General features: G+C 39.0%; 1 protein-coding gene across 1 annotated transcript; it reads left to right on the forward strand.

Moving 5' to 3' along the window:
* Positions 1-2,610: 2,610 nt before the first annotated feature.
* LOC308640050 (ribosome quality control complex subunit TCF25-like) lies at positions 2,611-104,539 on the forward strand (the record flags this gene model as incomplete). The annotated part of the gene is made up of 2 exons (XM_081312111.1): positions 2,611-2,787; positions 102,622-104,539. 2 exons carry the CDS (start codon positions 2,611-2,613, stop codon positions 104,440-104,442), a joined length of 1,998 nt encoding a protein of 665 aa, XP_081168237.1. The 3' UTR covers positions 104,443-104,539.
* Between the last annotated feature and the right edge of the window lie 39,640 nt (positions 104,540-144,179).

Consider the following 144,179-nt stretch of genomic DNA (forward strand, 5'->3'; position numbering starts at 1 on the left):
CACAGTGGTGGACATGAAGGTACCTTTCCTGGGGACAGTGCCCAGAACCCACACCTTTGGCCTCAAGCTCAAGCCATGTTGGAAGAAATATATATATATATAACAATAGTAGATAATTAAGATGTGGCCAGCTGGGTATGGTGGCACACACCTGTCATCCCAGTGGCTTGGGAGGCTGAGACAGGAAGATCGAAGGTTGGAGGCCAGCCTCTGCAACTCAGCAAGGCCCTGAGCAATTCAGTGAGACCCTGTCTCTGATTAAAAATGTCCTTGGGTTTAATCCCAGTTATTCATTGCCCCTATAAAAAGTTTAAAGAGGGAGAGAGAGGGAGGGAGAGAGGGAGGGATATGGAGGGGGTAGGGGTGGTGTCATCCAAATAACATTTAAGATTTTATTTAAAAACACCTCAGGGGAGGGAGGATTCCACTAAAGCAATCCCAAAATTTATAGTTTAAAACAAAAAAAAAAGCTCTTCAGACAGAACTAACCACACCACAGAACTCACAGGAGAGGGGAGGCCTGGCCCAGGCCATGCACGCTGCCTTCGTGGTGACGCAGTCTCCTTGGAGTGCCGCGCAGGTCCCTTCATGGACTTATCCTGATGGTCAGCCAGGATCTTGGTCGAGGATTTGGCATCATGAACAGCTCGTTGGTCTCCTCCATGGGCTCTTGCTTGATGCTGTCCTTCCCGGTGATCTTGGCCAGCAGGTTGGCTTGAGTCAGCAGTTGCACCAAGGATCTGCAGTGGACAGTTGGGCCAGGAATCTAGCCGGGCCCAGAGGGAGTCCCCCCCCAGGTCCACGGGTGGCAGGACTCTGCCAGCTGGGCCCCTTCCAAGCTCTGGCTGGTTGTTGTGGAGCTAGAAAAGGACAGAGCTTCCATGACTGGGAACATCACAGTCACAGCCCCATCAGGGAGGCCACCAGTGTGACATAAGTTCTGGTCCTCAAATCTTCACCCTAGTCTAGAAATTCCCCATGCTGGGCACAGTGGCTTCCCAAGGGCTCCGGAAGCTGAGGCAGGAGGATGGCAAGTTGGAGGCCAGCCTCCGCTACTTAGCGAGGTCCTGAGCAACTCATTGAGACCCTATCTCTAAATAAAATGCAAAAGAGGGCTGGGGACGGGGCTCAGTGGTAGAGCGCCTGCCTAGCACTTGTGAGGCCCTGGATTTACTCCTCAGCCCCATGTCACAATATGTCAACAAAATCAAGGCCCCGTGTCTCCAGCTCAGAGAGGTTAAAAGTTAGTGAAGCCACCACCCAGCCAAGGTGGGTTCAGGTGTAGGCTCAGCTGGACGCCAGGGACACATGGGGGACAAGGAAATGGGTCACAGGGCCTCACAGACTGTCGGGGACACCCCTCCTTGTCTGGAGAGCCCACTGTTCTCATGAATCTGAACAGGAGCCAGGGGCCAGGGGAGGGGGCGGGCTAGTGAGGCCCCCACAGAGCCTAGGCTCTGGTTCTCTCCATCTCCTGTCCCAGAAGATGATGGCAGAGTTAGTGACCTCCTGCAGAGCGAGTGTCAGCTGCAGGACAAGGGGGACTTCTCTCGTCAATCTAACTTTCACAAGACACCTCAGATGCTCAGCAGTCTAAGCCACGGTGTCCCGGGACTTGTCACACCTGGAAGATCAGAGACAGCCTGAGCCCTGGTCAGCCTCCACCTGGGCCCACGAGGCCACCACCTCACTTCAGAGTGGTCTTGGTGCTGATCTCCCCCAGGTGGTTGAGTGCCTCCTCACTGATGTGGATACCCTCCATCTGGCCTCGGATATTAATGATCCTTCAGAGGAGAAAAAACATGATCCACAGTGACAGGGCCCCAGGCACAGTGGTGCACACTTGTGATCTCAGCTCAGGAGGCTGAGGCAGGAGGATCGCAAGGTGGAGGCCAGCCTCTGCAACTTAGCAAATCCCTGAGCAACTCAGTGAGAAGCTGTCTCTACATAACATAGAAAAACTGCTGGGGGGGGACTCAGGATTTAAGTGACCCTGGGTTCTATCCTTGGTACCAAAAAAAGGGGGACAGAGCCCAAATGTCCCCTTCATACAGTGCTTTAAAATGACACTGTACAGCATCTCGTGTTGCTGGACTGGGGAGCAGGAGGCTGGCTGCACCCTCCAGGGGACCTGGGCCACCTGCATGGCCAGTGTCTTGCTCACTGACTAAAGAGTACCTATTGTCCTCCTCTGTCCCTGCACCCTGGCCCCGGAGGCTCCAGCCTCCCTCTGCAGCCTGGGACTGAGAGGAACCATTTTTATTTGTGAGGCGAACGTGACAGTACAATAAATCAGAAGGTGTCCCCAGAATCTGGCAGCGTGCACAGCATCAGCAGGGCCGTGTCATCTGTTATGGTGACACCTGTCGCTGGTCCCATGGGCACTGGGTGATAACGGCCAGGGGATGTAGTGGCATGTGCCACAATCGAGATCACCTGGGCCTGGCGCCTCATCCACCATGGGGTTTTTTCACTCTGGCAGCTTTGTGAACAAAGTCTCAAGGATTCCTGGCTTCAGTTAAAGCCATCAAAACACTCCAGGGGTGGAGGCGCAGGGACCAGGGACACCCAGTCCTCCCTGCAGCCTTTGCGAGAGGTGCTGGAACAGCCATGTCCAAGCCCACCCACCGGCTGTCCATAGGGACAGAGCCAGGGATCCAGGGAGGCCGGGCATGCTGGGGCCTGCACACAGAAGAGGCCCTGTGTGACCAGCAGGGTGGGGTCAAGGCGACAGGCCAGCATGCACTCCAGGAAGCAACCCCTTATGCAGGCCACCACTGCTGCAAGGTGCCCCAGCAAAGCCCTTCAGCTGGGCTGAGAGAACAGGCCTTCCATCCCAGCACTTGGGAGGCCGGGGCAGGAAGATCATGAGTTCAAAGCCAGCCTCAGCAAAAGTGAGGCCCTGAGTAGCTCAGTGAGACCCTGTTTCTTAATCAAAGGCAGAACAGGGCTGGGGACTGGCTCCGAGTCGAAGGCCCTGGTTCAGTCCCTGATTGTTGTCAGGTCCCTGTTTTTTTATTCTATCCCTCAAACTTAACCAAAGGGGGTTGAAGGTGAGAACAGGCAAGACCCAGGGGAATGGAGGCTCTAGGACACTGAACAATGTCCCTGTAACCAACCCACCCTGCAGATGAGGGGACAGAGCCTCTGGGTAACAGGGACTGCCCAGGGTGGTGAGGGTGCACCTTCTTCATCTCCTGCGGGGTAGTAGAGCATGGTGCAGAGGATCATCCCACGGTCCAGCAGGTCTGAGGGGATCTAATGGGGAGAGGGGATGTCCTCGGTGACCCTGTGAAGGCCAAGAGGAGTCCTGTTACCTACACTTGTCTGAGACAAGACACTGGACACTGAGAACTGGTAAGGGGGCACTGACAGCCACAGAGAGCTAGGGGGTGACCCAAGGAAAGCAGAGCCAGGGACAGGTAATAAACTGACCCTCAGGTGGCCCCAGAGAACCCCTATTTTGTTGATTTTGTTTGGTGCTGGGAGTCTCCACCATGGACCTTTTTAATTTTTGTTTAGAGACAGGATCTCGCTGGGTTGCTTAGGGCCTTGCTGAGGCTGGCCTCCAACTCGTGATCCTCCTGCCTCAGCCTCCTCAGCCTTCTCAGCCTCTGGAATTACAGGTGTGCGCCACTGCTCCTGGCTGGACAATGATATCTAGAATATGAGGCCAAAAACACAAAAGAAAAAGCAGTTAAACTGCAATTCTTTGTTTTTTGTATGTGTATGTGATGCTGAATGTGGAACCCAGGGCCTTGGGCACACTGGGCAAGCACTCTACCACTGAGTCACATACACCTCCAGCACAATCAACTGGAGCTTTAAATCAAAATTCAAAACTCATTTATGTCAAAGACCCTGTTCAAACACTGAAAAGCCTACTCAAAGAATAAAAAAATACTCACAAATCACACATGTGAAAATGGTCTAGTATCCACAATATATAAAGACCTCTTACAATTCAATAGTAAAAAGATAACATCATAAAAAAGGGCCAAGGATACAAACAGATATTTCTACAAAGATATACAAATAGCCAGTAAAAACAAAAAAATGCAGTCTCCCTGGCCCTTGGCAAATGCAAATCAAGTGAGAGGCCACCGCACACCCACCAGAACATATACGGTGGACAGTAACAGATGTCAAGTGGTATGTGAAAAAACCAAGACCCTCAGATATTCCTGGTAGGAATGTGGCGATAAAGCCATCTTACTGGCAGTACCTTGGAAGGTCAGAGGTGCCATGTGACACAGCAGCTCCACCCCTCCACACAGATCCAAAAGAAAGAAACTGCAGTTCCCAAATGTCTGCGGCAACGTCACTCCCACAGCCAAACACCCCGACGGGCTTGGGCTGATGAGTGCACAGATCCATGAGCTGGTGAAGGCCCCATGCAGTGGATGTTCCTCAGCCACGGGGGATTCAAGGGCCTGGAGGACAGGGCTGAAGCCTGTCAGTCACACCCCACACATAGCCACAGAAGGCTAAGGGACAGAAAGCAGCCTTCCGCTGCCTGAGGTCGGGGTGATGGATGGGATGCAGCAGCAGAAAGGCTGTGGACAGCTGACAGGGACAGGGATGGCAGCTTTCTAAAATCAACTGTGGTGGCAGTTTTGCGATTTTGTGAACACACTGTGCACTACTGGAGTTTTCCAGGGTGTAGGAGCTTCATTTCCAGAGGGCTGTTCAAAGCCCACCTGGGACTGGGCCACAGGCTCTCACTGGGACCAGGCCACACCACTGTCTAGGGCCTGATGCCTATGTCCTGGAGCTGGCCTGGCACAGGAGGTGCTGGGCTCCTTCCTTAGCCCCACACAGAAGGAAATGAGAAGGACAAGGTTGCAGTCCAGACTCACCACCTAAGACTTTTTAAAAAGACTGGATGCTGCAGAGGCCCACGCCTGTCATCTCAGCAGTTTGGGAGGCTGAGGCAGGAGGATCGTAGCTGGAGGCCAGCCTCAGCAAAATCAAGGTGCTAAATAAGCAGCTCAGCGAAAACAGAAAATTGATGGCATTATTCACCGAATGCTAATATTTTCCAATAACACCTCACACCACAATATATATATATATATATATATATATATATATATATATATATATATATATACCTTATATAGTTTAATACCTATAGGGGTCCTTAACACAATGGACAGATAATTAAAATAAAGAGTGAAATGAGACTCAGAAACAACTAATTATAGTAAAAATTATTATTACCTTATTTCACATACTAGTGCACCCTTTTGCTTTTTTTCCCCAAAAGTTGATTTTTTTAACCTTTGGTATGATATTTCACTTTATTTAAATAACATAATAAGTAGTATTTTTTTCATATGTACTCTCTGATGCATCTCAAATATATTTGCATACACCAAGACCTTAGCAGATTTCTATACACATTATTCACTAGAGAAACCGTAGTTAATTCTGAAATCTATATTGTTTTTTCTCAAATGAGGTCTTTCAGTTTTTTTAAAAAAATATCTGAGATAATTATAATGAAATTATTTTTAATTAGCATATAGTATGTAGCTGATAAATATTTGTGAAAAGGATGAAGAAATAATAAGAGCATTTATATAATCTGTACAATATGGTATGTGGTATTTCATGATTTTAGCTACAACTTATTGAATATTATAACAATCTTACTATGTGAGTAAGATGTGGGTATGATGAACCAATAATAAATAAAAATTACATGCTGCATTGTTAGTAATTCACCAAACAATTTTTTCAAAACACACACTCTGATGTGTGGTTTTTGACAACGATTATATTATGAATGAATGAAGCTCAGCAAATAAATAATTGGAACTACATACTTGCTTAGGGTACCTATCATTCATTGTTAAAAAACCTTTAGCTGTATAAAATTTTAATACTGTATGTACCATTGTGATATAATGGAATTTTGATAAAATGTACATTAATAATGCTGAAGTCTTTCATTGAGTCTTATATCAGTTTATGAAATAAACTTACTATATATGATTTCCTCAATTCTAAGTATCTTATATTTTTAGAAACTGTACAGACAATGCAAATTAAAGTTAACATACTAATATGAAGAGCAGAAGCACCACAGGAAATATGAAAACAAAGAATTGGAAGATTCCTCCATTATAGATGTAATTTTCTCAACATCTTTTCAATGTACCTAACCCACTATTGATACCAAAATTAATGACCAAATTCTTCTCATGCTGATAGTGCATGATGCTATTATATAAAATGAGAACAAGCAAATGTGTCAGAGATGCATTTTACAACACTAGTTGAAAATACAATTGATTGATCAATATCTCACTGTGTTTTACCCCAGCAAATACCTTCTCAGTGTGCAAGATAAATGGGTAAAAATTTTAAAAAGTCAAGTAAAATTTATGTTAAAAAATAACAACTATTTTTTCATAAGGAAAATGTTAATGTCTTTTTGAAACAACATGTCAGTAAACTGTGCCCTATCACATAAAGGAAAGCAATAATTCTGGTAAATTTCTTCATTTTATTCTTTGAATATGCCAAGTATTATTTGCAAAATTCCACATATATTGTTTTAATTTCACAGGTGTAAATTATATCTGGTTTTCTCTAAATTGCTACTTATTTAATATAAATTTGTTCAGAAATTATTTCTGCATGTGCTGATAGTGAAATATAGTGAGGAATGGAAGTCATTTAAAGCTCTATGAATTGCAATTCCAGAATGGTGGGAGGAAACTGTATATAATCATGAGAAACATATTGAGTACTATGAATTTGTTCCAGATATTTATTTCCCTTAGTATCCACTTTTCACATAAACTAGTGCTTTTAAATGAAGCTGAGTATTAAATATCATAGAAAAGTTCATCAGAGTAATCAGAAGAAGAAATTTAAAAGAGAAACAATCAAATCGTAAACATCTGGTTGAAACAAGAACTGGCCAACTGTTGGATCTTAACTGTTGACTTTACTAAATATTCTCCTATCTTTTTTTTTTTTTATTATGACTAAGAGGAAGGTACTTCTCTTAAAACCATGACCAGAACAATTTATAACAATTTGTTTTTCTAAAACATGGATAAAATTGACTTGCTAACTCAGGATATAATCTAATGAGTAAATCGTGTTATGGTAAGAAAAAAAAGTATAACTACTTAATATGAATATTGCCCTTTTCAAGAAAAGAATATTAGGGTCAAAACCAATTTGGTAAGATAGTATTGAATATTTTATATCAAAGAAAAGGCAAAAATATTTAAAATAGTTTTGATTATTAGATGCATGTAAAAAAAGTAGTTTCCAGGCCTGATGTGGTGGTACATACCTGTAATCTCAAATATCATAGAGGCTGAGGCAGAAGGATCACAACTTCAAGGCCAGCCTTGGTAACTAAGTGAGACCAGGTCTCAAAACGAAATATCAAAGAATTTTGTATATATATGAGTGATAAATCACCCCAAGTTCAATCCCCGGTGCCATATAAAACAGTAGTTTCCAAAAATTACACCCAAATCAGCAGCCTACACTCTATCTTCCAGTATGTAAAGTTTTAAAAGGTAACTAAATTTAGCCATACCTACTACTAGCTGTCCGATTATATTGAACATAATCTTGAAATATAAATAAAAGACCCTACACAATGTTTTAGGTGTTCCCATTATTTTTTCTAATTGCAATGAGAGAGGGAGGAAAACCAATTTAACTTATGGGGCCACTTCTTTTTCTTCAGGCCTAATCAGTCAAATATTAAAAGGACTTAGCGTTTAATTGATTATCATTTATGGTATGTGTTCTGTGATTTCTTGCTTAATCTACATTGGACACTTTATTATTTCTGAGTATCAGCATCTGTACAGGCCACCACACCCCACTCTATTTTTCATAGTTACAAGTCCCTGTGTTCATGCTTCCTCAGTTAGTTATTCTCTTTAAAAAAATTATGTGTTGCATTCTTTGTCTACAGAAAATTTATGAAGGTTATAAACCTGTAAGCATTTTCACAAGTTTGACTTTAAGATATTTTTCATCACAAAACACACACCAGAAGTAAGAATGATTTCTTTCTCTAATTTATTAGCCTTTCTGACATCCAACATCAGGACATAAATGCTGCTCATGGGGGGATGTTCCTACCATCAAGAACAATCAATACTACTTTCTTCTATCCCATTAAATTTTACAAAAAGTGCACATTTTACTGTATTTCATATACAGACGTTGGCTTTCCATTGTGTTTAGTGTGTTTTTACTTTCTTTTTTCATCACTTTGTTTTTCCTGTATTTTCTAATATTCAATTTTTGTGTGGTGAGAAAATAGATCACTAGAATCTTCTAACTTTTGCTACATTCAATCACTTGACTATTCACTAGCTAATATTTCTATTAAACCATCATTTTAAAGGTAGGACTGAGGTATACTAACTAAACTATTTTCAAGGTCTACTGCAGAATCAGCATAACTTTCTTGAGCTCCGCAGTTAGAGCCACTGTTTCTGTCCACAAACTCTGCTCCCTTTTTTTTGTTAAATTTTTCTTCTATATTGAGTAACTCTCTTTGAAATAAGGCATGGAAAATTGCTTTTTATTATTTATTTTTATTATTTATGAAAATCTATTTTTATTTATAATTGATGGACAATCTGCTTCATTTTAGAATACCAGGTTGAATACTATTTTTCCTTTAAATCTTGAGGTTATTCTGTATTTATCATCTATAATCCATCATTAAGGATAAATACTTGGGTTTTATTCTTGTTTTCTTGAAGCTGACGATGGTTTTTCATTTCAGGATATTTTCTTTTTTTAAGCATAGCTACTTGAGAAAATATGGAAATATATTTAGCATATTTAAATTTTATTTTCCTGATTATAGCATTCAATCAAAATCAAATATTTCCAGACATAATTTTCTTTTCAGTATATACATGTAGGAAAATGGATAAAATATGGAAAACAATATATCTGTTTTTCAGACACCAAAAACTGGCATAGCAGGTGAGTGAAACCATAAGCAATAAATGCAGACTGGTTAGGCAAACTATAACTTTCTTTTAAAAACATTTCTTAATAAGTGCATTTTGATAGGAAAGGTAGTAGAATACAACAGTTACTAATATGGCATTATGTAAAAATGTGGATGTGTAACCGATGTGATTCTGCAATCTGTATTTGGGGTAAAAATGGGAGTTCATAACCCACTTGAATCTAATGTATGGAATATGATATGTCAAGAGCTTTGTAATGTTTTGAATAACCAATAAAAAAAGAATTTAAAAAAGTGCATTTTGATAAAATGCTGCTAAAACTTATGGGTAAAGGAGAAGTAAAAATAATCAAAGTATACCACTGTAAGAAATATTTGAGGTCTGGCACCTGAGAGCAGACTGTGGAGGAAACTTCATGTTACGATAGGAAAGAATCCCCCACTTTCCCTTCACCTTCTCACCCACTTAACCTCACCAGAAACCACCAAGATGCCCAGAATAAAAGTTTTCAAGTTCAATAGTCACACTCTTTCCAACAACAAAAAGCAGTTACAATTCAACTGAACAAAGAAGCTAATGTGCAAAGTTAAGGGGATCTGAGACATCATATAAAAAGTTAGGTTAAAGATAATTCTGTTTTTTATTATTATTATTATTTTTGTGTGTGTGTGTTTTGTTTTTTTCCAAGGGTGTGGCTATTCCTTGGTCACCTGAAGTCAGCAAAGAAACTGTTATTTTGGTGAAGTGTTAGTGGATGACCCACATTAAAAACAAACAAATGTTTAAAAAAATTTAAAAGCCTAATTACCAAAAAAAAATATGTTGCTACTTTTTCCCTCTACATTTTACTTTTTAAAGTATCTTTTTTTAAAAAAAATTCCTTTTTTCATTTTAAGTGGACACAATATCTTTATTTTTTTTATTTTTATATGGTGCTGAGAATCGAACTCAGTGCTTCATGCATGCTAGGCAAGCACGCTACTACTTGAGCCATATCCCCAGCCCTAAAGTATCATTTTTATAAGTTTTGATTTTTATTTTTAGTCCTGAAAAGTAGACAGTAAAACAGCTTATCGAAGAATTTACAGCCAACTGCATGAGGGTCTGGGAAGGTGAGAGGTTTTAGCAGGGCTGGGAGGAGCAGACCAGAAGTCTAAGGAGCAGACTTCCCTTAGTCACTGGAAGCCAAACATAACTAAAAAGAGACAAAAATCAATAAGTGTTTGTAAACCAGGAAATGACACAGATTATCAAGTTAGTATCAGTTATAAAAAATTTATATAATCAAGAAAATAGAGAAATCATGAACAGGATTAGAAAAATAATAGGTTTATATTTTATTTTTAGAAGCTTATTGGTGATACATAAAAAATAAAGATGAATTTTATGTTTTGATTTTAAATGGAAGGCAGAGAGATATGCAAGTCATATCGTATTTCACAAGCCTTACTTCAGTTACAAAAGTATAATCAATTGATAACTTCTACTTATTTTTCTCTCTATCTTCCTTGGCATTTCACCTGAGGCCACAGAGTGACCAATAACTAAGCAAATAACTAACCAAGAAGATAGTCAAATGTTACACTCTTTTTCAGAAAACCCCAATCAATTTCAGATCAAAGGTGTGATACAACACCTATTCATTTCTTTTTTGGGAAAAGGTCCCTTTTGTGAATCAGATAGAACAGGAAATTGGCCAATCTCTATCAAAATATTACTATAAATAAATATGAGTTATCTTCATTTAGAAGTAAAGTGAAATACAATAACACCATTGTAAAGTATCTTTCAGGATTACCCTTTAAAAATAAAAAATGAAAAAAAAAACTCTTTCTAAAGAGCGGAATACTTGGCAGCACACTTCATCCTTAATTTCACGTGGAAAAAGAAATTACCTCAGGTAGGAAGGTACATAAAATAATAGGAAGAAATCAAGACTTGTTAAAGGGTTTAGAAGGAACTTTTGAAGACTATAAAATTTGGGGGGCACAGTAATAAGGATGGATCTCTGAGAGAGACAATGCAGTGTAAATATCATGGGATTTCATGCTATCACATACCAAAGCACATACATCATGGACATCGTACAAGAAAAACCAAGTTGACAACTGGACTTGGCTAGTTGTTTTTATCCAGCCTCGACGCTGCACAGGATGAGTGAGGACTGAGTACCATAGGGGTTTCCAGTCACCGTATTTTATCTATCAAATGCTTCTTCCAAATATCTAGCTATCTAGGAGGAGAGGTCTATCTCTAGGTTCTTGTTACAGCATCATTCTTTTCATCATTTTCTCATAATAAATTAACAAGTGGACATCTTTTAACCCAGAAATAATTTTAACCAGAAAAAACCAAACATTTTTTTTTTAATTTTGCTTTTACAGATAATAAATTCTAAGCGAGTACCACTAATAAAGTGTCAATACATCATGTCTAAAATTGAATCAGACCACCCTTAACAAAAATAAAGATATTACTATTGGTCTATGATCACGGTATCCACTGTATTCTCATCTAAAAAAGAAACAAAAATCTGCTGGCCTGGTAAAATTCTGGAACAGGTGATGGTGTTGCTAACACTTCTTAAATTTCACATCATTATATCATGTTTTGCTACCAAGAGACACACTATATAGATCCAGGAAGCAGAGTGTAAAAGTTTAAGAGTCTTAACTCACCATCACTCCTATTAATGCACTTGGCAACTCTATTTTCTTACTCCATGCCTCTGAATCCTCTACTTTTAGAAATCCTAATTATTTAAGAGGACACTTTTCCAACAGGATGTCTAACAAAATTCCAACTAAAAATTAAACTGCACCTGAGGAATCTAAATTCTATGTACTAAGAAAACAGAAAGCAAGAGGAGAAATTACAGTCCTAGCTAGGACAATTCACTCTCTTCACCAGAAGGACATTGATTCCATGTTGCAATGCCAAGCAAGTGCCACTAATAAAGTGCCCAATACTTCATGCCTAAAATTGAATCAGACCACACTTAACAAAAATAAAAATATTACTACTTGTCTATGACCATGGTATCCACTGTATCCAAATATAAAAATCTATTGTCTATTTGAAGAAAAAATCAGATGATTCAATTTGAAAACAGATGATCCAATTCTCTACTTTTTAGTATTCACTTTCCATACAGGAATTGTAAAAGGATCAGTGCAGTAGTTGTGTCTTGAGAAAATTATAGTGAGAAGCCTCAAATGATTTGGGGATGAGTATAGAGACCAAAAGAAGTATGTTTAGTGGATCTAAAATGAACAGCAGAAGAGACACAAGATGACTATTAATTTGACATTCAGTCTACACAGCTGTCAAAACTGTAATTAATTTCACTGTTTTCCATTCTTATAAGTTTTCTTCAGGAATAGAGTCTCACCAGTATCATTAACTAAGTACAGAACTTAGACTGAAAAGTGAGATTTCGTGGTGTCACTATAGGGAACTATGCTTTATAGTACCATTAGGACTAAAGGATTCATTTCCCAGACAATTGCTGAAAGTGGTCTTTTCAAAATATTTTCATTAGTAGAAGATCATTTTTTTTTCTGGCTATTACCATTTAAGACTTTCTGAACTCAAGTCTGTTTGAGACTCATGTAAATCACACTCCATGTCTCAAGTAGGAAATATATAAGAGTGCAAGACAGATCCATAATTTCACTTTGAGTAAGCAGAAACCTCCTCTGAGATTAGACTGCAACCCCAGATTCTGTGTGCCCAAATGTGCTTCCTTCCCTTTATTTCCATTGTGCTGATCTGAAGCACACTAACTTATGGACTTCCAAGATGCCTGGCCATGGTCTTAATCCACCTCCTGGGAAGCCCTAATTAGAACTCAAATGCATCCTTCATCTACTTCCAGACTTTCTGTTTTCCAGAAGTTCTTTGAAGTCTTTTGTCACTGGAGATTACCTCCTCTTTTCATTGTGGATGTTTATCTCATTTTATGCTTCTCTTTTACTGTTACTTTAATTCATTGTGGGTAAAATAGACTTGTATATTTGAAGATCCAGATCTCTAAGTCAAATAGTTAGCTTACTTCATGGGCTTATAATACACAATCAAAAATGTTCAATATATTTTAATATGAATTTAGATCCATGATTAAAATTGGAGGAAATAAAATAGGCTTCATTAGGGTGTAATTCTGTACTACAAAATTTCATTGTTTTTCACAAATGATAAGAATTTTGGAAGATAACATGACACCAAGAAAAAGAATCACTATTTTTTATATATAGTTGTGCTTGAAATAGAATAATTATGTCGCCATAAATTGATGATATAATATAAAACAAAATCTTTATAACCAAGTTCTGTTTATTTTTGACAAACATATTTGAAGCAAAAATACCAAATCCATGAATCTCCTCAAAATACTATACAGTGAATAGCATTACTACACAAATCATAAAATTTTTATGATATTATGTAAATTTTCTAGACATAGATATAGAAGTTAAATACACTAATATTATTTCTCAAGGCACATTTATTTTGAAGCACAGTTCCATAAATCTGCAATTAAATTTTACTTATTATACACAGATGAGTACCTCAAAAATGACCAAATACCTGCATATATTTCCTTTGACAGATTTCTATTTCCTAGACAATAAGGTCAGCTGTAATATAATATATCTCCTACCTTTTCAGTGACACAGAATTTTTAAATTTTAAGTAAACTTCTCCTATAGGCTCAAAATTCACCATATAACTATGGTACAAATACAGTTAGTGATGGATGTTACAAGAAATTTTTTTAGTTCTTTTAAGAGAATTTTTTGAAATGATACACTATATCAACACATGATCCTTCAAACAAATTATGATAATGCATGCACAGCAATAAATTTGGAATAAAGAAGGTATAGATATTTATTAGCTACAGGACTTTGAAAACACATGCTTTGGACCTAAAAGACCGTTATTTTGCTTTGTAATTGTAGCACTTTTTATAGCTGTGTGAGGAGTTTTAGTTCTATGTTTTTGTTTTGTGATCTCATGTGCTTCATTTATTCAGATGTATTAATGTAATATATGCTTATATGAGTTATATGCCTCTTTCTGATTATAGAATATATTTTTAGAAACTCTTGGTAATCATACAGTTTCTAAATTAGAGAGCAATTATCATGCAAGCTAGAAAATGCACAGTGGCTTAAATAACTCCTCATTCCAGAGTCTAGCCTTAGAGTTTTCACATTGTTGATGATCAATAAATTTATATGGTTCATAAAGTTAAGATCTGTTTAATCTTAAAGTAAAGAAATAGGAAGCCAGAGAGGTGCTTCTTCACAGATATCAAGCTGTCATTACTGGGAATCCCAAGGAGTACTGGAGGGCAGTCTGTTCCTCTGATTGAGGTAGTTATGTAAAATTCAAGTCCTGATTTTCTTCCCCACAACTTTGGCTTTCCTGTGTCATCTTGTTCTTTGTGTTTCAGTGACCAGAGAATGAGATAAGTTCACAATTATTTGTTCATGCTAAAGACAAAAAACAAACAAACAAGAAAAAAAAGAACTAAACAACAACTGAGTTTGTGAAAACATCAGAAATTTAAGTACAGTGATCAGGTTAGGATGAGATTCCACTGACCTAAATGTTCCTTTAAAAAAATTAGATTCAGACATTTCCATTGTGTCAGAAATGGGAAAGGGCATATATGTATGTATGTATATATATATATATATATATATATATATATATATATATACACACACACACATATATGATACTAATACATAAAGAATGAGTGAACACAAATATTCCTCCTCTAAACTTGGAAATTATATTCCTGTGTATTTTTAATCCAGGAATGGGAAATTACTAGTACGTTCATTTGATTTTCAAAAATATTCAGTGTTCTTCCAAACCCTTTTTTCATGATCCTCTCATTTGTCATTTCCTAACTGAAAGAGTACAGGATCAGGAAATTTTTAATCTTTTGAGTTAAATTGGATCCAAAGACTTTATGAGAAATATAAGTAGTTTATGGCATTGTGATATTGCCCTCTATGAAATGAAGTTTTGAACATAGAATATCATTTCATTCTAAAAATTTAAAAACTTATAATTACTCAAATTATAGAATTCACATCAATAGTAGTTCTATTTTATTTTTTAATAGTACAGAAGCAAGTTTATAAATAAAATTGCTAAATTACAGATGGAGATATGGCTCAGTGGTGGAGCACTTGCCTAGCATGTGTGAGGTCCTGGGTTTGATCCTCAGCACCACATGAAAATAAAATAAAATAAAAGTTTATAAAATATCAAGTTAAAACTCATGTCTTCTTTTATAATATGTATACAAATAAGTAATTTTTAAAATCTCTAGATGACTTTCCATATGTAAGTTGTATCACTAGAACTCATTAAACTTAGAACAAATGGAAAACAAAAATTAATAAAAATATGGTCCCAAAATTTTGCAAGCTTTCATTTCAACTTTAAAATATACTAGTTTTGACCATTTTTCATCTCTTCATCTTTTAGAAAATGCCCTTCTGTTAGGCTCTGCCATCCCGGGAATAGAGGTGTTGTTTTCATCCTTTTGATCTCCCACGGGTGGCCCCAGGTGGCCCTACCTGACAGTGCCTGGCCAGCCAGCCCAGAGAGTAAACTGTGGGGCTTCTTTGCTGTCGCCTGACCTAAGGTCTGCCAACTCCTCCCAAGACCCACATTCTGCAGGCCACGCCCCAACTCACATGTCCCCTGAGATCCCTTCAGGACCAGGAGCTCCATACTGGAGTCAGTTTCCCCAATGAGGCACTTTCAGGGTCGTGGAGCAGATGCTGCACTCTGGTCCTTTCCAGAAGCCAGGCAGCCTGGGCTCCAGGGCACACAGCAGGCAGCACCCACAGCCTCAGGAAAGCGGGCTCCAACGCTGGTCCCTTCACAGTGATGGAGAGCGACAAGTAAGAGCCCTAGAACAGAGTTCCAGAGACACCATCAAGCCCGGGAACCTGCGGAGCCCAGCGATCTGGGGACGAGTCCCGGTGCATGGAGCCTGGAGCACAGCCCGCACTCAATACAGGCCTCCTGCCCTCTCCACAGAGGGGACTGGGAGCTCCAGCCTCCCCTGCTGCCAGGCTCTGCTGCCCTCGGGCCTGTCTTCCCGCCCTGGCATGGGCGAACTCTGACTCCTGAGGCAACTTTCTCACCTGGTGCCCACCCTAGACCCGAACGAACTAAAAGAAGAAGAAAGACCAAGAGAGGGACACTGCCTTCCCAAGACTGGGGACCTCAAGAAACCCTCTGGAAACCCGTCCAGTTTGGCTGACAGGGAACCCAGACGCCGCCGCTGGGGCGCGGTTCCCAGGGAGGCGCTGGGTTCCTTTTCTTCCCTCTAGAAAGACCTGAGCGCCAGGACTCAGACCCTCCTCAGCTGTGGACTTCTTCCTGCCAGTGCCCCCTGCCCGCACCTTTCTTGAGTCTCTCTTAATGATTATGTGACTTTTTGCACCACTTGGGGAGCAAAACAGAACACTTAGCCTTTTTTAAAAAAATAATTTTTAGTTGTGGATGAACACAATACATTTACTTATTTATCTAATGTGATGCTGAGGATCGAAACCAGAACCTCACACATGCTAGGAAAGTGCTCTACCACTGAGCCTCAATCCCAGCCCCACTTAGCTCCGTTTTAAAACAGATCAACTCTGTTTGCATAAAAACAAGTAGGCTGGGGTGAGCAGTCATGATGCTGTTGTTTATTTATTTATTCGCCTTGAAAAGCACAGAGTGTTCAGCAACTATTAAGAATGAACACCTGGGTAGTGGCTTTGCAGGTTTTTTAGGAAGGCAGGTGAGTGCCCAATGCCTGGGATCCATGTGACTTACCTGGAAACCGGGCAAGCACCAAGGTTGATCTTTCTTTGTGAAAGGCTGCCATCATGAGGCTACAGCAAATATTTCTGACCAGTCAACTATTGAGCCCCAGTGCCCAGCTGGGTTTTACACATTACTGGGGTGAATCAACTCTTCTGAAATGCTTGCTGTTTTCTGCCTCCAGCCAGAAAGTCATCTCAAAATATTGATTAATTTCAGAAGGAGGAAAATAAGGTTCTAATGCTGCCATCCAGGTCCAAGTCTTCTCCAGGGCACCTGCTAGGCCTGCTGTGAGCCTCCATCAAAATGGTCAGGAATTCACTGACAAATTTCAAAGGGGCTGAAATGTCATTATTGTTTGTATAATTTTGGATTGATTAACAATAGCATAAATGACACAAACATGAGAAAGGTGGAAGGTATGAAGAAAACCTCTCATTGGCAATCATTTCTTTATTCAGTATTCAACAGTATAGTCAAGCAGTGGTTTACCTAGCATGGTTTATTTGGGGGGGGGGGCATAAAATGGCTTAAGTAAGGATCTGGGTTACATAAGCTTCTTTCACTATATCAATGTTCTTTCAGAAGCTTACAATGTTCTTATTATGGACACTCATGCCATCCACAACTCCAAATACAATATGTCAAATCTTTCTTTTCTGAAATCTAGATTCTATTTTTTGATGTTTCATAGTCCTGCCAGTAATTATATTTTCCACCTTGGTTTCCTTTTTCCTCTATTTGCTTTCTATTTAAAAATGAAATAAAATAAACAAAGAAAAAAGAAAAAAATTCTTCTGCATGCCTATATATCTCACATTTCTTCTTGTTTTGAAAACAGGACTTGGTGGTACTTTACATTCTCTCTAGATCAGCCTGTTCTCTATTTAATAAATCTTGATTAAACTTCCAACATATTCAATGTCAACCTATATTTTGTATGTAAAGGTGTGTTGAGATAAATTCTAGCTGTTGTTTCTTTGTTGAAAGCCATGGCCAGTCAGAATGACACCTGGCATTTGCAAGAGGGAATGCTTGAAATGTGACACCAGCGAACCATTGAGATGATGATTTGAGTTAAGCTATATATAATTGCTGTGATGCTGGATTAATTGTATTGTATATTTGACCTTTACTGTCCGGCAATGGGGCGGCTCTTGCTGCCCGCTACTTTGGAGTTCTTGTGGGGATTCCCAGAAAGTTCCCATTGGTTGGGGAAGTGCCAGAGAAGGGATTTCTGGTGTGGCGGGTTGCTGGAAGGGCCGCGTGGGTGGCGTTGGCTGAAAAAGTGCGCGGTGCAGTGCCAGTGAAAGTTGAAATAAAGTAATTGCTGTTTTAACCTACAAGGCTTTGTGGTGGCTCGGTTATTTGTGCCCATCCAGACTGCAGAATTTCTTCTTGATGTAAACTGTGAAGTGTATGAAAAATAAGTCCAAGCAAATTACTCTAAATCTTTTGTAATTTAAAATGATAGACCTCAGCCAGAGCAAACGAACATATACAAAAATACTTGCACCAGCCTGGTTTCAGACCCCCTCCCCCACCCTAATGGAGCAGCTGACCCCAAAACAATAAGCCCAGAAAATACCCTGTTCACATTTTGGTTCCATGTTAATTACACAGCTGGTATCAGTGCAGAAAAGTAGGCAAATATCAAAGGTGCCAGTTTAGCTCAAGACATTATCAGCATATTTTCTCAACTACTATTGCTGGCAGTATTGTATTGTGGGTGTAATGGTGTAGAATAAAGTAAATCACCAATACCCTGAGTGAGATTGTAGACCTTCCAGAGCCCTGGCCCAACTCTGATGACCACAGTAATAACTCCACAACTACCAATTGCTACTAAAAGAAATTTGTTTGTGCACTGTTTCAACTTTAACAAATTTATTTGAGTTATTATGTTATGAAGTTTAAAGTTTTAGATGCAAAGGTGACTGGGCATGTGCAAATATCTGTAAACTGCAAACAAATAAATTTGCATTCTTTTTTCTAGGACTTTTATTACTATGGTTTCCAACAGTAATTCACAAAAGAGGTTAGAAAAAAATCCCTGTTTATTCCCAAGGAATCTTTACACAACACTCTTACACAGTCTACTTCACATAAAATTGCCTCAGGGATTTAATTCATAAATCAAATGAATTTCCTGCAGCCTGTACAGTGCTGTTGGAATGGGTATTATAATAATCTAAAATTGTCATGTGTGGTGACACATGCCTGAAATTCTAGAAGTTCAGGAAAATGAGGCAGGGGAATTGGTAGTTTGAACACAGCCTCATTCACTTAACAAGTCTCAAAATATAACATAAAAAGGACAGTGAATGTGGCTCAGTGGAAAGCACCCCTGGGTTCAATACTCAGCACCAAACCAAAATTAAAAAAAAAATAATCATAAGGATTCAGGGTACAAAAACATGTAAAAAATGTTGGCAACAGCATAAATTTAATAAATATATTTTTGATAAAAGTGTTCAGGTTCTTTAAAAGCCCCAAATAAAAAATGGTACATAATCCACTAGTAATAATTTGGGATACTACCACAAGGTTGTACATGCCTGTGCTCTTGTGGCTTAGAAGGATGAGACAGGAGGATCTCAAGTTAGAGACCAGACTCAAAAACTTGGCAAGGTCCTAAGCATATCAGTAAGCCCTGTCTCAATAATAAATAAATAAACAAAAGTGGTGGAGACTGGGTATGTAGCACATTGGTAAAATGTCCATGGGTTAATCCCTGGGTTGAATCCTCAGTACCACAAATAAGTAAATAATTAAAATAAAAGAGAGAAAGAGATAGATTGAACTTGCATATAATTTAAATTCAAAATAAATTTTAAAAATTATGGGTATGTATGTAAAGCAATTGAAATCCTTTTGTTGAAGATATTGCTGCACTTCTATTTTTATTGTATCTTTATTCACAGTATCTAATAAAAGGAAACAAAATAAGTGCCTTTTAGATAAAAGGTATTATCAGAAAATGCTTTCCAGCTGCAGATTATTCAACTAGTGCCTTTAGAAACTACACACTTAAAATTAAAACTGGTCCCAGAAGGCAAGACTCAGATACTGGTGTTTTTTAAGTACTCCAAGATATTTGGTATCTGTGGGCACCTTTTTTCAGACTGTTCTAAAACTCAGAATGAGGTACATATGGGAGGTCAGGATGAATCCACAATATACAGTAAATTCTTCAATGGGTAATCTTAACTCAGACACTCTAATAGATGAAACAGTGTTGGAGATAAAACTAGATTCTCTGTTTCACTGATTTCTGGGTTATGGATTCAATCCAAATATGTATTAGAAAAGACTTAAGGCTACTGGTTAAAATCTATTAAAAATAGGTATTGAAAATATACCAAAGGCTGGCTGTGTTGGTGCAGGCCTGTAATCCCAGTTGCTGGAGAGGCTGAGGCAGAAGGAACAAAAGTTCAAAGCCAGCCTTAGCAAAAGTGAGGTGCTAAATGACTCAGTGAAACCCCATTTCTAAGTGAAGTAAAAAATAACCCTGAGACTGAGTCTCAGTAGTCAAGTGTTCCTAAATTCAATCTCTAGGATCCACCATAAAAAAATATGTACCAGAGGGCTGGGGCTGGGGCTCAGTGGTAGCTGACTTGTATGGCACTTGGATTAATTCTCAGCACTACATATAAGTAAATAAAATAAAGGTCTATCAACAACTAAAAAATAGGGGTTTTTTTGTTTGTTTTTTTACATAGTGTACCTATTTGTTGACAGCCTGTCACCTAATTTGCTGTGTACTTTAGTTTTTGAGATTGAAGTTGGCCATGCATGGTGGTTCATGCCTGTTATCTCAGCTGCTTCAGAGGCTGAGATAGGAGGATCCTGAATTTGAAGTCAGTCTCAGCAATGGTGAGAAGCTAAGCAACTCAGTGAAAACCTTTCTCTAAGTAAAAATTAAAAAAAAATATGGGTAGGGATGTGGCTCAGTGGTAGAGTGTCCATGACTTCAATCCATGGTTTTGCCTCCCAAAATATGGGACTGGGGATATAGCTCAGGTGATAGAGTGCTTGCCTTCTAAGCACGAGGCCCTGGGTTTAATTTCCAGTACCAAAAAAAAAAACAAACAAAAAAAAAAAAAACAAAAAAAGGAAAGAAAGAGAGAGATTGATCTTTCATGTAGTTTAAATTTAAGTTAGTCCCACTTTTATTTTCCTGCCCCACCAGAGAAAGGTGTTTACTGAAATGTTTGGAATGTTTCTATGGATCAGGGCCATTTTAATAAAATGGTCTTACATATGAAAACAAAATGAATTGAGGACCTTTACTGGGACACATAAATTACACTACCTCATTTAGAAGAAATTAATTCTTTTTAATGTCACCTAATTTTATTCTGCTTTATTCATATGTGAAAAGCTTGGATTTTTGGTAAAGATGGTGCCTGGAGGGGCTGGGTATGTGGATCAAGTGGTAGAGCACTCACCTGGCATGCGTGCGGCCCAGGTTTCATCCTCAGCACCACCTACAAACAAAGATGTTGTGTCCACTGAAAACTAAAAGAAAAAAATTTTAAAATTCTCTCTCTCTCTCTCTCTCTCTCTCTGTCTCTCTCTTTAAAAAAAAAAAAAAAAGATGGTACCTGGAGCATTTCTATTCCAGGAGCTCAGGTCCATTACTCACTGAATGGCGCTCAAACTTTTAATGGCACAATGGCACACCTCTAAATCCCCAAAGTGGTGTGAACTCTCAGACAATAAAGAAGTAAGAGCCCACTCCCCCCTGCTCCTCCTCATCCCCCATTGAGCTCATAACTATCAACACCGTATCCCTCTCCCTCTCCCCAATCCCCCTGCCCCTCTCTTCCCCCCTCCCCCTATCTTCCCCCCTCCCTCTCTCCTCTTTCCCCTTCCCCCTTCTCTTCTGTGACAGGCCTCCACAGTCCTGCTTGTTCAGTTTATGGAGCTTTTCCACCATTCCTACACAGATGATAAATCAAATCTTTTAAAAATGCTCTCTAGTTCTTGAAGAAAAATGAAATGAAATATGGGAAAATAGTCATTAATAATGTTGAAAGTGGAGTTTTGAGATGAAACAAAATTTCTCACTTTGCCAATTGCATCTGGGTGCTTGTCTCACAAATTTTGAAGAAAAAATCTATTTATTTATTTTTTTAAAGAAAGAGTGAGAGAGAGTGAGAAAGAGAACTTTAATATTTATTTTTCAGTATTTGGCGGACACAGCATCTTTGTCTGTATGTGGTGCTGAGGATCGAACCCAGGCCGCATGCATGCCAGGCGAGCACACTACCACTTGAGCCATATCCCCAGCCCAAAATCTATTTAATTAAGCAAGTCAAAATAGAACTCCCACCATGTGGGATGGGGAATGATACCAGATAAACTCATTTTTTGTGCCATTTTAAAAGTTTACAGATATTTTTTCAGCAGACATGGAAAAAATTTATTTAAAATAGGTTTTAGAAAAGGCATCCTGACTACCATATGGGTTCATTTTCATCTTTTCCGTGACCCATCTTTTCTCTTGCAACTTCACCACAGGACAAAGGACTTTGTTGAAGGTGTTCCCAAAAGTGGGCGTTAAGGTTTTTTACATTTGAAATAGGCCTTAATGGTGCTCATTAACATAGCTTCCAGTTAGCCTCCAGCTGTGGTAGAATGTGGTTCATTATCCTGATTACACTGTCATTTTACTATCCCTTCTATCTTATACTTATTCACTATGAAAAAATAACCCTAGATTTGAATAAGTGAACAGAGAGCTAGAAAACTAGAAGATTATTCTCAGACCAAGGAAGAGCTAAGCTGAAGTTCTGGAATTTATATTGTTGTTCTGAATTTGTGATACTGCTTCCCCTACATTTAAAAAGCTCAGGAGTAATGAGGAGCATTGAGTTTAAATCCAGCATCAGCAACTTAATAAGGCCCTAAGAAAATCAAAGGGACCCTGTCTCCATATAAAAATATTTAAAAGGGGCTGGGGATGTGATTCAGTGGCTGAACACCCCTGGGTTGAATTCCTGGTACCAAAAAGAAAACAAAACAAAAACCCAAAACCCTCCATAACAAGCTCTAAATGTACAATCTCTCTTGTGCATGGAATCAACAAATGAAGTTGGGATTCTCTTCAGATAATTATTCCAGTCTTCACCACACAATGTGGGAACATGCTGGACTCATGGCACATGGATGCCCACAAAGGGATTTAGAGACAAGCTGAAAACACCATACAATTATGGAACAAAATGCCCAGGTTTTTAACTGCTGATCTAAACTTCACTAGACTAGTAAGGTGGAGGATCGAGGTTGATCTGCCACAGAGACACTTTGAGGAGTCCTGTGAAGATGGCTTAGGCCTGAGCCTACACAATTCTATTTTAAAAATTCTAGTTTCAAACCTGCAGTCTCACGAGGCACACACACAGAGCACTCCAGTATGGCCTCAAACAAGTTATTTCCCCTCCACCTGATAAATAGAATGAAGCCCCTGGTAGGCTGTCCTAGCCTGATAAGAGAGAAAGGCAAAAATATCAGGGTGGAGACCACCAGACAACATGTTTCTGACCACAGGGTAAATGAAGAGCAGAAACCTGGTGGTAGCTGAAGAAGATTGCAAGGGGGGTCAAAAAGCCCAAAATTTTATGTAAATAATAGAGCTAATGAACAGGGATTCAGCCAGCCAAAACAAGGATGCACTTGAGTTGGAGAGCCTGATGAGGACCTGACATCCCATCACTTATCTTTATTTCCTGATCCTCTGCATAGTACTCACCACTCTCCAACTCTATGCCCTTGTCTGGACCCTGGTGAGAGCTGCAACTTCTCCCTATCATCCTCTCCTCCACCAGTCATCTGCTCCACACCAGGAAAGCCCTCCCTTGGTTTTTGTCCTGATCACCCTGGTCTGAGTAAGTGTGCATATGCTGGACATAAAGCCTAAGGCTTGAGACTTTTGAAATTAGCATGCAGAGGGAGTGTCTGTAATTAGCCTGTCTTTATTACATGTGCTTTGCACTGCTTAGAGTTAATTTATAATTGTTAGCTGTGAATGGATTATGTCTATCGCAGTACCTAGCATTAAGAATTGTTGTTGGGCTTGGGATGTGGCTCAAGCAGTAGCGCGCTCACCTGGCATGCCTGCGCACAGGTTCGATCCTCAGCACTACATACAAACAAAGATGTTGTGCCCGCTGATAACTAAAAAAAAATAAATATTAAAATTCTCTCTACCTCTATCTACCTCTCTTTCTCTCTAAAAAAAAGATTTTTTTTTCTTGATTAAGAACCTATAGAGTGAAATTATGTTGAGTAATTGAATGAATAAAGCATTGAAAGGGGCAGAAGTGCATGGAAATTCTTTATTTCTCTCCTGTACTGCATACATCACAATTGTTGTCCCCTCACAACAAGGCCCTAGCCACAATTTTCATTCTCCGCCATTTCCACTCTTGCCAGCTTCAAACAACCTACTTATCCAGTCTCAAGATAACAAGGCACACTTATCATTTTCTTGCTTTCAGGGTTTTCATATTTCTCCCTGTGATTTGTTTTCAGCTTCTTTTTAGCACAGAAACTTGGGCTCCTGATCCATGACAGAAAGTCTACAAAATGATTAAAAGAATGGCACCTAAGAGACAGATTGGACAAGTCTTCAGGCACTGACTCCAACCTAAGGTGAGTGGGCCCAGAATCAAGTCCAAAAGGCAGACTGTTCCTTTTTCATTGTTAAAAGACTAGGATCAGGGCTGGGGATATGAACTTAAATAAGAGAAATTAAAATACTTCTTATAAGATATCTGCTGTTTTCCAGATATTCACTGTACCACATATAATTAAAACCTGACATTTTTCCATCCAGTGTGTATATTGTTGTCTATAACTGTATAAGAAGTCACTCTAAAACTTACTAGTTCACAATTGTATTGAACTGCACTCATCTGCAATATTTTTGCTGCATATGTTTAGCTGTTAAGATTACTGAACTTCAGAGGTTGATCTGGCTGCCAAAAAAAAGGACCCTGAATCTTCTTCACATGATACCTCAGAATCTAATAAATTAAGGTGAGCTTGTTCTCATGGAGGAGACAGTTTTCTAAAAGCAAAAGAAAAAAACATTAAAAAATATTTCCTGACTAGGTACCTGACTAGTACTCTTTCATAGCCACAACTTTATATAAGCCATAAAAAAAGAAGAGGAGCCCTGACCCAAAGTTTGTAGAATGCATTCTGCATTTGGCTAGAGTAGGAGTAAAATCACATTACCAAATTTCTGTACACATATTGAAAGTGTAAAGCTGCTTCTAAGCTGCAAAGCCTGAGTTAAAATGTAAGGGACTAGGTATTGTAAAGTTTCTGAACTGCACACAGAACCTGAAATTCCTGAGGCAGTTAAGACAATGCCCTACTGACATTTAGTTGATTAATAGCCTAGGACCCTGTGCAGCTTGGCACGTAAGCATTCAGTGCCCGAACAAATCAGTTTAAATATAACCCGCTCCTTAGGAATGACCTATCACTACAGCCCGTGAATATAGTAATCAAGTCTAAGGATTGTTATTTGATTTTCCCGTGGTGTAAGGTGATTTGTTAAAGAAGACTGTAATGTGTTTAAAGTCCCAGCCCTCCCCAAAAAGTGCACTTAAGCACTGCTCAACCCCTGCCCGGGGCTCTGGGCTGCTCTCCCTTCTTGAGTGAGCACGGAGCCCCACCGCGCTGGATCAATAAACCCCCTTCTGCGGATTGCATGAGTCAGTCTCTTCGTGGTCTCTTCCTCCGATGTTCGCCAGACCATTACAATATAAGGCTAAAGGACTACTAATATTATGTCACTAATTCTGCCTTTTTTTTTTTAAGAGAGAGTGAGAGAGGAGAGAGAGAGAGAGAGAGAGAGAGAGAGAGAGAGAGAGAGAGAGAGAGAGAATTTTTAATATTTATTTTTTAGTTCTCGGCGGACACAACATCTTTGTTGGTATGTGGTGCTGAGGATCGAACCCGGGCCGCACGCATGCCAGGCGAGCGCGCTACCGCTTGAGCCACATCCCCAGCCCTAATTCTGCCTTTTGTAATACATGAGGTTTATACAGCTGTTCAGTGTCAAAAAATATTTTCAAAATCCCACAAGTACTGTGTGTGTGTGTGTGTGTCTGTGTGAGTGTGTGTTTATATGAGTGTAGTGCTGGTGGTTAAACTGAGAGAATTATTATTCCTGAGCTATATCCTCAATTTTTTCTTTTTTTTTTTATTTTGAGACAGGATCTTACAAAGATGCTTTGTTGTGTGCCCACAATTTTTTAGTACATATCAAGATCAAATATGCCTGACCCAAAGGCAAAACTTACTTCCTTTAGAAGCCATGATTCATAATTATTTTTAAGTAGTGACATTTTTAAGTAGTGAAATTTATTCAAAAAGGGGAGAGGGTTACACACATATGTGGCTCATGTCAGCAATCTTAATAATTTGGGAGACTTAAGCAGAAGAATCACAATTTAAAATTCAGCCTAAATAATATGAGAGGGCCCTAAGAAACTAAGCAAGGCTTTGTGTGAAAACTAAAAATAAAATAAAATACAATTTAAAAAGCCCAGTGATATAGGGATTTAGGAGAACTACCCTGGGTTAAGTATTATTTCCTCTCCCCTTTAAAAAAAAAGAAACAATTAAAAAAAAACCAAAATTTTTACATCTGATGAATTTTTTATTCAATGGGGATAATATGTTTGAGAAAAAATTCTAAAGCTTATAGTAAGGATTTAAAATAAACTTGGGAAATTGCTGAAAATTGAATTGAAAAATCCAGAACAAGCAATATTTTTTAAATTTCTTATCAGGATAAATTTGAAAACAGGCATATTTTATTTCAGTTATGATGATAATTCAGGATGCTATGGAAACTGCAACAATAGGACTGTATCTATATCACAAAAGTTTTGTAAATGGAGAATATGAAACACTACATAAAAAAAGTGAAGGCGAGACAACATTAAGGCCATATGTGTAATCTAAAATAAATAATATACTAAATCTCCACTATATGAATTTTATCTTGAAGTATGTCTACAAAACCATACTCCTTGCATAAAGCAGAGGATTTGTGATAGTCTCAAATTAAAAATGATTTCACATCTGTGGCTGTTGTGCAGGGGCTCATATCAAAAAAGCAAGGTTTGGGGCTCAAGCAGTTGAAAGAAGATGTGAGGAACTTTTGGGATGGTAGGCATGCTACTTTTTAAGGCAGCAATAGCCCATAACCAACCTCTAGCTTCTATCCCTCAGCCCCCCAATTTATTAAATAGAACTTTTTTTAATGCAGGTCAGACAAAGAAGGCACATCAACATTTTACTGATGTAGGAGCATGCTCACAAACAAATGTTTTTGACCTTGAGTACATAGATTGAATATGAGTGTTTATGACCTTGGCTACTCTCTAAAAATACAGCCCTCTGGAAGCATGGCCAGGTACTAACATACTTGGTCTTTTTTTTGTCCTTAAATGCCTCATGGCATTCAGTATTTTACAACTTCTACTGTAAGGATCAATGCTAACCTCTCCATTATTAAGGTGAAATACAGAATGCTGTTTATCTCTAATTCTTACAGACAAAAATAATAATCTCTGCCACCTGGGTAAATTATTTTTTAAGTCCACCAGTTCTGCTTAACAGGTAAAATGGGGTAAACTTGGATATCTGGGCTGGCCATGCCAGTTGTTCACTGGAGCCATTGGCTGCTGTTGTTTCATTTTATGCATCATCCATTGACTGGACTTGAAGGCCTTTATCCTTCTTCTTCTCCTCCCCAGACTCAATCATCACAATGGGGAAGGTTGATGGGTATTTTCAAAATACAGAGATCTTACTCTACTGGATATACTTTGGATTCCTATACTTCTTGATTATCTTGCAATTTCTCATTCTGGTAGTCTTTTGTACACTTGCATCAGTTTTTGCTGTCATATCTATAGAAACTCTTTATCCAATGGCCAGAGCAGCTGCACATGACTCATTTGAATACTTCTCCAAATCGTCTATGCCACTGCTGCCACTTTTTTCTTTGGCCAGGGGCTGGGGCCTGGGCTTCAGCAATTCATTGATAGTTCAATTTCCAAGGTTCATGTTTGCACACAGTGCAGTCAGAATCCTTATTTCTGTTTACAAGATGCCCTAAATATAAACATGCAAAGAAGCTAAACATAAACATTATTAAAAATTGTATAATGGGTAAATTAACCAACATAGACCTGCAGTGGCTATTTTGGTATTATCCCAATTAAAAATAAAGAAATTTTATTTCAGAATGTAAAATTATCTATTTACTTATCAATTAAATGAGTAAGTAGAAAAAATATACGTATAAGATGTTTAGGGAAAACATGAATAAACAAATAAATTTGAATGACACCAGGAGCACAAATCTGAAAAGTAGTTGCTTAATGAACCAGTTTAACTTGTGTGATTGAATAAACACAGGAACAAATAGGGAATACCTTTATGTAGTTCAACTTGACTTTTATGATTTTCCTCTGTTCTGTCAGCAGGAGTGGCCCCTGTCATCTGTTCTTTTTCTGGTCTTATTCCCTCCACACTGCCCAGAACTGATGCTCTGAAGCTCAACATGGAAGATAGCTCCTACACTGCAATATAAATGGATGACTATGTGTTATAAAGAATACTTAAATCCCTTTTCTTCTAAACAAGGCTGAATCACTCTTTTATATATACCATAAGCATTTGTCACTTTTAAAGAAAAACACATGTGTTGAGAAATAATAGTGAAGGAAAAAGTTCAAACATTCAAGGAAATGCTCTAGGTAAGCTATTTTAATCTTCAGTCAAAAATAACAAAATCAATCTGAGTAAGATAATCTTAAGAGTGTAGGACAATCTTAAGACTGGTTCTCAAACTCATGTTTTCTTTCTGGCAGAAGAGGAACTTCTATAAAATCCTATAATATAATTCTCTGAACTAACCCTCCTGATTACTGGCATTAAAGTTTTTATCTTATGTCTTCCAGAATAAAGATCTTAAAAGCCACAAACACTATCTTTCTCTATTCCTTTTGCTAGATTAAGTGTGAAAAGTCTATTTGTATATGGATTAATTTTATACCTACTTATTCTAAAAGGGTGACATATTATGTAAAACTAACTCCCAAACTTATTTTCCTAACCTCAATAGGACATTTTTACTAGGACATTTTCAGAAAGTATATGACATGTATACAGTAACTTCCATCTGTTAAATTGTTATCACCCTACTTCGAGTACTCAAGCATGGTGTCCTCACTGGGCTCCTGCCTACTCTATTCTCCAGCCTCCTCAACTCCACACATTTTCTCTAGCTCTTGGTTGCAGGTATGCTGACTTTAATCCCTGACACCTATCTTTATTCATCCTCTCCAGAGGCCTTTAAGGATGTTTCTCTCTCTCAATGAAATGTCTTTCCTGCCCTTTTTTTCCAAAAGTTCTTCCTCATCTATGAAGTCTTAATTTCTTTGTATTTTTTTTCCAGTAAGGTTTTTGATCTTTCCGACTTCATTGTCACTGACACTGAGCATTCTTCATTAATACTCTTATTATAATTTGACAGTTGTTTGTATCATTAGCAATTAACATTAACTTCCCACATTAGAATAAAATTTCACTAAGAGACTGTTTGTTTAGCCTTTAACTGTGGGTGTTAGACATTTACATCAACTTTAGTATGTGGCATTATATCCAAAGCATCTAGCAGTGTTGGCCATTCTCAACAGTCATCTTATCAGATAAATGAATTATTGTATGATTTAGGATAATGAAATATGATATAGTAATTTGGGATTATTAAAATACTGTATTTATAAAGGAAGTTATAACATTTAATATCATAACTATAATACTATATGTTGTTTGAAGTACATTCAGTCCTAACAATGTTGTGTTATATAGGTGTAGGTTCAATCAATGATGAATTTGAAGATACCTGGAAATAAATGTAATCCATTGCTATACATGTACACACTTTTATTCTTGACACTAGTTCCTAAAATATTGAACAATATATTTTATTGGAATGTTATAAGTAATGTAAAAATTACTGAAAGTATACAGGAGGATATGCAGTAAGTCATATGAACATATAATACTACTGTGTATAAGGGACATGAAATTCATCAGATTTTGGGTGTATGGTGGGGGGGTATTGGAACCAACCTCCCATGTATACAGAGGGACAATTGTGCACTACAAAACAAGGAAAGGTGGCTATTTTCCCATAAAGAAAACCATTGTTTGCTTTAATTGATAACAGAATAAATAAAATTGTACATAATTTACTTCTTTAGGATGTGTAAGCTAAAAGAAGGCATTTTCAACCATGATTTTCAAATACTAATTGAGGTCATGATAAGACTTGACAAAAACTTAATTGAAAAAATGTATCATAAAAGTATTTGTATCTGTAATTTGTTAAACTCCCTAACTGATTTTCATTAATTGCATGTATTTCTATTCCTCTTTACATTTTCACTTAAAAGCTAATATTCATATAGTCCCTGTTAGCTGTTAACTCTATTTTCATTGGTATCCAAAATTTCAACAATAATTTCTTCTTTTTCAATGTTCTCTTTCAATCTAGTTCCAAAATTTTAGAAATCCACACTCCTGCTGTGCTCTCTTGGTGAAGATAAATACTTAGTAAAAGATGAGGCTTAAAAACGTGAATAGATATTTTGAAAATTGTTTCAAAAACACTGAATAGCGGTATTATCTCTGAATAGTTATTTTATGCATTTACAAATATTTTGGTCTTTCACAAATATTCATGAGTTAGGATCACAACCAGAAATCAGGTATTGAAGATTACTGTCTTTGAAAGAAATTGAGCACAAATATGAATGAAGAAGAAATTTGCTTTTGCTGGATAACAAATTGGCTGTAACAATACTCTACCTTTTTCCCATCTCTTGTTACTTAATATAAAATGATTGTTTTAAAGCTTTTATGTAATATGCTTAAATAATTAGATTTATATTTAATTGTAGTTCATTAGATTTAATTATTTATTAAAAATAAAGAACTGTCATAATTCTAGTGATTGATTTAAGTGAAAGGAGAATCAGGAATTAATTTGAATTTTTTTTTTTTTGAAAAAAAACTTGGTCATTCAATAAGGGGATTCAAAAGGGTAGATTTCAAACACTATTACAGCTCTGCAACAATAGTCAATGCATTCCCTATCCAATTGTCAACTTAAAGTTCAACAACAACAACAAAGCCATCATAAACCACAAGGAATGTTTAAATATATTATGGTTTGGACATGAAGTGTCCCCCAACGTCTTCCGTGTAAATGCATGAATATTCAGAGGTGAACAGATTATGAGAGCCATAATAGATTATGGCTAATCAGTCCATTCTAGTTTGAAAGAATTGAGTGGGTGGTAACTGTGGGCAGGTGGGGCGTGGCTGGAGGAGGTGGGTCACTGGAGGTGTACCCAGGAAGGGTTTATCTTCCCCATGACTCCTTCCTTCCTTTTCTCTCCCTCTGCCCTTCTCTCTGCTTCCTGGCAGCAGTGTTCTGGGCAGCTCCCCTCGGCCCTGTCCTTCTGCCATTGTTCTGTCTCACCTTGGGCCCAGAGCAATAGATTGGCCCACGATGGACTAAATTTCTGAAACCAAGAGCCAAAAAAACCCTTCCCTTCTCTAAGCTGTTCTTGTTGGGTATTTTAGTCACAGAAATGTAAAACAATCTCCCAATTTCTGTCAATGTGACAGTGATAAAAATGGCTGCTCCTAACCACTTGAAGCATGACTTAAATCCGACCCAAGTGCTGGCCATCTTGTTCTAATCAAAAGCTACCCAGTGGCTGCAAGGCTATCGCCAAGCTCACATAGTGATGTGCCAGGGTCCACAGCTGTATGGTTAAAGATGTCATGCCAGGGGCTGGTCACCTTCCTAGCTCTGCACACTGCACCCAGCAGGCTGGGTAGAGGTTGGCAGGGCTGACCCAACAGCTGTGTCTAATGTCCTTGTTGTCAACAGGCCTCACTCTCCTTTTTCCTTGACCTATTGAGTTTAGACTTCAAAAGACATTAAAGCTTCAAATTGAAACGATGCAGAAACCAGGGAATGTAGCTTTTTTTTTTTTGCCTAAGCCAGACAGCATTCTTTCCTTTAGGAGAGTCCTGAAAGTCTGGATTTGAAAAATCCTGTAGGAGCACCAGCAAAATTTCACATTCATTTCTATGAAAACATGTAACTGAAATTTACTTTCTTGAACTGCAGCAGCTTTACTCAGCTAAACTTGAAGTTATCTGGGTTGAAATGAGAAAGTTATTGTTATGACTAACTACTTACAACTGTGTATACAGAGGCAATCTATGCTACTTTTCACAGTCTAATTAATTGCTACCCTTCTCTCCCCAGTCCATCAGAGTCTCCTGGTCCCTCTTCTTCTCTAATGAGGCTCATCTCCAAGGCCAGTCCTCTAAGCTGGATTCTCTTATATCTATTCCCTCTTTCTCACTTTCTTACCAGACCTCATCCTTTCATGGGTACCATGTTCTGCCTATGCTGATTTGAACACAGAAGTGGCTCACAATAATGAAAAGCGCAGAGCACATCTACAAAGTCAGAAGCTGCACAGAAAAGCATCATCACCTTGCCCATCAGTCTGTTTTTAATATTTTTATTTAGTTGTAGATGAACACAATATCTTTATTTATTTATTTATTTTTATGTGGTGCTGAGGATTGAACCCAGGGCCTCACGCATGACAGGCAAGCGCTTTACCATGGAGCTACAAGCCAAGCCTGCCCATCAGTCTTTCACTGGTTGCTGACCAGCCTCTCCCTCAATGATAAGTCAGAACTATAGGTCTTCCACTTACCAAGTAGCCACTCTCAGCTTCCTCCTGATGCTCTGCATTTCCATCACACAGCCTCTCCTGGTTCTGCCTCCTGACCCTCCTCACTCTTGTTCATAGATTCTTCTATCTACAGCACCTCCAGACATTGGTGTTTTTTCCTCAGCCTGTTACCTTACCTCTGTTTTTGAATAAGCTCATGACTCTCCTTCTCTCACAATATCTTGTAACTAAATCCAGGTCTTTGTCTTCTCTTAACTGAGTCCTGCCCTCTTCTGCCCCCTCACTCACATTCTTTCAATGTCACCAAGAGTGTGACCTCTCAAAAGCAAGTCTGACTTCCTTCAAATGCTTAGCATGCTATGACCTCTGAGGTTTCCAGGACAAGAGCCATGCTCTGTGCTTATCATGGCCTGCAGACCTCCCCATAATCCTCTCTGCCTACCTCTGTGGACCCACCAGGCACTGAGTCCTCTCTCTCCTGCTCTAAGAACCCTGTGATGCCCCTGGGTCCCATTTGTTGATATGCCCCTGTGCCTTTGGTCCTCTGGTTCATCCTCCCTGCCTGTTACGCCATTTCCCCTTCCTACCCTCTCTTCCATGACACCCTTTCTTCCACAACTTGATTTCTTCTGTCAAACTTGTCTTGGTGTCACCTCTTCCACCCCCAGGATGCCTGACCTGACACGGCTCACACCCCTTTCTTACCCTGCATCCCACCCCTGGTTCCTGCCCCTTCTCTGTAATGCACTGAGAACAGCTCAAGCTTTGAACTTATCATATTGTATTATAAATTTTTATTTACTTATAATTCTCCCCAGACTATTGTCTCCAAATATGTAGGGACAGTGTCTTTGACATCTTTGTGTCTCTGGCATGTAGCACACAGTAGTGTCAGGGCTGGAGTAGGTTCCTGATCAGCGTTTGCTTAATGGATGAGGGTCCACCTTATTTACCAATCACAACCATATTTCCTTTGTGATGAGACAATGATGTAAATCTTTGCAGTAACATTTCTTTCTTTCTACCATTTCTGCTTTCTAAGTGCCAAAGACTATGGTAAGTAAGCACAAAGTTCAACCAACACCAAGTCTCTGGGTTTAATTCCTTCCAGTTTTGTTCCTTTTCTAACATCTGGCTCTCACTCAAAAATTCTCAGCTACATTGTGTGAAATGGTGGACACAAACAGGGTGTGCCCATATCCCAGAACTATGAATGAGAATATGATTTTATTTGGACAAAGAGTCCTTGCAGACATAATAAAGTTAAGGATCTCACAGAGAGATCAAAGGTGAGGTGAGATGGGATGGGATGAGATGAAATCTGGATTAACCAGTGGGCATGAAATCCAATGACAAATGTCCTTATAAAAGACAGAAAAAACAGATACAGAGAGGGAGAAGGCCATGTGAAGACAGAGGCAGGGAATGGATGATAAGGGAACAAGTCAAGGATCACTGGAAGCCATAACACACTGGAAAAGGCAAGGAAGTATTCTCCTCTAGAATCTTCAGAGGGAGCATGGTCCAGTTGACATCTTGTCTTTGGACTTCTGGCCTCCAAAATAGTTTTAAAACATAGATTGTTTAAACACACCAGCTTGGGGTATTGTGTTATGACACCCCTAAGAGATCTAAATGCACCAGCCATGTTAGACCCACATGCTACTGACACTGCATGACACCAGGAGAACCAGATGATTCCTGGGTATCCCCACTCCTCCAAAAACAATTCTGAGTAAACATACAAGCAATGATAAAAGAAAACAACATATTTTTATAAAAGCAAAAAATAATAAAAGCAAACTCCTTGGGCTGAGGTTGTGGCTCAGCAGTAGAGTGCTTGCCTAGCACATGCGAGGCCCTGGGTTCGATCCTCAACACCACATAAGAAATAAAATTAAATAAATTTTAGTTGTCCATCTACAACTAAAAAATAAACATTTTTTTAAAAGCAAACTTCTTGTTCTTTCTTCAACAAGAAGAGCATAGATTGAGCTCTCAGCAAATGCCAGGCACAGTTTTACAATTTCACTTCCAGTAACTCACTTAATTCTCCTGATGATCTTATGAGGTAGTTACAATTATTATCTCCATTTCATGGACAAGCAAACAGAGCTGCTCAGAGTATTTCACTCATTTGTCCAGGTTCTCACATAAATGAGCAACAGAGTGCCACTCAACCACATCTTTGCATAAAGTATGATGAAATATGAAAGAGAGAGAATTCAGACTGAGTCCAGGGGCCCAGCGCTTGCCCCAGATGTCCTTGGGCAGCCTGCCTGAATTCTCTGAGTTGAACCAAAAGCTCTGGCCCATCTCCCCGACTCTGATATTCTGGGGTTGCCCAAATCTGTTCTGAAATATTATGATTTGCCAACCAGGTTTTTCCTATTAACAGTGATTTCTTTTGTATTTGCACAGTACCCTCCTGCCAAAATCTGGACACCTGGTCTGCTTTGCCACTCAGTAGGGAAAATAACCAGAAATACAGCAGGATGACATTCCCTTGGCCATACTGAGGGGTGGTTAGAAATGCACCTCATATTTTAAAATGTCTTCTTCCTCCTGCAGCTATGCCTCACTGACAAAGCAGGACCAAGGGCTTCCAAGAAACCAAGCTGCCTCTCATTCTTATATTTAAATTTAATTTAACCATAGCATTACCCTGCATGTCAACAGTTCAGGACAAATTGATGGTTTCTAGTTTAACTATTTAGCTGTGCCAGTGGAAATGTGTTCAATCATGGATTAAATTAAAAATGACACTTGGAAATATGTATATCCTGGACCTCAGTTCTGAGCACCAAATAAGAAAAAGATTTAAAATGCTGTGTAGTGGAGGATTACCACTGAAGAAGAATGAATTTCATTACTGCAGGCTGCACAGAACACATTTGCGAAGCTCCATTTAAAAGCTCTCTGACAGTCGCAGCCTGGTTATCTGGCTGGATAAACATGCCATTTCCTTTACTTAAGAGAAAACCCAGCTGCTGCCAAAGCAAAAATGTTGTAGTTCTTCCTGACCTCCTCACACCCACCTTGATTTTTGGGCACCCACCTTGTGGCTCACATAACCTGTTCCAGCTCTCCTTTCTTCCAAGACCACAGTTGCCCTTCACAGGCATTAACAAACTCATCTGCAAATACAGATGACTAGAAAGTAATAAGGGTTACCTTTTATTAATTACCTACTATGTCCTCGTCCCTCTGCTAGGCATGTCTTATAATATCTCATTTCACAGACCCACAGAAATTATTGTCTCATACTAGCACACCAAAAGTGATGCCAGATAGAGTTGGTGAATCTTCAAGGGTTCAAGTCATGACAAATTCTGAAGCTCAGCTCTTAAACTTGGGTAGCATGGCTATTTAAACCATAACTCTTGAAAATGCCCATTTAGCTGAGTTTCTGTTCATCTTTCATATCCATTCATGCACCCAAATGAACCCAGTGTAAGTCCTAGATTAGAATTGTACAGCCAAGAGATTTGGTTTGGATTCTTCTGCTACCTTTTCTGTGCCCCTTCTTTCTGGGGACAGGCAAGTTCCTGATAATAGACCATAAGTGCCTTATGGATGAGGGTCAGACTTATTTATCTCATATAACCCACATTTAACCATGCCCAGATGAGAGCAGGCACACAGCCATTTGTTGAGCCACACTGAAGTGGATGCTGGGGAGGAGACGGGACAGAAGAAGGAAGGGTACCACCAGGACTTGGGAGAGGGTGGGCTGAGGACCCAGCAACAGGAGGAGCTCAATCATCAGAAATCTAATGTGGGAGAAGAAAACGCACACTGCACATTCTCATGCTAATAGAAAGCTGTCTTCCCCAAGGATCCCTGTCCCAACTGCCACAAAGATCTCAGCCTTCCAGGTCTTTCCTCTTCCCAAAATGTGAGTTCAGGTCATCTGGACTCTGAGTCACAAAAGAAAGACTAAGTGTTAATTTTCTCAAGGATAAGTAGAAACTTGAGTAAATAAATTAGCCAAGCAGAATCCAGAGAAAAGAGATAAAGACAAATGATCTACGACTCAGTGGCAGTTGTCTGGCAGGCTGCTGCACCACTCACATGCACAGGCTCTACTGTCACAATGGCAAAAGGCAAATGAACCTCACTGTGTCATTAAAAAGTCCAGCCACATAACCCAAGTAAGTCCACCTGTAATACCAGCAGCTTGGGAGGCTGAGGCAGGAGGATTACAAATTCAAAGCCCGCCTCAACAATTGAGCAAGACTCTGTCTCTAAATAAAAAAAAAAGGACTTGAGATGTGGCTCAGTGGTTAAGCACCCCTGGGTCAAGTTAACAGCTGCACCTTCTAGAAAACAAACATAGATCAAGTCTAAAATATTTTCCTAGCCACCCAGCTTTGCTTCTGTGCATTTGTCCCCTGTTTCCCAGGCTCTCTCCTGCCTCCATCTCCTAATGACAGACTGGCAGTTTCTTCTCTAAACAGAACTCTCCAGTCACCCGTTTTCCATTTGTTCAGCACATGCCCACTGAGACAAGTCCATTAGTTGGTGTCTTACCAGGACCCGACCTTGCAGGTTTCTGGGCTGAGCTGGCATGGGCTGTGTGAGGCCATCAGCAGGACCAGGCTGAAATTAACCTGAATTCAGCCATTGGCCTGAGTGTGTCTGCGTCTGTCATCTTAATGGACCGTTAGAGCTGCCAGGTTGTCTGCCAGAACCTGCTGTCAAGGTAGAGGGACACAGGCAGGCAGCCCGAGGGAGCCTGCAGCCTAGAGGCTCAGTGGCCACGCTGGGCTGGTTACCCCACACTGTCAGGCCAGTCTATCTGTAGCCAATGATTTCTCCAGTTTCTTTTTTTTTTTCTTTCAAAAATAAGAGTATTCATCAGGAGCTGGGTTTGTTCAATGAAACAACTAAACATTTTCATCAGCCTCATTTCCTGGGATTTCTGTTAGCATCTAATCCACCGTGAGAAACTGAACTCTTCCAACTCCCGATTCTCCACACAATTTGCAGCTTGCTCATACTTTTGTAAATAATACTTTTATTAGGTGTTAACTGTATTTGAAGCTTTATGGTAAACACTGTAAGTAGCCCCATCACTGTCTCCATATTACAGATGAGAAACCTGAGGTTAATAGGAGCCGTGGAATTTGGCCAGGTTCTATGGCTGCAATTGACATCCAGCATGAGTCCACAGTCCATCCTTGTAGGTTCCTAGAGGCAGAATGGGTTCTATTTCTGGAACCAAATGAATTGATGGGGGGTCTGAGGAGTTGAGCAGTAGTTAACTTCTACTCTTTTCTAGTATCATGATTCCTTTATATTTTTTCAAAAATCAAAATTCAAAAGCATAATAATAACTATATTTGATTACACATTGTATGTGTGTGTGTGTGTGAAGTATCTTTCCCTATTAAATTTCACTTCTTCATTCCAGGAACTTAAAGTTCCAGTCTTAAAACTCCCAATGACTCACTGCATAGCCAAAGACAACTCATGTAAATATTCCCCAGGCTAATTTTTGGCAAAATGAGTATACTAAATGGAGACTATTAGAAAGAGTGCTCTTGAAATTTTTCTTACAAATGGCTGCAAATACAACGTAAGCATGACATGTATAAATATTCATTATCATTTCAAGATGGACTTTAAAATTCACATCAGGAAATCTGATGATGCAGAAAACTTCTATGCAGACAGAGTGTTTTTAAACATTAAGTCAGTACAGGCCCGCATATAGTGGTGTCATCTCAAGGAGGGAAAAACATAAACAAAAAACAACAACTATCATTTAGGAGGGAGTTGGCATTTGAGAAAGTCAATATTATGGAGGTGATATGGTTATATATATATTTTTCATCAATCTTCCAGCTTTTTCCTAAGTCTGTCCTTAAAGTTAGACCCTCAGAACACAGATTACAGTGTATCTTTTGCCCTCAACATTTACTGAGGGTTAATATGACAGTGAACTGAATAATGAGAAATACTTATTTTTTTTGGTACTGTAGATTGAACCTAGGGGTGCTTTGTCACTGAGCCACATCCCTTTTTATGTTTGATTTCAACACAGGGTCTTGCTGAGTTGCTCAGGGTTTCACTAAATTGTTGAGGATGGATTTGAACTTATGATCTTCCTGTCTCAGCCTCCTGAGCTTCTGGGAATATAGGCATACACCACGTTACCTGGCAAGGAATGGCTTTCTGTAAAACAGTGGGTGAGTATCTTATTTTGCTTAATGCACTGTCATCAAAGGCAGTGCCAGTCAGTAATTGTGGTCATTAAAAGAAGGGAATTCATGGACTTTCTCATTTTCATTTGCTTCCAACATTTACTAAACTATTACTTTTTGCCAAACCTTGTCCCATGATAACAAAAACTACATTTTATTCATTTTTCACTTTCCCTGAGCCCACTGCAGTATATACCATCCCCATGAAAGACATTTTCTTTTCTGTTTTGGAAATTTACATTATATTATATTTTTTTTCCCTTTTCTTTTCCTCCCTTCCTCTTGGCTTCTGTGATTCCCTGACTCTTTTATCAGATTCGTTTCTGTTTTAGATGGATTTATATAATGCTTCCCATTAAAAAGTAAAGAGGGGTCTAGGAGATATATAGAATTACTCAAGGTATTTGTTTACATATTTATTTTTAAATTAGCAACTAGAAAAATACAGAGCACATTTTATTTTTTTACCCAAAGCGGTATCTGCTTTAAGTCTGACTATGAATGTGCTCATTCCTTCTGCTCTTTTCTGATTAAACTTATCATGTATTTATGTCATATTTTACCAGTGCATTCATCATGCCCCTTTGGAGCCAGATGGAGCATAAATCTTAAACAAATAAATAAGTATAAAATATGATAAAGGATCAGTAACCGGGTTTGCTTATATCATAATAAAAAATCCTATAAGTATATAAATATATATGAATTTTTGAAATCAAATACCATCTGCTTTTATAGCAAGAAGATCATATTAATTTTATATCACAACATGCTATCCTGTTGAAATTCAATTCAGCAAGATAAACAATGAAAGTGTCTAAATATGTGTAACTCAAAATTATCTTCTTGCTTCTGTCAAATTAAAAAAAAGAGCTTGTTTTTTTTCAAATACTGTGCACTTAACTGAGTTCCATTTTTAAAGTCTGGAACTGGCAGATTTCCCCAGAGTTGCATCAGATATCAGAATCAAGGGTTATTAACATTACAAAGAGCACCACTGTCCTACAGTGTCCCCTTTATCATTTTGAGCAGCTGCCTCAAGGCAACGAATTTAACCTTGGGAAATGTGATAGAAATTCTAGGTAGTCAAAACCTGCCAATGGATTCCCTCAACTGGGATCTACTGTAAAGCTTTATTTAGCTGCAACATGAGAGAAAGATGAAATCCTTATCATTTGATGTTTATCGTTTCTATTCTAAATCCCCTGAATACTGGTTACTTTTACTTATAAACAGCAATATTCCATTTGCTGTTAGGACATTGTTTTCTCCGCTGAGAATATCATTACAAAGAAAAACCTCTGAGAAAGGTGTGCTAAATATTTAAACATAGATGTACAGATTATTTCCTTCCAGGTGTCTTATAGCAAGATGCTAAATTTAACTTTTTTTTTAAGAACTTTAGTTTATTTGCTGTTTTGGTTGGAAGGGCTGTAGTTTGCATGATTACTTGGTGAAGATTAGAAATCAATTAGAAACAGAGCTGCTGACAGCATAGAGAATGGGCATGCTTAAAAAAATGACTGGTGGTATTTACTGTTGACAGAAACCTTTGATAAATCAAACTGGGCAGACTTTCTCAGGAGACCTAAGAATTTGTATAGCTTTGATCTAGTAATTTCAGTTCTGGGAATCTATCTTAGGAAGTCCTATGATGATGTTGAGACAAGACTGCTATTTGTGCCAGCTGCAATCTTCTAAATTCTTTTTCTTTTTTTTTTGAGGGGAAGTACCTGGGATTGACCTCAGGGGCACTCAAGCACTGAGTCACATCCCTAACCCTTTTTTTGTATTTTATTTAGAGACAGGGTCTCACTGAGTTGCTTAGCGCCTCACTGTTGCTGAAGCTGGCTTTGAACTCATGATCCTTCTGCCTCAGCCTCCTGGAGCTGCTAGGATTACAGGCTTGTGCCACCGCATCTAATGATCTTTTTAAATTCTTAACCCTGTGTATTCAGTATTGGCAATGTGGAAACTGAGATGCTGAGTGTTAGCAGTTTTTTAAGAGCTCACAGACAGAAAATGGATCTGCAAGCCAAGGAATCTAATGTCAGTATTTGAGCACATTTCAACACTTTGTATAAAATTTATCCTTGAAATTATTCATTGCTATTATATCATGAAGATCCAAAAGATTAAAAAATAAAGGGAATGATTAAAATTGCTACATAAAATAATATCAACAAAAATTTTATATTGAAAACTTTGAAAATATAATCCTAAATTGTAAATGTAGGATAAAAATGCATTTATTTAAATTGGATGCAGTGGCACATGCCTGTAATCCCAGTGGCTGAGGAGGCTGAGGCAGAAGGATCACAAGTTCAAAGACAACCTAGCAAAAAGTGAGGTGCTAAGCAACTCAGCAAGACCCTACCTCTAAATAAAATACAAAATAGGGATAGGGACGTGGCTCAGTGGTCTGGTGTCCCTGAGTTCAATCCCTGTTACTCCCCTCCCCCCAAAAATCACATTTACAAAAGCTATATAACCAAAAATTTAAAAAGAAACACTTCAAAATGCCAATAAGCATTGTATTTAAATTGTGCAAGTATGTTAGAATATCTATGTCTTCTTCTACTGTTTTCCTGTATTTTCTCATTGTCTCCAATGAGCACACATTATTGTAGAAATAATGAATACATTTGTTTTAAAGTCTGACATTTAGAAATTATCTGTCAAGGACATTGAAAACATGTTTTTAACTTTTAAAGTTAAAAAAAAAATCCTCTACTTTCTTTTATAGGTCACCTTATAGTGACAAAAATAGAGAAAATATTGACTTTCATCCTGAGTTTTAGTTTGTATATCAAGAATCATAGGACTTTCTGATACCAGGGTCAATGTACTTATCTATCTGGAAGGTTAGAGAAAGAAGAAATTTTGCCTTAGATCACAAAGAAGTTCAGATTTACAACAATTCCAAATTATGTACATGTAGTGACATCTGCTGTCACACTTGATGCTAAATCTAGGGTTCAACATATTTTAAGATTTCCATTTGAAAGTCATGGCTATTTGTATCTGTGAACACTCTGCCTACTCAAATAGTTCCATTTGGGTATGATTGCTCATCTAAGAAAATTAAGAGAAAATGCGTTACTTGGCATTTAATTCATAGTAAAATTTGCATGCTTTGTCGTTTGGCCTAGGAAATGAGGCAACCTGATCAGTAAACCACATTAGAGTAAATTTTATTCAATTGAAAGGAACAACTGCTAAGAAACAACAGCAAACTACTCACAACAATGACTACATTTTCCAGGCAGGTAGAAATCCCTCACCTTGAGCAATATATCTCTGAGTCTCCAGCTTGAGATTGAATTCGGACTCTGTCACCGGGCTCTACAATAGTGATCCCATTTTCTTGCTTTCCAGCTGTAATCTTATTACTTACTTCTTTCTAGGGTAGAGAGATTATCCATTAAAGGCTCATCTATTTCCTCCCTGTTAACTTTCTAATTTTTTAAATTCTTTTTGGTTCATAAGAAGACACTCTTGATATAACACCTCCCCAATCAGAAAGTTCATCTTCTCCTTTTGTTTTTCAATTCAAAATTCTGTTTCTTCCAGGATAGATAATAATACAGAACATTTCCACCAATGCAGTGAGTTCTAATGGACGACAACTCGAGCTTTCTAAAGCTCTTATTTGGTGGAAATGTTTCGTATTCATGCTGCCCAATTCTGGGCGCTAGCTACACAGGACTATTGAGTACCAGAAATGTGGCTAGAACAGCTGAAGAATTCAATTTTTAACTTTATTAAACTTTACTTAATTTAAGCCGAGGAACCACATGTGTCTGGCGACTACTACAATAGTACAGAATTAGTGTGTCCATATAGATTAATAAAATCCTAACCTGTGGTTATGATGAAAATAAATTAAAGCACATTAAAGCATCCATTTCTGTTTAGATTCCATTGATTGGCTCCTTTTTGGTCTATAAACTATCATTTCTCCCTCTTTGTTTTTCCCCTTATCTCACAACAGAAATCTTTGATATGTGGTCAGTGGCATGGAGACAAAAGACCTTGAAGATGCAGGGGCAAGTGGTGACTGTTTGTTCACAAAAGTCAACTGGAGAGAATTGACCTCAGAGAATGCTGAAGGTTTTCTTCCTCTTTTAATAATTTCTACCATCTAAGAGGAGAAATTCTGTCCAAGGAAAAAATAAAGTGTGTTTGAGTTTGACATTCATCAGACTAGCCAACATATTCTCTTTGTGAAAGCAAGTTTTGCATTGGTTTCTACCAACTCAAGCATTCTCCTTCATTGAGAAGGTTAATGTGAAGATCATTTGAATAACACATGTGAAATAGCATGGCATTGTGACTACATAGAGAGTTATTTTCTTTTTCTCCCGAATTTCATCTGATACTGAGAAGAATGACGTCTTACAACGGATGTGTTCACTTAGCACATTCATGAAAAATCTGTGATTCTCATGCTTTGGAGCAAAGCATTGCACTGTGGGGTTCGTGGTTCTTCCAAGGGTTCCACCCTCCGATTCCCTTAAATACTCCAATAGGTGCAAGTTGTTTTTGGATCTTATTAAGTGCATCACTGATATCTCCCTTTGGCTCGATGCCACAGGAAGGGCTACAAGGTCTGTTGCAGTTTGGCGGTTTCCATGCTGGGCACAGCTGTCAGCATCTCTTTGCTTTCATTTCAGAGAATCTGATGCTATTGGCAAGAGATCAGAAGGCAAGCCAGACAATAATTGGGGTTTCTCTTTAGCAAAGGAAAAAGGAAAAGATATCTTCCAGACCTTTCCTCTACCCCAGCTGTTTTTGGGCAGCTTCTCCATTTCACTGATGAAAAAATCAGATATTTTTTCTTTATTTTTTATTTTTTTCCTATTCACATGTCCCAGCTCACAGTGGGGAAACAGAATTGTCCCATTTTTATTATGTTACTTGCTGTTTTAGCACAATGCTGTGCCTGAAGCTATCACACAAAGAGACAGCTGTTACACAGAAGGCATATGCCCTGCCTGCTGGGAACAGACTCTCCAGATTCATCCCCCAGCCATGGATTGTGAATCAACTTATTAGTCTTTTCTAAAAGGCAAATGGAAGTGGAAGGACGATCCTCTTCAGTTTTTCAGTTGACTTATGTTTGGCTCATTAATGTGATTTGGAGTTGCTGTGAGGCAATCAGGAGAAGATCAAAGCAGTTTACATAAAGGCCAAGTAGGATATTGAAAGGTTGTGAAAGGGGTCAAGAAAGGATACTATATGAAGTGTAGAGGGAATCAATGTAAAAGCCCTTCAAGTGAGTAAAGCAAAAAAATTAAAATAAGGGCAATAAGATTTATGGATCGGCAAAATGTTTATTAGGATGCTTATTGAATGCTCAGTTGGATAAATATAGAATATAAAAACCAAACGATCTAATATATCTTCAGGATATTTTCATAGACAAATAAAGTCCAGAATAATGATAATAGGAAGGCTATGTTCACCCAGTCATGCTGAAGTTTGATATGAACTTGACAACATGCTAAGTAATTTGCAAACAAAACCTCATTTATTCATCACAATATTTTCATGAAATACTGTTTTAGTCAACTTTTTCATTGCTTCCACCAAAAGACCTGACAAGAACAATGTAGAGGAGGAAAAATTTATTTGGCTCATTGCTTCAGAGGTCTCAGTGCATAGATGACTGACTCCATTGCCTTGGGCCCAAGCTGAGGCAGACCATCATGGCGGAAGGGTGTGGCAGAGGAAAGAAGCTCATTAGGGCAACAGGAAGCAAAAAGAACTCTGCTCACAGGGTCCCCCAGTGAACTGCCTACTCCAGCCACGATATGCCTGCCTACAGTTCCCATCCAGTTAATCTGTATCTGTAGATTAATGCACTGATTAGTTTAAGGCTTTCATAACCCAATCATTTCTCCTTTGAAAATTCTTGCATTGTCCTCCCACATAAGATTTTTGGAGAGACCTCATATCCAGACCATAACAGCTATTAATCTCATTTTACATAAGAATAAATAGATGAAAGTAGATAGAAACTTGGCCTTATTGGTAGGATATTGGATTCAAATCCACAGATATAACCTCAAATTTATCATTTCAGCCCCCGATCCACTGTGCATGGCAGCCGAGGCTCCTGAGCTAGGAACAGTTGTTGACTAGCAATCCTTTAACATGGGCCCCTCTTCGGCCAACAAGCTCTCATTGCCTATCCTTCATCTCCTCTCTTGTCTGTGAACTTCACCTTGTCTTTTGTTTTTTGTTGGTTGATGCCAATATTTCTATTGTCTTACATGGAGATGTGGAATCAGGAGTATCTTGCCAAGTACTTTAAGGAACTGAAACATGCGACTCAGAGCAACGTAGGTGGGGTTAGAAAAACCCACATGAAGGCTGGCGTGCATCTCAGTGGTAAAGTGCTTGCCTCGTAAAGCCCGGGGTTCCATCCCCAGTTCCAAAAAGGAAAGGACAAAAGAAAATCTGGCATACACTTGATTTATTTGGTAGCAGTGAAAAACCAAAAAATTTTAAGTAAGCAACATTTTTTAAAAAATGCTAATTAAAAAAAATATTTTAAGGAACAAATTTCTTCCTTTGGTTTGTTCACTGTGAATGCATATTGGTTATTTTTTTGGCTTTCTTAATTTCTCAGAAATTTAAGGTAACCTTATTGTGCCATCTAAAATTGTTTTTCCTAAAATGTTTTAATTTCTCTATTATGAAAAATCAAGACATACATGTTGTTCTTAAGTCTCAGTGTGGTGCTACTAGAGGTCATTTGGAAAAAATGGTCTAGGATGATTTCTTTTCCTGATTGCAATTACTGTTTTAGAGGCTTCCTTCTGTAGGGGCAATACTTGGTCTTCTCTCCTTCCATTTCTCTCTCTCTATTGGAGTAAATGTTGGCAACTACCAGAGTGTGTTTGATTTCAGATGAATATCCTGAGGCTTTGGAACTGAATTTAAAAAGGATTTCCATAGGCAGAAAATTTCATTAATATTTCTCTGTGTGTTTTCTTTTCTATTGAGGCAAAATTTACGAAACAAAAAATGCATTCTTTTAAACATTTTAGAGTAATTCATTGACTTTTATTACATTCACAGTGTTGAGCCGCTACCACCACTACCAGATTCCAGAATACTTCATCATCCCCAAAGAAATCCCATATCCACTATGTATCCACTCCCCATTCCCCTTTTTCCCAAGCTTCAGAAACCACCGATTTGCTTTATGTCTCTTAGAGAAGACTATTACGGACATTTCACATAAATGAAATCATGCCTTTTGTAGCTGGATATTTACACTTAGAGTTTTTAAGGTTCAGCTATGTTGTACTTTTATATTTTAGTGGAACTAAATGAGTAAAGCTTTTCAATATAGACAGAGGAGTAACAACATTAAATTTAAAGGAATTAATTTAAATTCATCTTGGAATACTCAGAAATTTTTTATATTTCTTTCATGACTCTTGTGCACATTCAAGAACAAACTAGAGGCTGATGTTAATTTTAAGCAATCTACAAATACATTTGTTTTCCATGGGGTGGTTGGGAATCAGAAGATAAATATCAAAATATGCACAATGGAGAAAGAAAGATAATGAGAGCAGAAATTCAACTTCAACTAATTTATTGCAGCCAAGGATAAGACTAGTTGTAGCTTGAGATTCTTGGAAGACAAGGTGCAAAGGGAGTTTATGGATGCATAGCTCAACTTTCTGATAAATTCAAAGAGTTTATTATGTTGCCTTGCCCTAAATTCTAAGGGGAATGTATTGTGAGGATGCTTATACAATGTCCTCAGGAGACCTAAACCTTTTCTCACCTCTGCTGCCATAGCATAACTAGCCCTGATCCATCCAGCTGATTTTACCATTGCCATGTAAGTGTCTCCATAGGTTGAGGGATTTCATGACTGGCTTTCCATCACCAGAACACTATCCCAACCCTATGCCATATCTCAGGCCTTCTTGGGTCAATAGTGATTGCTTTCTAAAGTTGTAATAAGCAAGTTGGTTTCACTCAATTGTGTTTCATGTGTTTCTTAGGGTGAAAGGGCCTCTGCAGAGTACAGTTGAGGTATCTGAGAATGGGATAGCTGAATCCGTGAAATCCTGGGCCTTTCCAACCAGGAGGTGGTATTTAGTGAGAAAGACAATGTTTTAGTGAACTACAACAATGTATCACAGGACAGGCTACAACCTATGCAGGGTTAGGAGCCAAGAGGAGACAGAGTGCTCTTTACAGAGTGCCATCCAGCATCATTGTGGCTGAGTGGCTTCCCTTCACTATACCTCATGGAGAAAAAGGAAAGGGAATGGTAAGCTTTGGGGTTTGCTGAGGTCCAACTTTATGCTAACTCACTTGACCTGTGTTTAAGTGCTTCCTTTCTTCCTCCACCTCCTCCTCCTCCTCCTCCTCCTCCTCCTCCTCCTCTTCTTCTTCTTCTTCTTCTTCTTCTTCTTCTTCTTCTTCTTCTTCTTCTTCTTCATTTCTCCTTCTCTTTCCGGGAGCTTATACATGAAAATAACAACAACAACAAAAACTTATTTTGGTCCTTGAATCTGGGATTAAATGTGATTCAGATGCACCTGTAGCAGAGTGCTCCTCAACGCAGTGTTCCCCAAACAAGATCAGCTGTCCTCCACAGACATATTAAATAAGGAGTCCTATTTTTTCTCCAATTTATCTCTACAAAGACTGCTGCAGACTTATATTTAAATATTTTTCTAACTGTTCACTCCAGCATATCTTCGTAACTTACTGAATACCGTTGAATGCCTCTAGACACCCTAAATAGACTCGAAATTTTTATGCATTAAGTTCTTTTTTTTTTTTTTTTAAGAGAGAGTGAGAGAGGTGAGAGAGAGAGAGAGAGAGAGAGAGAGAGAGAGAGAGAGAGAATTTTTAATATTTATTTTTAGTTCTCGGCAGACACAACATCTTTGTTGGTATGTGGTGCTGAGGATCGAACCCGGGCCTCACGCATGCCAGGCGAGCGCGCTACCGCTTGAGCCACATCCCCAGCCCCGCATTAAGTTCTTAAATTTCTTCTATAGTGTTGCAAAAAAATTAAAGATGATTTTACAAAATGAAAATGATGCAAGAAACCTTCCGCATTTATAAATTAAATGATGAAATTGGGGCAAAGAAAAAGAAATTTTAAAAAAATCATGTGATTAATAACAGAAAGGACATTGTGAGCTTAGAAAATGTTTGTGTAAATTTATTGCACTATGAGAATTAGGATGGATTCTTAGGAGAATTACTGAAAGAACAGGTAATTGAAAAATGTTTACCCAATCCAGGATTTGAGGAGGTGCCAGGAAGTGCAGATAAATGAGAAGTTCCCGGTTGGGACTAGTTCAGATGATGTCTTCAGTACTCCTTTGTGGTCAAAGTTGGGAAGCCAGTGCCTTAGGCTCAAAATATCATGACACAGGGGGCTACCACAGATAGGGACGGCGGCGGGTTCATCCTACCTTGGTGGAAATTCTACCATACTGATTGTGAACTCTGTGGCCCTACACAAGTCCTCTAGCTTTTTTTTTTAGGCTCAAGATGATGTGCCTTTATTTATAGTCATGGCATTCTGAGGAGGTGGTGGCAAAAGCTGGTTAAGAAAATCAGCTTTGCCCCTCTCTAGAATCAAAAGGAGGAACCAGAATGTGAAGTACGGCCCCCATGTAGCTCACATTTGACTGCTGTTTGTGTCTCTGCTGTTTGTATACCACAGACCCTCATTCTAGAAGGAATTATCTCAAGATGGTTACACTCTTTGACCCCCAAGAAGAGTCCTTTGGGGGGCTTGGTTTCCCGTGTGATATGGGGAAGACTTTAGCTAGAAGATCTTCACTCTCTAATCTGGTATCCAAGTCTTGTGGCCTGCACAGGCAGATCATGGGTGGGTGGAAGAAGGCACCCATCGTTGGCATTCATGACTCCAGATGGAGTAACTGACTTGGAGAATCAGCCATCGTTATTTATTTATTTTAGCTTTTCTTAATTCAAATCAAAGTTAGAGTTCCCAACATTTGAAATTGTCTATGGCCTTATAGTTTATGCTTCAAAGTATGGTTTTCCTGGGGTCTTGTTTTACTAGCCCTTCTCTGTTCTCTCTCTCTCTCTCTCTCTCTCTCTCCCCCCACCCTGTTCTTTTGGAAATTTCTGGGGCTTTTGTTTTCTGTTGCTGCTTAACAAACCAACCAGATTTATCCATGGAAAGCCAGCCTCATTTTATCACATTTGTGACAGGATGCAGGGGGACGGATGGGTGCTCTCTGATCCATGATCTCTGGTGCTGGGAGACTTGAGTGGCTGGGATCATCTAGTCAATTACATGTCTGGGCTTAGACTGGGACGTCTCAAAAGCTGGAGCCAATTGGAATGGTGGACTGGAACACCCAGCATATCACTACATAACACTGTCTTTGGGAGATAAATGTAGAGGATGTGAGCCATGTTGAAACTTGATCAATCTTCTCAAACTTCTCAACAATCTTTTTTTACTAGTTTATTTCCAATATGCATTGTACTAGAGTTTCCATTTCTCCAAATCCTCTTCAAAACCATACTTCTTACTGTTCACCAATATGTTGGGTATGAAATGGAATTTCACTGTAGTTTTTATTTGTACATCTCTAATTGCTCAAGGAATTGATAATAATTCTATTTATTGGCTGCTCACATCTCCTCTTTGGCCAATTGCCCATCATTTACTTATGGATTTGTAGTTGCTAACTTATTTTAGTTACTAATTCATTACCAGATTGTACATTATACATATTTTCTCCAAACCTGTGACATGTCTTTTCACTTTGTAATATCTTGTTATGCAGAAGGTTTTATTGGAATGGATGGCTTTGGCTTTCTGTATCATTCATATCCTGAGGTCATAAACTTCTTCTATTGCATATTCCTTTAAATATTTTAAAGCTTTGTCTTTCATATCTAAGTCTTTACCTAAAATGATATGGTACAAAGTAGGGAATTACTTTTATTTTATATAGATAGATTGTCCCAGCACTGATTTTTAAATAAACCATGTGTTCACCATTGATTTATAATACCACCTGTGTGATGTATCAACTTTCTAAGTATGTGAGATTCTCTTTGTCGGAGCTCAGTCTCATTCTCTGTCTATCTTTGAAATATTCTCAATGAGTATGAGTCTTGACATTTGGTAGTAAAACCTTCCCCCCAACATACATGTATTATTCTTCTAGTAGAAAATTGTCTTCGATAATTTTCTTCTGTTTCCTTGTGAATTTTAGGATCCTGAAAAATCCTACTGAGATCTTGATGGAAAGTGAATTCAGTTTACAGATTTATTTGGGAAGACTGAAAAATCTTTATAATTTAAGGCCCTTCACCTGGTCTATTTTCCATTATTTCTTTTCATAATATTTTGAAATTTTCTTCATTGAGGTCTTTCATATTTTATTTATTTATTGGTGCATAACTTTCATTGCTATTGCATATGGACTTTTTTGAACATCTGCTGTTTCAAAGCTATAGAAAGTTTTTTGTTTGTTTTTCACTTTGGAGGTTTATTAGCTTCCTGTAGCTGCCATAATAAATGACCACAAACTTTGAATCTTAAAACAAAAGAAATCTATCCAAGAGGTAGGCAGGCTGAAATCCCTACAGAGAGAATCTTCTCTGGCCTCTTCCAGTCTCTGGTGGCTACCAGCATTCCTTGGCATGTGGCCATATCACTCCAAACTCTGCCTCCCTTATTTTCCTTCCATTTTTCTCATCCATCAATCATCAAATCTCCCTCTGCAGGGAGAGGACACTTGTAATTAGCTGATTCTCTTAAATCTCAATTTTTTAGATCTAAAAATACCTTTAATCCCACCTTTAATGATGTTTTATGGACCCCAAATCCTGTTTAATATAATTTTTCCCTTAATACTTTAAAATATAGCTCCATTATCACCTACTATAGTTGCTGAGGAACACTCTTCATCCAGCTCTTTGTGGGCAATTTGCCTTTTGTTTCCAGTAGTTTTAAGATTTTCTTTGTAATTCTCTGCCTCTTATCCTGCCAATCCTAAGCACTTTCAGTTGGAGGATCCACATCTTTATTTGAGGAAATTCTTATCAATTATTTCTTCAAACACCGTCTCTCCACCATTTCCTTCAGTCTGCCCTTTCTATCAGATATGTTCTATCAGATATGTCTTAGGCCCTATCTATCCTTTGTCTTCTAGGTGGTATTAATTTGCTTCTTTCTTTTGTCTTTCTTGTGCTATATTGAGTTTAGACTTACTACCATCTTCTTCTTTTTTAAAATTTTTTTTATTTGTTTAAATCAGTTATACATGACAGCAGAATGCATTTATGCACTTTGATATATCACACATAGATGGGATATAATTTCTCATTTTTCTGAGTGTACCTGTTGCAAAATCATATTGGTCATGTAGTAACATATATACATACAGTAAAATGTCTGTTTCTACTATGTTTCCTATCCCCACATCCCCTCCCCTGCCCTCCCATCCCTTCCCTCTACCTAATCTAAGGTAACACTATTTTTTCCTAGTACCCCACTCCTTATTATGAATTAGCATCCACATATTAGAGAAAACATTCAGCCTTTTGGTTTTGTGGGATTGGCTTATTTCACTTAGCATGATATTCTCCCACGTCATCCATTTATTGTCAAGTGCCATAATTTCACTCCTCTTTAAAGCTCAGTAACATTCCATTGAGTGTATGTGTGTGTGTGTGTGTATATATATATATATATATATCACATTTTCTTTATCCATTCATCTACTGAGGGACACTTAGGTTGGTTCCATAGTCTAGCTATTGCAAATGGAGCTGCTATAAACATTGATGTGGCTGTGTCACTATAGTATGCTGATTTGAGTTTATACCAAGGAGTGGAATAGCTGGGTCAAATGGTGGTTCCATTCCCAGTATTCTGGGGAATCTCCATACTGCTTTCCAGAGTGGTTGCACCAATTTTCAGTCCCACTAGCAATCTAAGAGTGTACCTTTTCACTACATCCTTGCCAACATTTCTTGTTTCCTGTATTCTTGATGATTGCCGTTCTGACAGGAGTGAGATGAAATCTTAGTTTTGATTTGCATTTCTCTAATTGCTAGAGATGTTGAACACTTTTTCATGTATTTGTTGATCGACTGTATTTCTTCTTCTGTGAAGTGTCTGTTCAGTTTCTTAGCCCATTTATTGGTTGGGTTATTTGTTCTTTGGGTATTAAGTTTTTTGAATTCTTTGTATGTCCTAGAAATTAATGCTTTATCATAGGTGAATGTGGTAAAGGTTTTCTCCCAATCTGTAGCCTCTCTCCTCATGTTATTAATTGTTTCCTTTGCTGAGAAGAGGCTTTTTAATTTGAATCCATCCCAGTTATTGATTCTTGATTTTACTCCTTGCACTTTAAGAGGGCCTATTTTTTTCTTCTGTTAGGTGTAGGGTCTCTGTTCTAGTGCCTAAGTCTTTGATCCACTTTAAGTTGATTTTTGTGCAGGGTGAGAGATAGAGGTTTCATTTCATTTTTCCACATATGGATTTCCAGTTTTGCCTGCACCATTTGTTGAATAGGCTATCTTTTCTCCAGTGAATGTTTTTGGCACCCTTGTCTAGTATGAGATAACCATATTTATGTGGATTTGTCTCTGTGTCCTCTACTCTGTGCCATTGGTCTACAAATCTATTTTGGTGCCAATACCATGCCATTTTTGTTACTATAGCTCTGTAGTATAGTTTAAGGTCTGGTATTGTGATGCCTCCTGCTTCACTTTTCTTGCTAAGGATTGCTTTAGCTATTCTGTGTCTCTTATTCTTCCAAATAAATTTCATGATTGCTTTTTCTATTTCTATGAAGAATGTCATTGGGATTTTAACAGGAATTGCATTAAATCTATATAATGCTTTTGGTAGTAGTATGGCCATTTTGACAATATTAATTCTGCCTATCCAGGAGCATGGGAGATCTTTCCATCTTCTGAGATTTTCTTCAATTTATTTCTTTAGAATTCTGTAGTTTTCATTGTAGAGGTCTTTCACCTCTTTTGTTAGATTGATTCCTACTTTTTTTTTTGAGGCTATTGTGAGTGTAGTAGCTTTCCTAATTTCTCTTTCAGTGGATTCATCACTGATGTATAGGAATGCATTTGGTTGATGGTGTTGATTTTACATCCTGCTATTTTGCTGAATTCATTTATTAGTCCTAGAAGTTTTCTGGTGAATTTTTTTTGATCTTCTAGATATAGTATCATGTCATCAGCAAATAGTGATGGTTTGAGTTCTTCTTTACCTATTTGTATCCCTTTAATTTCTTTCTTTTGTCTAATTTCTCTGGTTAGAGTTTCAAGGATGATGTTGAATAGAAGTGGTGAAAGAGAACAAACTTGGCTTGTTCCAGTTTTTAACGGGAATGCTTTCAATTTTTCTCCATTTAGAATGATGCTGGGCTTTTGTGTTATATTTTGTCAAATACTTTTTCTACATCTATTGAGATGATCATATGATCTTGTTCTTAAGTCTATTAATATGATGAAATACATTTATTGATTTTCATATGTTGAACCAACTCTGCATCTCTGGGATAAATCCCACTTGATCTTGGTGCAGTATCTTTTTAATATATTTTTGTACGCAATTTGCCAGAATTTTATTGATGGTCATCATTATACAAAATACATATATGAAGATGTGAATTTGGTGTCAACATACCTTATATACAAACAGAGATATGATAAATTGTGGTATAAATGTGTATTAAGAATTATAATGCAAAAGAAGAGAGTACATGTATAATGGCATAATTTCGTGTGAACATACTTATATACAGAGTTACAAAAAATTGTGCTATAAATGGATAATAATGAATGTAATGCATTCCACTATTGTCATGTATGTAAGAAATAAATTTTAAAAAAGAAAAAAAAGAATTTTTACATCTATGTTCATCAGGGATATTGGTCTGAAGTTTTCTTGATGTGTCTTTGTCTGATTTTGGTATCAGGGTGATATTAGCCTCATAGAATGAGTTTGGAAGGGGTCCCTCATTTTCTATTTCATGGAATACTTTGAAGAGTATTGGTGTTAATTCTTCTTTGAAATTCTTGTAGAACTTGGCTGAGAATCCCATCTGTTCCTAGGCTTTTCTTGGACTGTAGGCTTTTGATGGTGTTTTCTATCTCATTACTTGAAATTGATCTGTTTAAATCATGTAGGACCTCCTCATTCAGTCATATGTCTCTATAAATTTGTCGATGTCTTCAATATTTTCTATTTTATTAGAGTATAAAATTTCAAAATAGTTTCTAATTATCTTCTGTATTTCAGACATGTCCGTTGTGATATTTCCTTCTTCATCTTGTGTTTTAGTAATTTGAGTTTTCTCTCTTTTTCTCTTCATTAGTATGGCTAGGGGTTTATCTATTTTATTTACTTTTTCAAAGAATGAACTTTTTGTTTTGTCACTTTTTTCAACTATTTCTTTTGTTTCAATTTCATTAATTTCAGCTTTGATTTTAATTAGCTGCAGTTACCACTACTGCTGACAACAACCACCACCACTACCACTGCTACCACAGTTTTGAGGACTGCTTCAGGGGAGATTCCAGGTTTGATTGCAAGTGGCTGCATCCATTTTGGAACACCAGCCAGGGCCTGGAGGCTGGGTGCCAGCAAGTTTACCACCACAATAGCCTCTCTCTGGGGACTCCAGCTGAGACCTGTGGGTCTTTCTATTGAGAGTGCTGGTGACCTTTGTCGTGCTGCATCTTGGGGTTGCTCCTTTGTATCCCTGGTGGTCTCTCTGCAAGTAGGAGCAACACTGAGATCCTGGGATTGTAGTGTGACTGATCCTGAAGTATCTGAAGCCCAGATTGGTGGGATAAAGACTGTATTTGCGAGGGCTGATCTGGGTTTGAGATCCTGAGAGATCTCAAAGACAAGATCTCAAACTGTTGAACACTGACAGAGACGATTCGACTTTCCAGCAAGATTTATGTTATTTTACTTTTTGATTTACTACTCTCTCTACCCTATTTGGGACAGAATGCTTTTTGTGCATCAGTGTGTGGAGGATATATAAATGGTATATGAATGTTGTTTTGCATTTTTGTTGTATTCTTATGTCTTTTTTTCTCTTTGTATTCTTCCTCTCTCTTGTCTATTTTCTTGAATTTTCTTTCCATTTCTCCAACCAACAGCTAATCTCTGTCAGCTCCTCTTCCACTCTTCCTGTGAATTTTTACTTCTAGCTTCTCTCTTCCTCCCTTGTAAATAATGAATGTTATACTACCTCTCATCCACCATTTGAAATTGTAAATTATTTTTAACAAATATTCAGTTTGTGTTACTATTATGGCATTATGTAAAAATGTGGATGTGTAACTGATGTGATTCTGCAATCTTTGTAATGTTTTGAATAACCAATAAAAAAAGAAAAAAAAAACAAATATTCTGTTTGTTCTATAGGTAGTTATTGAACTCATCATTTTGGTTTAATGTGAGAAAGCAGTAGACACCTTAGTGGGAGCTATTAGGTTTAAGGCTATATATTGTGTACACTGGGTGCTGTTGATATTGGTCTCACCAGTAAAGGCAAAGCGCTAGAAACCTTCAGGACATTATAGGTCTACAGGGTAGAATTTATGCTGCCTTAGATCTATACTTTTAGATGGGAAAACACACTAACAACATGAAAAAACAAGGGAGTAAAGTGCTCCAAACAAAAAGATGCCTCAACAACAGAAGCCACTGATAACATAGTAGAAGAAATGTCCAAGAAGGAGTTCAGATTGTATATAGTTAAACTGATATGTGAAGATTAGTACAAGGAGTGAAATCAAAGAAAAAATACAGGAAGTGAAAGACCATTTCAATCAAAAAATCAAGCAGAAATCCTCAAAATGAAGAAATAGGTAAACCAAATTATAAATTCAATAGAAAGTATCACCAACAGACTAGATCACTTGGAAGACAGAACCTCAGGCAATAAAGACAAAATATATAATCTTGAAAGTAGAGTTGAACATGCAGAGAAGATGGTAAGAAACTACAAAAGAGAACATCCAAGAATTATGGGATAACATGAAAAGATCAAATTTAAGAGTTATCGGAATAGATGAAGGAGAAGAGATATAAACCAAAGAAATGAACAATATTTTCAATGATATAATAGGCAGAAAATTTCACAAACCTAAAGAATGGAATGGAAAATCAAATACAAGAGGCTGACAGGACCCCTAATGTACAAAGTTACAGCAGACCCACACCAAGATACATTATAATGAGAATGACTAACACAGAGAATAGAGATAAAATCTTAAAGGCTGTGAGAGAAAAAAATCAAATTATGTTTAGGGGGAAACCAATTTGGACCTCAACTGATTTTTCAACCTAGACCCTCAAAGCTAGAAGGTCCTGAAATAATACATTTCAAGCTCTGAGAGAAAGTGGATGCCAACCAAGAATTTTGTGTGCAGCAAACTTAAGTTACAGATTTGAAGATTAAATTAAAACATCCCATGATAAACAAAAATTAAAAGAATTCACAACTAGAAAGCCTATATTACAGAGCATTCTCAACATAATATTCCATGAGGATGAAGTGGGAAAAAAAAGTGAAAACCAGCAAAGCAAGGCTCTACACTAAAGGGATATTCAACCAAATGAGAAACTAAGACAAATCAAAATCACAGGGAATACAAATCATATTTCTATAATAACCCTGAGTGTTAACGGCCTAAACTCATCAATCAAAAGACACAGACTGGCAGATTGGATTAAAAAGCAAGACCCAACAATATGCTATCTCTAAGAGACTCACCTCATGGGCAAAGACATCCACAGGCTGAAGGTGAAAGGATGGGACAAAACTAATCACTCATATGGATTACGTAAACAAGCAGGAGTTTCCATTCTCATCTGAGATAAAGTAGACTTCAAACCAAAGTTAATCAGAAGAGACAAAGAAGAACGTTTCATACTCCTTAAGGGAAGTATATATAAGCAGGACATAACAATTATAAATATTTATGTCCCAAACAATGGAGCATCAATGTACATCAAACAAACCCTTCTCAATTTCAAGAGTCAAATAGACCATAATACAATAATACTGCCACCGTCTAACTTTCTAATTCACAAATCCTCTCATTCAAAATCTAGGCCTAGGCAGACTTAGGGGATATTTAAGAGATAGGGCTCTGTTACCAGCTTGATGAGTTTCAAATTCCACTCTGCTATTCATTAGCTACTAGGCTTAGACAAATAGCTAGCTTCTCAGGGTCTCATCTTTTCATCTCTAAAATAAGAATAATAGTACTTACTTGATAGTGTTTGTGATTGTTAGAAGAGCCAATTTGGATATAGCTCTTGGTGTAATAAATATTAGCTATTATTAATATTTAAATTGTTTTCCAAAATTATTTGCTTAATTTTAAGAATTTTTACATTTTTATCTGCCATTTTAAAAACATTCTTTGTCTTCATTTACATCTTCATTTATCTCTTTTGGACATAATAAACTTCCTATTTTAAAGTCAATTTCATATTGCTTCATTAACTAAATGTCATCTGCAAAGAAATCCTGTTCTGATTTGTTTGGGTCTGTTGACTACTAATGTCCTGGGCTTTGGAATATTGAGTAACAGGCTTATTTTGAGATTTTTGCCTGTTTGTTTCCACACTTACTCCACACTGACCCTGACCCTGGACTCTTTTTTTTTTGTCTAATAGTTGTGTGATTGCCTCCCTCTGGCCTTGCAAACCTCCAACAAAGAAGTAGGTCTTTAAATGCTAATTTGGGGTTCATTCCTGCCTTGCATTGATATTAGAGCTATCAAAGGTAGTATCAGAACCAATCCCTCCCTAGTAGGCAACTATGAGTTAAAGAAAAATCAGCTTATCACATTTTTTTGAAATCCAGGATGTCACTGGTTACAGGAGGCTCGCCATTTTATTTAGCATTTAAGGAAAAGAAAACTATCAATTAAACCTTGCCATATTACTTTATCAAAAAATATCATTTTAATTTTATATTTTCTAAAAAAAGAGTTCTACTGACTTAATTTTTGTCATATATCCCTCTGTGCATAAGTACAAGTTAATAGCAAAGGTGTTCCTAGAATGTCTTAGCATTCATAGCACAACTCTTTTGAATTTTTTTTTTTTTTTTTTTGGTTCAGAGAGTGATGTTCCCGTTTTCCACCCACCTTGGTCTCCGTCCAGTAGGAGCGTGGGGAGTGCAGCATTCCTTAAAATATCATCTTCAGGGTTTCTTCACGTCTGTGACCTCCATTCTTCTCACTCTGATGTTTGTGTTCTCCTAGAAACAGCAAGCTCACAAACGCCTTCTGGTCAACAGAAATCCTGGGAAACTTTGAGATTTTGGAGATATATGTTAATGTGTGGGGAAAAAATGTACCTCATGGGATTAACAAAACCAAACCAAAACACTAAGGTAGTCCTCCTAACCCACTGTTTGGCTTTCTGGGGTCAACTGCAGCCTGAAAATAATGGAAAATGCAAGAAATAGACAATTCAAAGGTTTTAAATTGTGCACTTTTATAAGTAGCTTGATGAAATCCATCCTGCCTGGGATGCAAATCATCCCTTTGTATCCACACTGTGTGCTGCCTGCCCTTAGCCACTTGGAAGCTTGATTATCAGATTGTCTGTGGCAGTATTGCAGTACTTGGGTTCAGGTAAACCTTATGCAGCAGTTCAATGTCACAATACCTTCACTGCAGCATACAAGCACCTCGTCATCATCAGAAGATTGAGCACAGTACAGTGAGATACTTTGAGAGAGAAACTACATTCACATTTTATTATAATATATTGCTATAATGATCTATTTTATAAGTAGTAATTATTTTGAATAGTATTAATTTATCAATTAAATTTTATCATAGATACGTCTGGAAAAAAAAAAGACCCACATCATGTACTATCCATGGTTCAGGCACCCGCGTGGGGTCTTGAACACAAGCCTTGAGGAGAAGAAGGGATCCCCTACTGCAGTTACCAAGGATTTATATTCCTACCTGAGCACCTGCCTAGGAGAAGATACTTAATAGAACCTAGAGCATCTTAACTCAGAGTGAAAGGGGAGATGGGCTGGAATTCTCAGCCTATTTAAGGAGGACCTGTGGTCCTTCAGAACAGTGGTTAAAAAGCCCAATCTGCCTCTTACTCACCTTGTCTCCATGGGGAAGTGACTTATTTCCCATCCTTAAGTGCTCCCCCCTCAGAGCGCTCTGAGGGCGTCAATCAGTTGATTTGTGCAGAGCATCTACAGCATGTCCACGGGCACATTCATGATGACCCTTCTCCTGGTCGCCCAGTTCAAACTTCTCTGTTGTTAGTAACTTCCTTCACTGGTGGGGGGGCTCCTAGCCCCCACCCCGTGTTCTAGCAGTGAACTTGAGCCCTTGTCCTCCCACCCCAGCCCTCCTGCTTGAGGGGGGCTTCTCTTTAGTCCTCTTTTCCAGGCAGCATCTCAGCTCTGTTCCTGTCCCTGTTTCAGGCCCAGAGCCTGACCTTCCTCCCTGTTCTCAGCTTCTGGTTCATAGAAATGTTTGGTTTCTGAGCTCAGCTACATCTCCTTGGCTGTTCCTTCTTTATTTTACCAGGAATCACTATATCTGTGGATCAAAGGGATGATTTTAACATGGATCTCTTGGGTCACCTTGGCTAGGACTGCTAACCACACAGTGGTTAGCACCTCCATTTCCTTCATTCCACTACGACCTCCCCAAAAGGAGGTTTATGTTTTATTCATCATGAAAAAGATCTAGTCAGGATGGGACTAAAAATATAGATGGATAAAATAATAGTTTTTTAGTTCAAAATGTATCTCAGCACCTTTTTAAAATGTTTGTTTATTTTGCCTAATTTGAAACTCCAAGTTTCCATACTTGATTTTTTTTTAATGAGACTTGGGTATTACCTGGGTCATAAGTTCTTGTTTGTTGCATTTTTCTTAGTCAAGTTTATTAATTTTTAATTTGGAAATAATTTCAAATCTACAGAAAAGTTGCATGAGTAGTACAAAGAACTCTAGCATCTATGTCACCAATTCTTTCTTCTTCCTCCTTTTCTTCCTATAAGTGTGTGTGTGTGTGTGTGTGTGTATACATACATACACACACACACACACACACAGACTGACACAATGTCTCATCACCTCTAAGTATTAGAGTATGTGACTAAAAACAAAAACACTTTAATACACTAGTGTTCATTGCTACTCTGAGGCCCTCCCAATCAGAATATTCACATTCCTATAGTAAGAGTATCCAATCCACAGACTCCCTTCAAATGTTTCTAGTTGTCCTATCTAGTTTTCTAGTCACCTCAAGGACTAGCATCCTTTCAGGTTCAGGATCCTGAGTAGGAACTAGTGCTGCACTTGTTGTCATGTTCCATCAGTTTCCTACCATGTAGAACAGACTCTTGTTCTCTTGGTCCATGATGATATTAAAGACTGAAAGCCTTCCTTCTATAAGATGATCTCAACGGACCCATGCAATGGCTTACTGTATGAAGATTTGAATTTGGGGCCAACATACCTTATATACAAACAGAGATATGAAAAATTGTGATATATATGTGTACTAAGAATTGTGGTCTGGGGATGTGGCTCAAGTGGTAGCGCGCTCGCCTGACATGCGTGCGGCCCGGGTTCAATCCTCAGCACCACATACAAACAAAGATGTTGTGTCCGCCGAAAACTAGAAAATAAATATTAAAAAATTCTCTCTCTCTCTCTCTCTCTCTCTCTCTCTCTCTCTCTCTCTCTTAAAAAAAAGAATTGTAATGCAAAAAAAAATACATGTATAAAAAAACAAAATTAAATATAAGAGGTTGTGAGGGGAATGGGAAAATAAACAAGGAGAGAAATGAATTACAGTAGATGGGGTAGAGAGAGAAGATATGAGGGAAGGGGAGGGGGGATAGTAGGGAATAGGAAAGGTAGCAGAATATAACAATTACTAATAGGGCATTATGTAAAATTGTGGATGTGTAACCAACATGATTCTGCAATCTGCATTTGGGGTAAAATTGGGAGTTCATAACCCACTTCAATCTAATGTATGAAATATGATATGTCAAGAGCTTTGTAATGTTGTGAACAACCAATAAAAAAGAAAAAAGCAAATATAAAGTGAAAAAAAATACATGTATAATGGCATAAGTTGGCGTGAACATACTTTATATACAGAGATATGAAAAATTGTGCTCTATATGGGTAATAAGGATTGTAATGCATTCCACTGTTGTGTATTTAAAAAAGACAATCAATGGAATTAAAAGAATGTTTATATAAGATAACAGATGAGGGATTAATATTCAGAATATATAGAAAAATAAAACTCGACAACAAAATGAACAACACCATCAAAAAATTCACAGAGAACTTAAATAGACAATTGTCCATTGGGGCTGAGGCTGTGGCTCAGCGGTACCATACTTGCCTGGCATGTGTGAGGTACTGGTTTCAATTCTCAGCACTGTGTATAAATAAATAAAATAAAGATCTATTAAAAACTAAAAAAAATTAAAGTAAATTTATTAAAAAATATGTCTAAAGAAGATGCTCAGATGACCATTGATAATATGAAGATGCTCAATTTCATTGATCTTAGGAAAAAAGAAATCAATACTACAATGACATATCTCATACCCATTAGGTTGGCTAATATAAAAAAATGGAGAATAATTGCTTCCATAAAGACATGGAGAAATTGGAATCCTCATGCATTGTTGGTAAAAATGTAAAATAATACAGCTGCTGTGGAAGACAATGTGATGATTTTTTTTTTAAAAAAAGATAGAATTACCAAATTATCCAGCAATTGTATTTCTGTGCCTATACTCAAAAGAATCAAAACTAGAGTCTTAAAGAGATATCCGTATAACCTGTTTCAAAGCATCTTTATTCAAAGGGGCTAAAACATGAAAGCAACCCAGGCATCCATGAATAGATGGTACATTATTTTTCAGCCCTTAAAAAGAAAGAAATTCTGACATCTGCTACAACATGAATGAAACTTAAAATCATTAGACTGAGCAAAATAAGCCAGTCAGAGACACCAATGTTGTATGATTATGAATCCATTCGTATGAGGTACTTAGAGTAGTCAGTATCATAGAGATAGAGAGTAGAATACTGATCTCTAGGCACTGTGGTAGGGGAAGATAAAGAGTTGTTTAATGGGTAGAGGATCTTAGTTTTACATGATAAAAATTATTCTGGAGATGGTTGGTGGTGGTGACTATGCAACAATGTGAATTACTCAATACCCCTGAACTAAATGTTTCAAAGTAATTAGGACAGTAAGTCTTATGTGATGTGGTGTATTTTGCCACAATCAAAAAAATTTTTTGAAAAAAAGGGTAAAAGGCATAATACTGAACATTGTATATAGCACTTTATAATTCAATTATTTTCTTTTATAATATTCAGAGTTTATGAATGTCAGAGAATGGTAAAATTTCTATACAATTTGATATGAGAAAAATTCAATAAATTTTGGGTCTAAATACACCCAATACCCAAACTTATTGCCTCAACTTCTCTCTATATATATATTCACCCCCCATCAAACCCAAGGCCTTGTGCATGTGAGGCAAGCACTCTAACTGAGCTATATTCCCAGCCCCTAATCTTATATTTTGAATTTTTCTTTTGTGTGCTTGTGCGTGTGTGTACTTTTCTCCAAGTCATTGCTTATTGATTCCATTCTTTTTGCTTTCATCTCTCTTCTTGATGGAATGAATTATTTAGTATTTCTTTCAGAAACATCTTGTGACAGTAAAGTTGTTTTACTACATGTACCAAAAATACCTTATTTTTATGCTTCTACTTAACTGAGAGTTTAATTGAGTAGAGAATCCTTTAATTGTTGTGCTTTTTCTCTTAATTTTGAGTTTTTCTCTATTGACTTCTCTAATTATAAAGTTGTCAGTGTGACCTTTTTGTTAATAGTAATTTGCAAGAAGTTATTTTTATTCTTCAAATTCTGTAATTGCACTATGATGATTCTTACTTATTAATGTATTTTTTAATTGCTCTTGGCTTTCAGCAAATTAGCAAGCCCTGAGCAACTTAGAGAGACTCTGTCTCTAAATTTAAAAAAATATATAAAAAGGGCTGGGGATGTGGCTTAGTGGCTAAGCACCCCTGAGTTTAATCCCCAGTACCAAAAAAAAAATTCATGTCTTTAATTCTGGAAAAATTCTGCAAATATCACTATCCTTCCATCCAATCTATCCAATACCTTCTATCCATTATCTCTCTTTAACAACTACCTATTCTTGATCCATAATGTCTTTTTGTTGTTGTTGCTTCATGGTCTAGTTTTTTTTTAATCTTCATGAGAATTTTACTTTTTAATTTAGGTTTACTGAGGTGTAATTTTTAAGAATATAGTTAAAATAATTTCAACAAGTATATGGTTTGGAATGTAACCAAAATATGAAATATTTCCACCATCTGAAAAATTTTCTTATGCCTCCTTTAAGTCAATACCCTTCCCCAATGATCAATACCAATACCCCGCCTTTCATAAGCAATAGTAGCACTTCCATTTTGATAGAGTTTCCTTTTCTCAAATGTCATACAAATGGAACTGTATATACACTTTGTGCATGGCTCCATTCATTTGTTACAATGCTGGTAAGAATCACCCATGTCACTGCCCGTATGCATACTTTTTTTTTTTTGAATGTTGAGTGGGATGCTAATGTATGACTATACCATAATTTATCTCTTTACCACATGGGCATTTGGATTCTGATTTTGGCAGTTTTGGTTAAAGTTGTTTTAAACATTCACACATATTTCTGATCTTAAGTAAATGCAAAAAGTGAGATTTTCAGGTGATTTGGTAAGTTTACATTGAACATAAAAGGAACTTCCAGATTTTTTTCTGGGATAACTGTACTTTTGCACTCATGCCAGCTGTATGTGAGAGTTCTGGCTTTTCCACATCCTTGTCAGCACTCAGTGCTGGCTGTTTTTATCTATCATTCTGGCAGTATAGAGTGGCACTTCAATGGGATTTTTATTTTCATTTTTATAATGCCTGGTGACTTCCTGTGCATCTTGCAATCTCTATCTCTTCTTTTGCACATTTATGTTTGTGTGCATTTATGTATTTTGGAATTAAGATCATTATCCAATATGTGGTTTTCAAATATTTTATTCTGGGCTATGGATTATGATTTCTTTTTTACTGGTGCATAATAATTTAAATATAAAAGTGAGATTCTTTGTGACACATTCATACGTGCACAAAACATCATTTACTCAATTTGCCCAGTACCTCTCCCTTCTTCCCCCTCCTCTTTCCCCCTAATCTCTTTACTTTGCTCTACTGGTTTCCCTTCTTGCTTTCTGTTTCTAATAACATCTTTTGAAGAGCAGCAATTTTAACATTCATTGATGGTGACTAGTTTATATTGTTTTCTATTTTGTTTCACAATTTCATATCCTATATGTGAAATATTTATAACCTATAGAGACATAAAATTTTCCTTCTATTATTTTCCAGGAGATTGGTGATTTTTATTTTTATGCTTTTATATTTCAACTTGAGTTTTGTATGCAGTACAAGACACAGATGATGAGTCATTTGCCCAGGATGCCCAACCATTCACCACATGTTAGAAGGACGTCCTTTCTCCATTGACTTTCCTTAAAGGATTGTGAAAGACCAACCTCATACCTTAGTACTGATTGGTTTGTAGACACTCTCTTCTGTTATACTTACCTTTATGTCTGTGTCAGGTTTAAAAAGGGTCTGGGGTTGAAACTAGTAGAAAAGCGCTTGCCTAGCATGCATGAAGCCCTGGGTTGGATCTCCAGTGCTGGCGGGGGGGAGTGGGAGAAGGAGAATTGTTATGAAATATATCAGGCAGCTTGTTGATAAAAATCATATCACTTCTCTAGACTTTCTAATATTTATAGTTCAAATTTATTATGACTTTTTGTTCTACAAATAAATGTTGATTTTTAACACTAACTTTATATTTACAGTTTATTGTTTTTCTTATACAACTTCCCTCAGTAGTATAATCTCCAGCCCCCAAAACTGGATTTGTGTTGGAAAGTGTAGTTTCCCAAACATTTTTTTTTCTGAGTGTCTGCCTATGAGACCACTTTAATCTTCAAGAAATGTCCAAAATAAATACTTTAGCTCTTAATTAATGTGATTAGCACTAGAGTTAATGATTTTGAGATAGGCACAGAAATCTGGGTTTCAAAAGTGTGGGGAAGAGCAAGACAAAATCAGAAGATCATGCTCTGTTCGTCTAGATTTGTTTGTGAACTTCAAAAACTATGTGTGGCTACTTTGAACAAAATTGATCATTGATTTATTGTTATAATAATTTTTAAATCCTATTCTTTGAGCCTAGTTGAAATTAAAGTTTGTTTTCATTATTCTAAGTATAATGAGTTTTAATAATTGCCTTTAACAGCAGTTTTTGATTATCAATCAGCGCATATTGAAATTATGAAATATCTCAAATAATCAGCGCTATTATGACTTAAGTATATTTTTGCAAACATTTTAAGCTTGCTTTTGAAAGTATAATGGACTTGATTTCTTTCAAGTTACTTGGAATCCTGAGCCTAAACAGCACAACCTATGCTAAATAGAAAATTTCCTAAATCTAAATAAATTATTCTGAAAAATACAAGGAATTCTAAGTTTCCTTAAACATTTTAATTTTGTTCACAAATTTGTCCTTTTTGTCTTTTTTCAGCTAAAAATCTGAAGCCCTAAAAAAATTAAGGCCACATTTTTACATTGGAATCACAAAGCTGATCTGTCAGATACAAAAATAGAATTATCTTGAATGTAACACTTTAAACACCAAATACATGGCTTATACCTTAATTTAGCTCCAAATTATCACCAGATGCTTGATTTATTTTATTGCCCCTACATACATAATTCTAAGATTTTATAGGGTTAAAGTTTGTTGAGGCAAACTGGGGTCACCATCCTTAGGGACTTGAGGTGCCTACCATCCAGAGCTTTTTAGGCAACATGAGACACCTGGAGTGGTATGATGGCTCTGAAGACGGCCCCTCAATGTATCATGCCTCTTAGAATCTACACCCTTGTGTTGTGCTTTAAACTCTGGGCTGGTTCTGTAGCTTCTAACTGGTTTCAGTTGAAACCAATAGAATATGATAGAAAAGAAATGTGGCTTCCCCCTGGTGTCCGGAAAGGTCAGTCAGCTGCTCTGTGAGAAGGTTGACCACGTTGGGTCCACTGTGCCATGGAGAAGCCCAGGCTAGCCGTGCAGAGATGCTGTGTGAAGAGAGAGTCCTGGCTAGCCCCAGCTGTCCCAAACCCCTGGCCATTCCCACTTTCATTCATCCCTGTTGAACTCCTTCTGAGTGCTGCTCTACAAAATTGTGAGATTAAAAAATAACAATTTGTCTTAATTTACCAAGTTCTAGGGGAGTTCATCATACAACAACAGTTAAATAGGCAAGTTGTTCATCCCTCAGGCTCCTGTAACTTGCTGAGCTATAAGTTTCTCTCTAGAATATGCTAGGTACATCTCTTTCCACTAGGATTCTGTTTTCCTGGTTTATACCATTCCCTGAATCTTCCCTCTGATTTGAGTCCACTGGCTTCCAGTCCAAAGGTTGGAGCTGCTTCCTCCACAGCTTGATGGGAGCTGGCTGTTTGTTTACTTTCTTTCTTTTAGTCTGGGCTGAAACTCACAAAGATATCAAGGACACCTGACTGGAAGCTGCATCCCCTTCCTTGCCAGGCTCACAGCCCCAGCACTGGAGTCAGGCTGATGAAGAGGACACCAGGCAGGGAAGGCTCAGGGTTCCCAAGTGAGCAGTGAGGGAGGACATCTGCAAGATCGCCTCTCTGGGGTCCACAGTCTCCCCTGCTGACCCCCGTGACTCCCTGAAATGGAGAGCCCTTCCCAGTCCCTGGCCCTTCCTTCGGTGACACCAGACAGCCGGAGGGCTCACAGTGCTGAGAGGTTTTAGCCTGTTAATTTTGAGACTTGAAAATAGAATTATTGGCCTCAAAATAAGCTAAGGAATCTACAATCAGAATTAAAAATACATAATTAAATGCCCACAAATATGTCAACTTCATTAAATGCTGAATTTAATACTTATTAAAAACTTTATTACTTTCAAACAACCATTTCAGGTTAGATTTGTATTTTTTTCATTTTAAAAGAATTCATGAGCGGGCTGGGGTCGTGGCTCAGTGGTAGAGCACTTGTGATACCTTGGGTTCGATCCTTAGCGCCACATAAAAATAAATAAATTAAATAAGGTATTGTGCCCAACTACTTCTAAAAAATAAATGTTTTTTAAAAAAAAGAATTCATGAGCTACATAAACAAGTACCAGACTATCAGAGTCTCTTGCAAATTATTCAGAAAAAAATGTCAGAAGTACAAATATAACAACAATTTTACTTTTATATAAAAATGGTGCTTAATGTGGATTAAAAGTCCATTACGATATTTTTATGACGTGGTTTGGGTAGGATGTCCACAAGTGTGAGTACTAAGGCTCTCCCAGGTCCTGTGTGGTTCTGCGGAACTGGCCAGGGTGCAGCTCCATTTTGTACTTAGGGTCACTGCTCCTCTAGGCCCACCTGATTGAGCTCTAATGATCCTTGATTGAGCTCTAATCCTTGATTGAGATTCAGCCCTGCCTCCCAGCAGTTAGTCTGTTTTTCCCAATTTTAGAATATAAGTCACAGGCAAATGGAATGATTCTCCGGAGGTACACAGCTACTGGGTAGGAGGGGCCAGATGGGAGCTCAGGTCTCCGGAATCCAACACCCCCATCCCCACCTTCACAGCTCCTGGTAGCACTCACTTCACTCCTGTGTTGACAATCATCCTTGGCAGGAGACGCACAGAAAGAAACCTGTTCTTCCTCCCTTCAAGTCCAGTCCATTTCCCAGAAAGGGACCTGCTCTTGGTCACTTACACAATCCAAGTCAGTGAGTGACCTCCCTCAGGGACGTTTGCATTTCAGCTGCCTTATTTTGGCTGCCAGAAGATGGCCTGAATTTTGGCTTCCTGTCACTTATCATGCAGGACCTCATGCCATGTCTTTCTGTTTACTCACACGTCCCTATTTTCATGGTAAAATTTGACCGAAATTTTCCTTTTTTTGCAAAAACTTTTATTTTCAGGTGCCTCAAAACTTTTGGCTAATAGGTCAAGTGTGTTTTATTAAGTTGAGAAATAACTACATCCTCAGCCACTGAGAAATGTTTACTCTCCCTAAGGTGATTCCACCCCTTAACTCGAATCCTCTATTTAGCCATTTAGTCCCGGCCAGCACTCCAAACAGAAGGGAGCCTTCTTGCTCAAACCACCCCAAAGAAGCTGCAGAAGCTCCTCACTCACAGGAAATTTTTTTTTCTGGAGCTATTAAAAAAGGATACAACTTGCAGGTAGTCTATGCACAAGGAAACTCAGAGAAAATCACGTGTAGAAGCAGGGACCCAAGACACAAGCTCTTCAGAGAACTGAAAGGTAAATAAAAGCCTTCACCTTTTCAGTATTTTGATGGAGAAACCTAATCACAAATATCTAGAAGTCAGTCTACCTTGCCTTCCTGCTACTTCTTTGCCAACTCTCCTTCACTCCTTTCCCTCCTGAGAGCGATCCCTTCATTTATGCCATTCATCCAGGGTGGCCCAGGAGCCACCTCTCAACATCTCTGCAGGATGGCCTCTCTGTGGTCCACAGTCTCCCCAGATGACCCCCGTGTGACCCCCCGCTGTCAGCCGCCTTCCTCCCTGCAGCTATTGTTGCTGATCCTCCGTGCCCAGTCCCATGCCGCCAGGAGAGCAGCTCTGCAAACTCCTGTCATCTCACAGTGGCCATAAACCTCCCCATCCTTCAGTGCCCAGCCAGACCTCAGGTGGAAATCAGCCCCGTGGGTGAAACCACCCATGGTTGTGTGTTTGGTGAAGAAGACACACAGACAAAATAAAGAAGAGTCTGGAAGTGCCTGCCTCCGAGAACACGGTCCAGTGACCTAGTTGTGAGCTCCCACCAAGACTGTGGAGCGCTTTAACAATTCTGTTTTCTGTGACTCCAGTCCCATCTGCCCTGATTCCCCCTGCTGCAGGCCCAGCAGGGATGACTCACAGCTGGTCCTCATTATTCTCCAGCAGCTCTCTGCCCATGATCCAGGACGACTGCTCCAGACTTCCCTTCCCCGGGAGCAACGCCACCGCCCTAGATATTTCCCTGTTGTTTATCATCCCTACTCGTTTCCAGGGCTAGCACCTCATTTGGGAACCTCCAGTCAATGCCTTTCTTCGGGAACAAATATTCAATCAGATAAAATTTAAATTATGATTTTCATTTATTTTAAGCAAATAATTCAGGTGTGGATGCCAAACTTGAAAGGTACATAAGGAGACCGGGTGAAAAAGGGTCTCCCTTGTACCTTTGTCTCTCGGTGATCCTGTTCCCTGACCCAGAAATAGTTAGTGCTGCCAGGAGCTGAGAGATCTGGCAGAAATGAGCGTTCAACAAGGACAACTTTTTTAGATTCCACAAATGAATGAGGTTAGATGACATTTTTCTTTCTTATTTCATTTCAAATAATGTCCTTCAGTTTCATATGTATTATCACCAGTGATGATTTCCTCCTTTTATGGTTGAATAGTTTGGTTGTATGTGTATATGTGATATTTGTGTATACGATATATATACATACATCTCATTTGTTATCCATTCCTCTGTTGATGGGCACTAAGGTGGATTCCATTTCTAGGCTATGGTAAAGAGTGGTACCACGTGAGAGTGCAGTTACCTCTCAAAGTGATTTCATTTTTTTTTTTTGGACATATCCCAAGTAGTGGGATTGCTGGATCATATGGTCATATTGTTAAATTTTTGAGCAACTGCTGTAAAGGTTTTCATAATGACTGTCCTAGTTGACATTTCCATCAAGAGTGTTCAAGGGGTCCCTTTTCTCCATACCCTCACCAATACTTTTGTCTTTTTAATAGCCATTCTAACTGGGATGAGGCAATATCTCATTGATTATATTGGCATTTGTTGATATGCCTGTTGGGTCACAGAAATAGTTAAGAGGGGCTGGTGTGTTTGGTGGGAGTAGGGAGACGTTGATCAAAGGTTAAAAAATTTCAGGAAGGCGGGAGGAATAAGTTCAAGAAATCTGTTGTGCAACATGGTGACTATAGTTAATATATTGCATTCTCTTTTTTAAAAAAAATTTTAGTTGTAGATGAACACAATACCTTTATTTTATTTATTTATTTTTATGTGGTGCTGAGGATCAAACCCAGTGGCTCACACATGCCAGGCAAGTGCTCTACCACTAGCTACCACCCCAGCCCCATATATTGGGTTCTTAAAGATGCTAAGAGAGTAGATATAATGTGTTTTTCCACAAAAATGGTAACTATGTAAGATAATGCATGTTAATTAGGGATTTAGTCATTCCATATGATGTATATATACTTCAAAACATAATGTTATGTATAGTAAATACATATATAATTTTATGTCAGTGTTTTACACACAAAAAAAATTTTGTAAGCAAAATCATCCAAAAATATATAGTTCTATGTATTTTCCACACACAAATGGTAATAAACACATACTATTCTATAACTATGTCATTTAATATATTTTAGACCTTCCCATATTAATACTTATAAAGCTGTTTCTTTTAAATGACAGCATATAGCAACAGTGATTTACTTAACCCTTTACTATAAAATGTTTCCAATGTTTTATTATTACAAATAATGCTGTAATTAATGTGTATGTGCTTTTATAAATGTTCATATATAAGGATTTGTAAGATAAATATCTGGAAGTATTGCTCAGAAAAAATTAAATTTCAGTTTTACAAAATGTACTATATTGGGGCTGGGGCTGTAGCTTAGTGGCAAAGCACTTGCCTAGCATGTGTGAGGCACTGGGTTCGATCCTCAGCACCACATAAAAATAAACAAATAAAATAAAGGCATTATGTCCATCTATAAATAAATAAATGAATAAATAAATAAATAAATAAATAAATAAATAAATAAATAAATAAAAAAAATGTAATATATTGGTCAATATCCCTCCGGGGAAGTTTTACAATATATTCTCTTGCCTGCAATGTAAGAAAAAGTTTCTCCACACTGTAATCAACACCACTTCTATTAAAATTTCTTTTTTTGAAAATATCACCTCTTTATAGTTTTAGCTTATATTTTTTTACTACAATTGACTATGAGTTGAACATCTTTTCCATAAATTTTAAAGTCATTCATATTTATGTACTTGTGAATATCATCATATATTTTCCACTTTTCTAATAATTTGCTAGACTTTTCTATATATTTGTGGGTGCTCGTTATTTACAAAGAAAATTAACTCTTTGATTTTCTCTCTCTCTCTCTCTCTCTCTCTCTCTCTCTCTCTCCCCACCCCTCTCTTTCTCTTTCCTCTTTTGTCACACAGGAATGTTTTAAACAAATGTAGCTGTGTATCTTCATTTTTTTATGGCTTCTGGATTCTGTTTTATACTCTGGAATGTCTTACCAACTCCAAGAATATTTTTTTTACTTTCATATTTTCTCTTACCATGTTTATGGTTTCACTTTTTTATTTTTAAATTTTTAAACCATGTGTAATTAATTTTGGTCTAAGATATGAAATAATGATCATTTATTTTTCCAGATGGCTACTTGTTCATTTATTAAATGATCTGATTCTTTTCCAGGGATTTGAATGTTAATATATCTTATAGATACATATGCATATTAAATATATACACACACATATGCAGTAATTATATGTGTAGTATATCTATTTTTGTTCCATTAATCTGTCTTTCATGCACTAGACAACTCTCTTAATCATGATTGTCTTATGTTGTATCTTGATATTTAACACAGTTCACCTCATACACTCCTCTTATTTTTTCAAAATTTTTTTAGTTGTCAATGAACACAATACCTTTATTTTATTTATTTATTTTTTATGTGATGCTGAGGATCGAACCCAGGGCTTCACACATGTGAGGCAAGTGCTCTACTCTGAGCCACATCCCCAGTCCTCCTATTTTTTCAGAAACTTTCTCCTTATTTTCTATGTGATTTTAAAAACATGCAAATTTTTTTCTTCTTAAATATTTTTTATTGATTTCATGTAAAATACATGGATTAACACAGGGATAAAAATTATATTGTATCATAAACCAACAATCTTAATCAAGATCATGGAAATTATTCCATTTGTTCATCTTCTTTTGCATCCAAAATAACAATTTGGAAATTTACTCATATTTCTTATTAAACTAATTTCTAGGTATTTGATTCTTTTTGTTGCTGCTAGTAGAGTGGTTTCTTTCATTCGGTATCCCAACTTGTTTGCTTATATGAAGCTACAGACTTATTGTACATTAAATCACCTCCTCTACCATAGTGAATTGTATATCAAGTGTGTTAGTTTGCTTTCCATTTCTGTGACAAAATACGTGAGAAAAGCAACTGAAAGGAAGAAAGATTTATTTTGGCTCAGGGTTTCAGAGGTTTCCATCCACAGCCGGCTGGCTCCATTACTATGGATCTGAGATGAGGCTGAGCCTTATGGGCAGAGAGGGTTGCTAGAGCAGAGCTGCTTACCTCCTGGAAACAGGCAAGGAAAGAGAGCGAGGAAGAGGCTGGACATGCTCTTAATGACCTACTCCTCCAACTAGACCCCACCTCCCACAGTTTCCACCTCTTCCCAATAGCTCATTCAGTTCTCAGTCCCTCGATGGGCTGATCTGTTGGTGAAATCAGAGCCATTAGGATCCAGGCACTTCCCCACTTCTTAAGCCCCATCTCTTAACGTTGATGTACTGGGCCCAAGATGTCACCAAATGAGCCCTTTGGGGAATATTGCAGATCCAAACTATAAGATAGGTGTAGTATTGTTGCAGATAATAATTCGAGTTATATAAGGTAACCTATATAAGGTAACTCATTTTCATGTATTCATAATTGTTCTTGCCTTCTAATGCTTATGTAGACTTAAAAAAAAAACTTCCAATTTTATTCTCTGAAACTACCAAACAGTATACAATAATAATGATGATAAAGAAAATCTTATTTTTCCCCCGGCATTAATAGAAATATTACTAGGATTTTCTCACTAAGCACAATACTGATGTTGGCTCTGAGGTTGATATACACATTGTTTTTTAATCTTACAAAGGTATGCATCTATTTCTATTTTATTAAGGGATATTTCAAAGTTAAAAAAAGGATGTTGGATTTTCATTGAATTTTTTGTGTCTATGGAGTTAATTGTATATATGGTTTTTCATTTTCAACATAGTGTGATGAATTTTGTTAAGATTTCCTGATAAACCAGTGAAGTGTTTTTAGGGATGTACCTCTCTGAAAATTATTTCTAATATAGAAGCTGTATTAGACTTATGGGGGTTTTATGATTTATATTTTTCTAAAAAATTATTCATTTTACTGAGGTTCTCTAACTTATATAGAGTTCAGCCTATTAGTCTCTGGTGGTTATTTATGATAATCTAAATTTCTCCAAATTTATACTTATTTCTCTAATATTCTTTCTTATTCTGTGAATTTATGCACTTTAATTTTTATTTAATTAATTGAACAAATAGTATACTCATTCAATCTTAATAAAAAGTCATAATTTGTAAATTCATTTATTCCATTTTTTAAAATTTGCTGATTAACTTTCTGCACTTATCTCTGTGGTTTTCTTGTTTTTATATACCTTAGATTTATTTTGTTCTTTATCTAATCTCCTAAATAGGCTTCATTTATTTTATTTTTATTAATTATGTATTAAGATAAGTACTTGAACTATATTGTCTACATTTATCAAGTATTTTGCAGATGATTATCTTCTGTCCTAATGAGGTCATAGGTTCCTAGAGACATGATGAGCTATGGGAATTTAATGGGAGAATTTATTTACTCCTGCTACACCTATTAGAAATTGTCTTCTTCTTCTTCTTCTTCTTCTTATTATTATTATTATTATTATTATTATTATTATTATTATTCCAGGGATTGAACCCAAGTCAAAGTGTGCTTAATCACTGATCCACATCCCCAGACTTTTTTATTTTAAATTTTGAGACAGAGTCTCATTAGGTTGCTTACAGCCACACTAAGTTGCTGAGACTGGCTTCGCACCTGTGATCCTCCTGCCTCAGCCTCCCTAGCCACTGGGATTATAGGAGAGCACCCCCATGCCTGGCTAGCATTATTTTTAAGAAGGGTAAAATAGTAGTGATTGTCTTTTAATATGGACTTCTTTTCAGGGATGTTTTTATAGTGAATAACTGTGGGAGATGGGTAGTGTCTCCCACTGGAGCAAAGGTATGCATTATAAAAGATTTGTGTTCCATAAACTCAGAGTTCTTCTCCTGTAATATGACCTATAGGCATCAATCTGGGACCAATCCCCTTGCTCCTGTGAGACTCGAAGGGAAAAAGTTACTGGTGGAAATTCATGTTCATGTTGCTTGCTATACATGAGTAATAAAATCCTTTGTTTCTGACTTATAAGCTTTTTTCTGAGCATTCTTTTAACTGAAATCTGTAAGTACTGATATGCAGTGTTTGTGTTATTTCCTAGGATTCCATCATTTGACTTGTTTTTCTCTAAGCCCAAGAGTTCTGACTTTATCCTGTAGGTAACAGGTTTGGTCTTAATCTTTTCACACTATGTAACAACACACCTAAATTATAAATACTGGGAATTTCTTGCTCACAGTTCTGAGGGCTCAGAAGTCCCAGGTCAAGGTGCCCCATGGGTTAGGTTTCTGGAGAGGGCTGCTTTCTCTTCCATAGATGGGACGTTGCTACTGCTTCCTCACCAGGCGGAAGGGCAAAGAGGAAAAAAGCTTCAGGGATTAAGTCCTAATATATGAATTTTGGAGAGACACATGCATTTAAGAAGAATTTTAATCAGGAGACTAAGATGGACATAATTATGTGCTAGATATGCCACACTAGTTCTGATGCAAAAACTGGATTGAGGCATTTACACTCAGGGAACCAGTTACAATTCTATTCCTATGTATCAAGTGAAAGATAATGATTACCTGAACTGAAATCACAGAAAGGGGGGGGGGGCTAAAGAAATACGGATGTTGAGATGGAAGTTGCACTATGGAACTTAATTAGATGTGAAGTGTTGAGGGCCACAGCCGAGTCGGGATGATGCATGGAATTTTTGCCAGAAGTAGTGGTTGAGAGGTGACACCGGCGAGCCATTAAGATGATAACTTTTGAGTTCTCGCGGAGTTCCCGTTGAGTTCCGGTTGAGCTCTCGCAGGGATTCCTGAAGAGTTCTCGTTGGTTGGTGAAGTTCCGGTGTGGGAGTTCTGGTTGGTGTGTGGTGTGTTCCTGGAGGAGCCGTGTGGGTGGCGTTCGGGAGAGTTCCCAGGGAGCGTGTGTGGAGTGTGCTGGTGGAGTTCAGAAATAAAGTTTGTTCCTGCTTGAGTGTCTCATGATTTGTGCCCAGCCAGACTGCGGCAGTGAAGTGAGGAGATAGGGTAAGGGGATAGCCAGAATAACAACTCCCAGCCAGGTGAATGGCCAGACTTTGATGCCAGGCACTGATGTTTTGAATACAGGATAAGGAGCATCACAATTTGGGGGAAGAGAAAATAATATGAATTTTGGTATCCTATTTAATTTCATGTATCTGGGGGACATCCAATAGATAGCCAAAGGACTGTTGAATGCACTTAAGAACACACATGTGCACTTGCACACACATACCCATAGCCACATACACACACCACGAGAGCACAGAACATGTCATTGGACTGTGCAAAACAGATTACAGGTGAACTTAGCATATCCATGTGTCTTAGTTCCTTTGAGATGTTGTAACAAAATGCCATCAACTGGGTAGTATATCAACAACAGAAATTTACTTCTCACAGATCTGGATTCTAGAAAGTCCGTGGTCAGGTGTTTGCAGATTCCTCCTGGTCTGTGGGTAGAACCTTCTCGCTGTGCCCTTGCACAACAAAAGGGGTGAGGTAAGTTCTCTCCTTGGATAAATCATTCTGAGACACCACAACCTTGATGAAGTCTCTGCCTTACTAGCACCTCTATTTCAATAGGCAAGAATCCTACTTTCAAGGAATGCTTTGGGACATCCATTAGTGAATAAATAAGAATACTTTTAATTAGTGTATCAGTTTATTTTTAGATAACTGATCCAAAGAAGTTATAAGTATGGTATTTAGAAAGTGTTTCAGCTTCTTTAAGATTTACTTAAAATACCAACAAATCTTTTGTTGTAAACTAGATTAAAAAAAAAAACTTCTGTTTATTATCACCCCCTCCCTGTCAGAAGTAAGAAAATCAATATGTAGTCTACATCATCCATTGCATTTTTAAAGAAACAAAATCTAATTGCTCAGTACTAGATGTACTGTTGACTTTTAGTAAATGTCAAAGAAAATAAGAACATTTCTCACCCAAAGTATAATTTGGATTCAACCTTTTTGTAGCATTGCTGTCTTCCCAAGACATGCTCATGAAAGTTCAAGATCCTTTGGGAGTGTTTATCCTTAAAACTCTTAAAAGAACAGGAAATTTAAGTTTTAGTTTGTATAGATCTATACCTTAAAAGACTGGATCAGTAAAAAATCAGCTTAATAAAAGCATGTTGCAAACAAAATTAACTTATCTTGAGCATTGACTAGCTACAAAGTACTGTCATAGTCAGGCAGAGAGAAGCTGAGACAGGTACAAAACAGGTCCTATCTTCAAGAAGCTTGCAGTCCAGTCTAAATGCAGGTAAGAAAGAAAGAAATATCCTTAATATAAAATAATGTGCAATATGCCCAACAGTAGGCAAAAGCTCAAGGATATGACACTTCAGAGAGGATCAATGGGAATGTAGTAGTGGACAAAACCAAACCTCATCCTAGGGGTGGTGGCCACACAATTGGGAAAGACACTGTGTACAAATAAGAAACCTTCTGTCTGAATCTCTACCTAGGTTTATATTTATGCTGATCATATGTGACGTGAAGTCCAGTGTAATGGCATGAAGAGAGAAGAGTGGCACTGTTTTGACAGGGTGGGCCAAACGGTTCTCATCCAACACTGAGCAGAGACTTGACAGATGGGAGGGATGAAGCAGATCATTCAAGGCAGGTGGCAAACCATCTCCAGCAAAATTTCAGTGCAGCTGGAGCTCAGGGTTTTGGAGGAGAGGGCAGCGGGGTTGGCCGAGGGATGAGAGTGGAAGGATAACTGAGGCCAGATCATCACTCCTGAATGACGAGGGCTTTGAAGATGCTTGAAAGGACCCTGGCTTTCACTCTGAAGGACAGGGAGCTACTGAAGGACTGAGCAGAGCAAGGGCGCCTGACATGGATTCCAGAAGGCCTACTCTGACAGTGGCCGTGGACAGTGTCTCGACGGGTGAAGGTGCGACTTACGCAGTTGAGCAGGGAAATAGAGAATGTCCACACGTTTCTGCCCTTATCAAGTTTTATCCACCCGAAATCACTCCATACAATTCACTCAGTAGGTTCTGAATCAAGAAAATGACAATCCTTAATGCTGGGCACTGCAATAGACATAATCAACTCAAGCAAACACTTCTGTGCCGCAGTCTGGCTGGGCACAATTCAGGAGTCACTTGTCAAAAGAAACTAACTTTATTTTTAGAACTACAAAAGCCAAACAAAAGAGCTCCTCAGGAGAAAACCCCTCAGAGCCCAACTGCCACCACCGGCTTCCCACAAGCCTCTCACACCACACAAAACTCTCCACCTCCCACAATCCTCTTGTTCTTGAGGCCGATTGGCTGGGTTGCGTGGGCGGAGCCAAAGAAGTCCCCCAATGAGCAGCTCCGCGGAGGAGCCAATCAGCTAGATGTTGCTGGGGCCTCTGTGAGCCAATCATCAGCTGGCAGTCTGAAGGGCAGGGAAACAGCCCAATGAACATCACTGCAGAGGAGCCAATCAGCTAGATGTTGCTGGGGCCGCTGTGAACCAATCATCAGCTGGCAGTCTGAAGGGCGGGGCCACTCAGCTAGATGTTGCTGGGGCTGCTGTGAGCCAATCATCAGCCGGCAGCTGGAAGTTTGCTGGCAGCTGGAAGTTTGCTGGGGCCCCTTTGGCTGTGGCTCTCAACAGTTCTGCATTAACTCTGAGCACTGGAAACACACTTAATCATGACAGACTGGATACAGACATTCCCTCTGCACGCTAGGCTCAAGTGCCAGATCTAGAGTCTCAAGTCTTAGGCCTTAAGTCCAGCAGATGCTCACTCGATCAGACTACAGAGATCAGGTCAGGAACCATGGAGGCTTCTCCTGGTGTGGAGTTGATGGCTGGTTGAGGAGATGGTCGTAAGGAGAAGTCGCCATTCTCACCAGGGTCAGGAGTTTGAGATTGGTGAGGACCATGCAGAGGATCAGGCAGATGATGAGAAGAGTTGGGATGTCAGTCCAGGTCCTCATCAGGCTCTCCTGAATGTCTGTTCATTTGCTCCATTATTTATACTAAATTTGGGGGCTTCTGCTCGTCCTTTAGGTCCCTATCAGCTGTTACCAGGGTTCTTGGTGACATCTTACATTTTAGAGCCAGGACATATGGTTCTAAGGATCTTACACCTCTGACTGTTATCAGGGTGAAGGCAAATGACCTGTGACTTCACCCTGACTCTTATCAGGGTTGTGGAAAGTGACTCGTTTTTATCAGGCTATGCCCGATGACATATTGGAGGGCTCTGTAAACTTGTGCCTGGTGGGACTGCAGGTTTATTTTTAAATGGAGTTGCTTAGGCCAAGGCCATCCTTACCCAAAGGCGCAGGAAAGAATCCCAGCATCGGGGGATATATTAATTTCCTAGGGCGGTGCAATAAACTCTCACCAACTGGATGGCTTAAAACAAGAAAGGTTTATTTTCTTTCAGTTCTGGAAGCCAGAAGTCCCAAACCTGGGATGACGGGGTTAGTTCCTCCCAGAGGCTCTGTGGGAGGTTCTGTTCCACACCTCTCTCAGAGCTGGCTGCGGCCGGCGACACTTGGTGTTCCTTGGATTGTAGACATTCGGTTCCAATTTCTAACTCCCTCTTCCTGTGGCTTTCCCAGCGGGGTTTCTCTGTGTCTCTCCTTTTCTGTCTCATAAAAGAATACTCTTCCTTGGACTTCTAAACCAGGAAAATCTCATCGCAAATCTCTAACTTAATTACGTTGGAATAATCACATTACTCCAAACAAAGGTGTGTTCTAAAATTCTAGGTGACCAATATTGGAGGCCATTTTTCAATCTAGTACAGCAGGTATTCGGGTAATTCAGACTCAGGGCATTAGATTGGGGTGGGGAGAAGTCCAATTCTGAGGTTCTTGGAGATGGGAGGTTTTATGTGTTTTGCTGACTTTGTGTCCTGGAGTCCCAGAACAATGCCCCCTACTGCTCCATGAATGTTTGCATTATTCTGAAATAGTATGCCTTATGTCCTACATTGTACAGAAGGCAGTGGCTGGGCAATGGTTCAGAGCCAGGAATGCCAGGTCTTCACTGAGGCATGTCCCTGTAGCTCGGGCCCTTTTCCATGAAACCTCAGTGCCATCCTTTGTCCCTGCTCTAACTTTACATAACCCTGTGAGGACACCCAGGTCACCTCTACGCGTGAACTTGTGGTATGGTTATGTTCTCTGCCGAAGCCTTTTCTGCCAGGCCCTATAATCCACTGATCAACTCACCAAAGTGGACAAGGAGCATTTCCTGTCTTTGAATTCAGCAAAACCCAGACCGTTGCATCCTGTGGCTGTAATACCGCCTTGGTTGGATCAAGTAACTGTTGACTGATTATTTGAAAGACCTGGGAAAGGCCAGGGAACAAAAGTCTTTAGCCTCCTTATTTACTCTATAGTCTCTTCTATAGGACAGAGTGTGTCTACGGAGCTCCCAGACCTACCTGTGTCTGATCACATGGTGGTGGCTATAATGTGTCCTGAGGGTTTTGCTTTGCCCAAGTTCTGTGATTTCTTTCTGAAGGATGGAGAAGCTCTTTCATCCCTTATTCCACAAGAAACTCACATGGTAATTCGGTATCCTCATTCCCAGGGGTCCTTCTTAGGGCACCGGATATAGCTGCACATGGGAATCACCTGGGGAAATGTTTACATACACAGAGGCCTGGAACCCAGCCTACAGATAAAGATTTAGCTCTTGTAAGGTGGGGCCGGGCACTGGAATTTGTGAAATCTCCCAGATAATTCTAATATGTAATAAAGCTTGAAAATCACAGCATACAACAGGCCTCAGCTGATATCAATTATTGATTTTGGTGGGGCCATTTGTCTATTTGAACTTTTTGTGTGAGAAAAAATCCCAGTAAGCTCGATAATTCTGCAGGAAACTCCCCATTACCAATAACACATGCTGCTGTAGGGCTAGCTGGAGTCACATGCAAATCAGTCAGGAGTTAGTTATGAGAAGGAATTTGGCCGGGAGTAACCTTTCTCTCCCAGTGGAATTTTACTATTTTAACACTACTCTTCACATTCAGTCTGGGAGAAGCAAATTTTGTCAGAATTTTCTGGAGAGGCCACCAAAGCAAGAGTTAAAGTAGCATGGCAATATTTTTCCTTCCACAAACATCTTGGGCGGCTAAGGCAGTCCTTTTGAATTAATGTCTAGTTCTTAAGCCAAAGAAAAGCTAGCTCCTTGGACCGTGATCATTTCCATTTTTCCTCGAACACGTAAACAGAGCAGCTTCCAGTTGTGTGCTAGGAAATCTTGTGCCTTGAGACAGTCTCAGACTTTGTTATGAAGTATGAAGGAGAGAAGTGAGTGCTGGCCTGGGCCCACCTGAGGAATCCCAAGGTCCAGAAGCAGGACATGGATGTTCATGCTGGGATTTCATGGTTTGAAGGTTCCCATGGGATACAAATTGTCCCCATAGACGAAACAACCAAACGGGCTGCTGCTTTCTAACAGTAATTCCACCTTGACACATTGCACACAAACTGACCAAAATAGACTTCAGCGATTTTCAAATTTTTCTGGAACTTTTTAATTATTCTGCTGGACACCAGAAGGCCCTACAGGCCTCTGGGGGGAGGCTCCTGACTTTGGAAGTTTTTCTTAAAGGAATCACTTGAGGAGATGCCCTTGTTCTTCACCAACGTGGGAGGATTTATATCTAAGAGGACCTCAGTGCCCACAAAGAATTTTCATATGCTTGGGAAAGAGTAGAAACTTCTCTCTTTCCCATGACTGCTTGCTTCTGAAGCCAGATTAAATACGCAGAGGCCAGTCAGTATTAATAATAAGAGAGCCAGTCAGTATAGATAGATAAATTGGGTCAGATCTGATCAAAGAGGCCAATTTGGGTCAGAGAAGTTGGAGAGGGATTGAAATGTTAATGCCTTCAGGGCCCTTCTTCCACCCTTATCCAGATAACCTGCCCCTGCTCCAACCTGTTGCTAAGGTAACCTGTCCCAGGGATTGTCCCTCCCTACAGGTAATAACAGTTGTTATATAATGCCCCCCTAGACCCCCTTCCTGCCCAGATCACTTCGCCTTGGCACTCCAGCCCATCTGCTTCTCACCTTTTGACCATCTCACCAGGAACATCTCCTGGGCCTAGTCATATACACAGGAAGAAGAGAGATAAGGGGAAGAGAGCAGGAGAACAAAGAAAATTTAGGATGCATAAAAAGGTAGACCAGGCTCACTTCTTGGGATACCAGTATACCAGCTATGGCCCCCTTCTCCCTTCCGAAGAAGTTACCCCTTTTAAATAAACCCTGCTTTATATGCTTGCCTCAGCATGCTTCTCTAATGTTCAAACTTCAACATGTGAGGAAGCAGAACTTGTCACCAGTAACCGACGGTATCACTTCTCCTGAAGCTCCTGTCTTTACCAACGCCACGAGAAACACAAATGTTGATTTTTCCAGTTAATGGTAATCCAGATGGTCTAAAGTCACAATTTCCTCTCATGGCAATTCCCATGCCTGCCCAGGGTAGCCAAGGAAAAATAATTTTCTCTCTGCCCTTTCTAATTCTTGGTAGGACCTTTGTAACCAAAGCTACATCAACAAGAGAAATGCAAGCAGAAGCGTGTTCACCTGTATCCCTCATGTACCCAGGGGCCAAACCCAAGGATAATGAGTAAATACCCAAGAGGGGGCTTAGACTTCTGGCTTAAATATCATCTTCAAATGAAACATATACACTCATTATACGTGAGTGGTCTGAAAGTCAGTTTATGAAACCCTGGGACGAAGCTTTAACTATAACAGTTGTATTCAGTAAGCTCTTGGACCTTGTTTTTCCAGTATGAGTTTGATATCCCCATGCATCCCAAACTTCTGATTAATTTGATGCATTCACAGGTGGTCACTGCTATTAGCACAATTTATTTCTCAGTTTATGCCTATGGTTGTGCCAGACAGATGGTGGTTGTTTACTTGCATGAAGTATGGAGTCATTCCACCTCAGCACTTAAATTCAAAGTGGAGTAGCTCATGGCAAACTACTGCTGTCTAAAATGGAGTGACAAAGGTTCAGACACAGCCTGAGAACTGCAGTTCTCTTATAATCATGGAGTGACTCAGAGAGAGCACACATCTTAGGATGTGTGCCCTCCACATCTTAGGAAAGAAAAGCGAATGCTCCCAAACCAGGTGAGATCTAAGAGCTTTATCTGTGTTCTCTTTTTCTGTGAAACCTCAAAGTTTCTGTCAGTCCCTTGAAGACAGACCTTGGGCCACTGTACCCCTCTATATATTCTTCCAAGAGGGGCCACGCTGATTAGAAGCTCCTTTCCTGTCCTTCACCCCTCATTTCTTTGATGGGCAAATTGTGACACATAGCCAAGCTCTGACTGTTGGGACCACCAGCACCTGAGATTTTACTAAACCAAGGACTACAGTGGCATGATGTTAGCTTGAGATAATTTGGGCATATTCTGGCTTGGAAGAAGCCACTTTTGTCTTGATCACTATATAAGTCTCCTTCCTCTGACTCCAATCATGGGGATCCACTGCTCTTGCCACAGTCTTTGACCATGCTTCCATCAGTAAGTCCCCCAAAATTTGTACTCTATACAATCCTGGATCTTTATTTCACAGCTTGTTGCAGTCAATTCTTTCACATGGAATTTTCTTGGAGGGCCATACAACAAAAAAATCGAAGAAAAAAATCAATAAGGCACTTATATATTAGAAGAGAATTAAGAGGTACACCAACCCATCCCAATGTATGGACCTTATTTGGGTTCCAATTCAAATAAACAGATTGTAAAAATGTAATCATTTCTAAAACAGTTGGACAAATGAAGTACTAATATCATAATATTAGCAAGTACTTTCTTTTTCAGAACAAAAACATAGGAAGTAAGTCATTCTCACATTTTCTAGAGATTTTCACCATGTGGTACAACAGAATTAAAAAAAAGAAGAAGACATTCAAATTAGAAAGAAAGAAGCAATATTGTCTACATTTGAATTTAATGTGATCTCTGTGGAATCTATAAAAAAGCTATTAAAACTAATAAATAAATTTAGTAAGATTGCCAAAATCAAGAACCATATACAAAAATCAATTGTATTTTCATATGCTTGCAGTGAACAAAGAGAAGTTGGATTTAAAAAGGAGATCACTTACAATAGCATCAAAAATATGGGCTGGGGATGTGGCTCAAGCGGTAGCGCGCTCGCCTGGCATGCGTGCGGCCCGGGTTCGATCCTCAGCACCACATACAAACAAAGATGTTGAGTCTGCCAAAAACCAAAATAAATAAATATTTAAAAAAAAATATGAGCTACTTGGAATAAATCTGATAAGTGTGTAAAACCTGTGCACTAAGAATCATGAAATGGTGTAGGAAATTAAAGAAGATCCAAATAAATAAATATGTATACCATGTTCATAGATCAAAAGGCAATATCGTATTGATCTGTAGATTCAGGCAATTTCAATCAAAATCCCAGCAGCATATTTTTTTTAGAACTTGACAGAAATTCAATTTGAAATTCATATGGAAATGCAAAGGATGAAGAAGAGTTCCAACAACTTTGAAAAGCAAGAATAAAGTTGGGAGACTTACACCACCTGACTTCAAGTCTTATTGTAAGACTACAGGAATCAAGCCAGTAGACAAACAAATAGGTAAATGAAACAAAAAGAGTTTTAAGAAAAAGATCTCACCCACATAATCAATTTAAAAAAAAAAGCAAAAGTGAAGAAATTTGAGTATAGAATGAATAGATGTTCAACAAATGATGAAGAAACAATTTGGTATCTGTATAAAAAAGAATTATTTTAACCCATTTCTGTGGCATATATAAAAATTTAACTCAAATGAATCACAGACCTATAGAAATCCTTTATCTGTAAAAAAAATTTGATGAGCAAATGATAAGAACAATCCCCACCCAAAAAATAAATACAGATGATAAGTAAGCTCATAAAAAGATGATTAATGTTATTGAATTGAGGGTAATGGATATATTCACATATTGATTATACAGATGATTTCTGGGAGATATAAGCAATAATTACAAGGAAATTTAGAGAACTAAATACTATTTTTGAAGAGGAAATGTTGAAATCAATTACCTTACTTTACTTTCTGCCTTAAGGAGATAGAATAAAGAAGAGTAAATTTAACCAAAAGTGTGCATGCGGGGGTGGGGGGTCTATATCTACATATTTTAAAGTCATACAGTTTAATTTTATCTTATTCTTTACAATTATAGTTAAATGATATGGATAACCCTTTGGTTTTCATTGGTGTATTTTTACTTAAAATAAAGTACTTTTTTGTTGTTTTAACCTGCAGGGAATCATCTGTTTGCAGTACAATTTTATTCCATGAGCTGAATGAACCAGGACAACTTTATTTACATTTTTATCAATTAAGTAGCTGGTGTTTCTTGAACACCTGTAATCCATCAGAGGGGCCCAAGTGTTTTTGAAACAATGCAAAGTGTTTAAGGTCTAGCCAAACAAGGAGTGGAACCACAGTGCCCACTGGAGTTTAGGAAAAGCAAAAATTTGGCATGGTTGGAGCATGGGGGAGATGTGTCCGAAACAAGGCCTGACATGCTTAGAACTGGAGAGGCCAGGAGGCAGGGCACTTAAGGCAAACGGGGGAGACTTAGGATCTGGAATGAACTTGCTGGCCAGAAAGAGATCTCATGTTTGGGAATAATGTTTGAACTCTCCAAGTTCCTGAATGAGTTATGTTTTCCAATATTGCCAATGCATACGTACACACTCACACACACACACACACACACACACACACACAACATACCCAAACACACATAACACACAAACACAAACATGTAGAGTGAGCAAACACATTTTGAGTGATAATATATTTATTTTCAGAGACTTTGAGATGAAAGTCTCAAAGTTCAGAAGATTGAACTGTACGTGGGTAGAGATTTCTGAGAAAACACCACCCAGAGCTGATTTGTGGTGCTCTCCCCACTTCCCTCCTCTGTTCCTGGTGAGTGTTCCAGACTGAGGCTTGGGGAAAGACTGACAGACGTGAGTAAGACTGCTTAGTGGCCTCCACTGATCTTTGGATAAAGTCCAAATGGAATGCAAATCCCTGTAGGACGGTTCCCAGGCCTGAGCTCCAGGATCCTCTAATGCCCTGGTGCCTTCCTGCATTTGGCTCCAGAAACACTGACTTTCTCAGTTTTCCCTTCTTCCAACTCCTTTCCACCTTGTGTCTTTGCACATGCTGTTCCCAGACCTATGCACTCTCTCCTTTTCTTGTCCCACTTCTTTTTTTTTAAAACCTGGATAACTCCTATTTATCTTTCAACTCTTCATTTCAATCAGCCTTCCTCAAGGATGTCTTCCCTGATCCCCAAACAAGGTTGACATACCTATTAAACAGCCCAAGGACACCTTGTATTTTCCATTCTTGGCACATTATTTAAAGCCATAATTAACTCCAGCCTGTCTTCCATTAGACCCTCAAGTTCTTGAGAGACAGGGATCATGCTCCATTTACCAAGAAATCCCCAGCATCTCACTAGAGCTTGGCTCATAGTAGGTACTTACTGTTTCATTGGTGACTGAATGAAAAATTGAATGAACTTGAAATACATGGCAAACAAAAACACAAGTAGCCTTCTCATGTTAACCAAACTCTCAGAAGACATTAGCAAGACGTTTGTTTTAACCAAGATTTTATCTCCTTACCACTCAAGAATTTCTTTCAAACTTAAAAAGAAATGTTTTCATAGTCAGTGGTAAGAGACAGTATATAGGATGCTAAGTCAAATAAGCAAAGTAAACCATGGATTCTGGATTTTAGACCTTTAAAAATGGTTTTAAATTTAAACCAATCTAGTTTCTTAATGTATAAGCACACATTATAAACTGTGAGCATTGTTTGTGATTCCCCCTTATTCCAGCTTCAAGACTGGGGCGCCATCTTGCCTTTGGGGAACCTTCAACTACCCCATACTTCTCCTTGCTGGATCCATGCTTCTCTCACCCTACAAACTCTGGAGCTTCCAAGATTAAGGCAGTTTACCTGATAAACCTATAAAGTTGAAAGAAGAAATTGTGGTGAGCGCTTGTCCAGGGCTTTGAGCTCTTTCATCTCCAGGGGACAAATGGCTGCATCAAGTCAGAGAGGTCTCAGGAACAAAGTCAGCTGTAGGAGTGAATATACCTCACAATCTTGCCTTGTTCTTTTGCATTTTAGAACATTTCTTCCCTTCAAGACTCTCTTCCAGGGTCATTTTAACCGGGCTCCTGGATGAACAATTTAAGAAGCAAATCGCTGTTATTTGCTGCAGGAATCCAACTTCCTAAAAACAACCCTAGTCTTCAAAGGAAGATTGATAGAGTCACACAACGTTATTGCAAGTATTTGTTTTAAGATCCAACATTTCCCACGAGCCTCTGGCATATCATGGCCTTTCTCTTTCTTCTTCATGACAGTCGGGGACAACCCTTCCTCTAGTTCTCAAGAACAACAGTAATCTGGGCAGTATCTCTCATCTCCATGAGATTCTTTCTGGGTCTCTGAAGAGGTATGCATTTGAGTGTGCTCAGCAAGACACCGATCCCAGAGACACAGCACTGAATCATCTTAAATGAATGCTCCACACAGAACTTTATTTTAGACAGTCATTTTAAAGGACTAGGTTTTCATCATCCTAATAATAACTAACAAATTATTCTTCTTATCATTATTCAGGGCTTGGGTGTATGCTATTATGGAAGATGGTACTTTGTACTTAATAGGTAAGAACATTTGATAGGTTCATTAATCAAAATCCTGCTTACCCTTCTGTATGAAGGACAATCATTTGTTTTATCCTTAATACTGTGCTTTCACGGAAGAATAGTGAGATGCTAAAAATACTATTGATATTCTTTTTGGTTTTATCTTATATTTTTAATCTACCTTATAAATAATATAGTAAATTACTTAACAATGAAGGACATTGGAAAGATACGTTAAAGAAGCACCCAATTTCTGTAGAATCCAGGTTTTTAACCCTTCCAGATGTGGGTAACCACATTAATTAGTTTATTTTCTAGCCTTTCAGATGCTCTTTGTACTTAAGATTTTTGTTCATATTGCACCTGTTTGAATTTCACAGGACAGATGGTCTTAGCCCAGGCTTTATGAACTAACCTCTGTAGTCAAAGCATGGGGGCTTAAGTTACAACAAGGGAACAATTATCTTTTGTAAGGGAAGTGCTGTAATGACTGTACTTTGGTAGGATTTATTCATTTCCTCTCTGATTTTGAATCGGTTGGTATTCAGCTCCTAGCTCCAAAGCAGATATCCACATCAATACAGAAAGAGAAACATGTAGCCTGTTTTTATTGGTATATAGTTTGTCACTTGAGAGCATAATGAAAAGCAGTCAAACACAGTGGCAGTGTTACATGCTCTGCAGACATTCAATAAAGATGAAATGACTGTACTAGGAATCAGATATGCTTGAATAAACATGGGTAAGTATGTATATTTTTGGCTTTAGGTGAAATTTGATGCGGTGTTGTCATGTATATTTATAGAAGTGGCAGGAACATAAATGACAATAACGTCTTTTCAAAATGATGCAGTGGGAATCAAATAAATAAATAAATATACACTTCCAGGTGTCTCTCCAGAAACATGTGACACAATTGTCAAGATCAAGTCTGTGTATTTTCCCCACACTTGGGTGTCATGCAATTTCACGACTCTTCAATTCTCTGTCAATTATTTCCATATTTTCTCTGAAATCAATCTCTTTCCCTCCAGTAATGTCTAGGCCTAAAAGTGTGCACAAATCCATCTTTCTTAAAATAGAACAAGACTCTGACCTCTCTTAACCTACCCATCGGGTTGCTCTCTTCCCTCCCTTCCTCCTTGAGTTCTTGGCAAAGTTCTCCAGAGGCCATTGACCTTGTTTGTGAAAACCCCATTCATTCCTTGCCCCTCGCCATCTGGTTTTGGTTTTTTTCTCTCTGTAGAATTGACTCTCTAAGGAGTGTTCATAGAAGTATTGCCACTCCAGGAGTTTCCTTTGACATTGTCAGCTGACTTCCTTGTTTTGCAGAACACTCCTTGCATCTGACACCCATCACTCTACTGTGCATACCATTTCTTTGAGTCTCTTTCAGTGGATTTCTCTGCACCTTCTCCCTTCATGACTTAGTTATCTGCAGAGCTTCTTTTTGCTCTGTGTTTCTCTCTCATTGCTATCTCTTCCTTGGGCTGGCCAGTGACCTCTCTCCTACACTCCTGATGGTCATCTGCATGTGGATGTCCCTCTACCCCATCATGGTCACCTTGTTGAAACTAAGCCCAACATCCTTGATAAAGCTGAATTTCTTCCAGCATTTTCTAGTTTTATTTATGCAGAATTATCTTGTCATTCAGGCTTGAATGTGCCCCTCTCCTCTGTCCCTTCTTCCTCTTACTAACCTTGCTTAATCACTCTTTGCTTCTTGTCTGAATTTTCTCTCCCCAAATTATTTTCCCTTCTTCCTGAAATGTGGTAGCATTGACTATTCTCTCCGTCTTAACCTTGTTTTAATTCCAAACCATTTCTCTATAATCCTTCCAGAGAAATCTTCCTGAACAAAACTTTTTGAATTTTTTTAAAAGGTTTCCCCAATGTCCAAGCTTCTGCAGGGCTTTGACTTTCATTCACTGAGCACACATTTCCTGAGCCCCTGTTATTCGGCAGACATCCTATGAGGCATTGGACACGGATACAGCATGTAGCTTCACAGTCTAGCAGGAAAGACAATGGAAAGAAGGTGTGAGCAACGTGAGGGAGAAATAGGAGTGCGGCATGCACACATAAGAGGGGTCAGAGAGATTGCCTGTGGGAAACGACCTCTGCAGGATGGGCAAACAACATGGTCCATTCAGATACAGAAGAAAGGGGTAAGTGAGTTTCTTGATAGAGGCAATGGCATGGCTTTGGAAGGCCTGATGGGATTTGGCCTCATCCTACTTCTTGAGCTGAATCTTTCCCTGGGCTCTTTAAGTCCCTCCAACCAAACCAGACTTGCCCGTTGTTGATTGTTTCCCTTTTCCTGTATCTGTGGGCATTTGCCCCCCACCATAACAGAATACATTCTGCTGTCTGTCTGTCCACATCTGCCCGTCCTCTGAGACTCAGTTCAACCACCTCCAACCATGAAACGTTCCCAGTTCCTGTGCTTGGATAGTACTTGGTCCGTTTCTTACAGCACACATGCCTCGTATTATATCAATATCCCGTGGCTTTCGTATTCTTTTTTTAGTCTTTATATGTCCCCCAAGGACAGTGACAATCTCTTTCATCTTGTTCATCTCTAGATCTTAGAAAGCACTGCAAAAGACACCCCACCCCAGGGTGAGAAGTGCCAGGTTTTTCACGCACGGAAGCCACAGAGAGTTCCAGGGGGAGGTCGGCATCTTTCAAGAAGAGGGAAGGGCAGCCGGAAACCCAAGACTGGATCCGACTGGGGAGCAGAGAAAGGACAGAGAGGGGAGAAAGCAGAGCCTCACCGCACCCACGCCTCCCTTAACCTGCACAGCGTCTTAAGTGCAGGAGGATGCTCACCCTTATTTTACAGATAAAGAAGCTGGTCTACTGTCATGCAAGCACTCGGTGGAGGAGCCTGCCTTTCAGTCTATCGGCCTCTCTGAAGATTCCACATTCTGAGCTCTCTCTCTATGTAAAGGGCTAAGGACACTTTAAAGATCCTCCCTGTCCAGGATCCTGCCATGACCTTTGCATATCCTGAATGGAACATGTAAAGAATGCAGACTCCCCTGTGGGACTGGCTCACTCACAGGAACTCCAAGTTGTCCACACTCCCTCCCTTTGGGGGTCTGGCCAGTCCTTGGGGGGGATGAAGTGTCCTTGAGGGGATCACTAGGTTGCACAGGTTGTTAGAAGGAGCTTTCTTTGTTCTGACTTGTATTTAAAGAGCCCCATGGGAATAAGACTTTGGAGTCTCACCTGTGGAGGGGACGCTCTGCTCGGGGTTTCCCAGCTACGTGGCTTCAAGGGTTGGTGTCTCCCCAATATAGTAACGTATTTTCTTTTCTTTGTCACCTTTCACTTTTGCTTTCATATTATAACTAAAATAAATAATATCTTACATAAAGAGAGTGTCTTTATTGTCTATCGGATCAGACCAGCCAAATTTAGCAGCTGCACACATCGGTAAGGCTTTAATGTTCCCAGCTGCCTGCCTCGCCTTGGGGGGCCAGAATACCACGGGGCATCTGAAAGGTGCCGCAGTCTGGCTGGGCACAATTCAGGAGCCACTTGTCAAAAGAAATGAACTTTATTTTTAGAACTACAAACACCAAACAAAACAGCTCCTCAGGAAAAAACCCTCAGAGCCCAACTGCCACCACCGGCTTCCCACAAGCCTCTCACCCCCACACAAACCTCACCACCTCCCACAATCCTCCTGCTCTTGAGTCTGATTGGCTGGGTTGCATGGGCAGAGCCAAGGAAGTCCCCCAATGAGCAGCTCCGTGGTCTGAAAGGGCAGGGAAACAGCCCAATGAACATCACCGAAGAGGAGCCAATCAGCTAGATGTTGCTGGGCCGCTGTGAGCCAATCATCAGCCGGCAGCTGGAAGTTTGCTGGGGCCCCTTTGGCTGTGGCTCTCAACAGAAAGGAACCAGGAAAGACACAGAAGAAATTTCAGAGCACACTGAGGCCAGAAGATGCTCTCTGGAGCCTCATGTCTCAGAATGCCAGAGGGGAGAGGGGGGACAGGGATGCTGTCAGTGCTTCCTATAACCACTAGGGTGAGGTAAGAGAGGGCTTGAAGGTGAAGACTCACCCTCAAGACCAGTCGTGCTTAACCTATGGAGGAACTAGATGCCTTTTAGAAGTTGGATAGATACTTTTAGCATCAAATTGATTTGGCCACTAAACCAAATGCTTCATGCTGTTTCTTCCTGGAATCTGGACACCACTTGCACTAGCAGATTAGCCAAGGAGGAAGCATGTTTTAAAAACTGATTGAGTCTAGCTTTTGTTAACTATAACTAAGGTATTGCTATGCTATTATATACCCATAACATTAGTGAATGATAATAGTACAAAATAAAATACTGTACCTAATATGTTTAATAAGATAAAGCTGAAAAAAGACTTTGATAGAGGACTAGGCAGAAGAAATCAACGTTTCTCAAAATGGGCTGGTGGTGTGGGTATATTAGAATCTCTTGGGAGACACGTTCAAGTTCAGTAGTGCTTGTCTTCTCTGTCCATCCCTGCCAAGGTTATAAAATGTCCAAGCATGCATGGCTATGTTTGGTGAGAATTGGAGATGAAGTGTCCCCTAGGGGGTGATGACATCTTGGCAATGACTTCAGACATGCAGAGCTGGCTGGGTTGGTGGAAGGGGTGCCCCAAGGGGCCACCATGGAGGAGAGCAGAGGAGGATGAGGGAGGGTTTTCAGAAGGCTGTGGAGTTGAATCTTAGAGGACATGTAGGATTTCCTCAGCCAAGTGTGGGCCTGTGGAAGTACCCTTCATAGATGACTTTATCCTCCTTTTGCCCAGTTGGTTGCCACTTATTAAATCCAGAACACTGTTACTCAAAAAAGAATTTTCCTGGCTGTGCTAGAGGCCAAGTTGTTTTCCAGCATTCTATTATTATACCAGGTGGCTCACTGCTATTAATTCATGACTAATTCCGACAGTAATAATCACTAGGGCTTCTTCATCAAATAAGCAGGGCTTTTTGCTCAGGGATTTAACTGCATTATCTCAAATCCTGGAAACAATTATACAAGGCAATGAGGAATATAGCTCTTTAAATGCCTTAATGCCCCCAGATAACTGGCAGCCTTAGGACTCTGTTCCCTCTGTATTTTTGGCCTTGGCTTGTTGACGTTCTGTCCACCTGCTCTTGTTCACTGTAGCAATAAACAGCATCAAAGCTAGGTTGATGTCATCCATCTTTGACATATGTCCTGTATACAGAAGTCAGAGAGAAACAACATGGGCCATTTTCCACACTCACAAGCATTATTTGAGCTTCTAGATTGGTGCTAGATTGGATGCTAACGGGAATGCACAGTGAATCTGGCACAGTGCTGACCTCTGACCTCCAGGGCTCTCAAGGCATGAGGTCGAGATACACAAGTCAGCACAATGTAGGTCAGATCATGATAAATGTGAACAGAAATAATTTAAGGGCAGAGATTCTAATTGCTGTTTATTTTGTGTCTTTGAATATGTTTAAATGCCATTGAAATTGAGATCAAGTCACCGTTAACCTTCAAGAATTATAAAAGCATATTTTGTCTGATATTTCACAGGAAAAAGAATTTTTAGCAAACTATTTCTTAAAATGGAGACCAGAGAGAGAACCAAATTCTGCTTTCTGTTAAGATGCTGAGAGAAGATTTAGAAGTCCAAGTTCCTCAGAAGACGGGGAAAAGTGAATGGCAGGAAAATGGCAGGCCCCAACCAACTCAACATTCAAAGTGCTGCCTGTGGTCTACCTTGCTCTAGGACTCTTTTCATTCCTGGCCTGGGTTCTAAATCTATCTGAGCTGTGGGCATTGGCATCCATTAGGTCTTGACAGCCAGCTGGGACCCCTCTACCCCTGTCTCTCCTGAGTGCTGAGAAAGTTCATCTGGGCTGACTCCACTTATTCAAGAAGTTCAGAAGTAATCTTCTGTTGCTCCGTGTCTACAAATCCCTAGAAGATCAGGGAGCACTAGTGTTTTGGTCTCAGTGTTCTCAAGTATCCTCCACAGAGGGCCAGCCAGCCTCTCCGGCCTCCTTCAGCTGAGGCTCTTTGGAATGCAAGTAATGTCTTCCCAAGGAGTCTAGACCTAATCCTAACCTAACCCTAACCCTAGCCCTAACCCTCACCCTAGCCCTAACCCTCACTTCAACAGAAGCACCCTCACTGGTGGAGACCTTATAGTCCTTCCCAAGGCTAAACTCATATCACACATAAAACTAGAGTTATCCTAAGACAGGGGGAATACTTAACATTAATCTGGGTCTTCACAAATTTCTGAAGCCCTCTACCTTTAAGAAGTCCAAGATTGGGCAGCTGCATGTGCTGCTTCCCAGAGTGGGCAAAAATACCCATGAAAGGTGTGGTCTTGCTTTATGATAATCCGTTTTCAAAAAAAGAAAAAAAACCCACAAAACTCACTCCCAGAAGAAAGGGATTAATTCCTATTAATGTAATCATCTCTTAAAGGCCTAATCAGCTCTCAGCCTATTCACTACAGAAAACTTCAACCTGAGTTTCAGAAGGGACAAACCATATTCAAATCAGCACCTGCTCACAGCTGTCCAATCCATTCCTTCTCTCAACCTACCATGTGGCCCACACCACCTATTGTATCCTAACCTGATCCTAGGAGCCAACTAGAATTGCCTTTGTGGATTAAAGAAATTCTCATAGCCTGGACCTACACCAGGATTTCATCACCATTTGCAGCAGTAGCTCCTGGAGGTTGGGCAACGCAGGTTAATGTCTGTGATGTGTTAGACCAGGGATTTAGATCAGGATTGCTTAGGCTTGCATATGAAAAGCGTGCTCATAGGTATATTGTTTCCCATCCTTAGGAATTAGCTAAGGCTGCCATTTGTGGAGTCTGTGAGGCCCCAAGATGTGAAATCATTATAAAATATAAAAACCAAAAACATGATTAATACAGGTTAAAACTCTGACTCCAAGAGTAAAACATAAAACTCTGTCTGGAAGCTGGTCAGCACAGCTCACCTACCCAACAGTAGCAACGAGTGAAGTTGGGGGCCTGTATCAGTCCCCACATCTTGGGGCCTCCGGAAATGCAGGCATGACTTGAATGGGCCATTACTCTGTGTCTTCTAGAGTCCAAGAGATCATGGAGATAGGTAGGCTAATCAGGAGGAAAGAGAGACCTAATCGTAGTCTTAAACGATTGTTCAAGGCTACACAGTCAGTGAAGTAGTTGGGCAGGGAACCTAGGCTTCTGAATTTGCTACCTGTGTATTCTTCCCTATTTCTCATAAGAGGTAGGTCATACTTGTGAAAAATGGGTCCCAGAGGAGCCAAATAACTAGCCCAAACTTAGGAATAATAATGGATACAGTTGGATTTTAGAATACATGTCTCTTTAAAAAGTGTCCAATTGAATACATTATCTCTTACACTCAGTGATTTCTTTAAAAAAATTTCTTTTTGCTTATATTTTTTGAGAATCTGCTGAATGCCATGGGCCATCTCTCAGAAAAGAAAGCTAGCTGCTAATAGTTACATATATTTTAACATTCTGAAAAAGATGATGGGGGGGCAGTTTGCAGACCCTAGATTAGGACCAATGTTGTGTAGCAAATATTTAACCATTTGCTCTCTGTGTTAGTTAACATTTTTGCTGCTGAAACTAGAAGACCTGATTTTAAAAAAAACTGCAATAGAGGAAAAGTTTATTTGGGGGCTCACAGTTTCAGAGATCTCAGTTCATGGACAATAGGCTCCATTCCTTGGGGATCAAGGTGAGGCAGAACATGGTGGAAGAGTGTGGTGAAGGGAAGCAGGTTACATTATAATCAGGAAGCAGAGAGAAACTCCACCTGCCAGATACAAAATATATACACCAAAGGCATGACTCCCAGGAACCCACTTCCTCCAGCTACACCCTATCCATCTTCCATTACCACTCAGTTAATCCCATTAGGAGATTAATTCACAGATTGGATTAAAACTCTTATAACACAATCATTTGTCCTCTAAACCTTGCATTGTCTCACATTTGAGATTTTAGGGGACACCTCACATCCAAACCATAACACTCTCCTAGTACAATTCTGCTATGAATAAATATTAGTTGATATTTTCACTAACTCAGACAAGCAAAATGAAGTGAAGTAATGAACTTGTAGTTCAGAACTTCACTTCTTTCTCAAGTGACATGAGTAACTTTCTGGCCAAATTTATCACAAGTTTGGAAGGCTACTACTCAATTTTTGTGCTATTTACAGTGAATGGCAATTGTCACAATTTACTTTAGTCTTCATTATCAACATTTCTCTATCATATTCTTACGTCTGGATAATCCACAAACAGTAAATCAATCACTGATTTGTGGTGTTTACTAATTTCTGTAGTATTAATATTTCCACCTGGGCAATTTCAAGCTACCAACATGCAGTAGCATACCATTATACTTAATTTGTATACAATGACATAACCCTAAATGCATGGATAATAATAAACTATGGTAATTAGTAATTGAGAAGGTCTATGTATTTTTTACCTTTGTTTTTATTATGATGCATTTAATTTTAAGTTATTTAATTTATTTTGAAATAATGGTTGCATTTAACAACTGGCTTACAAAATTCCTGAAGATTTTAACAGTGGGTGCCTTTGAGCCAGGTATCAGCTATCTCCAAGACAGCCTCTTTCCCTAGTCTCTTAAAGCCTCTTAATTTAAGACACTATCCTCCACTCTACTGACCTCTGTTCGATTTTCATGAGATCCCCAAGTCCACCTTTCTTACCTGTTTTCTTCTCTAGCTGCAATATATGAGATAAAACATATGACTTCCTGAGTCCAGCTTATTTCACTTAACATTGTCAAGTTCCACCCATCTTATTGCAAATGACATAATTTCTTTCCTCTTTATGGAAGAATAAAACTCCATTGTGTGTATATACCAAATTTTCTTTATCTATTCATACATTAAAAGACCCTAGGCTGGTTCCACAGTTTGGCTATTGTGATTTGTGCTGCTGTAAACATGGGTAGGTGTGTGTTGTATGATGACTTTAATTCTTTAGGATAGATACCAAGGAGTGGTATAGATGGGTCATATGGTGGTTGATTTCTATAGTGGTTGTACTAATTTACAACCACCAACAGTGTAAAAATGTTCTTTTTCTCCATGTTCTCTCCAGAATTTATTATTATACTTATTCTTGATGTTTGTTATTCTGACTGGAGTAAGATGAAATCTCAGTGTAATTTTGATTTGTATTTCCTTGATTGATAAAGATATGTTGAATCTTTTTTTCATATATTTGTTGACCATTGGATTTTTTCTTTTGAGAAGTGTACCTATAATTCATGTGTTCATTGTTAATTGGGTTATTTGTCTACTTTTGGTGTTAAGATTTTTGAGTTTTTTTATATAGTCTGGATATTAATACTCTGTCAGAGAGTAGCTAATAAAGATTTTTCTCCCATTCTGTAGGTTCTCTCTTCACATTCTTAATCATTTCCTTTGCTGTGCAGAATATCTTTAATTGGATGCCATCCCATTTCTTAATTCTTGGTATTATTTCCTAAGCTTTATGGGTCCTATTGAGAAAGCATTGCACCTCTATGTTGAAGTGTTGACCCTACATTTTCTTTTAGTAGTTTCACAGTTTCTGGTCTAATTCCTACATCTTTGATCCATTTTGAGTTGACTTTTGGACAGGGTGAAAGATAAGGATGTAGTCTCATTCTTCTACATGAGGATGGGTTTTTCCAGCACTGATTTAAAAGGCTGTCTTTTCTCCAAGATATGTTTTTGGCACCTTTGTCAAGGATCAGGTAACTGGGTATATTGGGTATCTGGGTGCATTTGTCTCTATGTTTTTTATTCTGTTCAACTGGTATATGTGCCTGTTTTTATTCCAGTATCATGCAGTTTTTGTTACTATAGTTCTGTGGTATAATTTAAAGTCAGGTATTATGATGTCTCCAGCATTGCTTTTCTGGCTTAAAATTGCTTTGGATATTCTGGGGTTTTATTCATCCAAATAAATTTTAGGACTGGTCTTTTCTAGTTCTGTGAAGAATGTCTTTGTTATTTTAATGGGCATTGCACTGAGTCTGTATATTGCTTTAGGCAATATGGTCATTTTCCCAGTATAAATCCTGCCTATACTGAACATGGAAGGTCTTCCCATCATCTTATGTTTTCCTCATTTTTTCACTGTTCTATAGTTTTCATTGTAAGGTCTTTTGCCTCCTTGGTTACATTTAACCCTAAGGTTTTGTTTGGTTTGGTTTGGTTTGCCTTGGTTAGGCTATTGTGAATGGGATTATTTTCCTGATTTCTTTCTCAGCAGACTCACTATTGCTGTATAGGAAAGCAGTTGATTTTTAAATGTTGATTTTGTAACCTGATAAATTGGCTGAATTTGTTCATTATCCCTAGCAGTATTCTGGTAGAGCTTTTTGGATTTTCTAAGTTTAGGATCATATCATCTGCAAACAGTGATAATTTGACTTATTCCTTTCCTATTTTTATCCCTTACATTTCTTTCTCTTGCCTAATTATCTGGTTAAAATTCTTAGTAGTGTGTTTAATAGGAGTCATAGAGTGGACAACTTGTCTTGTTACAAATTTTAAAGAAAATGCTTTTAGCTTTCCCCCATTCACTGTGACATCGGCTCTGGCTTTGTCATATATGACCTTTACGTTGTTGAGGTAAGTTCCTTTTATCCCTGGTTTCTTGAGCTTTGTTATCATGAATGGATGCTGAATTTTGTTGAAGGCTTTTTCTGAATCTATTAAGATGTCTATGTGATTTTTGTCCTTATTTCTATTTAATTTACATATGCTAAACTATCCTTGCAACCATAATAAAAACAACTTGGTCATGATGTTGTTGAATACAGTTTGCTAATATCCATTAAGGATTTTTTGCATCTAAATTCATCAGGATACTCTTCTGCAGTTTTGTTTCTTTTATGTGTTACCAGATTTTGTTATCAGGGTGATACTGACTTCATAGAATGAATTTAGAAGGCTTCTATCTCTTTTTATTTCATGAAATAATTTAAGGAGCATTGGCATTAGTTCTTCTTTAAATGTCTGCTAAAATTCAGCTAAGAATTCATCTATTCCTAGGCTTTTCTTTGTTGGAAGGCTTTTTATTACTGTTTCTAGCTCATTGCAAGTTTTTGGTCTGTTTAGGTTTTCCAAGTCCTCTTGATTCAATTTTGGCAAGCCATATGTCTGGAAATGTGTCTATTGCTTGTAGATATTTCAATTTATTGGAGTATAAGCTTTCAAAATTGTCCTAATGAGTCTCTGGATTTCTGAATGACTGTGGTGATTTCTTCTTTTTCAACTCTATTTTTATTAATTTGGGCCTTCTCTCTTTGTATTTTGGTTTATTTATTTATTCAATTTTTTTTTAAAGAGAGAGAGAATTTTTTTAATATTTATTTTTTAGTTTTTGGTGGACACAACATCTTTTTTTTTTTTTTAATGTGGTGCTGAGGATCGAACCCGGGCCACACACATGCCAGGCAAACGCGCTACCGCTTTAGCCACATCCCCAGCCTTATTTTGGTTAATTTAGCTAAAGGATTTTCAATTTTGCTTATCTTTAAAAAAAACCAACTTTTTATTTCATTGTTCCTTTTTTTTGCTATTATTCTCTATTTCATTGATCTTGGTTCTGATCTTAATTATTTCCTTCCTTCTATTGGTTTTTGAAGTGATTTATTCTTGTTTTTCAAGGGCCTTGAGAGGCATCATTAGGTTGTTATTTAGGACCTTACTGATTTTGTTATGTAGGCACTCATAGCTATGAATTTTCCTCTTAAAACCATTTTTATAGTGTCCCAGAGATTCTGGTATGTTGTATCACTGTTCTTGTTTGGATCTAAGAATTTTTAAATTTCTCCCCTGATTTCTTCTATCATCCGAATTGCATTCTTTGATCTCCACATGTTTATATAGTTTCTGTAGTTTTTTAAACGTTGATTTCTAATTTAATTCCACAATGATCAGATAAGATGTAAGGAATTATATAGATATTTTTGTATTTGCGTAGGGTGGCTTTGTGGCCTAGACTATGGCCTATTGTGGAGAGGGTACCACAAGCACTTGAAAATAAAGTGAATTTTTGCTGATATTGGATGAAATATTCTACAGATACTTATTAAGTCCATTTGATTTATAATTTTTAAGTTTGAAAAGTCTTCACTGAGGTTATGTCTGGATGACCTATCTATTGGTGAGAAACCTGTGTTGAAATCACCTAGATATAGGTCAGAACTTCACTTGTTTTTGAATGTTATGTGTACTGGGTTCTATCTGAATCTTTAAGTTGAGTAGTGTATGTTTTATGGAATTAGTTACACCAACCATTGAGAAAAGCCTCTTGCTTTTCCTGTTCAGGGAGATACTGCTTTGGGAGTAATGCCCCGTGTTCTCCTTAGTTGCTTTAAGTAATTTACCTTTTTAAAAATTCTTTTATCTCCTGATTGTGTTTTATTAGCTTTGCACTCACCAAGGACTGAACCCATTGCATTTAGTTATGAAAATATTATTGTTTTCTCCATTGAATGATTGGAAACTTTGCTAAAATTAATTGATCATAACACATGGGTTTATTTGTGGATTCTAAATTCTTGCATTGATCTATATTTCTATCCATGGTGTCAACACCACACTATCTGAATTATCATTGCCTTGTAATGAGTTTCAAAGTCAGGGAATTTGAGTCCTTCTATTTTGTTATTTTTTTCAAGATAGTTTAGGCTATTCTGGGACCCTTATGATTCTATATGAATTTTAGAACCAGGTTGTCAACTTCTACAGAGAAGACATTTGGGATTCTGATGGGAATTTTATTAAATCTATATATCAATTTGAGGAATTTTGCCATTTTAATACTGTTTAATTTTCCAACTTATAAACATTATTTTTTCATTTATCTAATAATTAGATACCATTTAATTTATTTCAACAAATGTTCTTTAGTTTTCAGTGTATAAGTTTGTATGTGTGGGGGGGGAGGGTGTTGTTTGTAGTGGGGATTGGACCATGGGGCATTCTACTGCAGATCTATATTCCCAGTCCTTTTTATTTTATTTTGTGACAGGGTCTCACTAAGTTTCCAGGAATGTCTCAGACTTTTGAATAGCGGGGATTATAGGCATGCACCATCATATCCAACTAGCTTTGCATTTTTTTCCAAATTTATTCCTAAATTGTTTTGTTTTATTTATGATCATAAATGGTATGTCTGCCATTTCATATTCATATTGCTTATGACAAGTATATAGAGATCTGATTTTGTATCTTGTAACCTTGCTGTGAACATTAGAAGAATTCTTTACCAAATCCGAAGTCATGTAGATGTGTACTAGTTGTTTTATAGTTTCAGTATTTCAAGTTAATTTTTGTATAAGATGCAAGGTAAGGGTCCAAATTAATTCTTTGGCATGTAGTCCTCCAATTGTTCCAGCTTCGTGAGTTGAAAGGACAATTATTTTAGATAGTAGCTTTTTAATGGATCCCTTAACATTTCCTATATATGTCATTTAAGAATAGAGATATATTGGCTTCTTTCTCCATTCTGGGTGACTTTTACATCTTCTTCCAGTTCAGTTGCCTTGGATAGAACCTCTAATATAGTGTGACCCCAACTTTTTTTAATTATTAATTTATTTTATAGTAGAATGCATTTTGACATATTCTACTCAACTTCTCACTCCACTGGCTGTACAAGGTGCAGAGTCACTCCAGTAGTGTAATCATACGTGTATATAGGGTAATAATGTCTGTCTCATCCTACCCTCCTTCCCATCCCCACTCCCTCCCCCCTCCCCTCACTTGCTTCTACACAAACCGAAGTTCCTTCATTCTTCCCTACCCCACTCCTGCCCCACTATGGATTAGCATCCACTTATCATAATCCCAATTTTAAGGGGAAAGCACCCAGTCTTTCACAATTAAGCATCATTTTAGCTGTGGAGTTTGCAGAGGTGCCTCTTATGAGGTTGAAGATACATCCTTCTATTCCTATTTTTCTGAAAGTTTTTTATTGTTGTTGTTGTTTTCAGTTTTTTGAGGGGGATGAAGAGGATCTTGGCATGTTGTTCAGGCTGGTCTTGAAGGAAGCTTAAGCTTCCTCCCGTTTCAGCTTCCCCAGCAGCATGGACTACAAACATCCACTACCACACACAGCAGAAATTTTTTTTTAAATCGTGTATGGATATGGGATTTTGAAAAAGGCTTTTTCATACTCAATTTGTTTCTGTTTATAAAGCAATCCTAAATGAAAAACATATGCTGCTCACAAAGTTACTATTATAAACAAAATTGTCAAGAGGGATAATGTAATAATATCCTTTTACAGATAAGTATCTTCAAGTTAAATCCAAGGGGCAAAAATTATTGGCATCCAACTTACCACCCAGAGGTTATATGAACTCAAACACTCCTAAAATAATATCCCTTTTACACATTAAGGAAGCAGACTAAAATAATAATAATAATAATAATAATAATAAATTTTTAAAAATGTAAATCATAAAACACCACAGTAAAAATATTTAATTATTTTTCTGTCTTACATTCTTTCATAGCATCTTTATTAAGATCCTGAAAAAAAAGTTTGGAGAAGTTAAATAGATTTTAAATGTATACATTTAATCTGATGTTTATTTCCTTTAGATTTCTGTTTTTCTGGAACTAGACAAAATAGTTCAAAAGTACTCATGGGAAAATAAGCAAGCAAGAATTCCCAGGAATATGAAAAGCAACAAGGGGAAACTAGTTTTAAAAGATATTAACACTTTTATAAACCCAATAATGTGATACTGGTATATGAAGAAAAAGACTAATAGAATACACACCCCAGAGACACCCCAATACCTCCAAAAGTTAACAATACCATAACAGATTCAAAGAGGGCTCTAAAATCAACAGGTGAAAATAACAGACACACAGAAAAAGATAAAGTTGAACCTATGCATCATTCTGAACACCAGAATAAATCCTAATTTGAACATTTAAATTTAAAAGTGATACCATAAAAGTACAAAAAGAAACCATGGACAAATTCTAAAACTCTTGGAGGGCTTTCAGTGCCTTAAACTCCAGATACCTGGGCTGGGGCTGTAGCTCAGTGATAGAGTGCTTGCCTAGCACTTGTGAGACATTGGGTTTGAAGATTTAAAAAAAAATCAAGATACCATATTGATTAATATACACTGTAATGTTTAAAGGAAAAAGTATAAGACTTTTGTATATCAAAATATGTGAAGGTAAATAAAAATAAGTGAAGGGGCTGGGGATGTGGCTCAAGCGGTAGCACGCTAGCATGCCAGGCGAGTGGCCCGGGTTCGATCCTCAGCACCACATACCAATGAAGATGTTGTGTCCGCCGAGAACTAAAAAATAAATATTAAAAATTCTCTCTCTCTCTCTCTCTCTCTCTCTCTCTCTCTCTCTCTCTCTCCTCTCTCACTCTCTCTTTAAAGAAAATAAGTGAAAATCAGAGGAAAACTATAATTGATTGTGTGTTAACAGATGCTGCAGTGTCAGGGAACAAAGGAAGGATTCAGCGTGGAAACCCAGAGACTAAGCGGGAAGGAAATGTGGCCAAGGCTGCACCTCCGGAGCAGTCTAATGCAAGTGGAAAACTCCGGAAGAAGAAAAAGAAGCAGAAAAATAAGAAAAACAGTACAGGAGAAGCCTCGGAAAGTGGGATGGAGGATATCGACCGCATCTTGGAGAGGACTGAGGATGGCAGTGGGCTCAGCCGCCCGGGTCCCCCACCACTGAGCTCCAGGAAGCATGTCCTGTATGTGGAGCACAGACACTTGAATCCAGACACAGAACTGAAAAGGTATTTTGGTGCTCGAGCGGTCCTGGGGGAGCAAAGGCCACGACAGAGGCAGCGTGTATACCCCAAGTGCACGTGGCTGACGACCCCCAAGAGCACCTGGCCGCGGTACAGCAAGCCAGGTCTGTCTATGCGGCTGTTGGAATCGAAAAAAGGCCTTTCCTTCTTTGTGTTTGAACACAGTGAGGAGTACCAGCAGGCACAGCACAAGTTCCTGGTGGCCGTGGAGTCCATGGAGCCAAACAACATTGTGGTTCTGCTCCAGACAAGCCCCTACCATGTGGACTCACTCCTGCAGCTCAGTGATGCCTGCCGCTTTCAAGAGGATCAGGAGATGGCACGAGACCTCATAGAGCGAGCGCTGTACAGCATGGAGTGTGCCTTCCACCCCCTGTTCAGTCTCACCAGTGGGACGTGCCGGCTGGACTACCGTAGACCCAAGAACAGGAGCTTCTACCTGGCCCTCTACAAGCAGATGAGCTTCCTGGAGAAGCGTGGCTGCCCACGCACCGCACTGGAGTTCTGCAAGCTCATCCTGAGCCTTGAGCCAGACGAGGACCCGCTCTGCATGCTGCTGCTTGTCGACCACCTGGCCTTGCGGGCCCGCAACTATGAGTACTTGATCCGCCTCTTCCAGGAGTGGGAGGCTCATCGGAACCTGTCGCAGCTCCCAAATTTTGCCTTCTCGGTTCCATTGGCATACTTCCTGTTGAGTCAGCAGACAGACCTCCCCCAGCATGAGCTCAGCTCTGCCAGAGAGAAGGCCTCCCTCTTGATCCAGCAGGCACTCACCATGTTCCCTGGAGTCCTCATGCCCTTGCTCGAGTACTGCAGTGTGCGGCCCGATGCCACCGTCTCCAATCATCGCTTCTTTGGACCAGATGCTGAGATAAGCCAGCCCCCTGCCCTGACCCAGCTGGTGAGTCTGTACCTCGGGAGGTCGCACTTCCTCTGGAAAGAGCCTGCCACCATGAGCTGGCTGGAGGAAAATGTCCGTGAGGTTCTTCAGGCAGTGGACGCTGGGGACCCCGCTGTGGAGGCTTGTGAGAACAGGCGGAAGATGCTCTACCAGCGTGCACCCAGAAACATCCATCGCCATGTGATCCTCTCGGAGATCAGGGAGGCTGTTGCTGCGCTTCCCCCGGATGTGACCACACAGTCTGTGATGGGGTTTGACCCTCTGCCTCCCCTGGACACCATCTACTCCTACGTCAGACCAGAGAGGTTAAGTCCTGTCAGCCATGGAAACACGGTTGCCCTCTTCTTCCGGTCACTGTTGCCAAATTACACTGTGGAGGGGGAGAGGCCAGAGGAAGGAGTGCCTGGGGGTCTGAACCACAACCAAGGCTTGAACCGGTTGATGCTGGCCGTGCGAGACATGATGGCCAACTTCCACTTCAACGACCTGGAGGCGCCGCGGGAGGACAACCCCGAGGGGGAGGGGGACTGGGACTGAGCCACTTAGGCTGCTGCGCCCAGCGCTGTGCAATTATGTTCCTGATTCTGTTCTGGTCTGGATTGACCAGTCCCCTGAAGTAGAAGTGCTGAATGTACAAAAAAAAAAAAAAAAAAAAGGGCTAATGTCTCCAATTTACAAATTTCTAGAAATTGATAATGGGAAAAAAGCAACCCAAAACAAAAATATGAAAAAACCCATTAACAGAGCGTTCACAAGAAAAAAATACAATTAGTTTTTATGCATAATATGCTCAGCCTTATTAATAATGATAGCAATCCACATTAAACTACTCTATATTGATAATTCTCATCTATCAAACTGTTAACAAATTCAAGGGTTGTACACAGCACATTGGAAAGGCCCCAGAAAAATAGGAACTCTCTCATGCACTGCGATCTGCCCTCTTGTATCTGTGGTATTCAGACTGGATTTACCAATCATAGGTGAAAATATTTTTTTAAAAAATTGTCATGCAGGGGCTGGGGATGTGGCTCAAGTGGTAGCGCGCTCGCCTGGCATGTGTGCGGCCGGGGTTCGATCCTCAGCACCACATATCAACAAAGATGTTGTGTCTGCCGATAACTGAAAAATAAAAATATTAAAATTCTCTCTCTCATTCTCTCTCTCTCTCTCTCTAAAAAAAACTAGTTTCCTACATAAACTGTGTCCACAGAGAATAAATGTTTTCAAATACATTCTTATAAAAACAATAACAACTATGAATCATTGAAATTCAACTTAAGGATGTCTCACTTGAAAAAAATTATAAGTGGACCTACAAACTTTTAGAAATAGGGCAAAGAAACAAAAATAATCCATATTCCATAAATTCTGCCTGTGTTATCTCAACAACTTAATCTCAAATGTGCTTTCACGGAAAAGCACCAAGATATTTGTTTTCCTCAAACCCTTTTCAAAAAAAAAAATTGTCCTCATGTTGATGAACACTGGTCTTCCGGTTGTATCACACAAGGAGAAAGATCTGTATAGGAATCTTCTGAATAAAAAATTCTAGTTTAGCAGAGCGCAGCGCACACGCCCAGAAGGCAGGCAGCTTTGGAGCAGTGGCACAGGCAGCAGCGGCAGGATTCCGACGGAGCTGGAGCCCTCCCTGAGCCCCAGAGCTGCCCAGAACTCCCACCCCGGCTCCCCGATGGCGCTCGCCCACCTGTCCTCAGGCCTGCCGCCCAGCCCCAGGACCCGCAGCCCGAGCCCCACCCCACCCCCCTCACCTTCCTCTTCCCGGCGCCGCCTGCCACCAACCCGCTGGCCACCAAGTCGATGGAGCTGGAGGAGGCCCTGCAGCTCCTGGGCACCGAGGGTGCCATGGGGGGGCGGCAACGCATGGGGGACAGCGACAAGAACCGTGGTGTCCTCAAGTGTAAGAGCAGCTGCAAGAAGAACCAGCTGAGCAAGTACAGCCAGCTGGTGGTGGAGACTGCAGGCTGGGCGAGCAGTGGCTTGTCGCTGGCGTGCATCTATGCAGAGGCCAAGAAGGTGGCGGGGGTTGGACAAGCAGAACAGCCGCACCTACCTCAAGTACTTGGTGCATGCTGGTGCAGAATGACTTGCTAATGCAAGTCAAGGGCACAGGCGCCACTGGCTCCTTCAAGCTTCATCGCCAAAAGCAGGCGGCCAGCTAGTGGTGAGCCCCTTTTCCGCGCCTGTGGTGCACAAACCCAAGAAGCCAGTAGCAGGCGGCGAGCGGACCCCTGGCCCACCAAGAGCGCCGCAGCAGACAAGCACGTGCCCACTGTGCATGCACACTCAACACAGAGGGAGACAGTGAGAGGGGCTGGTTTTCCCTCAACTTGCCACATACTACCATGTGACTTAGTCACCAGGAGGACCTCAGTGAATTAGGCTCCATGCCCAGAGAAAGAAGTGATATCAATAGAAGACAATAAGGCCCAGCAAAAATGGTAGGACATCCAATATGGCCAGGGAGCCCCTGCATACCCACAGCAGGGACAGTAATCCAAGGAGCTGACATACTCAAGGGCACAAGGGCACGTAAAGCCTCCCCCAGGGAGACCCTTAGATTCATAGGGAGAACTCTGCACTGAAATGGAGGTCACCGAGTGCCACAGTCTTGGCTGGGCACAGAATCACGAGCCACCACACAGCTTTGTAGATTCAAACAGCAATTCTTTATTCCCGAACTCACACCGGCCTCCACACACGGTCTGGGGCAATCCCAGTTCTGCTGCCACCCAAATCACCTCCTCCACGAGGCTTTTTTTCCCATATACTTTTAGAATCTCACGAGAGCTCAACGGGAGCTCAGGCAGCAGGAACGCCCTATTTCCAGCAGCAATAATCCTCAACATCCAACTTCCCTAAAACCCATATAGTCTTAAACTGGGAACACCCTAAACCCAAGGACCGGGATACTTCCTCAAACCTGATCAGCTCTAAACCCGGATCCGCCTTGGTCTTTGAGCAAGGTCACCTTACATGCAATGTCAACAGCGAAATCATTAACATGGGGTACGCTAGCAAGGAAATTTTGATTCGTCATTCCTACTTGGTAATGGCCCTCAGCAACCGAGGGGAGCAGAGGGGCCAGGGAGCATTGGAAAGAGACAACAAAATTGAGTCATGACTCATAATGTGACCCCATTAGACACACAAGCTGGTGAAGCTCAGGAAAATGCAGGCCACAAGAATGTATCTGAGGCTGTAATTATCTTCCCATTTATTTTCCAATGGTGACAGGGACAGAAGCACAGTAATTGGCGGAGAGTTGTACAAAGACTCAGACAAATTGTGTTCCACTCTATTTCATATTTCATAGAGAACGCTTACCATCAGATGAACTCTGGAACGGATGATGGCTCATTACTTTCGACAGGTTGTGCCAGAAAATGTGTACTGCCAAGTGATTCATCACCATTTATACCCAGATCGTAAATCTTTATTTCCCCAAAGCCAGACTTTGGATTCAGGGCCCACTGCTGGGTTTATTCTTTTGGGTTGGCAGTCAGAAGAATGACCCTGCGACATCTTTCCTTGTGGAATTTATTTTTTCTCCAGGAACCGTTTCACTCACCTGCTTGTGACTTGTTTTCATGCAACTAAAATAAAGCAGCTGCTGTAACCAGGGAAAGGACTTTCACAAGTGGATTTTCAGGTACCTCTGGGGTGAACATTGTTGCTTTAACGTCCTTTAAACTGTAGTTCATTGGTTCTTCTATTATATAGAGCTGTAAACTGTGCCTAAACCTAAAATAAACTCTCTGAAATAGCTAGGGCAGTGAAAAGACAATTTTGAAAAATCTCCTACTTTTTAAAGGAATGATTTAAAAACCACAAACAAAAAGCATAAAGGGAGAGGAAAGAACTTTGGTTTATTACTTATGAGGTACCAGGTCTTTTTATAAACATAGCAAGTGCCGCAGTCTTGGCTGGGCACAGAATCACGAGCCACCACACAGCTTTATAGATTCAAACAGCAAATCTTTATTCCCGAACTCACACCGGCCTCCACACACGTTCTCGGGCAATCCCAGTTCTCCTGCCACCCAATTCACCTACTCCACGAGGCTCTCTTTCCCAAAATCCTCTCTGAATCTCACGAGAACTCAATGAGAGCTCAGGCAGCAGGAACGCCCTAATTCCAGCAGCAATAATCCTCAACATCGAACTTCCCTAAAATCCAAGGTCGTAAACCGGGAACGCCTTAAACCCAAGGACTGGGATACTTCCTCAAACTGCAGGATACACCCTAATCCTGGATCCACCCTCGTCCTTGGGCAGGGTCACCTAACATGCAATGTCAACAGCGAAATCATTAACATGGGGTACGCTGGCAAGGAAATTTCCTACTTGGTAATGGCCCTCAGCATCTCCCCCCTTCTGATTAATTAAACAACAAGCAATGTGGCTTAAGGACCGTGCCTGGTAGGTTGTCCAATTCAACAAATGGTTCTTACCCGTCATGGGAAAACTGACCTTTAGGCGTCAGCCTCCTGTCTTAGGTTGAATCCACTGCAATCAGATCAACCCATCACTGACTACCGGTCCAGCATTCAGCCAAGCTTGTGGAAAGGCCTATGCACCAGTGGGGGGGTGAGGTTCTTGCCTCACCTCTGTTGGCCCCCAAATATCCTTGGTGCCAGTGGGGGGGGTGAGGTTCTTGCCTCACCTCTGTTGGCCCCCAAATTTTAGACCATCACTAGTAGAAGGGAGGAGGATACAGAAATGCCACGACACCAAGCCAATTGATGGCTCTTTTGGAAAAATTGCGTCACTGGTGACACCATCAGCAAAGATATGCCAGCATTACCACAATTAACATGGGGTGCGCTGGCAAGGAAATTGCATCACTGGTGACACCATCAGCAAAGATATGCCAGCAGTACCATAATTCGCTGCACCAGACGATATTTCACAATGCATGCAACTGATATATAGTCCAGGCAAGTTCTGCAGGCAGTTCAAATCGGAGGAGTCTATCAATATGTCCATTTCCTCCCAAAGTAAATCGAGTCCTTGATTGAGTATTACTTGTTGAGTTATATTCATTGATGCATCAGTTTATACAGTTTACTGTGATGGCTGTCATAGAAGCTGTAGTTTGGTTTTATCTTAGTCTTCACCGGCACTGGGATGGAGATGGGAATTCTGGCAATGATGCTAAAGAGACATTATCCTGGACAGAATTATTAAATATAATGAAAAGGAAAGGTGAAAGTAAACAAACAGATCTGTTAACCTCCTTAAAAAACAATCCTTAACAGCTGTTTACCTAATTTAAATTAGTAAGCAAACAGATCTGTTAACCACCTTTAAAAACAATCATTAACAGCTGTTTACCTAAATTAAATTAAACCATTTAAATCACGTGAATAAAAAAAAATTCGGATCCATTTTTTTATGAGCGCTCCTCATATATGAAATATGGACATACACACATACAGACATACAACACAAAACAGAAATGTGCACACATAACACAACACATAAGACAATAAAGGCCTTGTAGTTTTACCTAGGTGAAATCTCCATTGCAATGTTTAAAAACTCCACAGTCAAAAAATAAAACACAGTCAAAAAATAAAACCGATCAGAAAAACATTAACCTAGGTTTGTATGAGCTCAAAAAATAAAATAGAACTTTACGATGTGGGAAAAATGCAATAATAAAATAGATATTGAAAAAAACACCTTGGTTAATCACTGTCGCAGATGTAAGAATAGCCAAGCTGGAACTCTGGATATCAGCTGTTATGGATTTGAGTCAAATCATCTTCTTTTTCTGTAGAAATTGCTTTAGTTAATCTCTCTGGAATCCAAATCGGCTGCTGTTCTCCCTGCGAAAAAACACAGACGGAACCCCGATTCCAGACAATAACTGGATCAGGACCTTTCCATTGTCCTGTTAGAACATCTTTCCAAAGTACCTTAGGCTTATGTACATTTTTCGGATACATATGTCTTTCCGCAGCACTAAGTCCTGATGAATCCAAATTTAGAAAGTTTAGAGTAAAAAGGGTTATTTTAAGTTTATCTTTGGGGATATATACCCCTTAAAGATCCTTTTAAATTTAAGTCTTTCAAAAGCATTCTGCCTTAGTTTTTTAGAATTACTTTAGTCCTTAAATTTTTTGATGTGGTTTTAAACCATAGTTGTCTTAGCCTCTTGCATTTTCTATCTGAAATACCTTTACTTGACATTTTCAACCATTTTCTATCTTATTTCTATCTTCTAGTTTTCTTCTAAGGTTTTTATATTTAACCTTAGTTGCTTTTTTCTCTCCTAGTTTTCTTTTGTTTCCTATTTTGTGGGTTTAAAATTCTTGTCTTTCAACATCTTTTTTATCTTCCTATATCTTTTTTATCTTTCTACATCTTCTCTCTTTTTTTACCTTTCTGTACTTCTGTTTTTAAAGTTTTTCACTTCAAATTTTTAATCTTCTTTATCTAAATATCTTTTATCTTATTATCTTCCCATTTTCATGGGGTTTTTTTTCCTCCATCATGAAGGCATCTTAACCACCTTCAATTTAACCTTTTAAAGCCTTTTGCAACTTATTTAGACATTTTACAACTTTGTACTTTACCACACAAAGATTATCCCATCTCCCTCTTTATAGTTTAATAAGTATATTTAAATAGTTTGATGAGTAAAGCAATCTTTTTCCCGCCATGAAGGTATCTCGACCACCTTCAATTTAACCTTTTAAAGCCTCCCAATTATCATCTATACTGTACTTTTAAATGTACTTTTTCACCATCTACAGCTTTACTCTTTTAAACGAGGCTTCAATTCTGTTTAAATCACTTTAATGTTAGTTTACATGGCTGCCCTTCAACCAAAGGCTTTTTTTTTTCCATTAAGAAGCTTTGTCTCAATCTGCCATGTACAAATATCTTTCTCTTCTTTCTTCCTTTTTCAAGCTTTTAAATTAAGTCTAGTTTCCTCAAAATCTTTTTAAATGGCATTTTACAACTTTTTACTTTACCACACAGAGATTATCTCATCTAGAAACATTTCTTTTTCCTTTAACCTTTTATATTAAAATATATTTCCACATCTTGAATATCTTTATCTCTTTTCTTGCCATTAACCCTTTTTATAAATTCACATTCTGAAATAACTCTTATAAAATTTTTGAATTTAGACAAATTACTCCACTTTAAATAGATGAAATACTTTCATGTTTTTTAAGGTACTATACTATTGTAATTGAAACCCAACTGAAACTTCTTATACTCTTTGTATATAAATTACACATGATAGAATCTTAAGACTTAGTAACCTTGTTTCAGCAAAGACACAGACCAAAGCAATATTAAACTTTTTCTATTTACCAATTTATGAAAACACACATAATGTTTAAATATATTACCTTATGGAACTTAATAAGTAAAGAGTACTTGATTTCATATTTGTGGTTGATATTTTGACACTTTAGCTTTGGAAATTAATCAGATGTCTGTAAAACCCAAGACCTTAGACAAATGTAGTAAACAGAACTAGCCATCTCTTTCTTGTTGAAGAAAAATCCTTCTACAGGATACCATGATGGTCCCATTGATAACTTAATAACTCGTCTCTAAAAAGCCATGGGCTACATTTTTGTATTGTATCAACATATGCCCTAGCTGTTCTTGATCTTACTGGGGTGCCTCCGTCCTCTAACAATTTCTCTTCCTCAGAGGCGAACAACTTCAAACCTCGAGTCAACCATTTTCCCCAGTTTGCCTGAGAAAGTTCTATGAACAGGCAACTTGAAATAAAAACAAAATAAATCAAAACAAGAACACATTGTTTTTTGAAATGGCCACCCATTTTTTTTGCTCTCCTTCAGGAGCGAGCAAATTCACTTACCCCCAAGCTTCAGACATCCCGCGTACGGACCACCAAATGCCGCAGTCTTGGCTGGGCACAGAATCACGAGCCACCACACAGCTTTATAGATTCAAACAGCAAATCTTTATTCCCGAACTCACACCGGCCTCCACACACGTTCTCGGGCAATCCCAGTTCTCCTGCCGCCCAATTCACCTACTCCACGAGGCTCTCTTTCCCAAAATCCTCTCTGAATCTCACGAGAACTCAATGAGAGCTCAGGCAGCAGGAACGCCCTAATTCCAGCAGCAATAATCCTCAACATCGAACTTCCCTAAAATCCAAGGTCTTAAACCGGGAACGCCTTAAACCCAAGGACTGGGATACTTCCTCAAACTGCAGGATACACCCTAATCCTGGATCCACCCTCGTCCTTGGGCAGGGTCACCTAACATGCAATGTCAACAGCGAAATCATTAACATGGGGTACGCTGGCAAGGAAATTTCCTACTTGGTAATGGCCCTCAGCAGCAAGGCTCATTTAAAACCTCCTGAAAACCCTGCCAAGTGGGGTTTCCATGCCAGGATGCCCCCAGATCTGGAGACCTCTGGAGTCCTGAGGTGATTTATAGATTGAAACTGATCTGGTTCCAGTCTTCCAAGGAGACTTTGTGGATGGGTGTCAGCTGGACATGGTGAAAACTGTGCCATGGATGTCCACATCCTTATGGACTTCTGATCAAGACGTCCCCAAGAACATGCATTTCTCCTCGTGCATTCATCTCCAGTCCACCACTGCAGCCCCTATCCTGGGTATAGCAGGACTTTGAGAAAATGATCAGGGAAGATTCAGGGTACATTAGTTTTCCTCCAGAACCTGCACTCTATTCAGAAATATTGGTCCTGGGGGATACTTTCAATTTCCTCTTGAGAGATCCTGTCATCTTGTCACAGTCCAATAGACACTTGGTTCTTGGGATTCTCCTTTACATCCAAAGTCATCTGAAGATACTAAAACCATGGAGATTCTTTATGTCACTTAGCGGGGATATGAAGGCAAAATATTCAGATAGACTGTATTATATAGATTATATGAGGGGCATCTGTTTTAAAGATAAGAAAAGGCAAATATCAGGACAGCAATAGGAAGGAATATTAAGGAAATCTCTGCCCTAGAGTTCCTTCCCATACTGAAGGGATGGAGAATGAAAAACGTTCTCCCAATTCAGATAGTGATTCCTCCAGTTCAGACGTGACACTTCAATTCACATGCACTCAAAGGTTATACCAGTCCTATTTTAGAGAGAAGAAAATGGACCAAAAAGGTTTTTTAAATTGTTCTAAGTTACAGAGTGGCTCATGGAGAAGCCAAGATTGGAAGCCAGTCTGACTGAAAGCCTCACACTCTGTGTTGTCATGTGACCATGGGGAACACAGCCATGCATATCTGAATTTCCTTATGATGTTGAGTTCAACTGATGCTATAATTGTCCTCGATTCTCTTGGTACCTAAGACTTTCACAGGTGACTGCTTAAGTGACAACTGTCATCAAGCTCAGTGAGGGAGTCCTAGTTTTTAAAACTCTCAAGGTCATGAGAAATCAGAAGAATAGGAACCAGTCACAGAAAAGAGGAAACTAAAAACCAAAATGATGGAGCACACTGTGGGACCCTGGATTAGTTCCTGGACCAGAAAAGGACAGAAAAAGCAAAAAAAAAAAAAAAAAAAGCCTGGAGTTTGGTTAACAGTGATGCACCAAGATTGATTCTGTGGTTTGGAAAATGTCCCACAGTAATATAAATAGCATTAGAGGAAATGGAAATGGGTCATGGATACCCAGGAACTAGCTTTGCAACTTTGCTGTAAATCTAATGTTATTACAAAATAAAATGGTGACTTTCAAAAGGATCAATGAACTCCCCCACCCACAACCTGACCCCAACCCAAACCAAAAAACTTGAATGAATTCTCCTCTCAAAAAAAAACTTATTTACATGTACAGACACACCTAATTATACATTAAAAATCTCCAGATGGCTACATTACTGGGACCTTGGGTGAAGAGTGTATGTTATGAGAGATTTTCATTAGCCTCGCTTTGCTGTTGCATTAGGACATGTGTCCCGCAGTGGGGAGGTGCTGTCGGAGGGGCAGAAAGGGCAGAATAAGGCAGAGTGAAGCAACCTGGACCAAAGGGACCCTGCCAGGAAAAGGATGGGGCTTGAGAAGACAGCAGCATGGTGGGACAAACCAACAGAGGACCACTGGGCTGTACATGAGTAAAATGGCTCCCAATCAGAACTGGCCCCACATCCATAACACACATACCAACTACACTTCCCCTGCAACCAGCAGACAAGCCCTGTATGTAGTTCAACTCTGAACTACTCCAAGCTGACTGAAACAGTTACAGTAGCTGGAGAGCAGCATGTGTCTGAGCCACTCACAGCAAGTGAGACTTAAGGTGCATAGCAGAAAGAGCCCAGATAAGATGGAAAAGGCCAGAAGCCAGTGGAGAAGGCAGGGGTGGAGGCTGGAGCAGAAACTAATCAGTTTCTGAGCAAGAGAATACCAGAGAGGCAGCTGGGGCAGTGAGAAAGAAAAAGAAGAGGAAGCACAGAATCAGTGACTTTTTTGCATGTCTTTTTTTTGAGTATAGTAAACTATATGTAACATAAAATTTATCTTCTTACCTGTTTTGAATGCATAGTCAATGACAATAAAGACAATCATATTGTTGTGCCTCAGGCCATTGAGCCCCATAAATTAGGGCTTCCCAAGCTGTCTGTTGTGATAGACCCACAGTTTCTATTTGCTATCCATTATAGACAGATGCTTCTGTGAAAGACAATAAAAATGAATTACTTAGCAAAACCAAATGACAAATGTAAACAAAAATAAACACACACGTTTAAATGTCACATTTGACAGCCTTAAATGGTTGTCCAATTGCAATGGACATTTCTTAACTCCTAGTCTCATCTTCTGTACTCCTCTCACCTTGGACTAGTAAGGAATGTTTTCGGAGTCCCACATGAGTGCCATGCTCTGAATTCTCTGTTCCCAGGTCCCAGTAACTTTGGTGTAGATCTCACTTTAAGCATATTGATTCATGTTCCTTCTTCTGCTGCCTTCCAGAACCAGGGAACTCTGATAGTAACAAGGTCATCTTTGGAGGTGGAGAGATGGCCTGAGGTTAAAAGTGAGGTGAGGAAGCCACAGCATTATCACAGAATGGCTTTTGAATCAACACCATGCACAGATGTGTCCCGTCGGCCCTGTGAGTCAGGCCCACCTTCTCCCCTGTGATAGTCAGCCTTCAAGATGGACCCCAGTTATTCAGACCTCCTGTGTTCACACCCTTGCTACAGCTGCACTCTGCTGACTGTGGCTGGCCCTGTGTGCCCATAGAGAAATGAGGGATTGGCAATGATGGCTTCTGAGGCTAGATCTCAAAGAGCCTGGCAGCTTCTACCTAAGTTTCTTGAGTCTCTGACCTGGTATGGTAGAAGTCCTGATACCTTGGAGCAGTCAATGCTGGAGACAGCACCAGGAAAGACCAGGAGCACTATGGAACCACAGCTAGACACACAGAGAGAGATACTGGAGACTCTGAACTCCTCTATCTTCCCTGCTCTACATCCCAGCCGAGCTCCCAAAAATTGTGGAGCACAAATGAGCCTTCCCTGCTGACCTCCATCCAAACTGTAGAGTCCTGATTATTATGGATTGTATCCTCCTGAAAATTCATATATCAAAGCCCTTAGCAGGGTGTCGTGGCATATGGCTGTAATCCTAGTGGCTCAGGAGGCTGAGGCAGGAGGATATCTTGTTCAAAGCCAGCTTTAGCAAAACCAAGGTGATAAGAAACTCAGTGAGACTCTGTCTCTAAATAAAACACAAAAAAGGACTGGGGATGTGGCTCAGTGGTTGAATGACCCTGAGTTCAATCCCGAGTACCAAAAAGAAAAAAGCTCTAACCCCCAATGGCCCATGTCCTCATCAGAAAAGGAGATTAAAGACACAGGAGAAGATGGCCATCTGCAAACTGAGAGGAAAGTCTGCAGGAGAAATCAACTCTGTTGACACCATGGTCTCAGACTTTCCACTTTTGGAACTGTGAGGGAAAATAAACTCTCTTATTTAAGCCACTCAGGCAATGGTAGCTCAGTACGGCAGCCCTTTCAAATTATACAATGACCATAAATGATTATTATTATTTTAAGATATCAAAGTTTGGGGCTAATTTGCTATAGAGCAATTTATAATCAGAACACCCTAACCTTCAAGAAATCTGTGTTTTTTAAATTACTGGCACGAGAGGGTTACACCTTCCCCATGGAAATGCATTTCCTATAGAAAAGTGATTGCAGCCTTGTGAAACCTACATTGTCCCTCGAGTCTGATTGCTGTTTTGCTGTATTCATTCCAACAGAGAACAAGGAGGGCTTTGCAGATACCTGCAGAGCAAACACACCCCAACTCAGAAGGAAGAGAAGCTGTGATGGAGAACTTCCTTCCACATTCCAGCCTTCCTGGCTGCTATAAAAATGAAGGTAATTGCCAACCTATAAAAATGCAATGACTGTTAGATCCCTCAGTGTGCTATCATCTATTAGTATAGTGACAATGGCAGAATTAGGTGGACAAATGTGCTTTCCAGTTTCCCAGCTGAAACATTGCTAAAGCTTAATTGGATTACACTTCAAACTCTGTGCCCCTCATAGGAGGTTGTGAGTTTGCATTACAAAACAAGGCAAATGACACTCAGGGTCTGAGGTGGCACATTGCCTATCCCTAAATTTACGAGAATGATCTTGTCAGGTTTTGAGCTTTACTAGCAATTAAAAGGTGTTCCTGCTTACTGATCTGGAGATCATGCTGGCCTCTGAGATGTGTCCCTGTAGAGAAAATAAAGGCAACAGGAGTCAGCTAGGAATTTCACCAACTTCTTTCACTTCTGGGGGGGGGCAGGGTTTCCAATAACATGATAAATGCATTTACCTCCTCCCAATTTGTGCCATGTAACAGTCAGCTAAAAATCTGCCAAAACTTTTAGCCGAATTCTAGAGGGCAAATGAACATCATCCATATTCTGATATATAGCTTCTGACACTAATTTGTCAGAAATTTCTAGAATGCTGTTCCCAACACAAGGAAATGTCCCAGTACCCCCTCCTCTCTGTTCCTGGGACTCTCCGCTCTCCCAGCAAAAGGACCAAGTTGTCATTTGGCTTTTTTTTTAAGAGAGAGTGAGAGAGGAGAGAGAGAGAGAGAGAGAGAGAGAGAGAGAGAGAGAGAGAGAGAAAGAGAGAGAGAGAGAGAGAATTTTTAATATTTATTTTTTAGTTCTCTGCGGACACAACATCTCTGTTGGTATGTGGTGCTGAGGATCGAACCCGGGCCGCACGCATGCCAGGCGAGCGCGCTACCACTTGAGCCACATCCCCAGCCCTGTCATTTGGCTTTTGATTGTACAACCCCATGCAAAGGTTTCTGTCAGGGCCCCAAAATGTATGTGACCGCAGCTGTGGGGGTGAACCACTTGTCAAGGCCTAAGTGATAAATGTCAGATTGCACTGATAATTTGGGGATAATTTTCTGCCTCTTCCAAACTAGTCCAGATTCTCCATCAGAAGTTGACTCTGATTGACCAAGAATTCTCCAATTCAAATCTTTGCTAAATAGTTTGTGTCAAATCCAGTGCAATTGGATTTGGCAAAAATCCTTAAGAACACAGCCACTAGATGTGAGATAAAGCAACTTTAGTTAATGTGTCACAGGAGATTCTTGGCCTGGACTCCTTGGGAACGCTTATCACCTCACTTCCACCTGGGCCACCAGGCCCTGCCCTGGGCTCTCAGCTGGTCCTTCTCCAGCTGATTTCATCATGGAGACAGAAGCACCCAATGTCAAGGGGATAACCCCAACCCCTGCTTCTAGACCCCTGAATCCTTAAGATTAAATCATCCAGGTCTCCTTCCAAGGCCACCACCAGCCTCTTCCATTATGTACCCTGCTGAGTGGCCCGTGTTGCCTACAAGCACCATCTGGGTCACAAAGCGTGTCAAAGGATAGGTGTCTGCAGGGGAAAGGGAGGGAAGTCCCCGTGGCATAAATAGAGAGGGAGTCAGGTGCAGTTCTACTTCCAGGAGCTTACAGAGGATTAAGCCAATAGGAACAGGGAGGCCATTGAAGAACCTGTCGCCCTCTGCCTCCTTCTTCCCTACTCCATCACCACCAAGACAGAAGGAAATTTTGCCTTCCTGTTTCATATTTCTATTCTTTGTTTCCTTCCATTCGAGAAATTTTGTTTCTCATTTTAAAAACAAACTTTGTCCCTTTCAGGGGTCTCTCTACTAACTTCTTTGCCTTCAAGTCATTGAGCCTTGGTGGGAAAGGGATGGAGCCTACCTAGGTCCCTTTCTTTGGCACCTGATGGCCACATGTGAATAATGAGAAGTATTCTGTGGCTGCAGGGAGCCCTTAGCAGCCCTGAGGAAAGCTCAGGCTGAGCTGCAGAACCTTGTGATCCTTGAGTTATTTCCAAATCTCTCGTGTCCCTTTGAGGGGTAGTGGGGACTTCATTGCTTGTTCTTATCCCACAGAGATATTTCGGTACCAACCCAGATTACCACCCAGATGGGGATGAGATAAAAGGATTTGAATGCTGTCACATGGTTTATTCAAAAGCCAGATAGAAATAGAGCAAAATGAAACTGGGGCTAGGATTTGATAGAGAAAATAGTACTCCATTTGGGGCTGAGCCAGGGCCTCAGCGACACGGGCCTGATATATAAGATCTAATTTTCACTGCCACAAAGAATGTGCTGGTTCAAATTCCCTTTGCTCCTCACTTTTTGTTCCTAGTCAGAAGACACGGAAACTGGCAAGGATCCCTGGCAAGGCCACCTGATCACATGGAGAGAGGGACCTCTAGTGTTGAGCTACTTCTTCTGCCATCCACTACCACTCTTTTCTTACATGTTTATCATTTGCCTATGATCATTAGAACCATGTTTCTGTGAGAAAAACTCTATTTACATTGTAAAGTGAGCAGTATATTTTATTTCATTGAATTTTTTACTTCTGGGATAAGTTTGAATATTTTTGAGAATGGCAAAATATAGACCATAACATACGAAATTAAAGAAGACTTAAGGAAAATCTTATGCAGCAAAAAAATACTTATTAAACACCTATGAAATGTTTGGCCCTTGAATAGGTACTAAAATTAATTCCAGGAAGGCAAAGATAGGAAAAGGCAACTTAATACCAGTAGTAATTAGATCCCTGATGAGTAATGAGGAGATTTCATATCTATCTTTCATTTGTACATTCCCACAAACATTGATGGAGAAAAAAATCTCATATTACAGGCACTTGACTAGGCTCCAAACTACAGAGAAGAAGGATATAGACAGGTGAAAGGGAGGGGAAACCTCTGGGCAACAAGGGGCCCAGAAAGCACTGGTCCTGCTCAGCATTGCTGAAGTCATGTTTCCTATAGGGCATAGATGGGACAGAAGGTTAGTACATAAAGCTGCAGCAATTTCTGCTCTGTGGTGTTAATTATCATTTCTTGATTCATTCAGCTAATTTGCCAAGTACCTTCTGTTATTGGATCCTTGGTCCTGGCACAGAGGCCACAGCATTAATCATCTTTCCATGACTATAACAAATAACTGAGATAATCCACTTCTTTGGAGGTGGGTAGTGGGGTTGAACTCAGAGATGCTTTTCTACTGAGTTACACACCCAGCCTTATTCATTTTTCATTTTTCTTTTGAGACAAGGTCTCCCTAAGGAGACGAGGCTGGCCTTGAACAAATGACTCTCCGTTGTCAGCCTCTCAAGTCACTGGAATTACAGGAGTGTGCCTCCAGGCCTGGCTCTGAGATAATCAAATTATAAAGAGAAATGATTAATTTTAGCTCACAGTTTGGAGGTTTCAGTCCATGATTTGTTGGCCTCGTTTCTTTTGGGCCTGTAGCAAGGCAGCACCTGATGGCAGGAGCATCTAGTAGAGCCAAAATATTCATCTCATGGCCAAGCAGGGAGAAAGGGAAAGGGGCTGGAGTACTACTGACCCCTTCAAGGGCACACCTTCAATAACCTGTAGACATTTCCCTAGACCCTATCTTTTAAGGTTTTACCACCTCCCAATGGCACCATGCTGGGGACCAAGCCCTTGCCACATGGTCCTTTAGGAGACACTTAAGGTTTAAATTACAGCAGCCACCGAGATGAGAAGGATGTGGTCTAAACCCCTCAGAAACCTCACTGTCTAGTCAGACACAGAGATATATAAACAGCCACCCAGGGGACCATAAAATATGTGCAACCAGAGAGCTATGCCCAGGATTTGACCACCGTGGAGGGGCTGAGCAGCTGTATCTGATCCAAGGATTCACAGAACAGGTTGCAGGGTTGAGCCTTCAAAAATGAATAGTAGTGCCTGAGTCGAGGCAGGAAGAGCAAGACTAGTGGTATATGGGGGTGGAAGGCCTCTATGAGCCCTACTGAAATCGACTCCATCTGACTGGAGTCTCTCCTGAAGCTGAGAACTATGAAATTAGGGAACCAAAACAGATGACTTCAGGAGCCCTAATGAGAAGATCTTATAATGGTTTGGAATGTCCCCCCAAAACTCACGTGTTGTGTCATGATCGCCAGTGCAGTAAGGTTCAGAAGTGGGGTGTTGGGGAAGTGATTGATCATGAGGGCTCTGATTAATCCATTGATAGCTGAATAGACCACCCTGGAGGTGTAGGCAGTGGGGCATGAATGGAGGAAGTAAGTCACTGGGAGTGTGACTTCACCTTGTTCTGAGCCTTTCCCCTTTCAACCTCAAAATCAATCTCTCTCTCTCTCTCTCTCTCTCTCTCTCTCTCTCTCTCTCTCTCTCTCTCTCTCGCTGCCATGAGATAAGCAGCTGTCCTCTACCACCTCTGGTGGAGGATTTCTGTCCTAAAGCAATGGAGCCAGCTGACCATGGACTGAAACCTCTGAAACTGGGAGCCAAAAGAAAGCCTTTCTTCTTTAAGTTGTTCATGGCAGGTATTTTGGTCACATCAATGAAGAGCTCAGTTACACAGATTTAGAGACCTTTTGTTAGGTAGAGGAGACAGGAAGTAATATGATGAGATGATCATTGTTCAAATGCTAACAAGTGACAGCATGCAAGATGCATTGAGGGGCAGGGCAGGCCACTGCACTGATTACAGTCACAGGCTCTAGAAGGAATTAACTAAATTTTGTGAGAATCCTAACAACCAGAGTAGATATGGAATCAATTTGATATTTGTCTGCACCTTTACTGTTGGCCAAGGAGCCAGGGGAGGATGCAAATGTTATCTTTGATGCCAACATATTAAATGAAGCTCATCCATACGCTTACCTTTATTCACACTGGAAAATAATATTACAGCAGAGAAGGATTGCTGTGATTAACAAAACATGTCAGCTGAGCACAGAGCCCATGAAACACAGCCATTGGGAACTGTTGCATTGCCTTATTACCTATGAATGATTGTCCAGTTGGTAGATCAGAGCTCTGTGCTCACAAACAAAGGGTTATACAAAGAGGGATACCCCAGGCATGGAGAAGACTGGTGGCAGGATTAGACTTCTAGTATGGGGATATCTCCAGGTTTTGTAATTCAATATCATAGAGGGCTGATTTGTTAACCAGAATTTCGATTTATCACCATGCAATGGATTCTTTAATAAAAAACTACTAAGATTTATAAGGAAGTTGATTTGTGAACCTGGCACTACAAGAAGTGATGTGGAACGTAGCTAAGCTTACCCAGCTTGACTAGTCCCCATTCTGTGCTCTCACAGAGGAGAAGTGTAAGTGAACCAGGTCTGCACACCCACAGAGTGTCACCAGACACTGCTCTAGGGGCTGTGGTGAGAGAAATTAGTGATCCAAGGCCCTGCCCTTTTGGAGTTTATCCCTTTTGAGGGAAAAGACTAACAAATACAAAAGCTAACAAATACCTAGTACAATATCAGGGAGTGGTAATCACTGAGAAATGCAGACAAAACCAGGAAGGAGGGAGAGAGAAATGAGTGGGCAGACAGTGCTCAGGAATGATCCCTCTGAGAAAGGAACATCTTCGCAGAGATCTGAGGGAAGAGCAGGTGTGAGCTGTGTGATCATTGTGTTCTTCCAGCCCTGCAACAGTGGAGTAGAGATGCACCCAGGAGGGAAAATGAAAGAGGGGTTTGTGTGTTCTGGAGGATACCTGATGAGATATTATCATATACGATTATGATGGATGTCATCATCAGAGAAGGGGGTAGAAATACTACCATTCAAGTTTTAGTTCCAGTTTGGCCTCAGAATCATCTTCTATTATTGTTATTCAGCATAGTAGATCACACTCTGTACCAGAGTGTGACCAGAGTCATGCAAAGGTCCTGGGAAAGGAAGTTTGGTATGCTTAAAGGACGGGCTTCATTTCTTAGCAAATGCATCATAACACACTTGATATACCAAAAGAAGTTTTTCCATACTCAAAGTGATCAGAATGAACTTATTATGATAAGGCTACTATTTTGGAATTTTCCTGCTAGAATCACCTTCAGATTGCCACATACATGCCCTTCCTCTCAATCTTCCACCCAAATTACTCAAGAATATAAGAGTAAGCAAAGAAAATGGTGCTAGGAAATAGCAAAATTCTGAAACTTTGAGAAATTTCTGGTTGGTCTGAAATAAATGGGATTAGTGATGGAAATTTTGATTAGGACTGATTGGCTGATGATTCATCATGAGCAAGAGAGCCTCCTTGAGAAGGAGAAGAGTTGGAAGCAAGAATGAGTCAAAGATGCAATTAGCAAGGGGCACTCAGAAAACTTCCATAAATGCCCCGGAGCTTGATCCACCTCTCAGCTCCATGCAGGGTGCATGCTGGCCAGCAAATGGGACATTTACCTTCACAGTCCCTCATGTGGTCCAGAGGGCCTAGAGGGTGTAGGTACTCCAGGTGCCCTGCATGTGCCACATCAAATAGAAAGGAGAACAGTAACTGATACTAGTCACATCCTATCTCTAGCCACATCCAGAAGGTCACAGAAGCAGAAAGGTGAGTGGAATGTGAACGAAGCAAATTTTGTCACTTCCTGAGCAGCTGGTTGCCCATGGGGCTGCCCTCGTGAGGAGGGCTCAGGTCACCGAAAGACCCTGTCTGTAGGCTCCCTCCTCACTCAAGGAGACCTGCCTGCCAGCCTGTCCCCAGACCACAGAGCCCAAAGGGGAGCTCCCTTCTTCCCTCTTCTGCTTCTTCTCCTTACCCAGAGCCAGCCTGTCCCTTCATAGGGAAATCCACGTTTGCCCTGGTACTTTCCATGTTTCCAGTACCTTTATATTTTCTATGTAGATTTTCTCAGTGTTTTCCATTCCCTTTCCAAACATATATGGGGTTCATTAAATTTTCTTTTTTTATACTCTTTTTGGAATTATATATCCTACTCCTATTCTACCAGAATTTTACTTAAAATTTTAATGAAGTTTAATTAAACACCAGATTTTTTGCAACATCAATAATTGAAGAGCACTTATAACCTCCCTCTTCCCAAAGTCAAGCAGGATGAGATACTTTTATACCCCCTCCTGTTAATGGTCCCTGTGCTCTGAAAGCTTTGTTAAATTAATGGTAATTTTAGTTTCAAGATTATAATTATTATTGTGGGGCTTTTTTCCAGTCTATAGTTTTTACTTTCTTAATAGGCTTTACATGTTATAGCAGTGTAGGTTCATAGCAAATGAAGCAGAAAGTACCTAGATTTCCTCTCCACCCCAGGTCCCCACATGCACAGCCTTCCCTGCCAACATCTCCCACCAAAGCAATACATTTATTATAATCCACAGACCTGTACTACATATTACTATCACTCAAAGTTTACCCTAGGGTTCACTCTTAGTGTAGTATATTCTGTGTGTCTTGACTTATGCCATTAGAGTATTTTTTAGAATAGCTCCACCACCCTAAAATCCTCTATTTCCACATACTCATCCCTCCCCCTCTCTAAATCCTGACAGCCGCTGGTATTTTGCTGTCTCCATGACTTTGTCTTTCGCAAAATGTCATATGGTTAGAATCATGCAATATGTAGCCTTTCTAGACTGGATTCTTTTACTTAGCAACATGAATTTAAGTTTCCTCCATGTCTTTGTTGTTCTAATTAGTCATACATGATAGTAGAATGCACTTTAACACATCATACATAAATGGAGTATAATCTCTCATTCTTCTGGTTGCACATGATGTAGGATCACACCAGTTGTGTAGTCCTGTACATACATAGGGTGAAAATGTCCACTTCATTCTATTATCCTACCTACCCCCATGCCCCCCTCTCTTTCCTCCCCTCTACCTAATCCAAAGTAACTCTATTCCTCCATGTCTTCTTATGACCTAATATGTCATTTCTTTTTTTTATTTGTTCTAATTAGTGATGCATGACAGTAGAATGCAATTTGACACATCATACATAAAGGGAGTATAACTTTTAATTCTTCTGGTTTTACACAATGCAGAATCACACTAGTCATATAACCATATATGTACACAGGGTAATCATGTCTGATTCGTTCTTCTATTCTTCCTGCTCCCACACCCCCCAATTCACTCCCCTGCTATTTCTTTTTATTCCATCATCAGGATGTGCCACAGTTTATTTATATAGTGTATGTCTTTCACTCACCTACTGAATGACATCTGAAGTTGCTTTCAAGTTGTAGCAATTATAAATAAAACTTCTATAAACATCCATGTGCAGGTTTTTGTGTGATCTTAAGTTTTAATTCATTTGAGTAAATGCCAAAGAGTACTGTATTGTGTTAATTGGCTTTCTGATGCTGTTACAAATAACTGAGAAAAATGACTTTAAAGGAGGGAAGGTTTATGGTCTCAATCCATGATCACTTGGCTCTGGTGTCTCTGGGCCTGTGGTAAGGCTAAACAACATGGTGTGGAGCACATGGTAAAGTAAAGCTGCTTACCTCTCAGCATCCAGGAAGCTGAGGGGGGCAGGCAAAAGGGATTGGTAAAAGGACCAGAGTCCCAATACCCTTCATGAGAATGCTCCCAGTGACCTGCTTCCTTCAAGTAGCCGCCTCCCCAAAGCTTCCACTGCCTGCCAATAGCACCACCAGTGGGGACTGTCTTTAGCACATGGCCTTTGGGAGATATTTTAGATCTAAACCATAATAAGCATGAATGCTGAGTCACATGGTAAGAGTTTGCTTAGTTTTGTGGAAAACCAGCAAGCTGTACTTCAAAGTGACTGAACCATTTTATATTCCCTCCAGCAGCAAACCGAAGTTCCCATTGCTTCTCACCCGTACCAACATTTTATGTCATCAATGTTTTGATTTGGATGATTCTAATAGGTGTGTAGTGGTATGTCATTGTTGCTTTAATTTGTAATTCCTTAATGTATTATGATGCTTATTTTTTAAAATCCTTCAAACATGTATTAAACATCACAAATTTCATTAAACTTAACTTTCAGTGTTGGTAGTTTCATGGCTTACTACAAAACACGGTATTTCTTTCCCTTTTTAAGTTTATTCATTTATTACTCCAATATTGACTGAGTGCTAAGATGTGCCCATGTGGAGATCTACAATAACAAGCGTTGTCACCTCTGTCTTCATGGAATTTACATCTACATGAAAGCTCTAAATTGTTTGGTTTGGTTGGAGTACACCCTTAAGTAATTTTTTAAAAGTCACTCTTCCTGGAACAATTCCCCTGGAAGGAAGTTTGACTTCTTCCAGGTATTTGCTCATATGTCACCTGCTGGACCACACCATTGAATATTGCACCCTGCTCCCTACAGCCCCCGCCCCCTGTTTTGTTTCCTCCACAATTCTTCCAACATTTAATATGCCATATTTCATGCCAGAAGTGTGTTTTAGGGCACACTGTTGCAAAGAGAAATGCTGCCAATCTGAGTCATGGCCTTAATGTTGGGTCACCCCTTAAATGTTTCTTTTACTAACAGGGGAGATTTCCAGAGACTTTTCCTGCTTTCTGTGGAAATCCTTGGTATGTGATAAGCAATAATTATGCAAACTTTGCTCAGTCATAAGACATGACACAGATTCATCCACTTGGGGGTGTCTTTTTTTATGATGGTGACTAAACATTGCTGGTTATTTACAGGAAAATATGAAATTGTGGTCAATAATGTCCCAGTAATGAATAACTACTTCATTTCCATGCCTTGCTGTGTCCACAATAACTTATTTTTTAATGCTGGATAACTAGGGAATCTTTTTGAAGAAATTTTAAATAGCATATCAAATCCTATAATGTATAACCAACAGTAAATATAACTGGATTGAAGTGAACAACTTTTATCACATCTGCTGAGTCAAAACAATAACTACCTAAAGACAGCAGGAATTGTAAGATGCCCCTGATTAGAGAAAGCACCACTCTCTGCAGCACTTCACTCAAACTTGGAAAGTAATCCCATGGTCATGCTCCCTCTTTTTTGCTTCCTGACACTTTCTCTGGCTGTAAGCCTGTTTTCTTGGAAAAGGGGAAGAGCTGATGGGCACATGTCATCTGAAAGATGACTGATGATTTTCTAGGCTGCTAGGGGTTTTTATCAAATGCTTGTAGACTCAAGCATGAATGTCCCAGAAGTTTTAGAAAAAACATACTTTATAAATCAAAACAAGAGCAGAATAGAGGAAGGAAGGAAGCAAGCTCACTTCTTATACAGAAGAACTTCACTCGCTAATGTACTTGGATCTTGCTCTGATGGGTATTGTGGGGCAACAAAGATGTCACTTCTAGGCACTAGGACATTTCAGAAGCCAAGGAAGTTCCCAGGCAACCCAGGAAGAGCTACGACTTCAGCAGGAAAGGACCCTGGCACTTAAACTCATGTACCTCTGAGCAGGTATCTGTGTCTGATGGCTCCCCATAGTAGGCTGGAACGTGGGCAGAAAGCTCCAGAATAATTTACCTTACAAACCATTTCTCACTAGCTGCATGGCATCTTAAGTTCCAATTTCTGTGGTTTAATTTTATGGATGTTAGTACTTGAGAAATGCTGTCTGTCTCTATGGAGAGATGCTGGTTCTCCTTTATGCTCCTGCCATAGGAATTTATTCTTACAACCCTCAGGCAGGTGTTTCTCTTACCCCTGCAGATCCAGTGCAGGCTTTTGGAGCCTAATGTTACAGGATCTCTATTTTAGTTACCTTGATGGCCCATCCAAACTCATCCATTTATGTACATTTCCTTTAAATAAAATCCTGTGGGGGAAAAATATCTGATGTGCTCTTTTACCTTAATTAGCACAACTCAACTTTTCATTTCAGGTATCAAAGGATCTTCACACTTTTGGATCTTAATATCACACATCCAACCAAAGTTCATTAATCACTTCAGTGCTTTGTACAATGGTTAGTCTTTTCCATTCAAAATTCACAGAACAGCAAGCTAAAGAAAATTATCTTTCAGGGATCCTGAATGTGTGCTTGGGGCATACCAGTAATCAAAGCCCAGACACCCAGCCTAACATTCATCTCATTTAACATTAAGTAGTGAGCCCCTGCCAGGAGCTGCTGCTGAACACTGTGCCAGGTCCTAGGGTTGTAAAATTCAGGAGACATGAGCTGTTTCTGGGGGAAATTAAATGATAGACTCTGTTATTGGAATGAATTTAATTTTTATTTAACATTTATTATCTGTCTCATCTGATACTCTTTTCCAAGAAACCCATTCTATCTGTTAAAAGAATGGTACAATGTCTAATGGAGAGCGTGATGGAACATCAACTTTTGATTGAAGGAGATCTAGGGTTTCCCTAGATGGGTTTTCCTCTTATGCAATGGTCAGTGAAGGCGTTGCTTCCACAGTTCTAGCAGGTGTATCCCAAAGTCCTTCCTCAAAGAGCAAAGAAGCTTTCAACTGCCAGACTGTACCTTCCAGTGCTTCATTTCACTCAAAATCAGAAAAAATATTTTAAACATGTTAATCAGACATTAGAGTTTAGGGCTGGGCATGGTGGTAAATGCCTGTGATCCCAGTGGTTCTGAAGGCTGAGGCAGGAGTAACACAAGTTCATAGTCAACCTCAGTAATTTAAGGAGGTCTTAAGCAAATTAGTGACACCCTGTCTCAAAATAAAAAAATAAAAAATAGGTGGGTATGTGGCTCAGTGGTAAAGCACCCCTGGTTTCAATCCCCAGTACGAGAGAGAGAGAGAGAGAGAGAGAGAGAGAGAGAGAGAGAGGATTGCTTAGAGCCAAAAGAAATTGTGATGGCCTAAAGCTCTCCTCTCTCTTTTCTCCACTTGTGTAGCTTTTACAAGAATCTGATTTCTAAGGCAACTGCAAATGAAGTTTTCCTTAAGGAGTTGGTTATATGCGCCTGCGCGGGGCCGCGCTAGAGGCGGCAGCGGCGCTAGGGACCGGAGCGCGCGCAGGAGCTAGAGAGCAGTGGTCTCCGCGCCGGCCCGGTCTGCAGCTTCGGGTGCTCTGGCGGCTGCAGCTCCGGAACGGGTGGTTGGGGAGGGGGGCGCAGGAGCTAGAGAGCAGTGGTCTCCGCGCCGGCCCGGTCCGCAGCTTCGGGTGCTCCGGCGGCTGCAGCTCCAGAACGGGTGGTTGGGGAGGGGGGTGGGGGGACGCCAGGCAGGTGGGGTGCGAAAGCGATGAATCCTCGGCTTTTCCTCCCTCTTCTCCGGGACCCGCTCTCTGCCTCCCGTTCCAACGCCCAATGATCTGAACCGCGAGGGCGCCGAGAGCCGGGGGCCCGGACGAAGCCTGGCTCCTCCCCTCCCCGGGCGGCGGCGGCCGCCGCCGCCGCCCGCCGCCGCCGCCCGCCGCCGCCGCCGCCGCGACCCTCTCCTCGCCCTTTCCCCGGCCGCAGTTGCTGCCGTCGCCGCTGCCTCGGCCTACCAGAGACCTGCCCGCCCGCGGCTGCTCCGGACCTAGATGATCAAGACATAATGGGAGCATTTTTAGACAAGCCAAAGATGGGAAAGCATAATGCCCAGGGGCAGGGTAATGGGTTGTGATATGGGCTAAGCAGCATGCAAGGTTGGCGAGTTGAAATGGAGGATGCACATACGGCTGTGATCGGTTTGCCAAGTGGACTTGAAACATGGTCATTCTTTGCTGTGTATGATGGGCATGCTGGTTCTCAGGTTGCCAAATACTGCTATGAGCACCACCAATTCAATTTGATGCTTATTCTTAGTTCTCAACTGTCAATGTGAGATTTATATAATCAGTGTACTGTCTAGTATCTCCAAGAGATATTACTTTTTTTTTCAAAAAACAAAACTTCCTACAAATTGAAATAAATATAATAACGGAATATGTACATTCTAAAAGGCTCTGGAGAAAATAATGGAAGGTGAGACAGAGCAAAGGGATCTCCACCGTGAGGAATCACCTACCCAGAAGGTGGGAAGAAGGGAAAACATGAAATACTTGCTATGTTAGCCTTTTGTCTCCTTAGGAGGGCATATGAAAAAGGCACATTTTTTCTACTTTTATGTACAAATATAACTGTTCAGGTGAGTAATGAGACAGCCTTCACCTGTCTTGAGTCACCCCAGCTATTCAGGTTACCCTAGCTGAGGTTCTGAGGAGAGATATCCCTGCTGCATTTTCTCTGAATCCCTTATCTACAAAATATATGAGCATCCGAAAATGGTGGTTACTCTAAATTTTCTGGTAGGTTCTTCCACAGCAGTAAATAACTGAAACAACCATTTCCTATCCATAGATGCTAAGATACATTTTCTGCATTATTTCCACACTAACTTTTTCTTTTTTATTGATTTTTTAAAAATAAATGACAGCCGAATGCATTACAATTCTTATTACATGTATTCAGCACTATTTCTCGTATCTCTGGTTTTATATAAAGTAGGTTGACACCAATTCGTGTCTTCATACATATACTTTGGATGATGATAGATACAGTGGAAACCTATGAATAAGGGAGATGTAGTAAACACACATGCCCAGAGAACTTGGTAGTAAACTGTATATATAAACACTTGAAATTAATGTGACTCGCTCAATTTTGTTCTTCTTTTCCAAAATTGTGTTAGCTGCTCTAGCCCTTTACCTTTCCTTACAAATTTTACAGTAATCATCTTTACATCTTGTTAGAAATTATTTAGCCTATAAATAAATTTGGGAAGAGTCAATAAATCAAACTTCATTGAGTTTAACAAAACATGAACTCAATGTGTCTGTCCATTTTATTTAGATGATAGATTTCTTTCTCTCCATTTTATTTAGATCTCTGAATTCTTGTTTGTTTTGTAATTTTCAGCTTACAAGTACTATGTATTTTTAGATGTAAATATATTTCATTTTAGATTCATACCTAAGTAATTTTTAATGGTATTATATCTTTGGATTTTGTGTAATTCACACTGTTTATATAATTAATTTTTGTATGTTGAATTTGTATTCTCTAGCTTTACACTTTATACTTATTGATTCTAGGAATGTTTTCATAAATTCCTTGGGATTCTTTACTAGCAGTCATGTCACCTAAATAAATAGTTATTTTCTTCCTTTCTAATAGGTATCACATTCTTTTTTTTTCTTGACTCATTGCATTGGCTAGTACTTAAATACTATGTTGAATAAGAGTAGTGATAATAGACATTCTGCCTTTACCTTAGTTTTTTTGAGAAAATATTCAGTTTTAGTGTTTGCCAGTGGAAACAGTATACAAATTACCTTTGGCCCAGTGTTCTTTGAATTCCTCATCAGATTATAAGTGAACTGTAAATTCATCTACTCCATCCAGAATCATTTCTCATAACCTAGAGTATTTTCATCTATTGGTAACTAGTGGACTGAAATGATAGCTTCTCTTATTTTGCCTGTGGAACATGAAATAGATGTAAGCACATCAAAAACCAAACACCCCCAAATGCACTTCTGCTAAGTTTTTTCATGTCTCATTCTTCTCTTACTACATTATTTAGAGCACTGACTTTGTCATTATCCACTTTGATACACCTAATCTTCTACACTTACCACATCACCTTCCTCTCTAGCCAGTTATTTCCTAGGAGATACAGTGTCAGAATGGGCCAGGATTACTGACTTTAGCTGCTACAGAAACCAGCTCCACATGTCACACAGACACTTGCACAGATTCCTGTTTGGTCAGGCTTGCATTTCTGGTCCATGATTTGGACAGTGGGAGGGGTTCTTGCCTGTACTTTCAGCAGGCAGGCGTACCAACAGAGTGTGTCAGTGTGCATTGCACTCAGTAAAGTTATAGCCCATAAAACCTGGACCCTGGCATTAATCCTAGTTGTAAATTGTATTTTTTTAAATTGTCTTTAAAATTTTTTAAAATGTTTGTATGTTTTGATATTTCTTTTAATAATAAAATGGGAGTGTTGTACTGGAGGTAACTTCACTAGATGCCATTTTAGCTGTGTGAGTACCGTTTTAGTCATTTTTTTTTCTGTTGTGACTAAAAGACCTGATGAGAACAATTTTAGAGGAGGAAAAGTTTATTTGGGGGCTCATGGTTTCAGAGGTCTCAGTCCACAGCCAGCCAGCTCCATTCTTTGGGGCTCAAGGTGAGGCAGAACATCATGGTGGAGGAGTGTAGCAGAGGGAAATGGCTCACATGATGATCAGAAGCAAAGAGAGAGACTCCACTCGCCAAATACAAAATACATACCCAAAGGCGCACACACACACACACACACACACACACACACATGACCTATCTCCTCCATCCACACCCTGCCCATGGTTAGTTACCACTCAGTTAATCCTATCAGGGGATTAATTCACTGATTGGGTTAAGACTCTCATAACCCAATCATTTCAACTCTGAATGTTGTTGCATTATTTCACACATGAGCTTTTGGCAGACACCTAATATCTAAACCATAACAAGTACCATTAGTGGTTACCAATTTTGTCTTAGGTGGTGATATTCCCTCTAGCTTTAAATTGCCAAAATGGCAAACCAGCCATTAACTATACTTTCAGGGAAAAACAATAGCAAATGTTTCTCTGGGACATCAATTTAAATCCAAATAATTTTACTACTGTCAAGTGTTTACATTTCTTGACTCACTTCCTCTTTGACAATGACAAACCAAACAGCATTCCCAAAAGATATAAACCATTCTTTTCACAAACATTTATTCTCCCCTCATCTCCTTTCCTTTCTTCCACCCTTTGAAAAATTACTGCTTGAGCAGCATGGACTGCATTGCTTAAAACTGTCAAAATCTTGCAAGTTGACAAGCATGAACAAAGATTAGTCATTGACACAGAGACTCTTCTAGAAATAAGATTAAAGGGACTAGAGTAAGTTGACCTCTAAGCAGGGATTTGATTACATAATTAAGCATATGAAATGCATATAAATTTCTGTAATCTTGAAGGAGTAATACATATTTGTGTTTGGATGGAAGGGTAGCTGTGCCTACGTGACCCTCAGTAGTGTCAGCACAGTCCATTAGCACAGAATGCTCTGAAGACACAGCTATCAGAAGGACATATTTTCTTTTATAACAACTGTGGAACTTGGGAGGGGAGAGATCATTAGAAAGAATATACCTTTTAGCTGTTTATAATTATGTATTTTAAATATAAAAAGGCCAGTTTTTATCACATGGGCAAAATGTCATGTTTTTTAAAAAAAGAATCCTCTCCCTTGTTTTTTTTCCCCTTTCCCCTTACAAACTCTTATATGTAATTTTGTGTAACAATGAGGGTCTCCTTCCATTTCAATACAGTTTCCCTTCTCTCTCCCTTTCTCCCACCCCACTCGTCTCTGTTTAATGTTAGTCTTTTCCTCATGCTCTTCTTCCATGTTCTGATCTTAGTTGCTCTCTTTATATCAAAGAAGACATTTGGCATTTGTTTTTTAGGGATTGGCTAGCTTCACTTAGCATTATCTGCTCTAATGTCATCCATTTCCCTGCAAAATCCCCGATTTTGTCATTTTTTAGTGCTGATGGGGTAGAGAGGGAAAATGAGAGGGAAGGGGAGGGGGGATAGTAGGGGATAGGAAAGGTAGCAAAATACAACAGTCATTAATATGGTATTATGCAAAAATGTGGATGTGTAACCGATGTGATTCTGCAACTTGTATTTGGGGTAAAAAATGGGAGTTCATAACCCACTTGAATCAAATGTATGGAAGATGATATATCATGAGCTTTGTAATGTTTTGAACAACCAATAAAAAAAAAGAATCCATTTTCATGAGAAATGGTGATACCAGACAAATATTTTGGAGTTAGATAACCCCTGTTTAAATTCCTCCAAGCTGCCCAGTACTGCTCCAGTTAGCAAATTATACTGGGATGGAATCATATCTCTGTTAAATTAATTCCAGAGAAGGAGGTAGATTAGTGGCCTTTAGAGACTAGGAAAGGTAACGTGAAGAGGGAGAGAGACAAGTCACACAACAGGTAACAAGAGATAGGTATGAGTAATTATTTCTTGTTTTCTGTAGTGTAATAGAATAACTGTAGTCTATAATAATTCTTGATATATTTCAAAATAACTAGAAGAATCCGATGTTTCCCAACATAGAAATGAAAGTTTTAAGTCATAGAAATGCTAATTACCCTGATTTGATCATTATGTTGAATTATTATACTGTACCCCCTAAATATGTACAAATATGTGTCATTTAAATTGTTTTAAATTGTAGCTGTCATTTTTGTTGAGTTTCCTAATTGCCAAAACGGTGATAGTAGTAGTACCTATATCATAAGGTTATTTTTCCCCATAGCTTTATTGAAGTACAATATGCATACCATAAAATTCAGCCATTTTAAGTGTATAATTCTTTGAGTTTTAGAAATTTAGTCATGCAGGGAGCACCAAAATCCATTTTTAGAATACCTGTTGCAGTCCTAATGGTTTCCTTATGCTTGTTTGCAGTCACTGCCTGCTCCCATACCTAGCTCTTGGCAACCACATACCTACTTACTGTCTCCATAATTTGCTTTTTTTTAGAAAGTTTGTATAAATACAATCATACAATATGTAGTCTTATTTGATTGGTTTCTTTGACTCAGTATAATGTTTCTGAGGTTCATTCATGTTGTAGTATGTATCTGTACTCTATTCCTTTTTATTGTTTAGTAGTAGTAGTACATTGCATGAGTATACTACATTGCATTTATGTACTCACCACTTGATTATTTAGGTTATTTCCACTTTTTTGGCTAGTATACATATAAGTCCTATGTGGACAGTTAATTTCTCATCAACGATAGTAGTAGAATTCTAGGGCATATGTTTAACCTTTTCTAAAAATTGAGATGTAAGTCTAGGATGTAACTCAGAGGTAGAGTGCCTGCTTCTTATGTGCAGGGCCCTATGTTCAATCCCTAGGACCTCCCCCCCGAGCCAAAAAAATTGTGATATAACTCACATACCTGAAATTCACTCTTTCAAAGTAGACAATTTAGTGGTATTTGGTATATTCACAAAATTGTGCACCCATCACTACTGTCTAATTCTGGAACATTTAATCACCCTAAAAGGAACTTCATCCTCCACAGCAGTCACCATAAACCCTGTGCTCACATCTCATGGGAACCTTAATCTACTTTCTGTTTCTGTGGATTTACTTATTCTGGACATATTGTATTTACATTTCATATATAAATCTTTTCTGTCTGGTCTCTTTTACATAGCATAATGTTTTCAGGGTTCATTCATGTGAACTGTTCATCACTGTGGTTTTGATTTTTAGTTCCCTAATGTTAAGCATCTTTTTTATGTGCTCTTTAGTCATTTAGTACGCTGGCAAGGAAAACGATGCGTCATTCCTACTTGGTAATGGCCCTCAGCATGTCAAGAGTTTTGTAATGTTTTGAACAACCAATAAAAAAAGAAAAAAAATGAAAAGTCTAGTGGTGGATCAATAGTAGCATGAGGGTAAGGGGTAGTTTATTTGGAGGCAGAAATAAGAGAGAAGCAAAAGAAGAAAGTAACTCTGTCATAGCCCCCAAAAGAAAGAGTCAGATGAATGGATTATGTGTTTATTTTTTCCCACCTTGGAGTGGAATTCATAATTCACAGAGTATGTTTAAGTAGGTAGTATAAAACCATTTCCAAGTAGCTTTACAAATTTGTGTGGCCGCAATCAACATTTGACAATTCCACTCACATAAAATCTTTGTACTTTTTCATATGTTTTATTTATTTATTTATTTATTCATTCATTCATTCACTCACTCATTCATTCATTCAATTTTTTTTCATTCACTTTTGCTTTACTGTTATTGTGTATATACTCCTGGTGAGTATACATGATACAAACACACACACACAATCATATATATATATATAAAATGCTTATTTTGAAGCCAGATTTAAAGTTAGGTAGTCAGTGTAGTTAGGTAAATCGGGTCTAATACCAAGTGAAATCTAAAATGGAGGCCATGCTGGGAATGACTCAGGGAAAACACAGGACAATGGAATGTTAATGAAGTCCCGAAAAGGCCCTAGGCCAAAGTCCATCCCAAAGAAGTGATAATGAAGTCCTTCCTGCCCAGATTACTTCTTTGGCCCACCTGTGTCCCACCCCCTTGGGCCTTCCAACCTACATTCCATCACCAAAACTATAAAAAGGGGAAACAACTGCACTTCCACGGATTCCACCTCTTGGGTCCCCTTCTTCCTCCGGGAGAAGTCTTTTCTTCTGTCCTCTAATAAACTTCTAATTTCTACTCTGACCTTGCCTCGGCGTGCTTCTTTGGTGTTATTCTTCAACATCGGGAAAGCAAGAACTCGTCACCGGTCAACAGCGGTATCAATTTCTATAACATTATATTCTAAAACATTAAAGTCAGTCAGCCTCAGCAACTTAGTGAGGCTGTAAGAAAATCAGTAAAACCCTTTTTTCTTCATAGAATAATTTATTAAAGGCTAAGAGTGTTTCTTAGCAAAAAGGCATATCTGATTTCAATTTGTAATATGAGAGAGAGAGAGAAATCTTGCAGAAATAAAAAAAGTAATCAGTGACACTCTTTGTATCAAGGATGTAAATAATTTAAAATTAATAGTGAGCTAGTTGGAAAACACATCTAGGTTATTAACTGCTGCTTTGGAAATTTAGTATGCTCTCCAACATATAAAAGTTAGAGAGGAATTCTTTATTAAGCTTTTTATAAGAAAAAAAGGAGTTTTGACTCAGCTTTTAGTTGACCCACACTGGGTCAACTTTAGTGGGTGATTAGGGTTCTGCCAAGATGATAGATCCTTGAGTTATTTGGAATAATGTGATTTTATCTAGTCTTCAAAAACAAAGATTAAGGTCTAATATAAATCAGGCTTGACCAAGGAAAAACATTTAAATGAAAAGTAAATGTATCGGGCTGGGGATGTGGCTCAAGCGGTAGCGCGCTCGCTTGGCATGCGTGCGGCCTGGGTTCGACCCTCAGCACCACATACAAACAAAGATGTTGTGTATGCTGAAAACTAAAAATAAATAAATAAATAATAAAATTCTCTTTCTCTCTCTCTCTATGTCTCTCTCTCTCTCTCTCTCTCTCTCAAAAAAAAAAAAGTAAATGTATGAATAAACACATAAAACGATATTTAAAAAAAAGTTAACATTCAGAATATTTATGCAATTATGTAATCACCAGTAATGTAAAAACAATGGCAACTAAAGTGAATTAATAAAGGAACAAATAAATAATGGAATTAATTAATTAATTAATTAATTAATAACAAGTGCAAGTTTTAATGTGACTGGAATTGTCAAAGTCAGCTTGTAGCCATGACAAAGTGTAAAGGTACATGGAAATGGTGTTTTACTACTTACTGAAACATATCCTATGAACTATAAATTCCACTCCTAGGTGGGAAGAGTTGAACTCAGAACCCATTCACCTGGCTCTCTTACTTGGGAACTGTGAAAAAATTACCTTTATCTTTCCCCCCAAATTTTATTGCTGCTTCCAAGAACACTACTTCTCTACATTCATACCATCATTGTAGACTTGTACAATATGAACCCCTCTACTGCTCAAGTTTTTCTATTTTTTTTTCATTGCTCTTTTTCTCTATACTCCCATATAGTCCACCAATACTTATTTTGTAATGCACAATCTACATACTCAGCAATCTCCAGTCTTACTATATCCATTTCATGCCTTGTGAATGACAACTTTGAGATCCCCTCCATCAAGACATCGATAGTCCAAAGTGATCAGATTTTGGGGTAAAATATGCAGAACATTAAAGGTCAGTTACACAACAAAAAAGCTATAAAAATTGGGCTTCATTTAAGAGTGAAAATAAAAAGAAAATCTATAGACTTCACTAGTTAAAGTAAAGGATCCAAAATTTATGAGTCTCAATAATTTGAATTATACATGTGAGTCAATTTTTGGGGGGGAAGGGATATGGGGACATTGCTAATGAGTTTAAAGCTCAAACTGCTTTTTAATGAGACAAAGAACAAAAAAGTTAAGAAAGAAATTAAATAAATTGTGATATCATTTTCATAAATAAAAATATAGACATATTTATTCACAAATTGCTTTAACCTTATAAACAGTTTTAAATGCCAATGCAATTCCCTCTGGGATAGATCCTAGTATTGGAAGAAAACTATGCCTTAAAATAACCACATTCAGGGGCTAGGGATGTGGCTCAAGCGGTAGCGCGCTCGCCTCACATGCGTGCGGCCCGGGTTCGATCCTCAGCACCACATACCAACAAAGATGTTGTGTCCGCCGAGAACTAAAAATAAATATTAAAAATTCTCTCTCTCTCTCTCTCTCTCTCTCTCTCTCTCTCTCTCTCTCTCCTCTCTCACTCTCTCTTTAAAAAAAAACACATTCACAGACCCTCAAGTAATAATAATAATAATAATAATAATAATAATAATAATAAGTTACGTGGGGAGGATTTCAGGGTTTTGAAGCATACTTGTAATATAAGTTACTTGAAAAGCCATCATTGGAGAATTTTTACACTGTCTGAAGATATATATATATTATATTATATATAAAAAGTGTTTATGGGTTCTGTAGTGAAGGTGCACAAGTCGAATACACAGTCTATTTTTTCTTGAATATTTTTTGTTTTAGATGAACACAATACCATTAGTAGTTTGTTTGTTGATTGGTCTTTTAATGAGGTTCTGGGTGTTCAACCCAGTACTTCACTCATGCTTGGCAATTACTCTACTACTGATCCATAACCCTAGTCCCCAAAGTCCTTTACTTAATTTTTTTTTTTTTGGCAGGAGTGTATGTGTGTAGTTCAGGGGATTGAATCCATGGCCTTATATAAGCAAAACAAGCAGTCTACTGACTAAGCTATATCCTCAGCCCTGATCTGTAGTCTTTTAACAATGACAATGGAGCAGCCTGTCATTCAGATGGATTCTACACCCACTTGGCTCAGGCTGGAGGCAGTGCCTGAAGCCTTGACCAATCAGTCTCTTAGGTGAGAACCGTCCAATCCTCATGCAGCTGGTGATGAGGGGGCGGGTTTCCACAATCTTCTGTTCCCTTGGCATCTGGATCCCATCATTTTTTCAATCTTTTTGTAGGCTTCGGTCCGGGATCCAGAGCCCAGGTGTCTGTGCTATGCAGAATCTGAAAACAAATCACAGGGAGAACACTGAGAACCCTGAAAGCCAGGAAATGGTAAGTGTGCCTTGTTATCTTGAGACTGGGTATGAAGGTGGCTTAAAGCTGACTGGAGTGGCAATGGTGGAAATTGGCAGTCATAGCTAGGGACTCCTCGTGGTCCTCTCCAGAATCTTGTGACCAGAGGGTCTCTGTGGGGCAGCTTATCCTTCACCTGCCTCTGACTATTCTAGTGAGGCTTAGATCAGCAGTTGAAAACCTGGGCATTTCATTCCATTGCTGTATGGTGTTTTCAGCTTCTTTCTAAAGCCATTTGTGGACTTCCATGTGCCATGAGTCCACCATGTCTCCAGATTGCATAGTGAAGACTGAGATAATTACCAGGAGAGAACCCCAAATCCATTTGTTGTACTCATGCATGAGATAGGCTATTGATTTTAGGGCTTGTTACTCATGAGGGTTTGTTTGTTTAATTTTTTTTTGTGTGTGTGTGTGTGTTTCTTTTTGGTACCAGAAATTCAACCCAGAGGGGTTCATTCACTGATTCACATTCCCACCCCCTTTTTTATATTTTTATTTAGAGACAGGGTCCCTTTGAGTTTCTTAGGGTCCCACAAATTTGATGATGCTGGCTTTTAACTCATTCTCCTCATGAGTCCTGAGATTTTTAAATGTAGGGGAAGCAGTATCTCAAATCAGAACAAAAATCTGAAATCCAGAACTTCAGCTTAGCTCTCCATAGGTCTAAGAATAAACCCCTATTTTTCTAGCTCTCTGTTCACAGATCCAAAACTAGGGTTTTCTGTTCACAGAAAAACTATATAAAATAGAATAGATAATAGAATGACCTTGTAATGTGTATAATGGGCCTCACTCAACAACACCTGGAGGCTAAATGGAAGATATGTTAATGAGCACCATTAAGGCCTATTTAAAATGTAAAAGACCTTGAAGCCCACTTGTGAGAACACCTTCAACAAAATCCTTTGTCCCAGGGGTGATTCCTGATTGAATTTGAAGAAAAAAGGATGGGTCACACAAAGAATGAAAGTGAACCCATATGGTAGTCTGTAAGCCTTTTCCAAAGCCTATACTAAATGCATTTTGCTCTGTGTTCTGTCTAAACCATTGGTAAACTTCTGAGATGGCACACCAAAATGAGTTTTTTTTCTGATATCATTCCTCATACCACATGGTGGGATTGCTAATTTTTAGATTTTTTTCTTTAAAATTTATGAGACAAGCACCTAGATTCAATTGGCAAACTAAGAAATTTTGGCTTATATCAAAACTCCACTTTCAGCATTATCAATCATTATTTTCCCAAGTTTTATTTCAAATGGATGCATCATTTATGTTTTTCTACAAGAACTGAAGGACATTTTTTAAAAGATTTTAATTTATCGTTCTGAGATTTTCACATGAGAAGAAAGTAGAATAAAATTAGGTGACATTAAAAAGAATGAATCTCTCCTAAATGAGGTTTATGTATCCCAAATAAGAAATTTTAAAAACTGTAATGGGAACTTAGTTCTAAGTTTTAGAATATCTGAAACAAGGTTCACAGAGATATCAAAAATTTTGGAGTATTTACAAAACACTACTATCTAAGTCTTGCCTTCTAGGGACCAGTTTGAATTTTAAGTGTGTAGCTTCTGAAGGGATGAACTAATTGGATGCTTTGCAACTGGAAGGCATTTTCTGATAAAATTTTTATCTAAAAGGTACTTCATTTGTTTCATTTTATTAGATACTGTGAATAAAGATACAATAAAAATAGACAAGTGGCAATATATTTAGCAAAAGGATTCCAATCCCTTTACATAGATACCCAGAGTTATTATTAGTGGATTGTATAATTTTTTTAACAAGAATTTTTATTTATATGTTTACATTTATGTAAATACTAAAGATTAACCCCAGGACACTTTCCCAGTGTGCTACATACCCAGTATCCAACACTTTTATTTATTTATTTATTTATTTTTGAGAGAGGGTTTTACTGAGTTTCTTAGAACCTTGCCAGGTTCTTGAGGCTGGTCTTTACCTTGAGAATAAACCCCTAGTTTTCTAAATCTTATCCTACTAAGCCACTGGGAGTACAGGCATGTACAACCTTGCACTGCTACCCCAAATTACTAGTGGATTATGTGGCATTTTTATTTTGGGCTTTTAAAGATCCCTAACACTTTAATAAAAAATATATATTTATTAAATTTATATTGTCACCAATATTTTTACATATTTATGTGCCCTGGATTCCCTATTAATTATGAGATATTTGCTTGTTTTTTTTTTTTTTTGGTTTGGTGCTGAGTATTGAATCCAGGGATGCATACCACTGAGACACATCCACATTACTTTTTATGTTATATTTTGAGACAGGCTATCACTAAGTTGATTGGAGCTTTGTTATGTTAATGAGGCTGTCTTTGATCTAACCATTCTCCTGCATCATTTTTCATAGCTTCTAGAATTTCAGGCATATGCCACCATACATGACAATTTTAGATTTTTATAATAGTCATTCCAACAGCACTGCATAGGCTGCAGAATATCTATTTGATTAATGCATTAAATCCCTGAGGCAATTTTATATGAAGTAGCCAGTGTAGGAGTGTTGTGTAAAGATTAGCAAGGATTGTGGAATGTAATAGACATTATTATCTAAAGTACATATATGAAGACAGGAATTGATGTGTACATACTTTATATACAAACAGAGGTATGAAAAATTGTTCTATATTTGTAATAAGAATTGTGATGCAATATGCTTCATGTATTTAAAAAACAAAACCAAAAAATAATTTCTTTATATGTATTGCTGAGAATAAAACTCAGTGCTTTCCACATGCTGGCAAAGTAGTCTACCACTGAGACACAACTCCAGCCCATGTACCCAGCTTTTTATACCCTCTTTGTATTAATCAGAAAGAACTTTAAAAATTAAAATTCCATTTATATTACTTTTCCTAGTATAGTATGTATTACTCACTAAACTTATTCTTAGTATTTTTTAAAAAATAATCTAATGGATGATTCTTATTTTTTCCAGAGATTATTTTATCACTTATTTAGGGCTTGGTGAAGGGTCTTCTTTTTTTTCAGAATATGGATGTCATCTATTATCTAATGTGTCCATGCTAAGTGTGTTAAAAATAATGATTCTAAAAGTTCAAACAACCCACACATTTCCAAGACTATAGAGGAAAGGGAAAGACAATATTCACAACCAAGAAACCATTTCCCATGGAAGCATAGTATCAGTGTCCAACTTGGATTGTAATCCAGATCTTTCAGTGATAAAGTTGTTTAAAAACCACAACCATAGGTTTTTGGGATCCTCTAAAGTACCCTGAATGGATTTAAGTCATTTACTCTCCTTCAAAATAAAATTTCTGCTACCTACTTAAAAAATAAAGCACTATGAATGAGAAAGGTGAATGAGACTTAAGTTCTGTGGAGGCACTGAGGTTGACCTTTAATTATGGTTTATAAATAGTCAAATAAGAAGGGCCTTAGAGTAGTCTCATCTTTTCCAACACATGATAGGGAATATTTAGATGAACTGACATGAAATAATGAAAATGCATTTCAGGGAAGTGATATCATAGAAATTTTCAGGGTAGAATATTAGAAATGTGGGAAAAATATATTTATATGCATATGCATTTCTATAGAAAAAAAATAAGTGATAAGTACATGAGTATGAGGGTAAATTCAGTGTGCCTCATGCATTGTAGGTTGAAGGTAATGATAAAGTAGTAACTGAGGAGATCCAGAACTGTGTAATTGTGGGAGACATTAATTGCAATTTAGAAAAAGAAAATATAGTTAAATCCCTTTAGATTTGCCTCTGTCCTCTGTTCTTCTTATGAATTTGATTCTGTCAAAAGAGATTATGTGGGTATGATTCTCTCTGAATTTATGTTTTCTTTTGTTTTTTTAGGATTTTGTCAGCTATGTCATGTAAAGCCCTGTCTTAAATTCACTTGGGAGGCTCTTTTACCACCTGTTCTGGACTGCAGAGCAGAGACCCATCTCACTCATTCTGTGCAATGAATTGACTTTTGTCAATCTTTGCCAACAATGGTTGGAAGAACAAGCATATTAGAGAGTCTTTCATATCCTATAATATGGTTGTCAGACCCTGTGGGGTTAAAGGTTTCTACTTGCTATGTTAGAAACATATTCCCTATGAGAAGGGCTTATCTATATATTTTTTTTCTGTTTTGGAAGCCCAACGAACACAGAAGAGAAGCATTTGTGGTCACAAACAAAGAAATGCCAGAAGCCATTAGATGTGAGAAAATACAAAAAACATAAAATCTCTTAGAGCTTTTAGAGGTTAAAATTTTATTTCTGTTTTATGTAAGAAAACTAAAATTTCTCTTTGACCTGACAATATTTTGATGTTTTAAATGTGCTTGGAATTTCTACCTGTGTTTTGAATTCACCTATGCCTGGCTATCCCTTACAACCCTTTCTAAAACCTTACTGGTGCCTCATAAATTCTGACTCCTGCTGAACCAAATAACAATTCTCTCTAAATCTCAGTGGTTGCTCATATATTCTAATGTCTGGAGCTGAATTTATTCCCTACCTTGAAATGTTAGCCATGTAGATCCTTAACCTTTTTTCTGCCTTTCTATTATTATTATCAAAATCTTGTTAGCTGTACGTACCCTAGACACCCACCTTCTTTGTAACTTTTTGTGCTGTAAAACTTTTTTCTTAAAGATCAGGGGGATGATCTCTAGCATGGGATCTTGTAAGAGACAGTCCTGGCCAGCTTTTGTGTACACAACACAATCTTAATTTAATTTGATTTAAAATTGGAGTTGGTGGTCTTTTCTATGTGCTTTGGTCCAACATTAACGTTTTTTTTTTTTTTTTTACTTCACTGTAAATAAAATCAAAGAACACAACAAAACTCCTGTAAATGAGCCAGGTGCATAATAATTGTCATTCTTTACTGAAAGCATAGTCTTCGTTATAGAAATGATTTAAGCTTAAAAATTAAAACATAGCTCAAATATCAAGGGAGTTAAGGAGATATAATTTTTTTTCTTTCAAAATATAGGTGGTAAAATAAGACAAGAGAAAATGTGAAACATAAATATAATAAGTAATAGGCAAAAATTATCACCAAAATATTTGTTACAAAAAAATCATATCTACAGAAATGGTTCAAAAGAAGCAGTCTTTTTGTCAGGAATAAACATTTGGACAGGAATGGAAGTTTGGTTCTCTTTTTAAGTAGTTTTACTCATAGTGAATAATCTTTACACTATTTCTGCATTTTACTGGTTGGAATTAATTATAATTCATATATCTGCAAAACAGGTACTGAATGCAGAAAAATATTATTGCTCATGTTTAAATCACCTACATTATTTGATCTTTCCATTTTTAAACCAAAAATCTGCAAAAAAACATCTCTTAATAAATATCTCTATCTCTGTATATTAGGAGCAACTGAATTATAAACTTTGCTTTGAAAGCTTATCTCTTCATGTACTTAAAGTCTATGAATTTGCTGCTTTGCATTTAGGTATAATTTTCTATGGTGTTCTCTAGTTATTTGTGTGTCTGTGCCAAGTTTTATACCAAGCTCTTAGTATGTGCCTTAATTACTCTGTGTAGCAATGTAGGATCCATGTCTTATTTGTGACACTTTGTTCCCAGAACTGTGTCTAAAGGGAAATATGTACAAGATGATTATCCAGAAAAATATCTATCTAATATTGTATTTTAGTTTATATTTATATATTTATGTATACATATTATTTTTATTATTTAGAAACACACTGTGGTC

The sequence above is a fragment of the Spermophilus citellus genome, assembly GCF_964194105.1.
Source record: "Spermophilus citellus genome assembly, contig: SCAFFOLD_264, whole genome shotgun sequence".
NCBI classification, from domain to species: domain Eukaryota; kingdom Metazoa; phylum Chordata; class Mammalia; order Rodentia; family Sciuridae; genus Spermophilus; species Spermophilus citellus.